Raw genomic sequence first — 111131 nt, 5'->3', positions numbered from 1 at the left:
TCTGATTGGTCAGATGACCCAGTCTGTTGTGATTGGTCTACTCTGCTCTGATTGGTCAGATGACCCAGTCTGTTGTGATTGGTCTACTCTGCTCTGATTGGTCAGATGGGTCAGTCTGTTGTGATTGGTCTACTCTGCTCTGATTGGTCAGATCGTTCCAATCTGTTGTGATTGGTCTACTCTGCTCTGATTGGTCAGATCAACCAAATCTGTTGTGATTGGTCTACTCTGCTCTGATTGGTCAGATGGCTCAGGCAATTGAGATCAGAATTAAACCGTTACAATCACAAGGGAAACTAACATAAATATGATTAAAAATATAATGCTTTAAATGTGAAATCCATCTTGAATTTATTGAAGGTGAAGAATGCAAATGGTACAATAATGTGTGAGAACAATTTAATAGTGCAGAGATTTTATCCCATATTTCTCAAGCCAAAAGCCATGGTTCACAGAGAATCAGTTTAATACTAAAACTAGGTAAAAATCTGTTTGCTTTAATTTAATGTTAAGCCTGGACAGAGACAACTGGCTTTAAACTTGCTTCAGTTCCACATGCAGTTTTAATAATGACTTGTTAATCACGTGTATGATGTGCAGGGCTGGTGCAGTAAAGATTAGGGCAGAAAACACAAATGTTTGAAATATTATGAACTATTAATGACATGCAGTAGCCCGAACCATCTCACAAGTGTGTTAGAGATGGAAGTGGGTCATGACGGCCGTCATTAGCCTGAAGCCAAACTCAAAATATAACCTTTCAGCTCCCGTAAAGGACTCGAGTTATGACAAACAACCCAAATGAAGAAGACAAAATATAAAATATCATCAGTTTTCAGTGTCACTTTTACCAAGCAACATTAATACTTCCATGTAATGGATGTAAAATGTAGCTAATTAATCTTATTATCTATCTCAATCACTCTAAACTTTAATTGAAAAATGTGAAAATTCATCAAAGCTTTGAAACTTAATTTCCACAGTTCAAAAAAAGATTAAAGCACAAGTACTTCATTCATGTGGTAGAACAAAGTGTATATGCAATACTATAATAAAGAAAAAAATGGCCTGTTTAATTAATTTAACCCTTTGGTGTTGCTCACGTGGCAGTCAAAATTGACAGAATTCTTATTAAATGTTTTTATTTTGGGATATTATATTTATGCAGTATCCATAACCTGTTAACCTCTTGTTGAGCATTACGTAAACTGTCCTAAATCTTGAAAGACTTAAGTTTGATTTCTTTGTAAAGACACTTTACAACACAAAAAAAGACAAGTTTACAAAGCTATACGTTTTTTTCTATCTTTCTATGATATTTATTCTGTGATATTACTTTATTCAGGACTCAAAAAGAAAGGTCCATAGTACAAAAAACATAACAACAGTTACAACAAAGCAATAAATAAATATAAAATACAAAAGTTCATTAACTTTTTATATTTTCCAAAACATGTTTTACTCTGACACTGTGAGTAAATCAAAGACAAGTTATGTTCCAAAGTTGAGATTGATATCTCAATCAGATTATTGAGAGAAATTATTTGATGAAATTATTTTGTGTGTGTGTGTGTGTGTGTGTGTTTGTACCATTCCGATAAATTAAAAAATTCTTAAAGGTAAAGGAACATTTTTCGAAAAGCACCAGAGGGTTAAAAAAATTGATTTATACTTTGCACTTCCATGATGACAGATTTCTGGACATGCACCTGTTGTGTAATTAATGTTTATTTTGGGGATTGTCAGAATATTATGAACTCCTAGTATTACTCTGGAGAATAAGACATATTTTTCAGTGCTTTTTACATTAAAGTTGAGATGCAAGACACTCCAGAGAGGAGAGGTTTTAATCATTCATGATATTAATGCCTAGTCTAATATAGTCAGTTACTATATTTTCATTTAATCTTTTGAGAATATTGTAAGTGGGATATTTTCAATTTCCATTACTCAGACATGCAGAAAAGTCCTGCAGGAAAACTCTCCAAGGATTACATTTAAATAAGCAGAACTTTCCCGTCCCATTTGCATAATCTATTAGACTGAGCCATATCAAGCACAGTTTAATATGGAAACGCAGAAGTCGAGACTGTATAATGTGGACGGCTTGAGTTTGACATTTTGTATCTAATGCAATGAAAATCAGACATTTTTAATGGGCTTAAGAGGCCAACTTCCCTTTTTTCTTTTTTCATCTTCAAATAAATATTTTTGCCACTTGAACAAAATATGAGTCACAGACATCAGACATCTTACGCTCATCAGACATCTTACATTTGGACTATATAAATAACCCTATATATATATATATATATATATATATATAGTCATAAAAAATTTGATACAGGTGCACTAATATGCATTAATTCATACTTAGATAATCATGAGTTAATGTAAAGGGTTTTTTTTAAATATATATATATATATATATATATATATATATATAGTCATACAATTTGATACAGGTGCACTAATATGCATTAATTCATCCTTAACTAATGCACAGATAATCATGAGTTAATGCATAACTCATGAAGAACTAAACCATTAATTAATGATTACTGCATCAGCCACGTCTATATGATTAATAGATTAAGTAATACATGAATTGCTATTAATTCAATGTGTCATTGTGTATTAATTAATTCCTTAATAACATGTTTTATTAACTAATAGTGTAAATTAATGTGTTGATTACCACAATTAGTCAAATCTATGCACTTTAATTTCCAGTTGTCTGCTTTAATTAATCATTAGCTAATGATTTGCAAAGGTATCATTATGTTATGACTTTACTTGTGGGGGCACGGCATTATTAACTATTCATTTAGTAATTGTAGTAATTTGCACGAATAATGAAGTAATTAATCATCTATTAATGCATATTTGTGTACCTGTCATATTATCTGGAAGTTGAAATAAGGTTTGGCTCATTCTGGTAATTAACATAGTAATTAACACTATTAGTTAAAAAAATGGAATTAATCCACAATTACATATTTAATTAATAACAATTAATGTATGAACTAATACATTAACCCTACAGACTCTTAATTAGTTCCTAATGTGGTAATCATTAATGAATAGGTTAGATAATCATTAGTTACACATTAATTCAGTATTAGTTAAGCATGAATTAATGCACCCGTATTGTAAAGTGTTACCAAAAAAATCCCTCCAAATATTACAGTAAATCTAAGAAAAAAAAAGAATATATTTGCAAATGTTCTGTGAGTAATGTTATTTAACCTTCTAATGAATGTGTGTTTGAATATAACTAGTTAAGCTGAAGGCCACTATATAAAACACAATAAACAATAACCCGATCTGGTGATTAAGCCACTGGTTTACGCACATCCATTCAACACACTTACATTCAAGGTTTCATTTCATTTCCAAAGCATCTTCAACACCAGACCTTCAGTGCAGACCTCGCTCTATCTGTGTGTGTGTGTGTGTGTGTGTGTGTGTGCTTGTGACGCTTTCTATACATATTTTATGATTGAAGTGCATGGAAGAAAAAAAGATGAAGTGAGGAGAGGGTGAATAAAGCTGCTGAAAATTATCGGAGGGGTAATTTTAAGAGTAAAGGGTAGAAAGTGTGCAAGACGAGAGCGATAGTCAAGATCCATCGATCCAGAGAGAGAGAGAGAGAGAGAGAGAGAGAGGAGCATATGTTACTGTAAGGCTTGAGCTTGCAGCTGTGTTTGAGAGAGAGAGAGAGAGTTTCAGACAGACTAGGTCAACAATGAATGAGAGACTGCAATAAAGAGTGGGAAGAAGAAGCCGTAGAGGCGGAGAAAAACAAAGGAGGATGGAGGGATAACAAAAATAACAGAGAGAGAGAATCATTTCAAAGCTTGTTTTGTGTGTGTGAGAGAGATTCGCCTGTTTTCTGATGGGAGAGTGTGTGTTCAAACGGGACTGGACTGGACCGAGACGGGCTATTACCTCGTTCTTTGCCAAACGCTTTTCAGGAATATAAAATACAGGTAAGATGATACTGTGAAAAATAATCCTGGTTACAATAAGGTGTGTTACTGGTTTTGTGTTACAGCATATAGCTGTTTAATTACAGTATTATACTGTAGTCGACAATACGGTATTTAGCTGTTGATTTTAAAAACAGTAACACAGCTGCCAGTAGTTTACCGTTTTTTACAGATTGAAAAACAATCTAAATTTGTCATCTGCATATATTTAAAGGAATCTTCATTAAAAGAGCAATGCTTTTTTTTAATTGTCATTTATATTGAGAATGACCATGAATGATATGATATGAATGGACAAGGTCAAGTTTTTTTACGGTAAACGGATGCATTTTTATTTTATTCTTCATTTTAAATGCTCTTGTGAAAATCGAAATGTGTAAATACTATACTGTGTATAGTTTATAAATCAATATTAATGTGATTATTAAAGCTTCACACATAATAAAAATAAAATAAATGCCACAATACAATTTAAAAAAAAAACTGAGATGGACTAACTCTGTTTTTAACTAATATGAGTAAATATTTGCTATTTATTAACAAATTATGTGCTATGACATTATGCGATACTGTATAAATACACTGTAAGCAATGCTGGGTTGTTTAAAACCAAATTTGGGTCAAATATGGACCCAATATGTTGGGTTAAAAATGTAATTTCAAATTTTAACCCAACTTTAACTTTCACTTACTATACGTTTTTAAATTGCATTTTAACCCAACATTTGGGTTTGTCCATATTTAACCCAAATTTGGGTTGAAATAACCCAGCATTGTTTAGAGTGTATATATAGGCGATGAATACTGTAGATCTCAATTATTCTTGTAATTGTTCTTCATTATTCTCTTTATCATATAATGTTTTTTAATGATAATAGTACAAGAGAATTGGAAAGTTAGTTGTGTCCTAAACCAACCAGTTCTCAATATTATACATATAAAGTACATTTGCTTTTAAAAACCAAGCAAATTTAATTCACTAAATCAGTTGACACACAAATGATGTCTATGATCATACGCATTAATAATCTCACTAACACTGATGAATAAACCGCCGTATATACAGCTATAAAAGTTTACATTAAAAATATTTTAAAAAATGAAATAATAAATGAAATAATTTGTGTTTTTACATGTTAAAATACACAATACTAGCATGAACTGTTAAAAAAACTGATCCTGATAAATAGATCGAAGATAAAACCTGCATGCAAATCCTTTAAACAAATGCATGAATACACTCAGAAAAAAGGTAAAGCTGTCACTGGGGCTGTACCTTTTCAAAAGGTAAACTTTTGTCCATTTTAGGTGCTAATATGTACATTTCAGGTGCCAATACGTACATTTTAGGAGGTAATATGTACATTTTAAGTACTAATATGTACATTTTAGGTGCTAATATGTCCATATCAGGAGCTAATATGGCTATTTCAGGTGCTAATATGTACATTTTAGGAGGTAATATGTACATTTTAGGTGCTAATATGTACAGTTTAGGTGCTAATATGTACATTTCAGGAGCTAATATGTACATTTTAGGTGCTAATATGTACATTTTAGGTGCTAATATGTATCACTAAGGTACCAATATGCAGCCTTTGGGTACAAAAGTGTACCTTTTGAAGAGTTACAGCCCCAGTGACAGCTTTTGTACCTTTTTTCTGAGAGTGTACAAAATGCATGAATACTGTAGATCTCAATTATTCTCGTACTAGTTCTTCATTATAATATGTTTTGTAATTATTAACCCGGTTATTACAAGATAATTAAAGTGCACCAAACCAACCAGTTCTCAATATTATACATTTGCAAATTTATTCACACATAAATTCTCTCCTGAACACATGCATTAATAATCTGGCTAACACTGATTGAGTGAGCTGAGTTTTAGTTTTGAGCTCTAATTCATAATGAATAAGCCACTGCAAAAGCAATGTCTCAGCTGGATTCATACTTCCTACTAAATGCATTTCTAGTAAAAGATGCAAAACTTTTTTGACAGATAGCGAGAGCGACTGTGGGAGTTTGGCTGTGTGTGTTGGTGTCCGGTTGAGATGCTGTCATAACTGCCAAAAACACCCAGCAGAGCTTTATTAATGCGCTCATAATATTTATCATGCTAAAGTTCAGTAAGTAGAGAGTCTGAAATCAGTCTAAAGTTTGGGTTCAATGTGAAGAGATGCTGCGAGACAGAACACACTGATAAACATCGTCCTAAATGTCAGATATCCATGAACGTTGGTTAAGAATTAATTTTATTTTGCTTCCTGTTCCTCCAAAAATAAAGGCTCTTGATAGTGGAAAAAGGTTCTTTGGATTATTAATATGTTCTTCACTCTGAGACCAAAAAAAGGTTATTTTAAGAACTGTTCACTGAAAAGAGTGCACATTACCTAAGAATGGATGCAAATATGAATTCTTGTATCATCCTTCCCAGAACCAGACAGTAACAGAGCACATTTACTTGAGGACAGTACTTAAAGGAGTAGTTCACTTTTAAAAAACTTTTGCTGATAATTCACTCACCCCCATGATGTCATCCAAGATGTCCGTGTCTTTCTTTCTTCAGTTGAAAAGAAATTAAGGTTTTTGATGAAAATATTCCAGGATTTTCTCCATATAATGGACTTCAATGGGAACCAAACGGTTCAAGGTCCAAAAGACAGTTTCAGTGCAAACTGTTCAAAGGGCTTTAAACGATTCCAGACGATGAATAAGGGTCTTATCAAGCGAAACGATCGCTCATTTAATAAATAAATAAAAACGTTGAAGTTTTATAAGCACAAATGCTCGCCTTGCTCTGTTCTGTGATGCGCGTTAGTGACTCTTCTGTTCGAACTCGTTCATCAAAATTAACAAATCTTTTTTCGAGTCATTTGGTTCATTCAACGAACGAAATGAACGAATCTTTTTTTGAGTCATTTGGTTCTTTCAATGAACGAAATGAACGGATCTTTTTTTGAGTCATTTGGTTCATTCAACGAGCGAAATGAAGGAATCTTTTTTCGAGCCATTTGGTTCATTCAATGAACGAAATGACTCGAAAAAAGATTTTATCATTTTGATGAACGAGTTTGAACAGGAGAGTCACAAACTTGCATCACAGAACAGAGCAAAGTGAGCATTTGAGCTTATAAAACTTAAACTTTGTTATTTATTTATTAAATGAGCGATCGTTTCGCTTGATAAGACCCTTATTCATCATCTGGAATCGTTTAAAGCCCTTTGAACAGTTTGCACTGAAACTGCCTTTTGGACCTTGAACCGTTTGGTTCCCATTGAAGTCCATTATATGGAGAAAAATCCTGGAATATTTTCATCAAAAACCTTAATTTCTTTTCGACTGAAGAAAGAAAGACATGGACATCTTGGATGACATAAGCACAAGTTTTTTCAAAAGTGAACTACTCCTTTAACATTTTTCATAACTCCATGTAGGACGTTTCTGTCCATAAATGTAAGCACTGTGGCAGTAAAACTGCAATATTTTGAAGATGTACTCTTGATACTCAAGTACTTTTAAAAACAAGTACTTCACTTAAGTAGACATCTGACTGTAGTACTTTTACTTGTTCTTGAGTAAAATCTAGCAATCTGTACTTTTACTCAAGTAGCTGTGTACTCTGTCCGCCTCTGATCCTTCCTTACCAACAAATTGGCATTGCAATTCTCCATTGTGTTTTCTACCTCAGGTAATCATCTCTTAAAACGTATTATTGTATGGAAGCATTTGTGTAAACGGTGATTTCAGTGGTTGTTAATGACTATGTGACGTATTTTATGGGCTTATGTTGTTTATTGTTTTTAGGGTTGTAAACTTGTTTGAAATACACTCTAAACCAGTGTTTCCCAAACTTTTTTTCTGGGGACCCACATTTTAAAGTCGATAAATCCTTGTGACCCAATAAACATTAGGCCCATTTAGTTCATATACCACGGAGAGAATTTATGCATTAACAAATTATGTATGACCATTTTTAAGGTCAGTTAAGCTTCTAGTTAACTATTTAAAAGAGATACAGATATTTGACAAAGGACAATTTTTTTTATTAACCTGTTGTTGACAATAAGCGAAATGCAGCGGTGAAATGAGAAAGGAAGAGTTGACAGGGCATCTCATTGTTTTCATATTCTCAGCATTACAGTGTACACAATTTACTATAATAATTATTATAGGCTTAAATTAAAATATCCTGACAGTGAGACTTTGTAACCATGCATGACTCACTACCACTGTATAAAAAATGCCTAAACAGGCAAAAACCAAAACAAAAAAAAAACTATACACACAAATAATTATATAGGCCTATTTCTCTAAATCTATGCAATATAAATGACTATAACATAGTAGGCTATTCAAATATTCCACATTTATGCCCAAACCATGGTAAATTATTACATTCATAGGCTACTACATGGTACATGTTTGTAATGGTGGTGGTTAGGGCATTTAGTCTTCTAATTTTGTTCATGTTTCTGCTATTTACCTCATCAGTAGTGTTGGGAATGTTAAGGCTGTTTCATCCGATTTAAAACTAGTTAAAATCATTGAGTGATTTGTAGTTTGTAAGAGAGAGGAGTGTCCGATTGAAACGCTTCTTACTGGATGTCGCAACGCTGTTTAATAATAGTGTCCGGGACCGGGAGTAAACGCAACTCCTTTAAGCTTTGCGTTCCGTTATCCACTGGGCCGTGCTGCCTAGTTCAAAGTAAACTAGTGAAACGACTGAAACCAGCGCTATTTTGTTCTCTATTTGTTGTTACTGACCGAGAAACCGCTTCAGGTGGACAAATCCGAATCGTTTCAGACCGTTATGCACGCGCGTTTGGCCAATTCATGGAAAGGAAATAACCAAACCAACGAATGATTAATATCGCTGGTTCAGTCGACAGAAATACGGGACACACATAAGAACTGCTGAAATATTCGGACTGTAAACTTTTCTCTCAGGTCAGTCGGAGCGCTCATGGTACACACACAGTGCGGATAGTCGCCCAGCTGCACGCACCACTGCGGCCACGCGCGTACCTAACCAAATTAAAAAGCCGCACCACCAGAAAATAGGAGGCGGGAGGTTGGGGTGCCCTCGGCCGTATGGAGATGATTGGCAGGCCGCACTTCCGCGGGCCGCCAATTGAATAGCCCTGATCTAGATAGTAGCCTATAGAAAACTGAAAAATAGCCTAGTGCTCGACTTGGCGACCCATACAAAATCTCCCGCGACCCACTTGTGGGTCGGGACCCCGCCTTTGGGAATGACTGCTCTAAACAACGCTGGGTTGTTTCAACCCAAAATTTGTTCAAATATGGACCCAAATGTTGGGTTAAAAATCTAATTCAAAGTTTTAACCCAACTTCAACTTTCACTTTCAACTGTACATTTTTTAATTACATTTTTAACCCAACTTTTGGGTTGAAACAACCCAGCATTTTTTACAGTGTACTTTGTTTTGCATTGTGTTTATCACGTGTTTTTTAAATTTTTTTATTCTACTTATGTAAAGCGCTCTGAGAATTGACTTTTAAAAGCGCTATATAAAATAAAGTTATTATTAGGTCAATTTACCTTGCGAGTATTCTCCCTCCATTCACTCGCCCTATTCTACCAATTTCCCATTAAAATGTGAATCTGATTTGTTAGCATTAGGGCTGTCAAACGATTAATCGCGATTAATCGCATCCAACATAAAAGTTTGTGTTTACATAATATATATGGGTGCACTGTGTATTATTATTATATTATTATTTTATCTTAAATATATACAAGCATGTGTGTGTATTTATATTATTATTTAAGAAATATTTTCATGTATATAGATTTATATAAAAATTATATTATATATAAATATAAATATAAATAATATTTTTATCTCAAATATACATACATGTGTGTGTACTTATATATATATATATATATATATATATATATATATACACAAAATAATTATACACAGTGCACCCACATATATTATGTAAACACAAACTTTTATTTTGGATGCGATTAATCGCGATTAATCGTTTGACAGCCCTACTTACCATGCATTTGCACATGATTTATGACTTTTAATTGCAGTCTATTGTGTTGTTGCCTTATGTTAAATGTACAAACTGTTTTCTCTGCTCTTTCACAGGGTTGTAATTCACTGAAAACAACAGAGCCAACATTTAAAACATTGACTTGACTAGGCCATCTATATCAGTGTCTGTCAGAGGCATGAAGACCGCATCACGACTGCACTATTGGCTAACGGCGGTGTACTCGGACAACCAGGACCTCAACTTGGGATAATGGAGACCGCTAATCAGACAGCGGCTGGAGAAACGCTGGCTCCTCTCTGCACTGTGTGTTGCTGTGGCCTGATCAACCGAACATTAGCGGTAATATTCATGGTCAGTCTGGCCTTCGCTATTGTGGTGGGAAACGTGGTGACACTCACTGTTTTCATGCAGACCCGGCATTCCCGAACACCACAAGGATACCTCAAAGGTAACCACGATGATTTACATACAGAATATGTTCAGGATGGCATGCAGATTGTAGTATCTACAGGGTTTACAGTATGCAAATGTCGTCTGTTCTCTTCAGTAACGTAGTCTTCAATGCAGTGTGATTAATCAGAAGAAATATGAAGCTTTTTCTTGAAATTTCTTCACATTGGTTGGCTTAAACTGCTAAAAAAAAAAAAAAAAAAATGCCCCTGTGGTGTAAATCAAGTTTTAATGTTGTTTAATGTGCTTTAGACAAACCGTGTGTCCAAGTTCATAAGTCGACAGCATTGCTGAACTAAAGACAGTCTCAAAAACACGGTTTGAAATCGCTGGTGTTTCTGACTGCACAAACGACCTTGTAACCAATCAGATCAACGTGTGATCGTCAACCGGCGGGTCTCTGAGCTGAGCGAGTGAGTGGGGGCGGGGCTCATTTGCATATTCATAGAACCGCGCATACTAAATGAGGCAAGGGTGTCGAGTTACATTCAAGCTATTTTAAGTCATGGAAAAAACATTTAAATATGTCATTTTGGTGATCAAAGATGAGTTTTAAGGGATAAAATGATTGACTAAAAAAGTGATAAGTGATACATGTCTGAGAGTAATTACTCCGTTAACTCACTTAATTAAACATCCAATATATAAGGTTACAGTTACAAACTGTACTACTGTTCAAAACATTTATCATTGCATACTGCACACTACTTCACATATTTCTGAAACAAAACAGTGTCATTCTAAACAATGCTGGGTTGTTTCAACCCAACGTGGGTCAAATATGGACAAACCCATGTGTTGGGTTAAAAATGTAAAAAATTTACAGTTGAAAGTGAATGTTATAAATTACATTTTAACCCAACATTTGGGTTTGTCCATATTTTACCCAAATTTGGGTTAAAACAACCCAGCATTGATTAAAGTCTACTGTAAACAATGGGGGGAATTGTACAGTACAAATATAATAATTTATTAAAACTAAACACCATATTGGGAGAATATTTTTGCACCTAGCAAAGGCAAAATCAATAAATTGAACTGAAATCTTGAATAGAAAATGTCATAACTTTCTCATAATTAAGACTTTAAAATAATAAGTTTATAATCATAAGTTTATTTATAGGAAACAAGATCTACCAGACTCTTTCCAGAGTTTGTTTATTCCTATCTCACATGTTCATTCATTGCACACTAGACATAGCAATAATAACTTAGTCTTACCAATCGCACGTACCACAAGACACCAATTTAATATTTCTTTTAGAGGTCCTAAGCTTTGGAGTGAGTTAAGTCCATCGTTGCAATCAATGTCCTCTTATTCAGCTTTTACAAAGCATTTGAAGAGTTTACTATCGCTAGCTTGATGCCTTTTTATGTTGTAGTTTTTTATTTATTTTATTATTATTATAATTTTTTTCCTCTCTTTTCTTTTCTAAGCACATTTGTTTGTATTGAATTGCGTTTGTATTGAATCATTTGTTGTTTATTTTTATTTTTCATCTTTTGTTTTGTGTGTTTTGTTTTTTGTTGTTGTTCTTCTTTTTTTTTTCTTCTGTGATGCTTAGTCTGCATATCTCGTGAGTTAATAGGAATAGGAGTGGAACTCTGTACAAGCCTAGTCTGGCTTCGTTCCCTCCTAGCATTGTTCTGTACTTGTACTAAACGTGCTAAACAAATAAACCTAAACCTAAACCTAAAATGCAAATTTGAAGTCCAAAATTCACATCCGAAATTTCCGCACGTTAAAAAATAAATATGACCTCACGTTATGTCAAGCATACTTGCCTCAGAAACTTTCGTCCGTCATAAAAAAAATCGCATCGGGTTCGATTTACAAAGTTTTTTGCATCCGTAGCAAGCAGTTCGAATGGTGTCTTGACAATTCAGAGACACCGAATCACGAATACGGAAAAACGTGCGCAAGGGCCTTTAGTATCTTATTCTATCAAGAAACTTTCTCATAATAATGACTAGGGATGCACAATATATCGGCCAGCATATCGGCATCGGCCGGTATATTTTCATTTTTAATGTTATCGTTATCAGCCTCGTGAGAAAACGCGGCCGGTATGTTAAAGCCAATAAATAATGTATTATTCCCTTCAGCTGAGACACTTGTGTAACACTGTTTATGTTTTTGAATTTCTTGAAATATGATTGAAATCTCTTCAAAAAATGTAAAAATACAGTTCGGTTCAACATGTGCAGCGCAAATCTGTCATATCGGCTACATAACACTATAATGAGAACATCATTATAATCGTGCGCTTGGGACATGGGTTTAATTGTGAGACTTGTTTTTGTAATCAGGCTCTCAAAATTCTACAAAAATTTGGATTTAAATTTATCGTCCGATATATCAACCCGATCTCACGGGAATTCGTACGAATTTTACGAGGTGGCTAATTCGGAACAATTCGTACGACCTCACGCGTACGAATTAGTACGATTTTGCTAAAATGTCACGTGGGTTTAGACAAATCGTACGAATTCGTACGAGTGAGTCCGTATTAATTAGTACGAATTAGCCACTTTTGAATCACTCATACGAATTCGTACGTATTGGTCGTGAGATAGCGTAGGATATATCGGTTATCGGCTTTCAAATATAAAGAATTATCGGTATCGGCCAAAATTTTCATATCGAATTTATCATAATAATGAGAAACTTTCTCATTGTAACGTTTTCTCCACAGAAGGCGAGCCGAGATGAACGTGAATGAATGATGCAATCTGAAATACTCTCTATATTTGTCTTGCAGTGTCGCTGGCCATCGCAGACGTGATAGTTGGAGTCTGGGTGGTGCCGTTTTCTGTATACACCGAAATCTCTCTCATGGTGACCAGCGCCCCCCCGTCGTGGTACCAGGGGATCTCAACCGGATCTTGGCAACCCTGCATGCTGATTGGTCCAGTTTTTGCGGGATGCACCTTTGTCTCGATCAGTACCATCTTTCTGATGACGATGGAGCGCAGCGTCGCGATCCTCCGTCCGTTGCATAAAGACACGCTTGTGACACGCCATCGTATCCTATTCCTCATCATCCTGTCCTGGGCTGGCAGCTTTTTACTAGCCATGTCTCCGCTCATGCTGAGCAACAGCTTCACACTGGAGTACAACGAGTGCAGTCGGATGTGCAACTACGCACCTTTACTGATCAGAAATCAGCTGCCTCCAGATGCTAACATCCTTCTGCTGTTCCCAGCCTTCGACTTCAGCTTATTAGGAGGCACATTAGCCGTGAACATCCTATCCTTTACTAGCATCCGCCGCTATTCCCGCAAACGCAAGCTGCTCTCCGAGGGAAGTCTTGGCCCGGATACGGGAGCCGGTGGGTGTGCTCATAGACCCTCGTTTTCTGATATCAAAGCCGCTAAAACCATAGGGATCCTCACCTTCGCCTTTACAGCCTCATTCTCTCCTATCGCAGTGTTCGTTCTGGGGAATGTTGTGGGATTCACCTGGTGCAACTTCTCCTTCTTGGCATTTTGGATTCTGACGGGCAATAGTTGCTGCAATGTGATTATTTACAGTGTGCGGGACCATCGTTTTAGGAAAGGGCTGACCTTGCTCTTTCAGCGGGATAGAGCGCAACCTCACTCAGAGAAAAGCTGAGGTCATGGACACTGGATGGCACTGACTTCACTTTCTGTACCTCTTTCCACAAAGCGCCGCACATGACAAGCAGACGAAAATATATATCGAGGCCATGAATTAAGAATTCATTCCTACTGCTTATTAAAGGGTTAGCTCACCCAACGATGACAATTAGCCCATGATTTACTCGCCCTCGAATCATCCTAGGTGTATATGACATTCTTCTTTCAGACGAACACAATCAGAGTTATATTAAAAAAATGTCCTGACTCTTCCAAGCTTTATAATGGCAGTGAATGTTTCTGTTTATAAGAGTGCATCTATCCATCATAAAATTGCATTTATCCATCTAGCCATCATAAAAGTGCATCTATCCATCATAAAAGTGCATCTATCCATCATAAAATTGCATCTATCTATCATAAAAGTTCATCTATCCATGATAAAAGTGCATCTATCCATGATAAAAGTGCATCTGTCCATCGTAAAAGTGCATCTATCCATCGTAAAATTGCATCTATCTATCATAAAAGTGCATCTATTCATCATAAAAGTGCATCTATCCATCATAAAAGTGCATCTATCCATCATTAAAGTGCATCTATCCATCATTAAAGTGCATCTATCCATCATAAAAGTGCATCTATCCATGATAAAAGTGCATCTATCCATGATAAAAGTGCATCTATTCATCATAAAAGTGCATCTATTCATGATAAAAGTGCATCTATTCATCACAAAAGTGCATCTATCCATGATAAAAGTGCATCTATTCATCATAAAAGTGCATTTATTCATGATAAAAGTGCATCTATTCATCATAAAAGTGCATCTATTCATCATAAAAGTGCATCTATTCATCATAAAAGTGCATCTATTCATGATAAAAGTGCATCTATTCATCATTAAAGTGTATCTATCCATCATTAAAGTGCATCTATTCATGATAAAAGTGCATCTATTCATCATAAAAGTGCATCTATCCATCATTAAAGTGCATCTATCCATCATAAAAGTGCATCTATCCATGATAAAAGTGCATCTATCCATGATAAAAGTGCATCTATCCATGATAAAAGTGCATCTATTCATCATAAAAGTGCATCTATTCATGATAAAAGTGCATCTATTCATCATAAAAGTGCATCTATCCATGATAAAAGTGCATCTATTCATCATAAAAGTGCATCTATTCATGATAAAAGTGCATCTATCCATGATAAAAGTGCATCTATCCATGATAAAAGTGCATCTATTCATCACAAAAGTGCATCTATCCATGATAAAAGTGCATATATTCATCATAAAAGTGCATTTATTCATGATAAAAGTGCATCTATCCATCATAAAAGTGCATTTATCATTTCCACTATGACAAACTATACTTGCGTCGTCAGGATCCTGACGCTTTGACATTTATAAATCACCATGATGACAACCTATGTCAAACATTGTGCCAAAAATCGGGCTGATATTGTGTTGTCTGAACCTGGCATGATAAAACCATACATCTATGGCATAAAACAAGATTTCATGCTCACGATTACTTAAAACGAGGGAACGAATTAAATGAGCTGATGTATAATAAGTCTTGATAACAAATTGTTAATTTACGGCCACGATATACATATTTTTCCCTGTAACTGTTATGTCATGTGCGGCGCTCCGTAACTTTCGCCTCAAGAGATTAGTTTGTTTTTCAGGATCTCTTTCACAAACGATTGAAGGACAACGATAAGCGTCAGTCCAATGATTTTGAGATAGGTCAATATTGACGAGTTTGGCAGTTGTATTATGTTTTACAGAGAATCATAGTCTATTAGCAAATCCATGCAGTTATTCATTTTTTTTTAATTAAGGGCAGTATCATATTTACAACAGATACTATCACATCTTAGTATACGCCGTTGTACGATTGACAACAGACGCCTTAACGATTATTGTTTCGTGTATCTTACATAAACTTGTGAAAGCTATGTTTGTGAGGCATTTTTGAATGTGATTTATTAAAACACCTCACGTTTTTTCTAAGATGAAAAGTTATGGATGCTCTGTAAAACGCGATTTCTACCAAATTAGGTGAGTGATTCATCATATTCAACATTTTGAATAATACAGCTGAGGTACCTTTTGCTTTTTTTTTCAAATGCAGACTTTTCTTTCCACTTTCAGATTTTCATTTCTAAAAAAAAAAAATAGTGAAGTAAAAAAAAATATACAAGCTGGTGGGCACTCATAAAACTGTGAAGTACATAATCTGTGCAATCAATAAACAATTTGAAGCAAATGTGTCTATGTGTGTTCAGTGAGTGTGGATAATAGTAGCTGACAGGGCTAAAAGTTTTCTGTTGAAATATTTACAGCTTCAGCAGAGCAAACACACTGACGGAAACGCGTCTCACACACTCAAAGATATAGACATTTAAATGCATAGGCCTATGGGCTGGTTTGACAACGGAGAAACACAATAGTTGCACCAACATATAGTCTATTTTAAACTGCATACAATAATTATAGTAAATGTAGCCCGATGCGAAACACACATTTCAGGTTCTTTGGGGGAATGTGATAAAAAGGCTTTATTTAGCCGAATCCTTACATTTAGCGGAATCTGGGAACGGGCTGGGTCGCAAAACAAACAAGTTTTGTTTTATTTGTTTTAGTTATTATAACTATAGTTACAGTTTTATTTGATCAATGGTGTACAATAATAAATGTTACAGTGAGTGACAGAAATGTAATGTGATTTGTGTCAGAATCAAAGTTAGGCTATTTATCATTATTTCACATGAAAAGAGAATACACATATTTATTTATTCAGTTGAAACTGCTTCTATTTTTAAGTTGATGATTTCACAAAGCAACGTCAAAAGTGTACACATTAAAAGATACATTTATATGTTTGCATCACATTTATTATGCGATCTGACGAGGTTCGATACAGTCAGAGCAAAAGAAGGACAAAATACAGGAGTTATGATACAATTTATTAGCCTGGATGCCAGCCCGAACCTCGCCCACAATATTTTTGGTCGGGAAGTTCGGTCTGGACTCGATCCATTGAAGAGTAATTATGATCATAGACAGTAAAAGATTATAATCAGTCAAAAAATGAATGGGCCAATCAGATTGCCAGGGCGGACTTTATACGATGATGGACAGATGATCTGCAAGGACGTAATCATCACGTTATCATGAGCACTGGTTTGAAACCAGTGGTTTTCCTTAGTCTGGATTTTTATTCGCGATTTTAGTCACGCTGATAGCGATTTTATTCACGCCGAAAGGCAGTCTGGACACCATGGCCTGATTTTCGCCTCATTTAGGGAACCAATCACAGAACGGGGAGGGAGCAGCAAGACGATGACGACATCTATGCGACCCACCGAAGTAGTTTGTTTACATCTTCAACATGGCAGCAGACGCGAAGCTACCTTTTGATGCAGCCTTATATTGTTCTAAGTAGTTTAGAATGCAAGTTTATTTTGAAAAAAGAGCAGCTTTTGGCGTTAAACTTTCCGAGATCCCAGTCGTTATTGCTGTCTCTTCATTAATCGCCCTAATGGAGGAACAGTAACTACAGGAGGCGGTCAACCTTGGAATATCTGCCGCTCAGCTGTGTCCCGAGAAAGAAAATGCGATAAACAATTGTCGATACCAACTTCTCTTCGGCAGTCCCGAGGACTGGATGAGCGCAAAGTGGCAAGACATGGAGTTGTATAGTACCAACCTGCTAGGCATCGTCGTTCGACGAAGTCCATTTAACTTATAAATGGTAAGTGGTATTTATTAATATCATATTGCCATAATGCCTGTACCTACTGTGGTTGTCACAGTTCCAAGTTGTGTTGCTTTTCAATATCAATATACAGCTACCGCTTTAGTAGCATAACTTTCAGCTGTGCACACGTACCCGATTAAAGTTGTTGACACTTCAGTCATTAAATAAATAAAAAAAAATTAAACTTGTGAAGTACAAGCGCAAACAATTTCTAATGCAAATAACAACTTCAACGTCTATGTTAAACTGTACTTAATACTTGTGTTTTTCTAATTGAAACGATTGGCTATAGACATTCTTAGCACCCCATTTCACAAGATGTAAACAACACTGGTCCAGAAGCACTTCCTGTTTCAGTTTTTTAACACTACATAAAAGCTGGGATAAAATACAACCAACAGAACATTTAAAACTGAATCAAAAAGTTAAACAAACATCTTTAAGATGTTTTATTTACATGTGAAATAAAGAAAACAGTTACAAACTGAAACAGGAAGTGCTTCTGGACCAGTGTTGTTTACATCTTGTGAAATTCGTAAACCACGCCTCAAATACGAGAAAATGAACATGTGGTTCCCAGACCCAAGTCTAGAGAATTGGGCTGGCGTTAGCCAGGCTAGGTTTCCCTGACCGCAGCTGGAGAATTGAGATGTGTAGATTTCGCTGTCTCGTCTGTTGTAAAATAAATTTACAGCGCATTCATTTCAATAGACGAACAGAAAACTACAATCAAGGCATTTGTCGATCGGAAAGATATTTTTGCCGTCCTTCTTACATGATTCGGCAAAAGTGTAACTTATCAGCTGGCTCTGAATCTGGTCGCTAAGAAGATGGGACGTAATGAAAAGCCTGTGGTTTCTCCTTTGGTCGCACTCATAAGTAAAAGAAGCTACACTTGTTATTTAACTTCTAAAAAATAAGTAAGTTCTGTATAGTTGAAAACTGCGCTATGCAAAGGAGTTGACTTACTACGTTGCTCTGATTGGTTGTAGGTCTACCGACTATCCAATTGAGTGAAGAGGTTTTTTTTTTTCTCCTGGTTCGGTTAAGACACGTCTCATAATCAAAGCCCTACGGAGCGTTTCAGACTCATATTCTCACTAGAATATGAGTATGACGAAGTCAGGCTAACAATTTATGACATATGATCAAAAATGTTGGTGTTCAGAGCGGCAAATAAGGAGAGACAAGCATTGATGAAATATGAGTAATGCATATTTATAATGCCAATTGTTAGCATGAGTTGATTACATAGTTTGATCGATCATGCCTATTTTTAAAATAATAACAATGAATCTTTCATTCAACTGACGAGACTTGGCACTTCTAATGAACAGATTGAATATAGGCTTAATTTTATACACATATAAACATTAATCAATGCACACACCAGATATGGTACAGAATCTCAAGTTTGAGCTTCTGCAAGGACCAATGAGGATCATTCTCGTGTTACGCATCACGATTGCGCTTCTCAGAGAGCCAATCAGGTTCATCCTCACAAAAGGACCAATAAGAAAATAAAGAGTCAAGCTTTAGATTGATTTAATTCTTGTCCTTCAAAGTTTAGCTTTAACTGTAATGAACCAGAATTGAAAAGGCTAATCAAGATCAAAGGCTCTGTTTAATCCTGCTATTAAGATGCGTTTCGGTGGATCGGATCACAAGTGGACGAGAGACACATTCCTGTTCACACCTGGTGTTTTAATCCGTCTCTTTTATATCTTTTTGTCATTTTAAGACCCCGTTTACTCCTGTCGTCCACTTGTGATCCGATTGACCAGAACGCATCGTAATCCCATGGCCAAAGACGAGCGTGTTTGATTAAGCTAAACTCCGTTATATGGTTATTTTCTAAAAGCCGTGAGCTAATTTCAGTGTGTATCTGTGAGTTGATGGCCTGGAGAATAATCCATGCGACAGCTGTAGGAGGAACCGCGAAGAACATTCAGTCCTCATGATCACACACTCGCAAGAACACACATCTGTCCTTCTAACTGGAAGCATGACAAAATAAATGCGTCAAGTTAGTAATGTCCTTATTGTATTCAATTTCTCTAGTGACTATCCCTAACATGAAAAGTCAATGGATAAATAATCTTAATGCTCATAAAATTTAATTTCTCACGTTTGGGTGAAATATGACACAAACGTATCCCAGCATGCAATAGCCGTCATTTCACCGTCTCGGTTACACTCCGGCTGTGAGTGAGGAACACACTTCTAGACAAAATAACCTTGAATTTGGTTACATGTCACGAGATGTGTGATATTCCATCATGTTAGCAAAGTCTACAGTGATTAAAAGCTGTTTTCATTTCGTTTTATGTCTTTGTTATCTAATTGATGACTAGTCTATTCTTGGGTTATGGTTTGGACATTTATTGCAATATCACTGACAGGCCAAATTCTGGCTTGTTTTAGCCTAGACGTCTGGACTGTGTTTGGACGCTATTAGACATCTTTTAAACGCAAAATGTATTAAATTTCTAGAGTAATCATATCTTTATGTTAGGGGGTTGCTTTCCTAAAATGAAAATTAAATGCAAAAAATATATATATATATTAATGGTCCCAAAATAGCATTTTTATACTTTTTATAAATTTACGTCGTATTATACAATATGCCGTTCTTCACATAGAAACTGTATCTCCGTTTTTTATTAGGGCTGGGTATTGACGCAAATTTCACAATTCGATTCAATTTCGATTCACAAGCTTGCAATTCGATTCAATATTGTTTATTTTGGATATCAGTTCCAATAAATGGCAAATTTTCTCAAGGAAATCAAATCTCTTAACTAACGCTGTAAACTGTGGGAGTCTAGTTGTAGCCTATAGGCTTCATTAGCCTAATATGAAGGTAATAATGAACTGTTTTGTAGCTGTACAAACACTTAAATTACACTTTTATTTATTTTTATAATAAGAAAATTATAAGAAATATAAACATTCAAATGGTGGCTGTCATAAAAACATGCCAGATTTATTCAAATATGCATTAAATATTGAAGAACATTAATATTATAATGCATATGTAATATGGTGTATATATTTAGCAAAATGCTCCTCTCTAGAGCTATTTTTTCTAGCTGACTAATGAGTTGATGTGGGTTTTCTGAGGTAAATATAACGATACATGCGCCAAAATGTTATTTATTTATTTTTATTTTTTACGAAACAGGATGACTAATCGATTCTTGAGATTTAAGAATCGATATTGGTTCGTAAAAATGAGAATCGATTAATATCGAGAAATCGATATTTATTACCCAGCCCTAGTTTTTATTTCCCGAAAATGAATTTTTAATGAATATAACATTGTGAATCCTAGTTTCCAGTATAACTCAACCTTGTTTATTTTAAAGATGTTTATTTTTGTATCACTGAAAAGAACATGCCTCAAAAGAAAAAGTGTGTGTGGATGACTTTCACCCCACGAGCTATTTTATGACGTTACCACTGTCGCCCAAAAAGAAAAGCAAATCAAGGCCACAGGTGGTTTGTATTTAATTATTTTAGCAGAATATATCTCCATGTAATCTAGGCCATAAAGGTAAATCAACATGCTCTCTTCTGAAAGCACTTCGGGCTGCGTCTCACACCGACCTTCACTGTCTCCTTGCCAACAGCAATCTTCCCAAACAAAAGATTTACATATTTGTAGTTGGGAGGGAGTAAACGCACACACAAACCTTAAACCATGTTCCTGTCGGCTTCACAGCGCCTCAGGGCCAGCACGTGACCTCAGTGACTAACCGGTTTTCACAGTACAATAACCTCAGGTGATTATATATTATATACAGGCAAACCAAAAATAATTCTGATTTAATATTTGTTACTAGTGTGTGCAGGACAATAGTTCATTTATGTAAGTGATTTTGTATGTAAGGATTTTTCTCCATATAATGGACTTCAGTGGGAACCAAACGCTTCAAGGTCCAAAAGACAGTTTCAGTGCAAACTGTTCAAAGGGCTTTAAACGATTCCAGATGATGAATAAAAAAGTAAGTGAGTAATGCACTTTGATCAAAATGAACACTTTTTTTCTGAGTCAATTGGTTAGTTTCGTTCGTTGAATGAACCAAATGGCTCTGAAAAAGATTTGTTCGTTTGATGAACGAGTTTGAACAGGAGAGTCACTAACGCGCATCACAGAACAGAGCAAGGCGAGCATTTGAGCTTATAAAACTTAAACTTTGTTATTTATTTATTAAATGAGCGATCGTTTCGCTTGATAAGACCCTTATTCATCGTCTGGAATCGTTTAAAGCCCTTTGAACAGTTTGCACTGAAACTGTCTTTTGGACGTTGAAGCGTTTGGTCCCCATTGAAGTCCATTATATGGAGAAAATCCTGGAATGTTTTCATCAAAAACCTTAATTTCTTTTCGACTGAAGAAAGAAAGACAGACATCTTGGATGACATCATGGGGGTGAGTAAATTATCAGCAAAAGCATTTTCAAAAGTGAACTACTCCTTGAATGACAAATTCAATTTGCACCACTACATGTAGTTGAGGTCACAATGACACAGTTATAGCGGCCTCATGACAGTCAATGTCAAAACCAACCACATGACAGTTTAATGTAACATTAACCCATAAAGCTTAAGTAATTAATCTGCTATGTTTATGACAAATTATGTTGTTTTGGTAATGTCAAGTTGTCAATACATCTCAAACAAGGGCATTTTGCATTAAAAAATGTCATAATTGAGCGAATGACACTTAATGACAGTTGTCATAAACATGCATAAACCCTCCTTCATATTGATGATGTATTGAACATGAACTATTCCACTGATCACTGAACTGCATTGAATGTCAATTTTTGTTTTTAATGATACACTGAAATGCATTGGAAAATAAGTGTTTTATTGAAGATACACTAAAATACATTTTACGAAGAATTTATGGAGTTAATTGAGTTAATAGTGAATATCCAGTTTTTTAAATGTAATATAGCTCTCAGACTAAGATGACACTAAGCAAAATCTCAACAATTACATCGCTAGTTACCAAAATACGAGTGTTTTAATAATAGAAACAACCTCAGCATGTAGATCTATTCATATATTTTCAGACAGTCATTTTTAAAATAATCCCAATATTCACAGATATGTTATCTTTCAAACGACATAACTGCTGTGGTCTATTAAAAAACCCACTTTTGTTTTTTGATTTGATCAGAAAAAAAAAAACTTGATGAGTGTGTTAAGACTGAATAGCTTTTTTTGTTGATACAAAGTTATGTACACACAGGTATTTTACTATTTAACACTAGTCTGCCTACACAAATGGATTATGAACTGCAAGAGACAGTGAGACGCCGATCATTTACATAGTTATGAAAACGGCATCCTCTGTTCCCAACACCAGAATCTAGAATAAAATGAGTTTGATGACGTCTCAAACCAAGCGTTTTCCTTCTCGATTTGAGTTTGAGGCGCGACACAATCAGGATATCGATCTCCCAGAGTATTCCTCACGTTTTTCCTTTTGCTCTGTAAAATGGCAATAAGGCATTGATATTAATATGGTAATCCTGTTGGGATATTGGCACAGAAAGGGTTATTGAGTCTCACCCTGCAGGAGCAGTTCGACCTCCTCGTTGTTCTCCACAGCCACTGGCCTCAGGATCATGGCAAAGAAGATCGCCACAAATATCACCTGTTATGAAAGACAACAGTCATCTCTGAGACAGCCAAATACAATTAGTTTGAGAGCAAACAGAGACTGTTGCTTAAAGGCATAGTTCACACATTCATTCATACTGCATTATTCATATACTAGGAAGGTTTACAATAAATGACTGAGGTTTGTGTTGCCCTATTTTTACGGCCCCCGATATACTTCAAGTGACATCGAAGAACAAACCGGTGTGACGTCATTTCAAACAAAATTACATTAGTTTGGAGTGCACTGTAAAAACGCATATGCTTTATCTGATCAATAGAATTGTGGTAACGGATTACAAACAATATTATTGATTAAATTTAACCAATAATAGTTCGTTAGTTTATAAATTTATAAATGATGCCTCTTCCACATCATCATTTGTATTGTTATTTTTTTTATTTAAATATCTGTACTGTGTTGTCTCTGTCTGGAATAAAGTTGATTGATTGATTAACAAATTCGAAATGAGTAATAATTAATTAAATTATTCCTTAAAAGTTAACCGTTTAAAATGAGTAAAATTTACACCAAAAAATGTAACAAAAATATCTCACTAACAGACAGACGTCAAAGATTAATTAAGAACTCGTTATTTTATATTGCCAGCATTGAATTCACCTGATGTTAAAAAGCAGAATCACTGAAGGAGAAAAACTTAATTTTTAAAACAAACACTGATCACCATAATGGTGACATAAATGTGTTTTTTTTTTTGGTTGTTGTTGTAAATTTTTACTCATTTTAATTGGTTAACTTTTAAGGAATTGATTTGATTAATTATTACTCAATTCTAATTTGTTAAATTTAATTAATAATATTGCTTGTAATCTGTTGCCACAATTTTTTTGATTAGATAAAGCATATTAATTTTTACAGTGCGTGAAACAACTTGCTAAAGCGAAATTTGCCAGAAAAGTTCACTCTCCGGCTGGTAAACGCCTCTGAACTCCCATTGGTTTGTGTGGTGATGATGTAATAGGTGGGTGTGTCTCTGAGGCTCCGCCTTCTTTGAGGTGTAAATCATCTCCGGTTCAGTCCGTCGAGGTCAGACGCGATGAACACACTGTTGTAACGAGACAGGTTTTTTAAAAATATTTTTTTTAGTTAAAGGGTAACTAAACCCCTGGTCAGAGCCTGACTCCACCCACTGGCAATATTTGAAAAATGCTGGAAAAGTGGGCAGAGCCCAGCGGAGGGGGGCGTGCACCTGAGACGCATCTCTTTGTATGGAACTTGCCAACGTCACCAACAACCGCTGTGTCACGTAACACCGCAAACATCCAATAGGAAAATTCAACTGCAGTAGCCAACGTTCAACCTGAAGAGGGCAGCACTAAGACGTTTTTACACCATATATTGTAGAAATAGAACAATTTATAAACAAATGCCATAAAAGTTACTCGAATCAATGACTAGTATTAATAAAGATCCATTCTTACAGATCATTAAGTTGGTTAATTGTTTAGTTACTCTTTAAAGGGTTAGTTCACCCAAAAATGAAAAATAAGTCATTAATTACTCACCCCCATGCTGTACCAACCCCGTAAGACCTTCGTTCATCTTCGGAACACAAATAAAGATATTTTTGATTGAATCTGAGGGCTGTATCACTCTTCCATAGACAGCCTGAGGGACTGCCTCTTGACGGCCCAGAAAGTCATTAAAAGAAAAGGTTTAAATATTCCAGTGGCTCAACTATAACTTTATCAAGCGACGAGACTACTTTTTGTGCGAAAAAAAACCGTAAATAACGACTTTATTCGACTTTCCATTACTTCCTTATGGGCGCATGCGCGAGAACTGAGACGAGACCGTTCTTCTTCGACTACTTTTTGTTACCGGCTGCTCACCGCTTAAGAGTTTTACCGCCCCCTACCGTATAAGATGACGTACTGATATAGCCGGAGGCGCAAAACGTTCTGTTTACAAGCAGTACGTCATCTTATACGGTAGGGGGCGGTAAAACTCTTAAGCGGTGAGCAGCCGGTAACAAAAAGTAGTCGAAGAAGAACGGTCTCGTCTCAGTTCTCGCGCATGCGCCCATAAGGAAGTAATGGAAAGTCGAATAAAGTCCTTATTTACGTTTTTTTTTTCGCACAAAAAGTAGTCTCGTCGCTTGATAAAGTTATAGTTGAGCCACTGTAGGCACATGGAATATTTAAACCTTTTTTTTAATGACTTTCTGGGCCGTCAAGAGGCAGTCCCTCAGGCTGTCTATGGAAGAGTGATCCAGCCCTCAGATTCAATCAAAAATATCTTTATTTGTGTTCCGAAGATGAACGAAGGTCTTACGGGGTTGGTACAGCATGGGGGTGAGTAATTAATGACTTAATTTTCATTTTTGGGTGAACTAACCCTTTAAGATGCTATTTGCGCTATAATACGAAGATCCGCGGAACTGTAACTAGCATCTTATGTTTCTGAATAAAAAAAGATGTCGACACTGTGTAATGAACTTGCTCTGGTTCTAGTTTTGGATTAAGTTGTTGTTGTCATTTGTTATCGATGTTAGTCCCGCCCCTCCTCCACTGTGATTGGATGGATGGGTAAAAAGTGACCCTTGAAAACAATTGGAAAAATGTTCCAGCTACGGGAATTAAAGGGATACTTTCGAGTCAATGACAGCAGAAACTGTCTGGTTACTGATATTCTTCTAAATATCAGAAATATTTCGGCTGAATGGATTCGAAAACGGTAAAATTCAAACCACTGGTCATGTGTTTCAAACTACTTTTTACCCCTTGAGTATATCGGCTCTTTCGTCCTTTTCAGCCTTACGAACGTTGTTTCTTTTGGATTCCAGCAAAGATTAGCAGATTTTTGGGTGAGCTATTCCTTTAAGTCTCCTGCTTCTCAAAATTATTTTTCCTGAGAAGACCCCAGTAATCATCCTGGTTCTTACCTTAAGCGGCTGCATGATGAAGATGCTTTGGACAAGCGATAATGTAAGAGTGATGACCCACTGTATGGAGGAATCCCTTCCGTACTGGAAGCCATAAAACAGGGTGAAGAAGGTGGAGAACCCGCTCATGGCAAAAAGCAGGAACCAGCCAATAAAAACACACCACCAAGGCAACCACCAACCCTGTTTCTTCTTCTCTACTTGCACAGTTGGTTGGCTGAAACAAAAGAAAACAAACAAAAAAAGTCAGCAAAGTACTGAATTTACAGTGTACCTATAAAGTACATGCGTTGCGTAGGTATAAGGAAACAAACTGGAAATATTATTCTACTGCAGGCAACTATCTTACGCAATTTAGCGAGAACATCCACTGCGTATATTTTTGTTATAATAGTGTAGCAATAAATCGAGGCCTTTTCAAATTACAAGGTACTGTATATATCAATGGAAGCTGGTTTCCGCCACCGAATTAAAAAATTCAAAAGATATTTCGGCTTTTTATCTTACAATTGCAAGTTTACAGAATTGCGTGATATAAAAAAAAGACTTTATAGACTTTTTATCAATCGATCATTTAAAAAAAAAAAAAAGTTTGAATTGTGAGATAAAAACTTGCAATTACCTTTTTTATGTTTTTATTCTGCGACGGAAACAAGCTTCCATACATATCACTGCATTTACACAGTATTTTTTTTTGTCGAAAAAGTGCAGATTTTAACAGCATTTCCTAAAAGTTCTTGAGTTGTAATTTTGACTACATTTACAACAGGAGAAGCAGCAGAGATGACGGTCCTGACCTTTGGAGAGTGAACTTGGCAGACGCCATTTCAGCTTTCTTCAGCAGAACATTGACCGTTCCACGAGCCTCCCGAAGCTCTTCATTAAGAAAGAAACCCTTTTCTCCCACATGCTCCAGTAGGTGAGAAAGATGGCTCAGTGAATAGTGCACGAAGTGGCTGCAGTACGACCAATGAGGGTCACCAACACTTTCCACTGAATGGGAACACACAATGGAGCTATGATGAGTCCCTGTATCATCTAAAACAAGCACATTTGAAAAAAAAATCTAATGCCTCCACCTGCTACTATAGCCACGCCCCAATGTCTCCGCCTGCTACTATAGCCACGCCCCAAAGTCTCCGCCTGCTACTATAGCCACGCCCCAAAGTCTCCGCCTGCTACTATAGCCACGCCCCAAAGTCTCCGCCTGCTACTATAGCCACGCCCCAATGTCTCCGCCTGCTACTATAGCCACGCCCCAAAGTCTACGCCAAGTCTCCGCCTGCTACTATAGCCACGCCCCAAAGTCTCCGCCTGCTACTATAGCCACGCCCCAAAGTCTTAACCTGCTACTATAGCCACGCCCCAAAGTCTCCGCCTGCTACTATAGCCACCCTAAGTCTCCGCCTGCTACTATAGCCACGCCCCAAAGTCTCCGCCTGCTACTATAGCCACGCCCCAAAGTCTTAACCTGCTACTATAGCCACGCCCCAAAGTCTCCGCCTGCTACTATAGCCACGCCCCAAAGTCTCCGCCTGCTACTATAGCCACGCCCCAAAGTCTTAACCTGCTACTATAGCCACGCCCCAAAGTCTCCGCCTGCTACTATAACCACGCCCCAAAGTCTCCGCCTGCTACTATAGCCACCCTAAGTCTCCGCCTGCTACTGTAGCCACACCCCAAAGTCTTTGCCTGTTATAATAGCCACGCCCCAAAGTCTCCGCCTGCTACTATAGCCACGCCCCAAAGTCTCCGCCTGCTACTATAGCCACGCCCCAAAGTCTCCGCCTGCTACTATAGCCACCCTAAGTCTCCGCCTGCTACTGTAGCCACAACCCAAAGTCTTTGCCTGTTATAATAGCCACGCCCCAAAGTCTCCGCCTGCTACTATAGCCACGCCCCAAAGTCTCCGCCTGCTACTATAGCCACGCCCCAAAGTCTCCGCCTGCTACTATAGCCACGCCCCAAAGTCTTAACCTGCTACTATAGCCACGCCCCAAAGTCTCCGCCTGCTACTATAGCCACGCCCCAAAGTCTCCGCCTGCTACTATAGCCACGCCCCAAAGTCTCCGCCTGCTACTATAGCCACGCCCCAAAGTCTTAACCTGCTACTATAGCCACGCCCCAAAGTCTCCGCCTGCTACTATAGCCACCCTAAGTCTCCGCCTGCTACTGTAGCCACACCCCAAAGTCTTTGCCTGTTATAATAGCCACGCCCCAAAGTCTCCGCCTGCTACTAATAAAAAAGTAGTAATAGTAATAAAATAATAAAATGTACTAATCTGACATTAGTGAGAGGCATTACATAACTATAAACTCATTGAAATGCTAAATATAGCACATAGCAATGAAATGTGTAGTACTGATCAAGGAACCTTGCATGATCTGAAGGACGTCATGCACTTTATTCAGGGCCCAGAAAAAATCACCACTCGTCTCAGGCCGTATCTCTTTGGCAGCCAGATTGTTTTTTGGGCTTTTGCTCAGATGATTTAACAGTCCTATGGTTTCCTAAGAGTAAGAACAGAACATTCACACATAATGCATGCAATAAATACTCGAGAGCGCAGAGTTATGAGAGAGAGAGAGCAGTTATTATGCAGTCAGTGCCTTCATGATGGTGTTCATAGATATGGCAGCAGCTGCTTTAGTTTTCTTGGAGGAGTCAGCCTTGTCTTTATTCGAGAGAATGCGTGGTTTGATGTGTCTGAAGATAGTAATGATGAGGATGTTGATGGGAAACATGAAAAGGCCGCTCTCTACGGCTACCATGAACTCCTGCCACGTCAGCTCAAAAGAACCTGTAAAATTCAAGATATTTTCAGTAAAATAATAAAGACACACACACACACGCATATATATATATATATATATATATATATATATTAGGGCTGTAAAATGATTAATCGCATCCAAAATAAAAGTTTGTGTTTACATAATATATGTGGGTGCACAATGTATAATTACGTTATATATATATATATATATATATATATATATATATATATATGCACACACATTCATGTATATTTAAGAAAAAAATATTATTTATATATAAAATATTTATTCATATATAATATAAATTATACATATATATATATATATATATATATATATATATATATATATACAGTATATAAATGAAAATATTTACAAGCATGTGTGTGTTTTTATATATATATATATATATATATATATATAACATAATTATACACAGTGCACCCACATATATTATGTAAACACAAACTTTTATTTTGGATGCGAATAATCACGATTAATTGTTTGACAGCCCTGTTATATATATATATATATATATATATATATATATATATATATTAGTGCTGTCAAAATTAGCGTTAACACATGCAATCAATGAATTAATGGCTATTGAAGCCTAAAAGTTTATGTGTAGTAAATTCAATGTTGAATCAGATCAAATATTCTTTTTCTAAAGCTACTTTGTGTAATGTCTTCTTTTTTAATTTAACACAATAATACATTTAAATGATCTTTCGGGGGTTAATTACTACAAAAGATTAAGTATATACAGGTGAAAATTAGAATATCATGTGACAGTAATTCAACATAATACATATGCATGATTATACTTTTCAGAGGGCCGACATTTCTGTATTTAAAATCCCTTTTTTATCAATTTCATGCAATATTAAAATTTTCTGAGATTTTGAATTTGAGGTTTTCATAAGCTGTGAGCCATAATCATCAAAATTATAACTTTTGCATGAGTTTCACCTGTATATATATATATATATATATATAATAAAATATATATGTGTAATGAACATAAATTAATAAGCAACTGAGCAGAAAATGCTCCTCAAAGCAAGACTGTCTCAAACACGATGCGTTGAGAACGAGACGTCACATTTGAGCGTTGCATAACCTCAGCAAATGAAACATGCAGCAGAGAGGTTTTCTGACCTATCTTTAGAAGGACCGGAGACTCTTGATCCGTGGGAAGGTTCCAGAACATGATGTTAATGGCCATGGTGCAAAGCAGAAGAGACATGCAGCACGAGACCCTCTGCACACGGGTGAAGGGACTGCGCCGGGGCGGGTCCACGATCGACACCCAGATGTGCTCGTCCCGGAAGCCGGAAGATGTCCGGGTCTGGAAGATGTTCCTGGGATGGGGTGGCTTAGTTAGGAAGGTAACATGTATCCAAAATATTTTAACATGTACACTACCACTCATTACACTACACATTATAGTGCTGATATTGGGTACACTTTTCCATGGCCCATTTTAGACATTCAAGTAACTTTGCAACTAACTCTCATTAGAGTATCAATAGACTGAGATTAATGTCTGCTAACACTTTATTTTGATGCTCCTCAACTGACTAAACAGGTGAAACTCGAAAAACTAGAATATCGTGCAAAAGTAATAATTTTGATGGATATGTCTCCCAGCTTATGAAAACCCCAAATACAAAATCAGAATATTAGATGAAATCAATAAGACAAAAAATTAAAATACATTTAATTAAATTATTTAAATACAGAAATGTCGGTCCTCTGAAAAGTATAATCATGCATACTTTATGTAGAGTTATATATACAAAATATATTAGTTTCACCTTTTAATTTAAATAACTGAAATACATGAACTTTTGCATGATATTTTAATTTTTGGAGTTTCACCTGTATATATATATATATATATGCTTTTCAGATATTATCAGAATTCAGCTTTTGACAATATCGTTATTCAAGTTCGATAACATTTTTAGGGGTGCACCGATATGAATATTTTGGCCGATACCAATAACCGACAAGTCTGAAACCGATATTTTGGCTGATAAATCTAAATACAATTTTTTATATAATTTTTATGAGCCTGACAAGTCTCACCATTAAAAGCAACATCCCAAACACAATTATAATGTTCTCATGATAATTTCCATATTTAGCCGATAAGACAGACTTGCGCTCTTGTAACCACAGCCACGTCCAAGTAATCTGAGGGCGTGATAAATACTGTTCGTTTTCTCACACAAACCGCTCGTTTCGTGTCTTAGGCCATCAATGTGTACTTACATTTACGAGTCATTAAATCATGTTTAATTTAGACTTCTCTGTGCATGCTCTTTGAGGTGGTGACCATAGACCTCCATTATATGACTGATAGACATGAACGGTTTGACCTAAAAATATAAAAATTGAAAATACTGCCGAAACAAAGACACCTACATCTTGGATGCCCTCGAGGTAAGATAAAACATATTAAAAATTAATTTCAAAGTGAACTATCCCTTTAAAGGGAATGTGATATGACGCTCTTATTGGTTTGTTTCCGTTACGTTTTACCCCGCCGGTAAAATAGCAACAGCGTCGAGACCCGCCCACAAAGATACTTGATACTTGATACTTGTGTGAACAGGAATGTGTCTCTCGTCTACTTGTGATCCGATCGTCCAAAACGCATCTTAATACCAGGAGTAAACCGGGCCTTTGAGAATGTAAGCTTTTACCCAAAGCTTGCGATTTCATTCATCTTGGCTGAGTTGAAGGTCCTCTTGCAGGTTTCGCCTCTCAGCCAGGAGGAGCACAGAAAGTGTGAGACCTCCATCGTCTGTAGATCCTGCGCCTGCACTTTATCCAAGTACCTGACGGAGAAAACTGAAGCTTTAGACATACGCAACCCAGTTCAGTCATAGGCATTATTCTCCGATCACGCATCACTGCAGCTTCATTTCATTTTATTAATTTTCTTAGATTTCAGATTCATATAATATGCACATACTACACAGAATACACATATAAAGCTGTAATTATTCACATTTAAACCTACCCATACTAATAAGCCTGTCCTAACCTTATCCGTATCCCCTTTCACAGTACAACATCAATACAATAATTTTTGGAAGTTTGTTTCCACCACAGAATAAAACATTTTAAAAGATAATTGAGACTTTTTATCGAAAATTGAGAGTTTACATCTCGCAATTTTGACGAGATATTGAGATATTGAATAGAGAATTGCGAGATATAAAGTCATAATTGCGAGATATAAAGTCAAAATTTTGAGATATAAAGTCAGAATTGCATGATATAGTTGCAATTGTGTGTTTTAATGTCAGAATTGAGAGATATAGTCAGAATTGCAAGATATAAAGTCAGAATTGTGAGATATAAGGTCAGAATTGCATGATATAGTTGCAATTGCGTGATATAAAGTCAGAATTGTGTGTTATAAAGTCAGAATTGCGTGTTATAAAGTCAGAATTGCGAGATATAAAGTCAGAATTGCGAAATATAAAGTCAGAATTGCATGATATAGTTGCAATTGCATGTTATAAAGTCAGAATTGCGTGTTATAAAGTCAGAATTGCGAAATATAAAGTCAGAATTGCATGATATAGTTTCAATTGTGTGTTATAAAGTCAGAATTGTGTGTTATAAAGTCAGAATTGCGTGTTATAAAGTCAGAATTGCGAGATATAAAGTCAAAATTGCGAAATATAAAGTCAGAATTGCATGATATAGTTGCAATTGCATGTTATAAAGTCAGAATTGCGAGATATAAAGTCAGAATTGCGAAATATAAAGTCAGAATTGCATGATATAGTTGCAATTGCATGTTATAAAGTCAGAATTGCGTGTTATAAAGTCAGAATTGCGAAATATAAAGTCAGAATTGCATGATATAGTTTCAATTGTGTGATATAAAGTCAGAATTGCTAGATATAAAGTCAGAATTGCGTGTTATAAAGTCAAAATTGTGTGTTATAAAGTCAGAATTGCGAGATATAAAGTCAGAATTGCGAAATATAAAGTCAGAATTGCGTGTTATAAAGTCAGAATTGCGAAATATAAAGTCAGAATTGCATGATATAAAGTCAGAATTGCACGATATAAAGTCAGAATTGCGAGATATAGTTTCAATTGTGTGTTATAAAGTCAGAATTGCGAAATATAAAGTCAGAATTGCGAGATATAAAGTCAGAATTGCGAGATATAGTTTCAATTGCGTGTTATAAAGTCAGAATTGTGTGTTATAAAGTCAGAATTGCGAGATATAAAGTCAGAATTGCGAGATATAAAGTCAGAATTGTGAGATATAGTTGCAATTGCGTGATATAAAGTCAGAATTGTGTGTTATAAAGTCAGAATTGCGTGTTATAAAGTCAGAATTGCGAGATATAAAGTCAGAATTGCGAAATATAAAGTCAGAATTGCATGATATAGTTGCAATTGCATGTTATAAAGTCAGAATTGCGTGTTATAAAGTCAGAATTGCGAAATATAAAGTCAGAATTGCATGATATAGTTTCAATTGTGTGATATAAAGTCAGAATTGCTAGATCTAAAGTCAGAATTGCGTGTTATAAAGTCAAAATTGTGTGTTATAAAGTCAGAATTGCGAGATATAAAGTCAGAATTGCGTGTTATAAAGTCAGAATTGCGAAATATAAAGTCAGAATTGCATGATATAAAGTCAGAATTGCACGATATAAAGTCAGAATTGCGAGATATAGTTTCAATTGTGTGTTATAAAGTCAGAATTGCGAAATATAAAGTCAGAATTGCATGATATAAAGTCAGAATTGCACGATATAAAGTCAGAATTGCGAGATATAGTTTCAATTGTGTGTTATAAAGTCAGAATTGCGAAATATAAAGTCAGAATTGCGAGATATAAAGTCAGAATTGCGAGATATAAAGTCGCAATTACCTTTTTTATTTTTAATTCTGTGGCGGAAAAAAGCTTCCATAATAAATTGCACCGAACATTAAATATTTGACTTGATGTGTCCACAAAGTCGTTATAAAACCTGATATAAAGTGGGACCTTTAAGATGAAAATTAGCTGAGTATTTTGTGTGGCTTAGCATTCCTTTCCAATTTGATTTAAAGTGTACTCTGTGTCTGCCTTGCTATGCAAACATAGGAAAACCCATGCAAAAAGCCAGGACACACAGACACCTACCAATCAGGGCTTCGGCCCGAGTTGTCATGCGATATCTCAATGCTCTGCAGTTCTCCGAGAGAGAAGGGGATACTGAGCAGAAACACATCCACGGCTCCTCTCTCAAACATCGGCTTCTCGGGGTCAGACATGCGGTAAGACTCGCTCTCTCCTTCGCTGAACTGGAGGGTCATCATCACCTGGCAAATCAAAGACTTTAGTAATGAGGACCACTGAAAAGCTCTTACATTCATGAAATAAAGAAAGACTAAAGACTAATATCACCTTAGCAGTGGTGCCAGCCCCTCTTCTGTGGCCGGTCTGCACATATAAAAGGTAGTTGTATTGGGCGCACGGATGATTGTCCTCCAAGAGAGTCATCTTACGCTGTGGACACACACATTTAACCACGTTTCACTAGCATCCTGCGTGGTGTATCAATGGATACAGTGGGATCGGGTCATTTCTGTAGCATTAACCCTAAAATAGCCGACGGATTTTGTGGGGAAAGCAGGAAAAATGTAGGTTTCATGTCGATGTTGTGAATATTTAGATCATACATTCATTGTTTAAATAATGAGCCCATTTAAAAACAACATGAAGACCTGTATAGTGGAAGATCTACTCGCATTCAGATAAAAATATTTCACATATTTATAATACACGTTTATAATGTGGTTTTTAAGTGTAGGCTTATTTCGTTTATGTTGAAATTTTATTAATTTAATTTTGACATTTTTCAGAATGTGTCCGTTGTTTGTAAATGTTTGTGACTCCCAGGATACGTCTCCCGTTTGTGGGGTACAAATTCATTGAGAAAAGTAAAAAATCGAATTTTAATTTTAAAACATTTATTCTCTCATAACTTAAAAATTCTTTGCAAAATTCTGTTGAACAATAAGTATTTATGAATATATTAGCCTATTAATATGAACATTTCCAGGGCTTACAAATTATGAATATTACCAAAACTTTTCTGAAAAACCTGCTGTACACAATCTACTTCATGCCTTCTGTCCTCTGATTGAGTTTAATAATAATAATAATAATACTAGTAATTGCGTGGGAAAAAGTCAGAAATGTGAGATATAAACTCGTAATTGCGAGGAAAAGTCATAATTGTGAGTTATAAACTCGTAATTGCGAGGAAAAAGTCATAATTGTGAGTTATAAACTCGTAATTGTGAGGAAAAGTCATAATTGTTAGATACAAACTCATAATTGGGGGGGAAAAAGTCATAATTGTGAGTTATAAACTCGTAATTGCGGGGAAAAGTCAGAATTGTGAGAAATAAATTCGTAATTGCGAGGAAAAATCATAATTGTGAGTTATAAACTCGTAATTGCAAGGAAAAAGTCATAATTGTGAGTTATAAACTCGTAATTGCGGGGAAAAGTCAGAATTGTGAGAAATAAACTCGTAATTGCGAGGAAAAATCATAATTGTGAGTTATAAACTCGTAATTACGGGGAAAAGTCAGAAGTGTGAGTTATAAACTCGTAATTGCGAGGAAAAGTCAGAATTGTGAGTTATAAACTCGTAATTGCGAGGAAAAGTGATAATTGTGAGTTATAAACTCGTAATTGCGGGGAAAAGTCATAATTGTGAGTTATAAACTCGAAATTGCGAGAAAAAGTCAGAATTGTGAGATATAAACTCGAAATTGCGAGGAAAAGTCAGAAGTGTGAGATATAAACTCGTAATTGCGAGGAAAAGTCAGAAGTGTGAGATATAAACTCGTAATTGCGAGGAAAAGTCAGAATTGTGAGATATAAACTCGAAATTGCGAGGAAAAAGTCAGAAGTGTGAGATATAAACTCGTAATTGCGAGGAAAAGTCAGAAGTGTGAGATATAAACTCGTAATTGCGAGGAAAAAAAAATAATTGTGAGTTATAAACTCGTAATTGACGGGGAAAAGTCATAATTGTGAGAAATAAACTCGTAATTGCGAGGAAAAATTCATAATTGTGAGTTATAAACTCGTAATAGCAAGGAAAAGTCAGAATTGTGAGTTATAAACTCGCAATTGCGGGGAAAATTCATAATTGTGAGAAATAAACTCGTAATTGCGAGGAAAAGTCAGAATTGTGAGTTATAAACTCGTAATTGCGGGGAAAATTCATAATTGTGAGAAATAAACTCGTAATTGCGAGGAAAAGTCAGAATTGTGAGTTATAAACTCATAATTGCGAGGAAAAGTCAGAGTTGTGAGTTAAACTCGTAATTGTGGGGAAAAAAGTCAGAAATGCGAGTTGTAAACTCAGAATTGCGGGGAAAAATCGAAATTGTGAGAAACTCGCAACTGCAAAAAAAAAAAAGAAGTTGGAATTGGGAGTCTGTACCTCACAATTCTGATGTCTAAATATGATCTGTCCTTGAAAATAAGTTTATGGGACTTTGTCCGATGTTTTATCGTGAAAACCGTGAGCTTATATTCTCAACAAGCCACACGAGTGTGTGAAGAAGACAAGTAAACGTGAGTATACTGTACCGTTCTCAGAGCTTTGCGGTCGGCGTACCAGGCCCACATTACACCCACGAGGTAAAGTGCGAAGAAGCAGCTGAGCAACGACACCACGATATAGTTCTCATTTACTGTGGAAAACAAAGCTGCCGTCTGGGACAGGTCCACTTGGTTGGGCATCACAAAGAAGGAGCTCCCAAAGAACGTGGTGTGGTTGCACAAGCAGTGAGTTAGATTCGGCATTGTGTTGGGACCGACCTTCGAGGAAAAAAAAGACATCAGATCAAAAATGTTATGAAAAGACGGTGTATATTACTGACGGATCAGCGATTATGTTACCATGCAGCCCTCTCGACTCCAGTCTCCAAGCTCCTGGTCCCAGAACAGGCACTTAGTTACAAAAACGGAGACTTCAAAGGTCAGCGTTCCACTTGATGTGTAATTATGTGGCAATACTGACACCTTCCAAGTCCCATCGACTCGCTGTATCATTTCCGGGGTGATCAGCCAGCGATAACCATCTATTGCACAAAATCAGACAGGAGGAAGGTGAATTTAATTATTTAGTCTTTATCTGTTCTTTAAACTGTACATGCAATACTATTCATTACCTTTGTAGGTCACAATCGTGCTTTGATTGGAAATGGTGGTGTTTGCCGCATCGGGCGGGAACAGTGTAAATCTGAGACTTATGTTTTGGTTTGGTATTGCTGTAGCAATTACGGTCACGTTTGCGTCTGAGATGTTGAACGTTGAGGTGACGGCGTACCCTTGTTTCCAGGTTATATCCACAACCTCGGGCTGAGGCACTCCAGGCCGAGGCAGATATATCTGTACAGAGAGACGTATCAGTATGACTCCCTATGAACTTGGAACGGATTTCCCCCTGTGTTTTCACTGTTATATGATAGGGGGCGCTATTACACATCTTCTGAAATAGGACTGAATCTCCTGATCAAAACACAGGCGAAGAGGAAGCAGAAACAAGCGATCTCATATTTAATCATTAGCATATTTAAAATAACGCGATCATTAACAATGAAATGCGACTCAGGACGAGCAACAGGAGCTTTGAGGCAGTGTTGTAGTACTCGAGACTCAGACTCGTCTCGGACTCGGTCTCGAGACCATATTTTAATGGTCTTGGTCTTGTCATGGACTCGTGTCCATTTGGACTCGGAATTGACTCGTACTCGAACATTTTGTTTTTTTTAGGACTCGGAATTATTCCCGAGTCCACTCGAGTTCAATTAAAAATATTTTTCATGATTATTAATGTATGTTAATAAAATATTTCTTTAAATTGATTGACACACCCAGTGATTGGTGATTTTCTAGTGCGCAACTGCGCATGACAAATTGTAATAAAATTACTTTTAACACCACCTACTATGTGGCCTTTTTACCCTAAACTGATCATATTTTTTAAACTCTAAGTAAATTCGGTAAAATAAAAAAAAGGATTTCTCTAAGTAAATAAAAGTAAATTAGATAATCAACCCTCACTGGTCTCGGACTCGACTCTCTCTGGTCTCGGTGTCGACTCGGACTCGAGTGAGGTGGTCTCGACTACAACACTGCTTTGAGGTGTTGATGGACATGATCGACTTTTTAATCATCGTTCTGAATATGATCGTAGTCTTTTATCAGCTTTTTGCACACTTTTCCCATACCGAAGTGTTGATAAAAAACAATGCATGAAGCGAGAATAAAACGGCTTATTTGTTTAAAAGTAGAGGGTCTGTAATCTCTTCTGATATATGCATGTTCAGATATTCATAAAACTATATAATCTGACTGGGGGCTGTTACATTTTTGTGAAAATGATCAAAAACACTGGCAACTTAAACTAAATTAAATTATTTAATGTAATAAAAAAAACTTTTCACAATACAGCTTGACAGAAAATATTGCCCTACAAACTTCAATGAGCAAGTCAAAGCTTCTGTGTTCAATATTCATCAAATTGATAATGTGAGCTCACTCACTATGGTTCTCTAATATGTGCTAAACTTAATTGAGTTTTCACCTCGATGTTCTCTGGGAGATTTGTGAATTTGATTGAAGAGTTTCCCTGTTGCAAAGAAAAGCTGCAAGTTGTTCCAGTGATGGTTTCGTTGGACTTCAGATCTGTTGGATTCTCTTTAAAGTGGAAAAGCTGTAATAATAATAATAATAAAGTATTTAAACATCAAACCATGATTGTAGAAAACGATTATAAATGGTCTCTATAACAATAAGACTGCTGTGATTTTAGAAGACCCTTTTGCTCTTTTGGAATAATGTGCACTGATGAATCACGCACAACTAAACCATAAACATACTATATTAATAAAGTAAATTGGATTTCTTTAGTATCTAGTAGGGGTGTAACAATTGAGGAGGAAAAGTAAAAAATGCGAATTATAAACTCAGAATTGTGAGGAAAATCCAGAAATGTGAGTTATAAACTCATAATTGCGATGAAAAGTTAGAAATGCGAGTTATAAACTCATATTTCAGGGGAAAATTTAGAAATGTGAGATATAAACTTGTAATTGCGGTGAAAAAATTAGAAATGCGAGTTATAAACTCGTAATTGCGGGGAAAAGTCACAAATGTGAGATATAAACTCGTAATTGCGGGAAAAAAGTCAGAAATGCAAGTTATAAACTATAGTAATTTCGATTAAAAGTCCGTAATGTGAGATATAAACTTGTAATTGTGGGGAAAAAAGTCAGATATGCGACTTATAAACTGTTAATCCCAGGGAAAATATTGAAATGTGAGATATAAACTTGTAATTGTGGGGGAAAAAGTCTGAAATGCGAGTTATAAACTTGTAATTGCGACGAAAAGTAAAAAAAAAAGTGAGATATAAACTCGCAATTGTGGGGAAAAAAGTCAGAATTGTAAGATGTAAACTCGTAATTGTGATGAAAAATCAGAAATGTGAGATATAAACTTGTAATTATGGTGAAAAAAGTCTGAAATGCGAGTTATAAACTCGTAATTGTGATGAAAAGTCCGAAATGTGAGATATAAACTTGTATTTGCGAGGAAAAAAAGTCCAAAATGCGAGTTGTAAACACGTAATTGCGAGGAAAAGTCAGATACTCAAAAAACTGCAAAAAGTAGAGGGTCAGTAATCTCTTCTGATATATGCGTGTTCAGATATTTATGAAACAATATAATCATGGGGCCGTTACATTTTGGTGAAAATGATCAAAAAAACGCTGGCAACTTTTTTTATTGTGATATATTGTGACACGATTTATTGTTACACCTCTAGTATTAAGGTTGACTAATTTACACTGCAAAAACACACACCTGGAGGTTGACTTTCCCTGAGGGCAGCTGTTTAGTCATTGAAGAAAGAGATGGAAGTTGGCAATATCCTCCATCCCTTGAGCCGAGCATCTGTCCTCCCAGGGTGCTTGAGTCTTGACTATGGATGGAGACACAGCTGATGAGACATTGCAAATGATAACATAACCCAGTAATGAGTGATCAATCAACTAATAATGACCTGGTGACATAAATGGTGCCTGTTGGAAGTTCCTTGACAAGGTTCCCGTTGATGGCAAGAGTCTTCACGTATATGTGTCCCGCAAGAGAAATGATATCCTCAAGCTGTTTGATGAACAATATAAATTCCCACAGATCAACAGCTGTACCAATGTAAAGCATTCATCTTTCTCAATCAGCCTCCGATTCATTTGGTGCATTGATAACTCGACTTACACCATCCATGTTGTCAGTTCCACACTCTTGCGAGAACAAAAGCATGGCTGCAGTGCTGTTGGCAATCTCAGCAAGCTTGTCTTTATCCGTAACATCGGATTGTAGAAGGTGATCATATATGTTTTGCAGGAATTGGAGCTATCCGATTAAGAAGTAAAAGAAATTAATTTACATTGATGCATCAATGCGCTACGCTGAAAACAAAGGGAATATGAACTGGGCCAATGCTGGAATGTCATTTCACCTTTATTTGATTATGTACATCACATGTATTAAAGCACAAAATGTAAGATATAAACTTGTAATCATGGCGAAAAAAGTCCAAAATGCAAGTTATAAACTCGTAATTGCAGTGAAAATACAAGAAATGTGAGATATAAACTTGTAATTGTGGGGAAAAAAGTCCGAAATGCGAGTTATAAACTCGTAATTGCGATGAAAAGTCCGAAATGTGAGATATAAACTTGTAATTGCGGGAAAAAAGTCTGAAATGTGAGTTATAAACTCGTAATTGCGATGAAAAGTCTGAAATGTGAGATATAAACTTGTAATTGTGGGGAAAAAAGTCCGAAATGTGAGTTATAAACTCGCAATTGCGATGAAAAGTCCGAAATGTCAGATATAAACTTATAATTGTGGGAAAAAAGTCTGAAATTTGAGTTATAAACTTCGAAATTGCGATGAAAAGACAAGAAATGTGAGATATAAACTCGTAATTGCGAGAAAAAAAAAGTCCGAAATGCGAGTTATAAACTCGTAATTGCGATGAAAAGACAAGAAATGTGAGATATAAACTTGTATTTGCGAGGAAAAAAGTCCGAAATGTGAGTTATAAACACGTAATTGCGATGAAAAGTCCGTAATGTGAGATATAAACTTGTAATTATGGCGAAAAAAGTCTCAAATGCGAGTTATAAACTCGAAATTGCGATGAAAAGACAAGAAATGTGAGATATAAACTCGTAATTGCGGAAAAAAAAAGTTCGAAATGCGAGTTATGAACTCGTAATTGCGATGAAAAGACAAGAAATATGAGATATAAACTTGTATTTGTGAGGAAAAAAGTCCGAAATGTGAGTTATAACCTCGTAACTGCGATGAAAAGTCCGAAATGTGAGATATAAACTCGTAATTGCGGAAAAAAAAGTCAGAAATGCGAGTTATAAACTCGCAATTGCGATGAAAAGACAAGAAATGTGAGATATAAACTTGTATTTGCGAGGAAAAAAGTCCGAAATGTGAGTTATAAACACATAATTGCGAGGAAAAGTCAGATACTCAAAAAACTGCAAAAAGTAGAGGGTCAGTAATCTCTTCTGATATATGCGTGTTCAGATATTTATGAAACAATATAAGTTTTGCAGACTTTTGAAATTAAATGTACACTAACGTTTGGCCCTCTAGTGGTTAAAAAGCAAAACTGCATTTTGCAGAAGAACAGTATTTTAGTTGTGCTTCGGCTCTGTGTGACTGTGGATGAATATTATCTTACTGTTCATAAAACATTCACTAAGAGATATAACTAGTAGGATTAATCTCAAGCTGAAGACGTCACTGTGTAGCTTTACTCATTAATTACTCCAAAATGCATTTGAAAAAATATTTATTTGCCATGCATATAAAATATGCTACTAAAATCTTACAGGCCAACAGAACAAACATATTTTTTAGCTTGATTTTAAAATGCCATATGCAATAATATTAATATGTAATGTATACATCACCCTCTTTTCCTTTGGCAGTGGTTCCGTTGTCGTCTCCAAATCACTCAACATTTGTTTGGCGTTCTGCGAGATTGACAGTAAGGGTTCATTAGTTCAGGAACTAATGTTGAGATTGTAATTTAATTTAATTCTTGAAAAGATGTGGGGAGAACGGGCCTTCATTTTACATCCAACTCACGCGCACAATAATTGTTTGGTTATGGACCAGTCTCTACAATCTTACAATTGAATAACCTCACCAACCTCCAACAGCTGAGTAGTAGATAAAAGGCCTGCCATTGACGTTAGTAAGTCAGTAAGACTTCTGCGGCTCCTCTTCAGGTGTGTGAAATCTGATCCTTCATCTGTAACAGCAGAAGCGCAACGTTACATGTGTAAAAAAAACGTGTAGTAAGCGATCTCAGTCCTGTGATTCTGGACAAAATTGTGTTATGTTATGTCATATGTTATATTATGTTATTATGTTATGTCATGGTATGTTATATGTTATGTTATGTCATATGGTGTGTCCCATGTGTGTTATTGTGTGTCCTATATGTTATGTTATGTCATATGTTATGTCATATGGTACGTCCTATAGTGTGTTATGTTATATCATATGGTAGGTTATAAGTGATTGTATATCATATGGTATGCTATGTTATGGTATGTTATTTTATGTTTTGTCATATGGTAAGAAATGTCATATGGTATGTCATGATATTTTATGTCATATGGTATGTCATATGTTATTTTATTTCATATGTTATTTTATGTTTTGTCATATGTCATGTTATGTCATATGGTGTGTTATATGTTATGTTGTGTCAAATGTTATGTCATGTTACGTTATGTCACATGGTGTGTTATGTTATGTCATGGGGTATGTTATGTCATATTTTGTAATATCATATGGTGTGTTATGTTATATGGTATGTTATGTCATATGTTATGTATGTTATATGGTATGTTATGTTATGCCGTGTAATATTATGTCATATGGTATGCTATGTTATGTTATATGTTTTGCTATGTTGTTATGTTATTATGTTATGTGATGTTATGTTATGTTATATGATATGTTTTGTCATCTTATGTCATATGGTATGTTATGTTATGTCATGTGGTATGTCATATATTATGTCATATGTTATGTCATGTTATGTCATATGGTATGTTATGTTATGTCATGTGGTATGTCATATGTTATGTTATGTTATGTCATATGTTATGTTATGTCATGGTATGTCATATGTTATGTTGTCATATGGTATGTCATATGTTATGTTATGTCATATGTTATCTTATGTCATATGTTATGTTATGTCATATGGTATGTCATGTTATGTTATGTCATATGGTATGTTATTTGTTATGTTATGTCATATGTTATGTTATGTAATGTTATGTCATATGGTATGTTATTTGTTATGTTATGTCATGTTATGTCATATGGTATGGTATGTCGTATGTCATATGTTATGTTATATGTTATGTTATGTCATATGGTATGTTATGTTATATGTTTTGTTATGTTGTTATGTAATGTTATGTTATGTCATATGGTATGTTTTGTTATGTTGTTATGTTATATGTTTTGTTATGTTGTTATGTTATATGTTTTGCTATGTTGTTATGTTATGTTATGTTATGTGTTGCTGTACCTCTCAGGCAGAGAGAACCGAAGCTCCCAGAACAGTTGGGTGTGTTCACCAGCTGAAATGGATCAATGACCATATAAGAGCAAGCAAATACAGCTTTATTTACATCACTGCCATCATCTTTAAGAGGGGAATATGAGACTGGCGTTGTTGGCTCAAATCCTGTAAACAACAAAAGAATAAACACTAGTTTATTTCATTGAAATATACTGTTAAAAATAAAGGTTCTTCAATGGGGTTTTCCCCTCACTGTATATGGTTCATGTGAGATTAAAAAAGTTCTTGAGATCACATAAATATTTAAAACTAGATACATATGGTGGCGAAAAATCAAGCTTTTAATGTTGTTTATTTAAATGTCTTGGTGGTGTTTTTAACACAATTTTAGACAAATAATTTGCAAATTCATAAGTCGACAGCATTGAACTGCAGTGAACCAAAAAAAGTCCCAAAAACATGGTTTGAAATCGCTGGTGTTTCTGATGTCACAAACGACCTTGGAACCAATCAGATCAACATATGATCGTCAAAGAGTGGATCTCTGGACTGCTGTGATTGAGTGGAGGCGGGGCGCATTTACATATTCTTCGAATATGCAAATTTATTCAAGTCATGAATCATTTTGTTTTAAGGAAATAAACGTTTAAATCTGTCATTTTAACAATCAATGGTGAGTAAAATTATTGACTAAAGGGGGACATTCAGTTTCATGTTTAAAATGAATCACTTACCACTCAGCACTGTCAATATTAGCATCTTAATATTTCTGATTTTAGCCTCCTTGTAATTGTTCTTTCTCCTACCACTATCTCTCTTACAACTTGCATAGCACAATATATGTTGTCTAGATAAAATTATACTGTATTTTAGCATGATTTCCTCCGTCTTACATAAGATGCTTTGTTTTTACAGACATTTTAACATTCTATCAATGGTCTAGAGATGAAAAATATAATTTTTGGCCAATTATGGCACATTTACAGCCATGTTTATTAATGTCCACTGACCAAATAAACATACACATAACAGCTTCTCCAAATCACCACATTGGTTTCTGGGGTCTCATAAACCATCAGTCTGTAAAAGCCCATAATTTGTGTGTTATGAACGGCATAATAAAAACCTCCGATAAAAAATTGTCCTGCCCAATCAATTAAAGACATCCATACAAAATCTAGGAAGTGATTGGAATACAAAACCCCAATCAAAAGTTCTCATGAGACTGTTATGTTTAACTTTCACCTCAGTTTTAGGCCCTTTTCTAGTCACATTTAAGTGTAAAGATGGAAAACTGTGAGCTTCACTCACCCCTGATGGAGTTTGTGTACATCACGTCCCGACTGACCCACAACGGTCCAGTTTCTGAGAGCTGCCGTCGTAAGTGCTCCTTAATCTCATCATTCAAGTCCCTCAGAAGATGTCCACCTTGCGTTTCACATTTCTCTCGGGCTTCAACCCACGGCATGCGTTCTTGAACAAACTCGTACAGTATTCCCTCGTGAGTTTCCAGAAATCTTCTTCCATAATCCTGTCCATTTTCCTCCGTACAAGTTGTAAGCGGCATCAAACCGAGTGAAATCCAGTAATAAACCAGGACTTGCTTTGAGACGGCCATAGCTGCTAAAAAGCAACCTTCAGTCCAGAGAGTTTGTGAGGACTAGAAAACAGGGAGTCCTCGTACATCTTAGGCAAATCTCGAATCTCACTTTGTGAAAACAGTGAATGTGAACTAACTTCATTAGGGAAATGGGGTCAGGCACTCAAATACATGCAAAGTCTGACTACAAACCAAGACTCTCCGAAAGCTTCCACATTGTTATCAATGATTGCAGATTTGTGAAATAAAGACTTTTTTTAGCCACTCAAGTGATGATGAAATTGAGTCATTGTTATACATATGGAAACATGTAAGAATGTCATGTTTTTCTAATTCTACACTGTGAAATATATATTTCACAGTGTAGAATTATAAAAAACATGAAAAACATGACATTCTTACATGTTATATTGTATATATATATACACACACATATATATATATAGTGTTGGTTTAAATTAAAAAAAGTAACCTGGTTTCCTTTTGAGTTATTTAAAATTATTTGAAATTTTGAGTTAATTGAAATGATTATTTTTTTTAATTTTACAATGGAGATTGATTTAATCAGCCCGAAAAATGCAAAATATTATGTTATCTTAACCACATAAATTAAAAGTTAAAAGAGTAAATGTTTTGATAACAAATCATGAGAATTTTTTTTTTACAGTGGAATAGTAAATATAAAATATTCTAATATTTAAAAGTAGGCCTATATTACGCAACTAACCAAATGCAATTAACTTTATAAACATTAATGTTTATAATAATCACAATTGACAGTGTTGTGTGTAATATGAATAATTCCTCTCAATTAACTGTTAATATCACACATTTGTTTTTTATTTATTATTACAGATAATGTACACATTTGTACACAACTCACAGCAAATATGAAAACAAACACATATGAGGATATAGTTTAATTTATTTTATAAAATGTCCACAGCTTAGAGCTTATTTCTTCAGGTAAAGTAAAATAAATAGTTGTATGAGAAAAAAAAATAGCCTTATGCTACTTTTGGAAGCAATGCGCTCCTGACAGGACAAACTGAGGGGATTTACATGAAGTTTATCCGTATAAAAATCCGTTTTAAATGCCTGTACAAAAAATAATATGACATAATACAGATCAATTTAGGCAGCTATTAATGTTCCAAACTGCATGGAAATTAAATTAGAGACATTAAACCGAAAAAGTGTAGAATATACATAGATTCAAAGAAATTATCACATTATCACACATTTGTGATTTTCGTTCTCGGCGGCGGCGCTTCTTTATTCTCGCGAGATTTCGTCCCGGAAGTTACTCTCGAAGCTCTGCACGTTGTTTGGATTGACTGTCATGCAACACTCATGGCGGGACGACTGAAGGTGAATGAAATGCTAATAGATAGAGTTTGTTTTAGTGTTTTTATAGGTGTTATTAACTCGAGCAGACAGAGCATGCATCTACAGCTGTCTTATCTGGCTCTTTTTCAGTGTTTTGTGTCGCAAACGTTTATCAATCAGCTGATTTTCCCACTTGCGTGCTTATGAAATTTCAGTAAACACCCTTAAATCATCCCAGGAACAGTTGATTAATTAAAATGAAAGGTTTAATTATAGCAAACATTGTGTTTTGTTATTTTTCACAAGCTGTTCTGATGATGCCAAGGGTATTTTGGACGTAACTTGCCATGGAAATATAACACAATATTGTTGATATGGTAAACATTAAATACACTGGTATTATGCCACCACTAGGCTTTATGGTGTTAAAATAATATTTGTTTTGTTTTTTAGTGGATACTTTACGTTTATAGGGACATTCTGTGTCAAATCAACCAAACTTCAGAAACTTCCACAGCTCAATTTTTTATTTTTATTTTTGAAGAAAGACAAACATAAATGGTAATGAAAGCCAAAATATTAAATATTATAGATGTAGTTTTACTGACCAGTCCACTTCTGTGCAGTGGGGTCAAAGTAATAATTTTCACCTCAGAGTTTGAGCCATATTACAGTGGTGTAAAAGATGGCAGTATCATTTTTATTCTATATATATATTCTATTAGTCAAATTTGTTTACTTTAACAATCTTTGTTCAATTATATGCCAACGGTGACTGTTAAAAAATGGGAAAAAGCACTTTGTGAATTATTAAGTGAATTACCCAAGAATTATTAAAGATATCTTAATGTCCTTTTAAATTCTTGTTCGTCACAAAATTTCATTTGCAATCTTAATATCTGATAATAACTGTTTTTTTTTTCAATCAACATCATTGCATAGAAAATTGGCATTTATATTTTTTTTCAACAGATTTCAGTAATAGATATATTTGTAAAAATAAAACAATTTTCACCTCACTGTAATTTGGCTTCAAATCTCATGTTAAAAATAAATTTGTCGTTTTGACCCTCTCTAATATTTTGTCTTTCATCTTCACCAGAAAAAAAAGGGATTAAATCATCATCTATGCTTGGGATCCTTTCTTTTAAAAAGTCTTTTCAAATAAAATGTCCTATTGTGATTTCAGCAGATAATGGGTTTCAGAAAGAAGTATCCTCTCGTGCTTTTTGCAGAAACAAGCGAAAGATGCCTTGAGGATCATCGGATGTGGCAGTGGCGTGTTCCTGGGGTTCCTCACAGCCTCGGGAGACGAGCGCTTCTACGCCAACGCTCTCATGCCAGCGTTGCAGAGGATTGTGGGAGCAGAGACGGCTCATGTTATGGCTGTCCGCTTGATTGGACTTGGACTTGTGCCTCTCAACAACTACAAGGATCCAGCCTCACTGGTCAGTGTGTGAAACACCAGTGATAGATAGACTGCTGTGCTGGGGTGTGTGTGTGTCCCGTACAACGCTATAACTCTTCGCTATCACAGTACGACGCATCGTTGAAGAAATCCACTAGCTAGTCACGACCGTTTCCCGAAACCATATTGTCGCAAATGGGTCGTTCATCCACATTGGTTAATGATGTCACGCGTGTAGTGGAGTAATAACTTATTTATATTTCAATGAATCTGTTTGAGATGGAATTAATGCTGTAAATTACGGACATGCATTTGAGGAATATCTAGTTTTTCTCAGTTATTTCGCCTTATTTCCAGATTCACTCATCGGCTCGTTCACACATGCGCACTCTTCAATTACCGCTTTCAATCTCTCGACAAACTAAAAGATGTAGATGACATTTGTATGTATCCTAAATAAAAGATCCAGATTGTACTGAATGTCAGCTTTTTAAAGGATGTATTGAGTCCACATGTCATGCAAACCTTCGGGACACGCACTCCAGATTAATAATTTGAGATACTTTGCATTGTAGGGATGGACAATTTAGTGGCTACCGTATCGGTATCGGTCGATATACATTAATGTGATAGTAAAATGAAGATAAGATTATTTAGTCGATATATTAAAGGAGGAGTTCACTTTAAAAAAAAAAACTTTCGCTGATTATTTACTCACCCCCATGATGTCATCCAAGATATCCATGTCTTTCTTTCTTCAGTCGAAAAGAAATTAAGGTTTTTGATGAAAACATTCCAGGATTTTCTCCATATAATGGACTTCAATGGGAACCAAACGGTTCACGGTCCAAAAGACAGTTTCAGTGCAAACTGTTCAAAGGACTTTAAACGATTCCAGACGATGAACAAGGGTCTTATCTAGCGAAACGATCGCTCATTTAATAAATAAATAACAAAGTTTAAGTTTTATAAGCTCAAATGCTCGCCTTGCTCTGTTCTGTGATGTGCGTTCGTGACTCTCCTGTTCAAACTTGTTCATCAAAATGAACGAACCTTTTTTCGTGTGCTTTTGGTTCATTCAAAGAACGAAATGAATGAGTTGACTCTGGAAAAGATTCATTCGTTTTGATGAACGAGTTCAAATAGGAGAGTCACGCGTCACAGCATTTGAGCTTATAAAACTTAAACTTTGTTATTTATTTATTAAATGAGTGATCGTTTCGCTTGATAAGACCCTTATTCATCGTCTGGAATCGTTTAAAGCCCTTTGAACAGTTTGCACTGAAACTGTCTTTTGGACCTTGAGCCGTTTGGTTCCCATTGAAGTCCATTATATGGAGAAAAATCCTGGAATGTTTTGATCAAAAACCTTAATTTCTTTTCGACTGAAGAAAGAATGAAATGGACATCTTGGATGACATGGGGGTGAGGAAATTATCAGCAAAAGTTTTTTTTTAAAGTGAACTACTCCTTTAAAGCCGATATAAATGATGTATTATATCCTCCAGCTGAGACTCTTTAGATGCGCTCTCTTCAATGATGGTTTTTAATTGCTTGAAATATGATTGCAATCACTTTGAAAAAGAAAAATCCAGTAAAGTGCAAAACATCTGTCATATCGGCCACAGAACATTATATTGAGAACATTATAATTGTGTGTTTTCTTTAAAAAAAAAAAAAAAAATCAAATCATTTTCCTTTTCTCATTTATTTTATCAAGCTAATTTTGTTTGATAAGGTTTGAGAACTAAATGATTTGTTGTTTGATTTTCTTGGTGTCATGTTTTATTGTTATTTTATGTATTTTAGAGAAATTTACTACTTACGAACCACATTTTGGTCCATTTTTATGGTTTTGAAAGTGCTTTATAAATAAAAATTGAGTTGAGTTATTTGCTTTTAATGGTGAAACTTTAGTTTTTGCAATCAGGTTTTTAAAAATATGTATTTAGATTAATCCGCCAATATATCGGTTATCGGCTTTCAGATAAAGAGTTATTGGACTCATAAAGAATTATCGTTATCGGACAAAATGTTGGTATCGGTGCATCCCGATAAGCATTCAGATTAGTTTTCACTATATCGGCTTAATTTGTCAGTACAGTTTTATTAATATTTGAGGGAAAGACAAAGTAATTTAATTTTTAATTTAATTTTCTCATTTACTTCCACCAGGAAGTGCATGTGATGGGTCGAAAGTTCCAGAACCCAGTTGGGATAGCAGCCGGCTTTGACAAGCACGGTGAGGCCGTGGATGGCCTCTATAGACTGGGCTTTGGGTTCGTGGAGGTGGGGACCGTCACCCCGAAGCCTCAGGACGGAAACCCCAAGCCCCGTGTGTTCAGACTGGAGTCAGACCAGGCGGTCATTAACAGGTGTGGTGAGGCTTTCTCTGCCAAAACAAACCTACCGGGGTATCCATATCAATGCCATTTTTTACCCTTCATAAATCATAACTCAAACTTCTTTGTCTTGTGCTGCACATCTGATGTGTGATGAGTATAGTGCTTTATTTACAGAATTAATTATAGCACACAACACTTTTTTCTTTCTTAAAAGGAACTTAATGTTTTAACTTCTTTAATATCGTTGCTGTCTTGCCACGAATCTCCATATTTTGTCTTTTTTTTATCCATAAATCATTACTATTAGTCATCCTTTATGTCCGTCTGTGGGTTTTATAAATATCTAACCACTGAAAAGTATTAAAAAAGAGCTTGTGACTAAACCTCGTAATGTCATTGGCTCCTTAAACTGTCAATCAGACCTCATAACTCCGCCCACCTCTATCATGCAATTTGGAGTGTCTCTGGTTGTTTGCAATGCAATAAGTAAAGAACTGGTTTGAATAAGTACAGCATTTCTTTACTCAAGAAACACTACAAATGTGTATATATAATATCTTAACATTAATATTAGCTATAATATTGGCTAATATATATATATATATATATATATATATACACATATGCACTCACTAAAGAATTATTAGGAACACCATACTAATGCAGATATATATATAAATAATTTTTTTTTCTCAAATATACATACATGTGTGTGTATTTATGTATACAAAATAATTGTACACAGTGCACTCACGTATATTATGCAAACACAAACTTTTATTTTAGGATGCGATTAATCGTTTGACAGCTCTAATATATATATATATATATATATATATATATATATATAAATAAAGCCACAATATCAACTTTGACAGTGCAGTGTTTAATTATTCATTATTAGGTATTATTTTCCTGAAAAGTAGTGTTATTGGAAACACGAGATTTCCCCCCATCAGGGAGGATAGAGAAAACGTATTGAAATGATTTTAATAAGTATATATATTTTTTCGTTTTAACTAAATCCTAATTTCTGACTTGACGAGGTTTTCTATTTTCAGGCGAGTGAAGGAAAGAATCTCTTTGGTCTGTTTAATTAGCTGATGTCATCATCAAACAATAAAAATGTCATTATTATCAGCAATATTGTCAGCCAGTGTCGTGTACAGGCATTCAAACCAGGGTGGAGTCGCTCCAGATGGAGTAAGCGAGTGCTGTTTGTCCATGATGCCGGTTTTGAATGCCAAATGCTGTTCGCCATTGGAAAGTTTAAGTCTGGACTTTCTCTTTTAAAATGCGTAGGATTTAAACAAACCCCTAACACGCATTCAATGAGTGTTTATGAATTATGGCTTCAATTGCCAATAAACTTAAACCTGGTTCACAATAATTGGTAATAATAGATTTTCAAACTCAAATATTGTGGTGCTCGAAGAATACCATCCTGATAGTTTCTCCTAAATGAAGTAAATGTAAAATTGTATAAATACTGTATTGTGTGTTTTGCATATATTTCAGATATGGATTCAATAGTTGTGGCCTTTCTGCGGTGCAAGAAAGGTTGAAAGCCAGAAAGCATGTGCAGTCCGAACTAACAAAAGGTAAATTACAGACACAAAACTAATTTATTGTTCAAATGTGGGTATGAGTTTCCATTTTCAATCTTAACTCGGTCAAAATACCTTTACGTAATATAAAGCCTTGGAAATAAAGACGTTCACTGCTTTTTCCTACTTATTTGAATACATCTGAGCAGCTTTTCCAGGACGGTCATGCTTCTCTGTGACCATGTATACATGTCCAATCTCAGCAGGAAAACCTCTTGGTGTGAATCTGGGGAAGAACAAGCTTTCCGCGGATGCGGTGTCAGATTATGTGGAGGGTGTGCGGACACTGGGTCCTCTCGCTGACTATCTGGTAGTGAATGTGAGCAGTCCCAACACTCCCGGCCTGAGAGCCCTACAGGGCAAGGAAGAACTGCGCCACCTTCTGGACGAGGTAATACTTCATTCCAGGTCTGAAAACTGCATTAAATGTGTCCAGATGTGTCCAGTTGCTGCTCTCAACAACATCCAACCACGGTCTAGAAGAATCCTGTCCTGTTGAAGCATTATAGTGTGTATATAAGGCAGCTTTAGTCTGCTATGATAAATATTTTGCAAATTAATCTGTTTGAAACCAATTTTATTTGGTAAGAATACAGTGCAAAAGGTCATTTATCTCAGTAATTCAACTTAAAATGTGAAACTAATATATTATATATAGACTCAATACATGCAAAGTGAGATATTTCAAGCCTTTTTTTTGATGATTATGGCTTATGAAAACCTTTTGAATTTGGGGTTTTCATAAGCTATAGCCATAATCATCAAAATTATAACAAAGGCTTGAAATATCTCACTTTGCATGTAATTAGTCTGTATAATATATATTAGTTTCACCTTTTAAGTTGAATTACTGAAATAAATGAACTTTTGCACCATATTAAAATTTTTTGAGGTTCACCTATACATGTTTGTGGCCATCAATTAAATGCATTTGGCCCATAATGGTGTACTTATGACAAAAGCTAACTGGTTGGGAAGCCGATATAGCGTCCACAATATCGGTATCGGCCGATATATGTTAATTTGGAATGTTATCGTTATCGGCCCGATAATAACATTTATATTAACCCGATATATTACAGCCCATAAATTATTTATTACGTACGACTAAATTGCTTAAAACATGATCGGAATCACTTAAAAATATTTCAATACAGTAAACTGCAACGTGCAGTCATATAGGCTGCATAAAATTATAATGAGAATATTATAATTGTGTGCTTGGGACACAATTATTATTATTATTGCACAATTATTTAATGGTCAGACTGGATTTATCGGTATGCATCACTATTAACTGGCTCTAGTTATGTTTCCATCCAGCTACCTTTACATTTTGGCGAGATCACAAAAAAAAAAAATGGTGGAGGTAAAAAAGAGGCAGATTTGAGCAACTTATATATTTTGAGCCAATTTCCCAGGAAGTGATGATTTTGTTCCCTTGAACACATCGAAAGGAAACACAGCTTTTTTCCACGAGTGTTTTATGCGATATTCCAATTTTACACAATTTGAAGTTAAATTCTCCACTCTGTCTGGATGGAAATATAACTGCTATCTCAAAGTACATAGACCATTAAATCATTTGCATTAAATTAATCAATAAGTTCTATGAAAAGTATTGCTGATAAATCTGTTTAACATACGTATTAGTCCTACGGTATATTATGATATCGCTGCACAACAGATAGTAAGATTTGTGTTGAATCTTGTTTTTTTATAAAAGTGAGAAATCTTTTATTTTCTGGTGAAAAATTGAAAAAAATCTGTATTGTCAGATTCAAATGAATGAATTTATTTCATCCTTTGTGTAAGTCGGCAATTTTTTTTATCATTTGATCTTGGTGTCGGTGGTTCTTCAGGTGATTAAAGAACGTGATTCTTTGCGGACGGAGAAGCGACTTCCTGTAGTCGTGAAAATCGCTCCCGATCTCTCCACGCAGGACAAGCGAGACATCGCTGAGGTCATCATGGAGGTCAGTCTTCCACAGGTCAAAGGAACATGTGGAAATTATTATGGCTGATTCATTTACAAGATGGGCAAGGTGCATTATTACAGGATTTTGTTGTTGTTGGTGTTGTTTTGTGTGTTTTTTAGGTTGGCGTTGATGGTTTAATGGTTTCCAACACCACTATTTCCAGACCAGATACTCTTAAAGACCCTAAAAAACATGAAGTAGGAGGACTCAGCGGTCAGCCTCTGAAGGAGCTGTCTACTCAAACAGTGCGAGAGATGTACACACTGACTCAAGGTACCCTTAAATCCTTATTTTTAGCTTTAAGGCCCTTGCGCACGGAGTCCGAAATTCGCCTGGAAAAATTGTTTGCAATCTGAACCATCACCGATAGAGGCCGCTAAAAAATACATATAGCACCTTTAATAAGGAAGTAAGCTTGTGTGTGAGTCTGATTAATAAGGAAGTAAGCTTGTGTGTGAGTCTGCAGGGAAGATGCCGATTGTTGGCGTGGGAGGAGTGGCCAGCGGACGGGACGCGCTCGATAAGATCCTCGCGGGAGCTTCTCTCGTGCAGCTCTACACGGCTCTCGTGTTCCAGGGTCCGCCGGTCGTCAACAAAATCAAGAGAGAGCTGGACGACCTGTTGAAGTGAGCACACCCATGTTTTTTTCCATTTCTCTAGATATTAGGGGTGTGACGGTACAAGTGCTCGTCTCAAACCGTCACGGTTCGGTGCGTACAGTCAGACCGCGTTTCCGTTACAGATTTGCGCGATATTTTCTAAAAACTACTGCGAAATGAGAGTGTTTCCATTAAGTGTTGTTATATGACTAAAACATCTTTTTTCTATTGCGGTAAGTCATTCCAAAAATCATGGCGACGAATGTTAGCGGGTTTATGCGTCTCAGCCGCCGCACTAGCTTATTATTATGATTATTAATGGAGACAATAGACGTGTTATTCAAGCATTAATGGCAAGTCTCGTCTTCTGTCTAAACGCACACAAACACACGCCCTCTTTAAAGAATGATGGACTCTAACGTACCAAGTTTTAATCGTTTTTCAAACGCGATCTACTGCGGCTCTACGTTCAAACGCTTGTTTTCAGTCTTTCTATATTTATTTTATCGATTTATCCTTATAATTCAATTAATTTTAAAATAAAAATTGGAGATGTTTTTAGTTTATATCTTCACATCTGAACAACATGTCTGTAAATTTGTTTTAACAAAAATTGTGCTAAAACATAAAATGTTGGATATCTTTTTTGTTTGTTTATATTAATCATTGTTGTCAACTTGCCATCAGCAATTATCATTAAAAACAATGCAAATATTGAAATTGGTAAAACTCAGTGTGTGGCTTTTGCACTTTTCCTTGTGGCGAGCAGGACGAGGCCGGGGTGTCGTGAGAGAGCGCCGCGAGCCTGGTGGCATAAGTGATAATTAACGACACCCGTCAGACTCGCCAATCTCATGTTCCTCGGCCTTGTCTTGTTCGCCACAACCCTGATTTAGGGTTTTATTTAGTTATAATAAACAAAAAATCAAATTGAATTTTTTTATCCGATTAATCGAAAAATAATCGTCCGATTAATCGACTATCAAAAAAATCGTTAGTTGCAGCCCTAGTGGAAATACTTTCAATTCGCAATTTCAATTTGTGTTAAGAGTATTCAAGTGTTTTTTGTGCCGATTTGTGTTAAACGCCACTGAGTGGAACAAATTAATTTACACGACTGTCTGTTCAAAATCAATAAGAAACTTAGCATTGGGGATTTGTTGCTTTTTCCTAACATATTGAACCGTGACCCCAAAACCGAGAGGCGTACCGAACCGTGACTTCTGTGTACTGTTACACTCCTACTAAATGTTAACAAACATAATGATATTAAATACATCTGTTTTGTTTTATTAATAGGGCACAAGGTTTTACGTGTGTAGCAGAGGCAGTGGGTGCGGATCATCGAGCCACACCTGAACAACCACAGACTCACAGCGAACAATCACATGATCATAACGCCTCACATTCTGCATTTACCACTGCGCATTAATGCCACATTATCTTGTACATTACATTGATTTACAACTCTGGAACCACTCTGGATTGTTTTTTGTTTTTTTTAGAAATGATGTGCCTTGTCAGTGATATAAATGTAAAAATGTCTCCATTGAGTTAAAGGAATATATGAATTTCACGATTTGTAACAGTGAAGGTCATGTTAACCGTTCAAATCACTGGTAATGCATTCGATTTCAGCGGGTCATTAAAAAGTATTAAAAAGTCTTAAATCAATTTTCCTAAAAATAAGGCCTTAAAAAGTATTAAATTGTCTTAAATTCAGATTGGATAGGTCTTAAATATGTTAGTCATGTCACCACAAAGATGAAGGCAAAGGCAATCGTTCTGCCAGCCAGGTCCCATGAAATTCATTTTGGGTTTTTTTTCGGGCGAAAAACTAAGTTTCTCCATTCTTCTCAAAACTCTGGATTATGATAGAGGGCCATGAGACTTAAACCTGAGTGCAAAAATGGAGGCTCTAGGCCCTTCCAGAGCTGAGATATTGAGATCCCACGTATCATTTATGCCATTATAAATATCTCAATATCTCAGCTCCGGAAGGGTCTAGAGCCTCCATTTTGGCACTCAGGACTAAGTCTTAATACTTCCTGCTTTATATTTTGGGGTGAAGTGTGACCAGGACCTGGTTTTGATGAGATTCACACACTGACTGCAGTGTGTGTGTGTGTGCACCTGCTGTCTGGTCTAGTACACAGTAGTGCAGTGCCCGATCAGTGCTGTGTGTAATAAGCCCAGCAGTGTTTATGTGGATGAGTGCGTGTTGGCGCTGACTGTGTCCTTTTCACGTCCGTTCCTCCACTCCTCCAGCACCTGACTGCCAACACTCACTTCAGTCCCTAATATGAAGAAATGTTGTGATGGATCCGTGCCAATATTGGGATTCTGATAACACCTGGTTTGACCTATACATCCTTTAACATTCCAAGTTAGTGCAAAAATGGAGCCTCTAGACCCTTTCAGAGCTGAGATATCGAAACTCAAAAATTCGACCCGAAAAAAAAAACGACAGTGTTACCCCTTTCGTTTTTTTTTTTCCGGGCGAAAAATTAAGTTTCTCCAATCTTCTCAAAACTCTGGATTCTGATAGAGGGCCATGAGACTTAAACCTGAGTGCAAAAATGGAGGCTCTAGACCCTTCCAGAGCTGAGATATCGAAACTCAAAAATTTGACCCGAAAAAAAACAACAGTGGTACCCTTTTCGTTTTTTTTTTTCAGGCGAAAAATTAAGTTTCTCCAATCTTCTCAAAACTCTGGATTCTGATAGAGGGCAATGGGACTTAAACCTGAGTGCAACAATGGAGGCTCTAGACCCTTCCAGAGCTGAGATATGGAAACTCAAAAATTCGACCCGAAAAAAAAACGACAGTGGTACCCCTTTCGGGTTTTTTTTCAGGCGAAAAATTAAGTTTCTCCAATCTTCTCAAAACTCTGGATTCTGATAGAGGGCAATGGGACTTAAACCTGAGTGCAACAATGGAGGCTCTAGACCCTTCTAGAGCTGAGATATCGAAACTCAAAAATTCGACCCGAAAAAAAAAACGACAGTGTTACCCCTTTCGTTTTTTTTCATTTTCGGGCGAAAAATTAAGTTTCTCCAATCTTCTCAAAACTCTGGATTATGATAGAGGGCTGTGAGACTTTGACCTGAGTGCAAAAATGGAGGCTCTAGACGCTTCCAGAGCTGAGATATCAAAATTTACAATTTCGACCCGAAAAAAAAACTACAGTGATACCCCTTTCGTTTTTTTTTCGTTTTCGGGCGAAAAATTAAGTTTCTCCAATCTTCTCAAAACTCTGGATTATGATAGAGGGCTGTGAGACTTCGACCTGAGTGCAAAAATGGAGGCTCTAGACCCTTCCAGAGCTGAGATATCGAAATTCAAAATTTCGACCCGAAAAAAAAAACGACAGTGGTACCCCTTTCGTTTTTTTTTCGTTTTCGGGTGAAAAATTAAGTTTCTCCAATCTTCTCAAAACTCTGGATTATGATAGAGGGCTGTGAGACTTTGACCTGAGTGCAAAAATGGAGGCTCTAGACCCTTCCAGAGCTGAGATATCGAAATTCAAAATTTCGACCCGAAAAAAAAACGACAGTGTTACCCATTTCGTTTTTTTTCGTTTTCAGGCGAAAAATTAAGTTTCTCCAATCTTCTCAAAACTCTGGATTATGATAGAGGGCTGTGAGACTTTGACCTGAGTGCAAAAATGGAGGCTCTAGACCCTTCCAGAGCTGAGATATAGAAACTCAAAATTTCGACCCGAAAAAAAAAAACGACAGTGTTACCCCTTTCGTTTTTTTTCGTTTTCGGGCGAAAAATTAAGTTTCTCCAATCTTCTCAAAACTCTGGATTATGATAGAGGGCCGCGAGACTTTGACCTGAGCGCAAAAATGGAGGCTCTAGACCCTTCCAGAGCTGAGATATGGAAACTCAAAATTTCGACCCGAAAAAAAAAACGACAGTGTTACCCCTTACGTTTTTTTTCGTTTTCGGGCGAAAAATCAAGTTTCTCCAATCTTCTCAAAACTCTGGATTATGATAGAGGGCCGCGAGACTTTGGCCCTGAGCGCAAAAATGAAGGCTCCAGACCCTTCCAGAGCTGAGATATCGAAACTCAAAATTTCGACCCGAAAAAAAAACGACAGTGTTACCCCTTTTGCTTTTTTTCGTTTTCGGGCGAAAAATTAAGTTTCTCCAATCTTCTCAAAACTCTGGATTATGATAGAGGGCTGTGAGACTTTGACCTGAGTGCAAAAATGAAGGATCTAGACCCTTCCAGAGCTGAGATATCGAAATTCAAAATTTCGACCCGAAAAAAAAACGACAGTGTTACCCTTTTCATTTTTTTTCGTTTTCGGGCGAAAAATTAAGTTTCTCCAATCTTCTCAAAACTCTGGATTATGATAGAGGGCTGTAAGACTTTGACCTGAGTGCAAAAATGGAGGCTCTAGACCCTTCCAGAGCTGAGATATCAAAATTCAAAATTTCGACCCGAAAAAAAAATGACAGTGTTACCCCTTTCGTTTTTTTTCGTTTTCTGGCGAAAAATTAAGTTTCTCCAATCTTCTCAAAACTCTGGATTATGATAGAGGGCCGCGAGACTTTGGCCTGAGCGCAAAAATGGAGGCTCTAGACCCTTCCAGAGCTGAGATATCGAAACTCAAAATTTCGACCCGAAAAAAAAAAAACGACAGTGTTACCCCTTACGTTTTTTTTTTCGTTTTCGGGCGAAAAATCAAGTTTCTCCAATCTTCTCAAAACTCTGGATTATGATAGAGGGACGCGAGACTTTGACCTGAGCGCAAAAATGGAGGCTCTAGACCCTTCCAGAACTGAGATATGGAAACTCAAAATTTCGACCCAAAAAAAAACGACAGTGTTACCCCTTACGTTTTTTTTCGTTTTCGGGCGAAAAATCAAGTTTCTCCAATCTTCTCAAAACTCTGGATTATGATAGAGGGCCGCGAGACTTCGACCTGAGCGCAAAAATGGAGGCTCTAGACCCTTCCAGAGCTGAGATATGGAAACTCAAAATTTCGACCCGAAAAAAAAACGACAGTGTTACCCCTTACGTTTTTTTTCGTTTTTGGGCGAAAAATCAAGTTTCTCCAATCTTCTCAAAACTCTGGATTATGATAGAGGGCCGCGAGACTTTTGCCTGAGCGCAAAAATGGAGGCTCTAGATCCTTCCAGAGCTGAGATATCGAAACTCAAAATTTCGACCCGAAAAAAAAACGACAGTGTTACCCCTTACGTTTTTTTTTCGTTTTTGGGCGAAAAATCCAGTTTCTCCAATCTTCTCAAAACTCTGGATTATGATAGAGGGCCGCAAGACTTTGACCTGAGCGCAAAAATGGAGGCTCTAGACCCTTCCAGAGCTGAGATATCGAAACTCAAAATTTCGACCCGAAAAAAAACGACAGTGTTACCCCTTACGTTTTTTTTTTCGTTTTCTGGCGAAAAATCAAGTTTCTCCAATCTTCTCAAAACTCTGGATTATGATAGAGGGCCGCGAGACTTTGACCTGAGCGCAAAAATGGAGGCTCTAGACCCTTCCAGAGCTGAGATATGGAAACTCAAAATTTCGACCCGAAAAAAAAACGACAGTGTTACCCCTTACGTTTTTTTTCGTTTTCGGGCGAAAAATCAAGTTCCTCCAATCTTCTCAAAACTCTGGATTATGATAGAGGGCCGCGAGACTTCGACCTGAGCGCAAAAATGGAGGCTCTAGACCCTTCCAGAGCTGAGATGTGGAAACTCAAAATTTCGACCCGAAAAAAAAAACGACAGTGTTACCCCTTACGTTTTTTTTCGTTTTCGGGCGAAAAATCAAGTTTCTCCAATCTTCTCAAAACTCTGGATTATGATAGAGGGCTCTGAGACTTTGACCTGAGTGCAAAAATGGAGGCTCTAGACCCTTCCAGAGCTGAGATATCGAAATTCAAAATTTCGACCCGAAAAAAAAACGACAGTGTTACCCCTTTCGTTTTTTTTCGTTTTCGGGCGAAAAATCAAGTTTCTCCAATCTTCTCAAAACTCTGGATTATGATAGAGGGACGCGAGACTTTGGCCTGAGCGCAAAAATGGAGGCTCTAGACCCTTCCAGAGCTGAGATATCGAAACTCAAAATTTCGACCCAAAAAAAAAAAACGACAGTGTTACCCCTTACGTTTTTTTTCGTTTTTGGGCGAAAAATCCAGTTTCTCCAATCTTCTCAAAACTCTGGATTATGATAGAGGGCCGCAAGACTTTTGCCTGAGCGCAAAAATGGAGGCTCTAGACCCTTCCAGAGCTGAGATATCGAAACTCAAAATTTCGACCCGAAAAAAAAACGACAGTGTTACCCCTTACGTTTTTTTTCGTTTTTGGGCGAAAATCCAGTTTCTCCAATCTTCTCAAAACTCTGGATTATGATAGAGGGCCGCGAGACTTTGACCTGAGCGCAAAAATGGAGGCTCTAGACCCTTCCAGAGCTGAGATATCGAAACTCAAAATTTCGACCCGAAAAAAAAAACGACAGTGTTACCCCTTACGTTTTTTTTTCGTTTTCTGGCGAAAAATCAAGTTTCTCCAATCTTCTCAAAACTCTGGATTATGATAGAGGGCCGCGAGACTTCGACCTGAGCGCAAAAATGGAGGCTCTAGACCCTTCCAGAGCTGAGATATGGAAACTCAAAATTTCGACCCGAAAAAAAAACGACAGTGTTACCCCTTACGTTTTTTTTCGTTTTCGGGCGAAAAATCAAGTTTCTCCAATCTTCTCAAAACTCTGGATTATGATAGAGGGCCGCGAGACTTCGACCTGAGCGCAAAAATGGAGGCTCTAGACCCTTCCAGAGCTGAGATATGGAAACTCAAAATTTCGACCCGAAAAAAAAACGACAGTGTTACCCCTTACGTTTTTTTCCGTTTTTGGGCGAAAAATCAAGTTTCTCCAATCTTTTCAAAACTCTGGATTATGATAGAGGGCCGCGAGACTTCGACCTGAGCGCAAAAATGGAGGCTCTAGACCCTTCCAGAGCTGAGATATGGAAACTCAAAATTTCGACCCGAAAAAAAAACGACAGTGTTACCCCTTACGATTTTTTTCGTTTTCGGGCGAAAAATCAAGTTTCTCCAATCTTCTCAAAACTCTGGATTATGATAGAGGGCCGCGAGACTTCGACCTGAGCGCAAAAATGGAGGCTCTAGACCCTTCCAGAGCTGAGATATGGAAACTCAAAATTTCGACCCGAAAAAAAAAAACGACAGTGTTACCCCTTATGTTTTTTTCCGTTTTTGGGCGAAAAATCAAGTTTCTCCAATCTTCTCAAAACTCTGGATTATGATAGAGGGCCGCGAGACTTCGACCTGAGCGCAAAAATGGAGGCTCTAGACCCTTCCAGAGCTGAGATATTGAAACTCAAAATTTCGACCCGAAAAAAAAACGACAGTGTTACCCCTTACGTTTTTTTTTCGTTTTCTGGCGAAAAATCAAGTTTCTCCAATCTTCTCAAAACTCTGGATTATGATAGAGGGCCGCGAGACTTCGACCTGAGCGCAAAAATGGAGGCTCTAGACCCTTCCAGAGCTGAGATATGGAAACTCAAAATTTCGACCCGAAAAAAAACCGACAGTGTTACCCCTTACGTTTTTTTTTCGTTTTCGGGCGAAAAATCAAGTTTCTCCAATCTTCTCAAAACTCTGGATTATGATAGAGGGCCGCGAGACTTCGACCTGAGCGCAAAAATGGAGGCTCTAGACCCTTCCAGAGCTGAGATATGGAAACTCAAAATTTCGACCCGAAAAAAAAACGACAGTGTTACCCCTTACGTTTTTTTCCGTTTTTGGGCGAAAAATCAAGTTTCTCCAATCTTCTCAAAACTCTGGATTATGATAGAGGGCCGCAAGACTTTGACCTGAGCGCAAAAATGGAGGCTCTAGACCCTTCCAGAGCTGAGATATCGAAACTCAAAATTTCGACCCGAAAAAAAACGACAGTGTTACCCCTTACGTTTTTTTTTCGTTTTCTGGCGAAAAATCAAGTTTCTCCAATCTTCTCAAAACTTTGGATTATGATAGAGGGCCGCGAGACTTTGACCTGAGCGCAAAAATGGAGGCTCTAGACCCTTCCAGAGCTGAGATATGGAAACTCAAAATTTCGACCCGAAAAAAAAACGACAGTGTTACCCCTTACGTTTTTTTTCGTTTTCGGGCGAAAAATCAAGTTCCTCCAATCTTCTCAAAACTCTGGATTATGATAGAGGGCCGCGAGACTTCGACCTGAGCGCAAAAATGGAGGCTCTAGACCCTTCCAGAGCTGAGATGTGGAAACTCAAAATTTCGACCCGAAAAAAAAAACGACAGTGTTACCCCTTACGTTTTTTTTCGTTTTCGGGCGAAAAATCAAGTTTCTCCAATCTTCTCAAAACTCTGGATTATGATAGAGGGCTCTGAGACTTTGACCTGAGTGCAAAAATGGAGGCTCTAGACCCTTCCAGAGCTGAGATATCGAAATTCAAAATTTCGACCCGAAAAAAAAACGACAGTGTTACCCCTTTCGTTTTTTTTCGTTTTCGGGCGAAAAATCAAGTTTCTCCAATCTTCTCAAAACTCTGGATTATGATAGAGGGACGCGAGACTTTGGCCTGAGCGCAAAAATGGAGGCTCTAGACCCTTCCAGAGCTGAGATATCGAAACTCAAAATTTCGACCCAAAAAAAAAAACCGACAGTGTTACCCCTTACGTTTTTTTTCGTTTTTGGGCGAAAAATCCAGTTTCTCCAATCTTCTCAAAACTCTGGATTATGATAGAGGGCCGCAAGACTTTTGCCTGAGCGCAAAAATGGAGGCTCTAGACCCTTCCAGAGCTGAGATATCGAAACTCAAAATTTCGACCCGAAAAAAAAACGACAGTGTTACCCCTTACGTTTTTTTTCGTTTTTGGGCGAAAATCCAGTTTCTCCAATCTTCTCAAAACTCTGGATTATGATAGAGGGCCGCGAGACTTTGACCTGAGCGCAAAAATGGAGGCTCTAGACCCTTCCAGAGCTGAGATATCGAAACTCAAAATTTCGACCCGAAAAAAAAACGACAGTGTTACCCCTTACGTTTTTTTTTCGTTTTCTGGCGAAAAATCAAGTTTCTCCAATCTTCTCAAAACTCTGGATTATGATAGAGGGCCGCGAGACTTCGACCTGAGCGCAAAAATGGAGGCTCTAGACCCTTCCAGAGCTGAGATATGGAAACTCAAAATTTCGACCCGAAAAAAAAACGACAGTGTTACCCCTTACGTTTTTTTCCGTTTTTGGGCGAAAAATCAAGTTTCTCCAATCTTCTCAAAACTCTGGATTATGATAGAGGGCCGCGAGACTTCGACCTGAGCGCAAAAATGGAGGCTCTAGACCCTTCCAGAGCTGAGATATGGAAACTCAAAATTTCGACCCGAAAAAAAAACGACAGTGTTACCCCTTACGATTTTTTTCGTTTTCGGGCGAAAAATCAAGTTTCTCCAATCTTCTCAAAACTCTGGATTATGATAGAGGGCCGCGAGACTTCGACCTGAGCGCAAAAATGGAGGCTCTAGACCCTTCCAGAGCTGAGATATGGAAACTCAAAATTTCGACCCGAAAAAAAAACGACAGTGTTACCCCTTACGTTTTTTTCCGTTTTTGGGCGAAAAATCAAGTTTCTCCAATCTTCTCAAAACTCTGGATTATGATAGAGGGCCGCGAGACTTCGACCTGAGCGCAAAAATGGAGGCTCTAGACCCTTCCAGAGCTGAGATATGGAAACTCAAAATTTCGACCCGAAAAAAAAACGACAGTGTTACCCCTTACGATTTTTTTCGTTTTCGGGCGAAAAATCAAGTTTCTCCAATCTTCTCAAAACTCTGGATTATGATAGAGGGCCGCGAGACTTCGACCTGAGCGCAAAAATGGAGGCTCTAGACCCTTCCAGAGCTGAGATATGGAAACTCAAAATTTCGACCCGAAAAAAAAACGACAGTGTTACCCCTTACGTTTTTTTCCGTTTTTGGGCGAAAAATCAAGTTTCTCCAATCTTCTCAAAACTCTGGATTATGATAGAGGGCCGCGAGACTTCGACCTGAGCGCAAAAATGGAGGCTCTAGACCCTTCCAGAGCTGAGATATTGAAACTCAAAATTTCGACCCGAAAAAAAAACGACAGTGTTACCCCTTACGTTTTTTTTTCGTTTTCGGGCGAAAAATCAAGTTTCTCCAATCTTCTCAAAACTCTGGATTATGATAGAGGGCTCTGAGACTTTGACCTGAGTGCAAAAATGGAGGCTCTAGACCCTTCCAGAGCTGAGATATCGAAATTCAAAATTTCGACCCAAAAAAAAAAAACGACAGTGTTACCCCTTACGTTTTTTTTCGTTTTTGGGCGAAAAATCCAGTTTCTCCAATCTTCTCAAAACTCTGGATTATGATAGAGGGCCGCAAGACTTTTGCCTGAGCGCAAAAATGGAGGCTCTAGACCCTTCCAGAGCTGAGATATCGAAACTCAAAATTTCGACCCGAAAAAAAAACGACAGTGTTACCCCTTACGTTTTTTTTCGTTTTTGGGCGAAAATCCAGTTTCTCCAATCTTCTCAAAACTCTGGATTATGATAGAGGGCCGCGAGACTTTGACCTGAGCGCAAAAATGGAGGCTCTAGACCCTTCCAGAGCTGAGATATGGAAACTCAAAATTTCGACCCGAAAAAAAAACGACAGTGTTACCCCTTACGTTTTTTTCCGTTTTTGGGCGAAAAATCAAGTTTCTCCAATCTTCTCAAAACTCTGGATTATGATAGAGGGCCGCGAGACTTCGACCTGAGCGCAAAAATGGAGGCTCTAGACCCTTCCAGAGCTGAGATATGGAAACTCAAAATTTCGACCCGAAAAAAAAAACGACAGTGTTACCCCTTACGATTTTTTTCGTTTTCGGGCGAAAAATCAAGTTTCTCCAATCTTCTCAAAACTTTGGATTATGATAGAGGGCCGCGAGACTTCGACCTGAGCGCAAAAATGGAGGCTCTAGACCCTTCCAGAGCTGAGATATGGAAACTCAAAATTTCGACCCGAAAAAAAAACGACAGTGTTACCCCTAACGTTTTTTTCCGTTTTTGGGCGAAAAATCAAGTTTCTCCAATCTTCTCAAAACTCTGGATTATGATAGAGGGCCGCGAGACTTCGACCTGAGCGCAAAAATGGAGGCTCTAGACCCTTCCAGAGCTGAGATATTGAAACTCAAAATTTCGACCCGAAAAAAAAACGACAGTGTTACCCCTTACGTTTTTTTTTTCGTTTTCTGGCGAAAAATCAAGTTTCTCCAATCTTCTCAAAACTCTGGATTATGATAGAGGGCCGCGAGACTTCGACCTGAGCGCAAAAATGGAGGCTCTAGACCCTTCCAGAGCTGAGATATGGAAACTCAAAATTTCGACCCGAAAAAAAAACGACAGTGTTACCCCTTACGATTTTTTTCGTTTTCGGGCGAAAAATCAAGTTTCTCCAATCTTCTCAAAACTCTGGATTATGATAGAGGGCCGCGAGACTTCGACCTGAGCGCAAAAATGGAGGCTCTAGACCCTTCCAGAGCTGAGATATGGAAACTCAAAATTTCGACCCGAAAAAAAAACGACAGTGTTACCCCTTACGATTTTTTTCGTTTTCGGGCGAAAAATCAAGTTTCTCCAATCTTCTCAAAACTTTGGATTATGATAGAGGGCCGCGAGACTTCGACCTGAGCGCAAAAATGGAGGCTCTAGACCCTTCCAGAGCTGAGATATGGAAACTCAAAATTTCGACCCGAAAAAAAAACGACAGTGTTACCCCTAACGTTTTTTTCCGTTTTTGGGCGAAAAATCAAGTTTCTCCAATCTTCTCAAAACTCTGGATTATGATAGAGGGCCGCGAGACTTCGACCTGAGCGCAAAAATGGAGGCTCTAGACCCTTCCAGAGCTGAGATATTGAAACTCAAAATTTCGACCCGAAAAAAAAACGACAGTGTTACCCCTTACGTTTTTTTTTCGTTTTCTGGCGAAAAATCAAGTTTCTCCAATCTTCTCAAAACTCTGGATTATGATAGAGGGCCGCGAGACTTCGACCTGAGCGCAAAAATGGAGGCTCTAGACCCTTCCAGAGCTGAGATATGGAAACTCAAAATTTCGACCCGAAAAAAAACCGACAGTGTTACCCCTTACGTTTTTTTTCGTTTTCGGGCGAAAAATCAAGTTTCTCCAATCTTCTCAAAACTCTGGATTATGATAGAGGGCCGCGAGACTTCGACCTGAGCGCAAAAATGGAGGCTCTAGACCCTTCCAGAGCTGAGATATGGAAACTCAAAATTTCGACCCGAAAAAAAAACGACAGTGTTACCCCTTACGTTTTTTTCCGTTTTTGGGCGAAAAATCAAGTTTCTCCAATCTTCTCAAAACTCTGGATTATGATAGAGGGCCGCAAGACTTTGACCTGAGCGCAAAAATGGAGGCTCTAGACCCTTCCAGAGCTGAGATATCGAAACTCAAAATTTCGACCCGAAAAAAAACGACAGTGTTACCCCTTACGTTTTTTTTTCGTTTTCTGGCGAAAAATCAAGTTTCTCCAATCTTCTCAAAACTCTGGATTATGATAGAGGGCCGCGAGACTTTGACCTGAGCGCAAAAATGGAGGCTCTAGACCCTTCCAGAGCTGAGATGTGGAAACTCAAAATTTCGACCCGAAAAAAAAAACGAAAGTGTTACACGTTTTTTTTCGTTTTCGGGCGAAAAATCAAGTTTCTCCAATCTTCTCAAAACTCTGGATTATGATAGAGGGCTCTGAGACTTTGACCTGAGTGCAAAAATGGAGGCTCTAGACCCTTCCAGAGCTGAGATATCGAAATTCAAAATTTCGACCCGAAAAAAAAACGACAGTGTTACCCCTTTCGTTTTTTTTCGTTTTCGGGCGAAAAATCAAGTTTCTCCAATCTTCTCAAAACTCTGGATTATGATAGAGGGACGCGAGACTTTGGCCTGAGCGCAAAAATGGAGGCTCTAGACCCTTCCAGAGCTGAGATATCGAAACTCAAAATTTCGACCCAAAAAAAAAAAACGACAGTGTTACCCCTCACGTTTTTTTTCGTTTTTGGGCGAAAAATCCAGTTTCTCCAATCTTCTCAAAACTCTGGATTATGATAGAGGGCCGCAAGACTTTTGCCTGAGCGCAAAAATGGAGGCTCTAGACCCTTCCAGAGCTGAGATATCGAAACTCAAAATTTCGACCCGAAAAAAAAACGACAGTGTTACCCCTTACGTTTTTTTTCGTTTTTGGGCGAAAATCCAGTTTCTCCAATCTTCTCAAAACTCTGGATTATGATAGAGGGCCGCGAGACTTTGACCTGAGCGCAAAAATGGAGGCTCTAGACCCTTCCAGAGCTGAGATATCGAAACTCAAAATTTCGACCCGAAAAAAAAACGACAGTGTTACCCCTTACGTTTTTTTTTCGTTTTCTGGCGAAAAATCAAGTTTCTCCAATCTTCTCAAAACTCTGGATTATGATAGAGGGCCGCGAGACTTCGACCTGAGCGCAAAAATGGAGGCTCTAGACCCTTCCAGAGCTGAGATATGGAAACTCAAAATTTCGACCCGAAAAAAAAACGACAGTGTTACCCCTTACGTTTTTTTTCGTTTTCGGGCGAAAAATCAAGTTTCTCCAATCTTCTCAAAACTCTGGATTATGATAGAGGGCCGCGAGACTTCGACCTGAGCGCAAAAATGGAGGCTCTAGACCCTTCCAGAGCTGAGATATGGAAACTCAAAATTTCGACCCGAAAAAAAAACGACAGTGTTACCCCTTACGTTTTTTTCCGTTTTTGGGCGAAAAATCAAGTTTCTCCAATCTTCTCAAAACTCTGGATTATGATAGAGGGCCGCGAGACTTCGACCTGAGCGCAAAAATGGAGGCTCTAGACCCTTCCAGAGCTGAGATATGGAAACTCAAAATTTCGACCCGAAAAAAAAACGACAGTGTTACCCCTTACGATTTTTTTCGTTTTCGGGCGAAAAATCAAGTTTCTCCAATCTTCTCAAAACTCTGGATTATGATAGAGGGCCGCGAGACTTCGACCTGAGCGCAAAAATGGAGGCTCTAGACCCTTCCAGAGCTGAGATATGGAAACTCAAAATTTCGACCCGAAAAAAAAACGACAGTGTTACCCCTTACGTTTTTTTCCGTTTTTGGGCGAAAAATCAAGTTTCTCCAATCTTCTCAAAACTCTGGATTATGATAGAGGGCCGCAAGACTTTGACCTGAGCGCAAAAATGGAGGCTCTAGACCCTTCCAGAGCTGAGATATCGAAACTCAAAATTTCGACCCGAAAAAAAACGACAGTGTTACCCCTTACGTTTTTTTTTCGTTTTCTGGCGAAAAATCAAGTTTCTCCAATCTTCTCAAAACTCTGGATTATGATAGAGGGCCGCGAGACTTTGACCTGAGCGCAAAAATGGAGGCTCTAGACCCTTCCAGAGCTGAGATATGGAAACTCAAAATTTCGACCCGAAAAAAAAACGACAGTGTTACCCCTTACGTTTTTTTTCGTTTTCGGGCGAAAAATCAAGTTCCTCCAATCTTCTCAAAACTCTGGATTATGATAGAGGGCCGCGAGACTTCGACCTGAGCGCAAAAATGGAGGCTCTAGACCCTTCCAGAGCTGAGATATGGAAACTCAAAATTTCGACCCGAAAAAAAAAACGACAGTGTTACCCCTTACGTTTTTTTTCGTTTTCGGGCGAAAAATCAAGTTTCTCCAATCTTCTCAAAACTCTGGATTATGATAGAGGGCTCTGAGACTTTGACCTGAGTGCAAAAATGGAGGCTCTAGACCCTTCCAGAGCTGAGATATCGAAATTCAAAATTTCGACCCGAAAAAAAAACGACAGTGTTACCCCTTTCGTTTTTTTTCGTTTTCGGGCGAAAAATCAAGTTTCTCCAATCTTCTCAAAACTCTGGATTATGATAGAGGGACGCGAGACTTTGGCCTGAGCGCAAAAATGGAGGCTCTAGACCCTTCCAGAGCTGAGATATCGAAACTCAAAATTTCGACCCAAAAAAAAAAACGACAGTGTTACCCCTTACGTTTTTTTTCGTTTTTGGGCGAAAAATCCAGTTTCTCCAATCTTCTCAAAACTCTGGATTATGATAGAGGGCCGCAAGACTTTTGCCTGAGCGCAAAAATGGAGGCTCTAGACCCTTCCAGAGCTGAGATATCGAAACTCAAAATTTCGACCCGAAAAAAAAACGACAGTGTTACCCCTTACGTTTTTTTTTCGTTTTTGGGCGAAAATCCAGTTTCTCCAATCTTCTCAAAACTCTGGATTATGATAGAGGGCCGCGAGACTTTGACCTGAGCGCAAAAATGGAGGCTCTAGACCCTTCCAGAGCTGAGATATCGAAACTCAAAATTTCGACCCGAAAAAAAAACGACAGTGTTACCCCTTACGTTTTTTTTTCGTTTTCTGGCGAAAAATCAAGTTTCTCCAATCTTCTCAAAACTCTGGATTATGATAGAGGGCCGCGAGACTTCGACCTGAGCGCAAAAATGGAGGCTCTAGACCCTTCCAGAGCTGAGATATGGAAACTCAAAATTTCGACCCGAAAAAAAAACGACAGTGTTACCCCTTACGTTTTTTTTCGTTTTCGGGCGAAAAATCAAGTTTCTCCAATCTTCTCAAAACTCTGGATTATGATAGAGGGCCGCGAGACTTCGACCTGAGCGCAAAAATGGAGGCTCTAGACCCTTCCAGAGCTGAGATATGGAAACTCAAAATTTCGACCCGAAAAAAAAACGACAGTGTTACCCCTTACGTTTTTTTCCGTTTTTGGGCGAAAAATCAAGTTTCTCCAATCTTCTCAAAACTCTGGATTATGATAGAGGGCCGCGAGACTTCGACCTGAGCGCAAAAATGGAGGCTCTAGACCCTTCCAGAGCTGAGATATGGAAACTCAAAATTTCGACCCGAAAAAAAAACGACAGTGTTACCCCTTACGTTTTTTTTTCGTTTTCTGGCGAAAAATCAAGTTTCTCCAATCTTCTCAAAACTCTGGATTATGATAGAGGGCCGCGAGACTTCGACCTGAGCGCAAAAATGGAGGCTCTAGACCCTTCCAGAGCTGAGATATGGAAACTCAAAATTTCGACCCGAAAAAAAACCGACAGTGTTACCCCTTACGTTTTTTTTCGTTTTCGGGCGAAAAATCAAGTTTCTCCAATCTTCTCAAAACTCTGGATTATGATAGAGGGCCGCGAGACTTCGACCTGAGCGCAAAAATGGAGGCTCTAGACCCTTCCAGAGCTGAGATATGGAAACTCAAAATTTCGACCCGAAAAAAAAACGACAGTGTTACCCCTTACGTTTTTTTCCGTTTTTGGGCGAAAAATCAAGTTTCTCCAATCTTCTCAAAACTCTGGATTATGATAGAGGGCCGCAAGACTTTGACCTGAGCGCAAAAATGGAGGCTCTAGACCCTTCCAGAGCTGAGATATCGAAACTCAAAATTTCGACCCGAAAAAAAACGACAGTGTTACCCCTTACGTTTTTTTTCGTTTTCTGGCGAAAAATCAAGTTTCTCCAATCTTCTCAAAACTCTGGATTATGATAGAGGGCCGCGAGACTTTGACCTGAGCGCAAAAATGGAGGCTCTAGACCCTTCCAGAGCTGAGATATGGAAACTCAAAATTTCGACCCGAAAAAAAAACGACAGTGTTACCCCTTACGTTTTTTTTCGTTTTCGGGCGAAAAATCAAGTTCCTCCAATCTTCTCAAAACTCTGGATTATGATAGAGGGCCGCGAGACTTCGACCTGAGCGCAAAAATGGAGGCTCTAGACCCTTCCAGAGCTGAGATGTGGAAACTCAAAATTTCGACCCGAAAAAAAAAACGACAGTGTTACCCCTTACGTTTTTTTTCGTTTTCGGGCGAAAAATCAAGTTTCTCCAATCTTCTCAAAACTCTGGATTATGATAGAGGGCCGCGAGACTTCGACCTGAGCGCAAAAATGGAGGCTCTAGACCCTTCCAGAGCTGAGATATGGAAACTCAAAATTTCGACCCGAAAAAAAAACGACAGTGTTACCCCTTACGTTTTTTTCCGTTTTTGGGCGAAAAATCAAGTTTCTCCAATCTTCTCAAAACTCTGGATTATGATAGAGGGCCGCAAGACTTTGACCTGAGCGCAAAAATGGAGGCTCTAGACCCTTCCAGAGCTGAGATATCGAAACTCAAAATTTCGACCCGAAAAAAAACGACAGTGTTACCCCTTACGTTTTTTTTTCGTTTTCTGGCGAAAAATCAAGTTTCTCCAATCTTCTCAAAACTCTGGATTATGATAGAGGGCCGCGAGACTTTGACCTGAGCGCAAAAATGGAGGCTCTAGACCCTTCCAGAGCTGAGATATGGAAACTCAAAATTTCGACCCGAAAAAAAAACGACAGTGTTACCCCTTACGTTTTTTTTCGTTTTCGGGCGAAAAATCAAGTTCCTCCAATCTTCTCAAAACTCTGGATTATGATAGAGGGCCGCGAGACTTCGACCTGAGCGCAAAAATGGAGGCTCTAGACCCTTCCAGAGCTGAGATGTGGAAACTCAAAATTTCGACCCGAAAAAAAAAAACGACAGTGTTACCCCTTACGTTTTTTTTCGTTTTCGGGCGAAAAATCAAGTTTCTCCAATCTTCTCAAAACTCTGGATTATGATAGAGGGCTCTGAGACTTTGACCTGAGTGCAAAAATGGAGGCTCTAGACCCTTCCAGAGCTGAGATATCGAAATTCAAAATTTCGACCCGAAAAAAAAACGACAGTGTTACCCCTTTCGTTTTTTTTCGTTTTCGGGCGAAAAATCAAGTTTCTCCAATCTTCTCAAAACTCTGGATTATGATAGAGGGACGCGAGACTTTGGCCTGAGCGCAAAAATGGAGGCTCTAGACCCTTCCAGAGCTGAGATATCGAAACTCAAAATTTCGACCCAAAAAAAAAAAACGACAGTGTTACCCCTTACGTTTTTTTTCGTTTTTGGGCGAAAAATCCAGTTTCTCCAATCTTCTCAAAACTCTGGATTATGATAGAGGGCCGCAAGACTTTTGCCTGAGCGCAAAAATGGAGGCTCTAGACCCTTCCAGAGCTGAGATATCGAAACTCAAAATTTCGACCCGAAAAAAAAACGACAGTGTTACCCCTTACGTTTTTTTTTCGTTTTTGGGCGAAAATCCAGTTTCTCCAATCTTCTCAAAACTCTGGATTATGATAGAGGGCCGCGAGACTTTGACCTGAGCGCAAAAATGGAGGCTCTAGACCCTTCCAGAGCTGAGATATCGAAACTCAAAATTTCGACCCGAAAAAAAAACGACAGTGTTACCCCTTACGTTTTTTTTTCGTTTTCTGGCGAAAAATCAAGTTTCTCCAATCTTCTCAAAACTCTGGATTATGATAGAGGGCCGCGAGACTTCGACCTGAGCGCAAAAATGGAGGCTCTAGACCCTTCCAGAGCTGAGATATGGAAACTCAAAATTTCGACCCGAAAAAAAAACGACAGTGTTACCCCTTACGTTTTTTTTCGTTTTCGGGCGAAAAATCAAGTTTCTCCAATCTTCTCAAAACTCTGGATTATGATAGAGGGCCGCGAGACTTCGACCTGAGCGCAAAAATGGAGGCTCTAGACCCTTCCAGAGCTGAGATATGGAAACTCAAAATTTCGACCCGAAAAAAAAACGACAGTGTTACCCCTTACGTTTTTTTCCGTTTTTGGGCGAAAAATCAAGTTTCTCCAATCTTCTCAAAACTCTGGATTATGATAGAGGGCCGCGAGACTTCGACCTGAGCGCAAAAATGGAGGCTCTAGACCCTTCCAGAGCTGAGATATGGAAACTCAAAATTTCGACCCGAAAAAAAAACGACAGTGTTACCCCTTACGTTTTTTTCCGTTTTTGGGCGAAAAATCAAGTTTCTCCAATCTTCTCAAAACTCTGGATTATGATAGAGGGCCGCGAGACTTCGACCTGAGCGCAAAAATGGAGGCTCTAGACCCTTCCAGAGCTGAGATATTGAAACTCAAAATTTCGACCCGAAAAAAAAACGACAGTGTTACCCCTTACGTTTTTTTTTCGTTTTCTGGCGAAAAATCAAGTTTCTCCAATCTTCTCAAAACTCTGGATTATGATAGAGGGCCGCGAGACTTCGACCTGAGCGCAAAAATGGAGGCTCTAGACCCTTCCAGAGCTGAGATATGGAAACTCAAAATTTCGACCCGAAAAAAAACCGACAGTGTTACCCCTTACATTTTTTTTCGTTTTCGGGCGAAAAATCAAGTTTCTCCAATCTTCTCAAAACTCTGGATTATGATAGAGGGCCGCGAGACTTCGACCTGAGCGCAAAAATGGAGGCTCTAGACCCTTCCAGAGCTGAGATATGGAAACTCAAAATTTCGACCCGAAAAAAAAACGACAGTGTTACCCCTTACGTTTTTTTCCGTTTTTGGGCGAAAAATCAAGTTTCTCCAATCTTCTCAAAACTCTGGATTATGATAGAGGGCCGCAAGACTTTGACCTGAGCGCAAAAATGGAGGCTCTAGACCCTTCCAGAGCTGAGATATCGAAACTCAAAATTTCGACCCGAAAAAAAACGACAGTGTTACCCCTTACGTTTTTTTTCGTTTTCTGGCGAAAAATCAAGTTTCTCCAATCTTCTCAAAACTCTGGATTATGATAGAGGGCCGCGAGACTTTGACCTGAGCGCAAAAATGGAGGCTCTAGACCCTTCCAGAGCTGAGATATGGAAACTCAAAATTTCGACCCGAAAAAAAAACGACAGTGTTACCCCTTACGTTTTTTTTCGTTTTCGGGCGAAAAATCAAGTTCCTCCAATCTTCTCAAAACTCTGGATTATGATAGAGGGCCGCGAGACTTCGACCTGAGCGCAAAAATGGAGGCTCTAGACCCTTCCAGAGCTGAGATGTGGAAACTCAAAATTTCGACCCGAAAAAAAAAACGACAGTGTTACCCCTTACGTTTTTTTTCGTTTTCGGGCGAAAAATCAAGTTTCTCCAATCTTCTCAAAACTCTGGATTATGATAGAGGGCTCTGAGACTTTGACCTGAGTGCAAAAATGGAGGCTCTAGACCCTTCCAGAGCTGAGATATCGAAATTCAAAATTTCGACCCGAAAAAAAAACGACAGTGTTACCCCTTCCGTTTTTTTTCGTTTTCGGGCGAAAAATCAAGTTTCTCCAATCTTCTCAAAACTCTGGATTATGATAGAGGGACGCGAGACTTTGGCCTGAGCGCAAAAATGGAGGCTCTAGACCCTTCCAGAGCTGAGATATCAAAACTCAAAATTTCGACCCAAAAAAAAAAAACGACAGTGTTACCCCTTACGTTTTTTTTCGTTTTTGGGCGATAAATCCAGTTTCTCCAATCTTCTCAAAACTCTGGATTATGATAGAGGGTCGCAAGACTTTTGCCTGAGCGCAAAAATGGAGGCTCTAGACCCTTCCAGAGCTGAGATATCGAAACTCAAAATTTCGACCCGAAAAAAAAACGACAGTGTTACCCCTTACGTTTTTTTTCGTTTTTGGGCGAAAATCCAGTTTCTCCAATCTTCTCAAAACTCTGGATTATGATAGAGGGCCCCGAGACTTTGACCTGAGCGCAAAAATGGAGGCTCTTACCCTTCCAGAGCTGAGATATCGAAACTCAAAATTTCGACCCGAAAAAAAAACGACAGTGTTACCCCTTACGTTTTTTTTTCGTTTTCTGGCGAAAAATCAAGTTTCTCCAATCTTCTCAAAACTCTGGATTATGATAGAGGGCCGCGAGACTTCGACCTGAGCGCAAAAATGGAGGCTCTAGACCCTTCCAGAGCTGAGATATGGAAACTCAAAATTTCGACCCGAAAAAAAAACGACAGTGTTACCCCTTACGTTTTTTTCCGTTTTTGGGCGAAAAATCAAGTTTCTCCAATCTTCTCAAAACTCTGGATTATGATAGAGGGCCGCGAGACTTCGACCTGAGCGCAAAAATGGAGGCTCTAGACCCTTCCAGAGCTGAGATATGGAAACTCAAAATTTCGACCCGAAAAAAAAACGACAGTGTTACCCCTTACGATTTTTTTCGTTTTCGGGCGAAAAATCAAGTTTCTCCAATCTTCTCAAAACTCTGGATTATGATAGAGGGCCGCGAGATTCGACCTGAGCGCAAAAATGGAGGCTCTAGACCCTTCCAGAGCTGAGATATGGAAACTCAAAATTTCGACCCGAAAAAAAAACGACAGTGTTACCCCTTACGTTTTTTTTCGTTTTCGGGCGAAAAATCAAGTTTCTCCAATCTTCTCAAAACTCTGGATTATGATAGAGGGCCGCGAGACTTCGACCTGAGCGCAAAAATGGAGGCTCTAGACCCTTCCAGAGCTGAGATATGGAAACTCAAAATTTCGACCCGAAAAAAAAACGACAGTGTTACCCCTTACGTTTTTTTCCGTTTTTGGGCGAAAAATCAAGTTTCTCCAATCTTCTCAAAACTCTGGATTATGATAGAGGGCCGCGAGACTTCGACCTGAGCGCAAAAATGGAGGCTCTAGACCCTTCCAGAGCTGAGATATGGAAACTCAAAATTTCGACCCGAAAAAAAAACGACAGTGTTACCCCTTACGATTTTTTTCGTTTTCGGGCGAAAAATCAAGTTTCTCCAATCTTCTCAAAACTCTGGATTATGATAGAGGGCCGCGAGACTTCGACCTGAGCGCAAAAATGGAGGCTCTAGACCCTTCCAGAGCTGAGATATGGAAACTCAAAATTTCGACCCGAAAAAAAAACGACAGTGTTACCCCTTACGTTTTTTTTCGTTTTCGGGCGAAAAATCAAGTTTCTCCAATCTTCTCAAAACTCTGGATTATGATAGAGGGCCGCGAGACTTCGACCTGAGCGCAAAAATGGAGGCTCTAGACCCTTCCAGAGCTGAGATATGGAAACTCAAAATTTCGACCCGAAAAAAAAAACGACAGTGTTACCCCTTATGTTTTTTTTCGTTTTCGGGCGAAAAATTAAGTTTCTCCAATCTTCTCAAAACTCTGGATTATGATAGAGGGCTGTGAGACTTTGACCTGAGTGCAAAAATGGAGGCTCTAGACCCTTCCAGAGCTGAGATATCGAAATTCAAAATTTCGACCCGAAAAAAAAACGACAGTGTTACCCCTTTTGTTTTTTTTCGTTTTCGGGCGAAAAATTAAGTTTCTCCAATCTTCTCAAAACTCTGGATTATGATAGAGGGCCGCGAGACTTTGGCCTGAGCGCAAAAATGGAGGCTCTAGACCCTTCCAGAGCTGCGATATCGAAACTCAAAATTTCGACCCGAAAAAAAAAACGACAGTGTTACCCCTTACGTTTTTTTTTTTCGTTTTTGGGCGAAAAATCAAGTTTCTCCAATCTTCTCAAAACTCTGGATTATGATAGAGGGCCGCGAGACTTTGGCCTGAGCGCAAAAATGGAGGCTCTAGACCCTTCCAGAGCTGAGATATCGAAACTCAAAATTTCGACCCGAAAAAAAAACGACAGTGTTACCCCTTACGTTTTTTTTTCGTTTTTGGGCGAAAAATCCAGTTTCTCCAATCTTCTCAAAACTCTGGATTATGATAGAGGGCCGCGAGACTTCGACCTGAGCGCAAAAATGGAGGCTCTAGACCCTTTCAGAGCTGAGATGTGGAAACTCAAAATTTCGACCCGAAAAAAAAACGACAGTGTTACCCCTTACGTTTTTTTTCGTTTTCGGGCGAAAAATCAAGTTTCTCCAATCTTCTCAAAACTCTGGATTATGATAGAGGGCCGCGAGACTTCGACCTGAGCGCAAAAATGGAGGCTCTAGACCCTTCCAGAGCTGAGATATGGAAACTCAAAATTTCGACCCGAAAAAAAAACGACAGTGTTACCCCTTACGTTTTTTTTCGTTTTCGGGCGAAAAATCAAGTTTCTCCAATCTTCTCAAAACTCTGGATTATGATAGAGGGCCGCGAGACTTCGACCTGAGCGCAAAAATGGAGGCTCTAGACCCTTCCAGAGCTGAGATATGGAAACTCAAAATTTCGACCCGAAAAAAAAACGACAGTGTTACCCCTTACGTTTTTTTTCGTTTTCGGGCGAAAAATCAAGTTTCTCAAATCTTCTCAAAACTCTGGATTATGATAGAGGGCCGCGAGACTTCGACCTGAGCGCAAAAATGGAGGCTCTAGACCCTTCCAGAGCTGAGATATGGAAACTCAAAATTTCGACCCGAAAAAAAAACGACAGTGTTACCCCTTACGTTTTTTTTCGTTTTCGGGCGAAAAATCAAGTTTCTCCAATCTTCTCAAAACTCTGGATTATGATAGAGGGCCGCGAGACTTCGACCTGAGCGCAAAAATGGAGGCTCTAGACCCTTCCAGAGCTGAGATATGGAAACTCAAAATTTCGACCCGAAAAAAAAACGACAGTGTTACCCCTTACGTTTTTTTTCGTTTTCGGGCGAAAAATCAAGTTTCTCCAATCTTCTCAAAACTCTGGATTATGATAGAGGGCCGCGAGACTTCGACCTGAGCGCAAAAATGGAGGCTCTAGACCCTTCCAGAGCTGAGATATCGAAATTCAAAATTTCGACCCGAAAAAAAAAACGACAGTGTTACCCCTTTTGTTTTTTTTCGTTTTCGGGAGAAAAATTAAGTTTCTCCAATCTTCTCAAAACTCTGGATTATGATAGAGGGCTGTGAGACTTTGGCCTGAGCGCAAAAATGGAGGCTCTAGACCCTTCCAGAGCTGAGATATGGAAACTCAAAATTTCGACCCGAAAAAAAAACGACAGTGTTACCCCTTACGTTTTTTTTCGTTTTCGGGCGAAAAATCAAGTTTCTCCAATCTTCTCAAAACTCTGGATTATGATAGAGGGCCGCGAGACTTCGACCTGAGCGCAAAAATGGAGGCTCTAGACCCTTCCAGAGCTGAGATATGGAAACTCAAAATTTCGACCCGAAAAAAAAACGACAGTGTTACCCCTTACGTTTTTTTCCGTTTTTGGGCGAAAAATCAAGTTTCTCCAATCTTCTCAAAACTCTGGATTATGATAGAGGGCCGCGAGACTTCGACCTGAGCGCAAAAATGGAGGCTCTAGACCCTTCCAGAGCTGAGATATGGAAACTCAAAATTTCGACCCGAAAAAAAAACGACAGTGTTACCCCTTACGATTTTTTTCGTTTTCGGGCGAAAAATCAAGTTTCTCCAATCTTCTCAAAACTCTGGATTATGATAGAGGGCCGCGAGACTTCGACCTGAGCGCAAAAATGGAGGCTCTAGACCCTTCCAGAGCTGAGATATGGAAACTCAAAATTTCGACCCGAAAAAAAAACGACAGTGTTACCCCTTACGTTTTTTTCCGTTTTTGGGCGAAAAATCAAGTTTCTCCAATCTTCTCAAAACTCTGGATTATGATAGAGGGCCGCGAGACTTCGACCTGAGCGCAAAAATGGAGGCTCTAGACCCTTCCAGAGCTGAGATATTGAAACTCAAAATTTCGACCCAAAAAAAAAAACGACAGTGTTACCCCTTACGTTTTTTTTTCGTTTTTGGGCGAAAAATCCAGTTTCTCCAATCTTCTCAAAACTCTGGATTATGATAGAGGGTCGCAAGACTTTTGCCTGAGCGCAAAAATGGAGGCTCTAGACCCTTCCAGAGCTGAGATATCGAAACTCAAAATTTCGACCCGAAAAAAAAACGACAGTGTTACCCCTTACGTTTTTTTTCGTTTTTGGGCGAAAATCCAGTTTCTCCAATCTTCTCAAAACTCTGGATTATGATAGAGGGCCCCGAGACTTTGACCTGAGCGCAAAAATGGAGGCTCTAGACCCTTCCAGAGCTGAGATATCGAAACTCAAAATTTCGACCCGAAAAAAAAACGACAGTGTTACCCCTTACGTTTTTTTTTTCGTTTTCTGGCGAAAAATCAAGTTTCTCCAATCTTCTCAAAACTCTGGATTATGATAGAGGGCCGCGAGACTTCGACCTGAGCGCAAAAATGGAGGCTCTAGACCCTTCCAGAGCTGAGATATGGAAACTCAAAATTTCGACCCGAAAAAAAAACGACAGTGTTACCCCTTACGTTTTTTTTCGTTTTCGGGCGAAAAATCAAGTTTCTCCAATCTTCTCAAAACTCTGGATTATGATAGAGGGCCGCGAGACTTCGACCTGAGCGCAAAAATGGAGGCTCTAGACCCTTCCAGAGCTGAGATATGGAAACTCAAAATTTCGACCCGAAAAAAAAACGACAGTGTTACCCCTTACGTTTTTTTCCGTTTTTGGGCGAAAAATCAAGTTTCTCCAATCTTCTCAAAACTCTGGATTATGATAGAGGGCCGCGAGACTTCGACCTGAGCGCAAAAATGGAGGCTCTAGACCCTTCCAGAGCTGAGATATGGAAACTCAAAATTTCGACCCGAAAAAAAAACGACAGTGTTACCCCTTACGATTTTTTTCGTTTTCGGGCGAAAAATCAAGTTTCTCCAATCTTCTCAAAACTCTGGATTATGATAGAGGGCCGCGAGACTTCGACCTGAGCGCAAAAATGGAGGCTCTAGACCCTTCCAGAGCTGAGATATGGAAACTCAAAATTTCGACCCGAAAAAAAACCGACAGTGTTACCCCTTACGTTTTTTTTCGTTTTCGGGCGAAAAATCAAGTTTCTCCAATCTTCTCAAAACTCTGGATTATGATAGAGGGCCGCGAGACTTCGACCTGAGCGCAAAAATGGAGGCTCTAGACCCTTCCAGAGCTGAGATATGGAAACTCAAAATTTCGACCCGAAAAAAAAACGACAGTGTTACCCCTTACGTTTTTTTCCGTTTTTGGGCGAAAAATCAAGTTTCTCCAATCTTCTCAAAACTCTGGATTATGATAGAGGGCCGCGAGACTTCGACCTGAGCGCAAAAATGGAGGCTCTAGACCCTTCCAGAGCTGAGATATGGAAACTCAAAATTTCGACCCGAAAAAAAAACGACAGTGTTACCCCTTACGATTTTTTTCGTTTTCGGGCGAAAAATCAAGTTTCTCCAATCTTCTCAAAACTCTGGATTATGATAGAGGGCCGCGAGACTTCGACCTGAGCGCAAAAATGGAGGCTCTAGACCCTTCCAGAGCTGAGATATGGAAACTCAAAATTTCGACCCGAAAAAAAAACGACAGTGTTACCCCTTACGTTTTTTTTCGTTTTCGGGCGAAAAATCAAGTTTCTCCAATCTTCTCAAAACTCTGGATTATGATAGAGGGCCGCGAGACTTCGACCTGAGCGCAAAAATGGAGGCTCTAGACCCTTCCAGAGCTGAGATATGGAAACTCAAAATTTCGACCCGAAAAAAAAACGACAGTGTTACCCCTTATGTTTTTTTTTCGTTTTCGGGCGAAAAATTAAGTTTCTCCAATCTTCTCAAAACTCTGGATTATGATAGAGGGCTGTGAGACTTTGACCTGAGTGCAAAAATGGAGGCTCTAGACCCTTCCAGAGCTGAGATATCGAAATTCAAAATTTCGACCCGAAAAAAAAACGACAGTGTTACCCCTTTTGTTTTTTTTCGTTTTCGGGCGAAAAATTAAGTTTCTCCAATCTTCTCAAAACTCTGGATTATGATAGAGGGTCGCGAGACTTTGGCCTGAGCGCAAAAATGGAGGCTCTAGACCCTTCCAGAGCTGCGATATCGAAACTCAAAATTTCGACCCGAAAAAAAAAACGACAGTGTTACCCCTTACGTTTTTTTTTTTCGTTTTTGGGCGAAAAATCAAGTTTCTCCAATCTTCTCAAAACTCTGGATTATGATAGAGGGCCGCGAGACTTTGGCCTGAGCGCAAAAATGGAGGCTCTAGACCCTTCCAGAGCTGAGATATCGAAACTCAAAATTTCGACCCGAAAAAAAAACGACAGTGTTACCCCTTACGTTTTTTTTTCGTTTTTGGGCGAAAAATCCAGTTTCTCCAATCTTCTCAAAACTCTGGATTATGATAGAGGGCCGCGAGACTTCGACCTGAGCGCAAAAATGGAGGCTCTAGACCCTTTCAGAGCTGAGATGTGGAAACTCAAAATTTCGACCCGAAAAAAAAACGACAGTGTTACCCCTTACGTTTTTTTTTCGTTTTCGGGCGAAAAATCAAGTTTCTCCAATCTTCTCAAAACTCTGGATTATGATAGAGGGCCGCGAGACTTCGACCTGAGCGCAAAAATGGAGGCTCTAGACCCTTCCAGAGCTGAGATATGGAAACTCAAAATTTCGACCCGAAAAAAAAACGACAGTGTTACCCCTTACGTTTTTTTTTTCGTTTTCGGGCGAAAAATCAAGTTTCTCCAATCTTCTCAAAACTCTGGATTATGATAGAGGGCCGCGAGACTTCGACCTGAGCGCAAAAATGGAGGCTCTAGACCCTTTCAGAGCTGAGATATGGAAACTCAAAATTTCGACCCGAAAAAAAAACGACAGTGTTACCCCTTAAGTTTTTTTTCGTTTTCGGGCGAAAAATCAAGTTTCTCAAATCTTCTCAAAACTCTGGATTATGATAGAGGGCCGCGAGACTTCGACCTGAGCGCAAAAATGGAGGCTCTAGACCCTTCCAGAGCTGAGATATGGAAACTCAAAATTTCGACCCGAAAAAAAAACGACAGTGTTACCCCTTACGTTTTTTTTCGTTTTCGGGCGAAAAATCAAGTTTCTCCAATCTTCTCAAAACTCTGGATTATGATAGAGGGCCGCGAGACTTCGACCTGAGCGCAAAAATGGAGGCTCTAGACCCTTCCAGAGCTGAGATATGGAAACTCAAAATTTCGACCCGAAAAAAAAACGACAGTGTTACCCCTTACGTTTTTTTTCGTTTTCGGGCGAAAAATCAAGTTTCTCCAATCTTCTCAAAACTCTGGATTATGATAGAGGGCCGCGAGACTTCGACCTGAGCGCAAAAATGGAGGCTCTAGACCCTTCCAGAGCTGAGATATCGAAATTCAAAATTTCGACCCGAAAAAAAAAACGACAGTGTTACCCCTTTTGTTTTTTTTCGTTTTCGGGAGAAAAATTAAGTTTCTCCAATCTTCTCAAAACTCTGGATTATGATAGAGGGCTGTGAGACTTTGGCCTGAGCGCAAAAATGGAGGCTCTAGACCCTTCCAGAGCTGAGATATGGAAACTCAAAATTTCGACCCGAAAAAAAAACGACAGTGTTACCCCTTACGTTTTTTTTCGTTTTCGGGCGAAAAATCAAGTTTCTCCAATCTTCTCAAAACTCTGGATTATGATAGAGGGCCGCGAGACTTCGACCTGAGCGCAAAAATGGAGGCTCTAGACCCTTCCAGAGCTGAGATATGGAAACTCAAAATTTCGACCCGAAAAAAAAACGACAGTGTTACCCCTTACGTTTTTTTCCGTTTTTGGGCGAAAAATCAAGTTTCTCCAATCTTCTCAAAACTCTGGATTATGATAGAGGGCCGCGAGACTTCGACCTGAGCGCAAAAATGGAGGCTCTAGACCCTTCCAGAGCTGAGATATGGAAACTCAAAATTTCGACCCGAAAAAAAAACGACAGTGTTACCCCTTACGATTTTTTTCGTTTTCGGGCGAAAAATCAAGTTTCTCCAATCTTCTCAAAACTCTGGATTATGATAGAGGGCCGCGAGACTTCGACCTGAGCGCAAAAATGGAGGCTCTAGACCCTTCCAGAGCTGAGATATGGAAACTCAAAATTTCGACCCGAAAAAAAAACGACAGTGTTACCCCTTACGTTTTTTTCCGTTTTTGGGCGAAAAATCAAGTTTCTCCAATCTTCTCAAAACTCTGGATTATGATAGAGGGCCGCGAGACTTCGACCTGAGCGCAAAAATGGAGGCTCTAGACCCTTCCAGAGCTGAGATATTGAAACTCAAAATTTCGACCCAAAAAAAAAAACGACAGTGTTACCCCTTACGTTTTTTTTTCGTTTTTGGGCGAAAAATCCAGTTTCTCCAATCTTCTCAAAACTCTGGATTATGATAGAGGGTCGCAAGACTTTTGCCTGAGCGCAAAAATGGAGGCTCTAGACCCTTCCAGAGCTGAGATATCGAAACTCAAAATTTCGACCCGAAAAAAAAACGACAGTGTTACCCCTTACGTTTTTTTTCGTTTTTGGGCGAAAATCCAGTTTCTCCAATCTTCTCAAAACTCTGGATTATGATAGAGGGCCCCGAGACTTTGACCTGAGCGCAAAAATGGAGGCTCTAGACCCTTCCAGAGCTGAGATATCGAAACTCAAAATTTCGACCCGAAAAAAAAACGACAGTGTTACCCCTTACGTTTTTTTTTCGTTTTCTGGCGAAAAATCAAGTTTCTCCAATCTTCTCAAAACTCTGGATTATGATAGAGGGCCGCGAGACTTCGACCTGAGCGCAAAAATGGAGGCTCTAGACCCTTCCAGAGCTGAGATATGGAAACTCAAAATTTCGACCCGAAAAAAAAACGACAGTGTTACCCCTTACGTTTTTTTTCGTTTTCGGGCGAAAAATCAAGTTTCTCCAATCTTCTCAAAACTCTGGATTATGATAGAGGGCCGCGAGACTTCGACCTGAGCGCAAAAATGGAGGCTCTAGACCCTTCCAGAGCTGAGATATGGAAACTCAAAATTTCGACCCGAAAAAAAAACGACAGTGTTACCCCTTACGTTTTTTTCCGTTTTTGGGCGAAAAATCAAGTTTCTCCAATCTTCTCAAAACTCTGGATTATGATAGAGGGCCGCGAGACTTCGACCTGAGCGCAAAAATGGAGGCTCTAGACCCTTCCAGAGCTGAGATATGGAAACTCAAAATTTCGACCCGAAAAAAAAACGACAGTGTTACCCCTTACGATTTTTTTCGTTTTCGGGCGAAAAATCAAGTATCTCCAATCTTCTCAAAACTCTGGATTATGATAGAGGGCCGCGAGACTTCGACCTGAGCGCAAAAATGGAGGCTCTAGACCCTTCCAGAGCTGAGATATGGAAACTCAAAATTTCGACCCGAAAAAAAACCGACAGTGTTACCCCTTACGTTTTTTTTCGTTTTCGGGCGAAAAATCAAGTTTCTCCAATCTTCTCAAAACTCTGGATTATGATAGAGGGCCGCGAGACTTCGACCTGAGCGCAAAAATGGAGGCTCTAGACCCTTCCAGAGCTGAGATATGGAAACTCAAAATTTCGACCCGAAAAAAAAACGACAGTGTTACCCCTTACGTTTTTTTCCGTTTTTGGGCGAAAAATCAAGTTTCTCCAATCTTCTCAAAACTCTGGATTATGATAGAGGGCCGCGAGACTTCGACCTGAGCGCAAAAATGGAGGCTCTAGACCCTTCCAGAGCTGAGATATGGAAACTCAAAATTTCGAACCGAAAAAAAAACGACAGTGTTACCCCTTACGATTTTTTTCGTTTTCGGGCGAAAAATCAAGTTTCTCCAATCTTCTCAAAACTCTGGATTATGATAGAGGGCCGCGAGACTTCGACCTGAGCGCAAAAATGGAGGCTCTAGACCCTTCCAGAGCTGAGATATGGAAACTCAAAATTTCGACCCGAAAAAAAAACGACAGTGTTACCCCTTACGTTTTTTTTCGTTTTCGGGCGAAAAATCAAGTTTCTCCAATCTTCTCAAAACTCTGGATTATGATAGAGGGCCGCGAGACTTCGACCTGAGCGCAAAAATGGAGGCTCTAGACCCTTCCAGAGCTGAGATATGGAAACTCAAAATTTCGACCCGAAAAAAAAACGACAGTGTTACCCCTTATGTTTTTTTTCGTTTTCGGGCGAAAAATTAAGTTTCTCCAATCTTCTCAAAACTCTGGATTATGATAGAGGGCTGTGAGACTTTGACCTGAGTGCAAAAATGGAGGCTCTAGACCCTTCCAGAGCTGAGATATCGAAATTCAAAATTTCGACCCGAAAAAAAAACGACAGTGTTACCCCTTTTGTTTTTTTTCGTTTTCGGGCGAAAAATTAAGTTTCTCCAATCTTCTCAAAACTCTGGATTATGATAGAGGGCCGCGAGACTTTGGCCTGAGCGCAAAAATGGAGGCTCTAGACCCTTCCAGAGCTGCGATATCGAAACTCAAAATTTCGACCCGAAAAAAAAAACGACAGTGTTACCCCTTACGTTTTTTTTTTTCGTTTTTGGGCGAAAAATCAAGTTTCTCCAATCTTCTCAAAACTCTGGATTATGATAGAGGGCCGCGAGACTTCGACCTGAGCGCAAAAATGGAGGCTCTAGACCCTTCCAGAGCTGAGATATGGAAACTCAAAATTTCGACCCGAAAAAAAAACGACAGTGTTACCCCTTACGTTTTTTTCCGTTTTTGGGCGAAAAATCAAGTTTCTCCAATCTTCTCAAAACTCTGGATTATGATAGAGGGCCGCGAGACTTCGACCTGAGCGCAAAAATGGAGGCTCTAGACCCTTCCAGAGCTGAGATATTGAAACTCAAAATTTCGACCCAAAAAAAAAAAACGACAGTGTTACCCCTTACGTTTTTTTTTCGTTTTTGGGCGAAAAATCCAGTTTCTCCAATCTTCTCAAAACTCTGGATTATGATAGAGGGTCGCAAGACTTTTGCCTGAGCGCAAAAATGGAGGCTCTAGACCCTTCCAGAGCTGAGATATCGAAACTCAAAATTTCGACCCGAAAAAAAAACGACAGTGTTACCCCTTACGTTTTTTTTCGTTTTTGGGCGAAAATCCAGTTTCTCCAATCTTCTCAAAACTCTGGATTATGATAGAGGGCCCCGAGACTTTGACCTGAGCGCAAAAATGGAGGCTCTAGACCCTTCCAGAGCTGAGATATCGAAACTCAAAATTTCGACCCGAAAAAAAAACGACAGTGTTACCCCTTACGTTTTTTTTTCGTTTTCTGGCGAAAAATCAAGTTTCTCCAATCTTCTCAAAACTCTGGATTATGATAGAGGGCCGCGAGACTTCGACCTGAGCGCAAAAATGGAGGCTCTAGACCCTTCCAGAGCTGAGATATGGAAACTCAAAATTTCGACCCGAAAAAAAAACGACAGTGTTACCCCTTACGTTTTTTTTCGTTTTCGGGCGAAAAATCAAGTTTCTCCAATCTTCTCAAAACTCTGGATTATGATAGAGGGCCGCGAGACTTCGACCTGAGCGCAAAAATGGAGGCTCTAGACCCTTCCAGAGCTGAGATATCGAAATTCAAAATTTCGACCCGAAAAAAAAAACGACAGTGTTACCCCTTTTGTTTTTTTTCGTTTTCGGGAGAAAAATTAAGTTTCTCCAATCTTCTCAAAACTCTGGATTATGATAGAGGGCTGTGAGACTTTGGCCTGAGCGCAAAAATGGAGGCTCTAGACCCTTCCAGAGCTGAGATATGGAAACTCAAAATTTCGACCCGAAAAAAAAACGACAGTGTTACCCCTTACGTTTTTTTTCGTTTTCGGGCGAAAAATCAAGTTTCTCCAATCTTCTCAAAACTCTGGATTATGATAGAGGGCCGCGAGACTTCGACCTGAGCGCAAAAATGGAGGCTCTAGACCCTTCCAGAGCTGAGATATGGAAACTCAAAATTTCGACCCGAAAAAAAAACGACAGTGTTACCCCTTACGTTTTTTTCCGTTTTTGGGCGAAAAATCAAGTTTCTCCAATCTTCTCAAAACTCTGGATTATGATAGAGGGCCGCGAGACTTCGACCTGAGCGCAAAAATGGAGGCTCTAGGATCTTCCAGAGCTGAGATATGGAAACTCAAAATTTCGACCCGAAAAAAAAACGACAGTGTTACCCCTTACGATTTTTTTCGTTTTCGGGCGAAAAATCAAGTTTCTCCAATCTTCTCAAAACTCTGGATTATGATAGAGGGCCGCGAGACTTCGACCTGAGCGCAAAAATGGAGGCTCTAGACCCTTCCAGAGCTGAGATATGGAAACTCAAAATTTCGACCCGAAAAAAAAAACGACAGTGTTACCCCTTACGTTTTTTTCCGTTTTTGGGCGAAAAATCAAGTTTCTCCAATCTTCTCAAAACTCTGGATTATGATAGAGGGCCGCGAGACTTCGACCTGAGCGCAAAAATGGAGGCTCTAGACCCTTCCAGAGCTGAGATATTGAAACTCAAAATTTCGACCCGAAAAAAAAACGACAGTGTTACCCCTTACGTTTTTTTTCCGTTTTCGGGCGAAAAATCAAGTTTCTCCAATCTTCTCAAAACTCTGGATTATGATAGAGGGCTCTGAGACTTTGACCTGAGTGCAAAAATGGAGGCTCTAGACCCTTCCAGAGCTGAGATATCGAAATTCAAAATTTCGACCCAAAAAAAAAAAACGACAGTGTTACCCCTTACGTTTTTTTTCGTTTTTGGGCGAAAAATCCAGTTTCTCCAATCTTCTCAAAACTCTGGATTATGATAGAGGGCCGCAAGACTTTTGCCTGAGCGCAAAAATGGAGGCTCTAGACCCTTCCAGAGCTGAGATATCGAAACTCAAAATTTCGACCCGAAAAAAAACGACAGTGTTACCCCTTACGTTTTTTTTCGTTTTTGGGCGAAAATCCAGTTTCTCCAATCTTCTCAAAACTCTGGATTATGATAGAGGGCCGCGAGACTTTGACCTGAGCGCAAAAATGGAGGCTCTAGACCCTTCCAGAGCTGAGATATCGAAACTCAAAATTTCGACCCGAAAAAAAAAAGACAGTGTTACCCCTTACGTTTTTTTTTCGTTTTCTGGCGAAAAATCAAGTTTCTCCAATCTTCTCAAAACTCTGGATTATGATAGAGGGCCGCGAGACTTCGACCTGAGCGCAAAAATGGAGGCTCTAGACCCTTCCAGAGCTGAGATATGGAAACTCAAAATTTCGACCCGAAAAAAAAACGACAGTGTTACCCCTTACGTTTTTTTTCGTTTTCGGGCGAAAAATCAAGTTTCTCCAATCTTCTCAAAACTCTGGATTATGATAGAGGGCCGCGAGACTTCGACCTGAGCGCAAAAATGGAGGCTCTAGACCCTTCCAGAGCTGAGATATGGAAACTCAAAATTTCGACCCGAAAAAAAAACGACAGTGTTACCCCTTACGTTTTTTTCCGTTTTTGGGCGAAAAATCAAGTTTCTCCAATCTTCTCAAAACTCTGGATTATGATAGAGGGCCGCGAGACTTCGACCTGAGCGCAAAAATGGAGGCTCTAGACCCTTCCAGAGCTGAGATATGGAAACTCAAAATTTCGACCCGAAAAAAAAACGACAGTGTTACCCCTTACGATTTTTTTCGTTTTCGGGCGAAAAATCAAGTTTCTCCAATCTTCTCAAAACTTTGGATTATGATAGAGGGCCGCGAGACTTCGACCTGAGCGCAAAAATGGAGGCTCTAGACCCTTCCAGAGCTGAGATATGGAAACTCAAAATTTCGACCCGAAAAAAAAACGACAGTGTTACCCCTTACGTTTTTTTTCGTTTTTGGGCGAAAAATCAAGTTTCTCCAATCTTCTCAAAACTCTGGATTATGATAGAGGGCCGCGAGACTTCGACCTGAGCGCAAAAATGGAGGCTCTAGACCCTTCCAGAGCTGAGATATTGAAACTCAAAATTTCGACCCGAAAAAAAAACGACAGTGTTACCCCTTACGTTTTTTTTTCGTTTTCTGGCGAAAAATCAAGTTTCTCCAATCTTCTCAAAACTCTGGATTATGATAGAGGGCCGCGAGACTTCGACCTGAGCGCAAAAATGGAGGCTCTAGACCCTTCCAGAGCTGAGATATGGAAACTCAAAATTTCGACCCGAAAAAAAACCGACAGTGTTACCCCTTACGTTTTTTTTCGTTTTCGGGCGAAAAATCAAGTTTCTCCAATCTTCTCAAAACTCTGGATTATGATAGAGGGCCGCGAGACTTCGACCTGAGCGCAAAAATGGAGGCTCTAGACCCTTCCAGAGCTGAGATATTGAAACTCAAAATTTCGACCCGAAAAAAAAACGACAGTGTTACCCCTTACGTTTTTTTTTCGTTTTCTGGCGAAAAATCAAGTTTCTCCAATCTTCTCAAAACTCTGGATTATGATAGAGGGCCGCGAGACTTCGACCTGAGCGCAAAAATGGAGGCTCTAGACCCTTCCAGAGCTGAGATATGGAAACTCAAAATTTCGACCCGAAAAAAAAACGACAGTGTTACCCCTTACGTTTTTTTTCGTTTTCGGGCGAAAAATCAAGTTTCTCCAATCTTCTCAAAACTCTGGATTATGATAGAGGGCCGCGAGACTTCGACCTGAGCGCAAAAATGGAGGCTCTAGACCCTTCCAGAGCTGAGATATGGAAACTCAAAATTTCGACCCGAAAAAAAAAACGACAGTGTTACCCCTTACGTTTTTTTCCGTTTTTGGGCGAAAAATCAAGTTTCTCCAATCTTCTCAAAACTCTGGATTATGATAGAGGGCCGCAAGACTTTGACCTGAGCGCAAAAATGGAGGCTCTAGACCCTTCCAGAGCTGAGATATCGAAACTCAAAATTTCGACCCGAAAAAAAACGACAGTGTTACCCCTTACGTTTTTTTTTCGTTTTCTGGCGAAAAATCAAGTTTCTCCAATCTTCTCAAAACTCTGGATTATGATAGAGGGCCGCGAGACTTTGACCTGAGCGCAAAAATGGAGGCTCTAGACCCTTCCAGAGCTGAGATATGGAAACTCAAAATTTCGACCCGAAAAAAAAACGACAGTGTTACCCCTTACGTTTTTTTTCGTTTTCGGGCGAAAAATCAAGTTTCTCCAATCTTCTCAAAACTCTGGATTATGATAGAGGGCCGCGAGACTTCGACCTGAGCGCAAAAATGGAGGCTCTAGACCCTTCCAGAGCTGAGATATGGAAACTCAAAATTTCGACCCGAAAAAAAAACGACAGTGTTACCCCTTACGTTTTTTTTCGTTTTCGGGCGAAAAATCAAGTTTCTCCAATCTTCTCAAAACTCTGGATTATGATAGAGGGCCGCGAGACTTCGACCTGAGCGCAAAAATGGAGGCTCTAGACCCTTCCAGAGCTGAGATATGGAAACTCAAAATTTCGACCCGAAAAAAAAACGACAGTGTTACCCCTTATGTTTTTTTTCGTTTTCGGGCGAAAAATTAAGTTTCTCCAATCTTCTCAAAACTCTGGATTATGATAGAGGGCTGTGAGACTTTGACCTGAGTGCAAAAATGGAGGCTCTAGACCCTTCCAGAGCTGAGATATCGAAATTCAAAATTTCGACCCGAAAAAAAAACGACAGTATTACCCCTTTTGTTTTTTTTCGTTTTCGGGCGAAAAATTAAGTTTCTCCAATCTTCTCAAAACTCTGGATTATGATAGAGGGTCGCGAGACTTTGGCCTGAGCGCAAAAATGGAGGCTCTAGACCCTTCCAGAGCTGCGATATCGAAACTCAAAATTTCGACCCGAAAAAAAAAACGACAGTGTTACCCCTTACGTTTTTTTTTTTCGTTTTTGGGCGAAAAATCAAGTTTCTCCAATCTTCTCAAAACTCTGGATTATGATAGAGGGCCGCGAGACTTTGGCCTGAGCGCAAAAATGGAGGCTCTAGACCCTTCCAGAGCTGAGATATCGAAACTCAAAATTTCGACCCGAAAAAAAAACGACAGTGTTACCCCTTACGTTTTTTTTTCGTTTTTGGGCGAAAAATCCAGTTTCTCCAATCTTCTCAAAACTCTGGATTATGATAGAGGGCCGCGAGACTTCGACCTGAGCGCAAAAATGGAGGCTCTAGACCCTTTCAGAGCTGAGATGTGGAAACTCAAAATTTCGACCCGAAAAAAAAACGACAGTGTTACCCCTTACGTTTTTTTTTCGTTTTCGGGCGAAAAATCAAGTTTCTCCAATCTTCTCAAAACTCTGGATTATGATAGAGGGCCGCGAGACTTCGACCTGAGCGCAAAAATGGAGGCTCTAGACCCTTCCAGAGCTGAGATATGGAAACTCAAAATTTCGACCCGAAAAAAAAACGACAGTGTTACCCCTTACGTTTTTTTTTTCGTTTTCGGGCGAAAAATCAAGTTTCTCCAATCTTCTCAAAACTCTGGATTATGATAGAGGGCCGCGAGACTTCGACCTGAGCGCAAAAATGGAGGCTCTAGACCCTTTCAGAGCTGAGATATGGAAACTCAAAATTTCGACCCGAAAAAAAAACGACAGTGTTACCCCTTAAGTTTTTTTTCGTTTTCGGGCGAAAAATCAAGTTTCTCAAATCTTCTCAAAACTCTGGATTATGATAGAGGGCCGCGAGACTTCGACCTGAGCGCAAAAATGGAGGCTCTAGACCCTTCCAGAGCTGAGATATGGAAACTCAAAATTTCGACCCGAAAAAAAAACGACAGTGTTACCCCTTACGTTTTTTTTCGTTTTCGGGCGAAAAATCAAGTTTCTCCAATCTTCTCAAAACTCTGGATTATGATAGAGGGCCGCGAGACTTCGACCTGAGCGCAAAAATGGAGGCTCTAGACCCTTCCAGAGCTGAGATATGGAAACTCAAAATTTCGACCCGAAAAAAAAACGACAGTGTTACCCCTTACGTTTTTTTTCGTTTTCGGGCGAAAAATCAAGTTTCTCCAATCTTCTCAAAACTCTGGATTATGATAGAGGGCCGCGAGACTTCGACCTGAGCGCAAAAATGGAGGCTCTAGACCCTTCCAGAGCTGAGATATCGAAATTCAAAATTTCGACCCGAAAAAAAAAACGACAGTGTTACCCCTTTTGTTTTTTTTCGTTTTCGGGAGAAAAATTAAGTTTCTCCAATCTTCTCAAAACTCTGGATTATGATAGAGGGCTGTGAGACTTTGGCCTGAGCGCAAAAATGGAGGCTCTAGACCCTTCCAGAGCTGAGATATGGAAACTCAAAATTTCGACCCGAAAAAAAAACGACAGTGTTACCCCTTACGTTTTTTTTCGTTTTCGGGCGAAAAATCAAGTTTCTCCAATCTTCTCAAAACTCTGGATTATGATAGAGGGCCGCGAGACTTCGACCTGAGCGCAAAAATGGAGGCTCTAGACCCTTCCAGAGCTGAGATATGGAAACTCAAAATTTCGACCCGAAAAAAAAACGACAGTGTTACCCCTTACGTTTTTTTCCGTTTTTGGGCGAAAAATCAAGTTTCTCCAATCTTCTCAAAACTCTGGATTATGATAGAGGGCCGCGAGACTTCGACCTGAGCGCAAAAATGGAGGCTCTAGACCCTTCCAGAGCTGAGATATGGAAACTCAAAATTTCGACCCGAAAAAAAAACGACAGTGTTACCCCTTACGATTTTTTTCGTTTTCGGGCGAAAAATCAAGTTTCTCCAATCTTCTCAAAACTCTGGATTATGATAGAGGGCCGCGAGACTTCGACCTGAGCGCAAAAATGGAGGCTCTAGACCCTTCCAGAGCTGAGATATGGAAACTCAAAATTTCGACCCGAAAAAAAAACGACAGTGTTACCCCTTACGTTTTTTTCCGTTTTTGGGCGAAAAATCAAGTTTCTCCAATCTTCTCAAAACTCTGGATTATGATAGAGGGCCGCGAGACTTCGACCTGAGCGCAAAAATGGAGGCTCTAGACCCTTCCAGAGCTGAGATATTGAAACTCAAAATTTCGACCCAAAAAAAAAAAACGACAGTGTTACCCCTTACGTTTTTTTTTCGTTTTTGGGCGAAAAATCCAGTTTCTCCAATCTTCTCAAAACTCTGGATTATGATAGAGGGTCGCAAGACTTTTGCCTGAGCGCAAAAATGGAGGCTCTAGACCCTTCCAGAGCTGAGATATCGAAACTCAAAATTTCGACCCGAAAAAAAAACGACAGTGTTACCCCTTACGTTTTTTTTCGTTTTTGGGCGAAAATCCAGTTTCTCCAATCTTCTCAAAACTCTGGATTATGATAGAGGGCCCCGAGACTTTGACCTGAGCGCAAAAATGGAGGCTCTAGACCCTTCCAGAGCTGAGATATCGAAACTCAAAATTTCGACCCGAAAAAAAAACGACAGTGTTACCCCTTACGTTTTTTTTTCGTTTTCTGGCGAAAAATCAAGTTTCTCCAATCTTCTCAAAACTCTGGATTATGATAGAGGGCCGCGAGACTTCGACCTGAGCGCAAAAATGGAGGCTCTAGACCCTTCCAGAGCTGAGATATGGAAACTCAAAATTTCGACCCGAAAAAAAAACGACAGTGTTACCCCTTACGTTTTTTTTCGTTTTCGGGCGAAAAATCAAGTTTCTCCAATCTTCTCAAAACTCTGGATTATGATAGAGGGCCGCGAGACTTCGACCTGAGCGCAAAAATGGAGGCTCTAGACCCTTCCAGAGCTGAGATATGGAAACTCAAAATTTCGACCCGAAAAAAAAACGACAGTGTTACCCCTTACGTTTTTTTCCGTTTTTGGGCGAAAAATCAAGTTTCTCCAATCTTCTCAAAACTCTGGATTATGATAGAGGGCCGCGAGACTTCGACCTGAGCGCAAAAATGGAGGCTCTAGACCCTTCCAGAGCTGAGATATGGAAACTCAAAATTTCGACCCGAAAAAAAAACGACAGTGTTACCCCTTACGATTTTTTTCGTTTTCGGGCGAAAAATCAAGTTTCTCCAATCTTCTCAAAACTCTGGATTATGATAGAGGGCCGCGAGACTTCGACCTGAGCGCAAAAATGGAGGCTCTAGACCCTTCCAGAGCTGAGATATGGAAACTCAAAATTTCGACCCGAAAAAAAACCGACAGTGTTACCCCTTACGTTTTTTTTCGTTTTCGGGCGAAAAATCAAGTTTCTCCAATCTTCTCAAAACTCTGGATTATGATAGAGGGCCGCGAGACTTCGACCTGAGCGCAAAAATGGAGGCTCTAGACCCTTCCAGAGCTGAGATATGGAAACTCAAAATTTCGACCCGAAAAAAAAACGACAGTGTTACCCCTTACGTTTTTTTCCGTTTTTGGGCGAAAAATCAAGTTTCTCCAATCTTCTCAAAACTCTGGATTATGATAGAGGGCCGCGAGACTTCGACCTGAGCGCAAAAATGGAGGCTCTAGACCCTTCCAGAGCTGAGATATGGAAACTCAAAATTTCGAACCGAAAAAAAAACGACAGTGTTACCCCTTACGATTTTTTTCGTTTTCGGGCGAAAAATCAAGTTTCTCCAATCTTCTCAAAACTCTGGATTATGATAGAGGGCCGCGAGACTTCGACCTGAGCGCAAAAATGGAGGCTCTAGACCCTTCCAGAGCTGAGATATGGAAACTCAAAATTTCGACCCGAAAAAAAAACGACAGTGTTACCCCTTACGTTTTTTTTCGTTTTCGGGCGAAAAATCAAGTTTCTCCAATCTTCTCAAAACTCTGGATTATGATAGAGGGCCGCGAGACTTCGACCTGAGCGCAAAAATGGAGGCTCTAGACCCTTCCAGAGCTGAGATATGGAAACTCAAAATTTCGACCCGAAAAAAAAACGACAGTGTTACCCCTTATGTTTTTTTTCGTTTTCGGGCGAAAAATTAAGTTTCTCCAATCTTCTCAAAACTCTGGATTATGATAGAGGGCTGTGAGACTTTGACCTGAGTGCAAAAATGGAGGCTCTAGACCCTTCCAGAGCTGAGATATCGAAATTCAAAATTTCGACCCGAAAAAAAAACGACAGTGTTACCCCTTTTGTTTTTTTTCGTTTTCGGGCGAAAAATTAAGTTTCTCCAATCTTCTCAAAACTCTGGATTATGATAGAGGGCCGCGAGACTTTGGCCTGAGCGCAAAAATGGAGGCTCTAGACCCTTCCAGAGCTGCGATATCGAAACTCAAAATTTCGACCCGAAAAAAAAAACGACAGTGTTACCCCTTACGTTTTTTTTTTTCGTTTTTGGGCGAAAAATCAAGTTTCTCCAATCTTCTCAAAACTCTGGATTATGATAGAGGGCCGCGAGACTTCGACCTGAGCGCAAAAATGGAGGCTCTAGACCCTTCCAGAGCTGAGATATGGAAACTCAAAATTTCGACCCGAAAAAAAAACGACAGTGTTACCCCTTACGTTTTTTTCCGTTTTTGGGCGAAAAATCAAGTTTCTCCAATCTTCTCAAAACTCTGGATTATGATAGAGGGCCGCGAGACTTCGACCTGAGCGCAAAAATGGAGGCTCTAGACCCTTCCAGAGCTGAGATATTGAAACTCAAAATTTCGACCCAAAAAAAAAAAACGACAGTGTTACCCCTTACGTTTTTTTTTCGTTTTTGGGCGAAAAATCCAGTTTCTCCAATCTTCTCAAAACTCTGGATTATGATAGAGGGTCGCAAGACTTTTGCCTGAGCGCAAAAATGGAGGCTCTAGACCCTTCCAGAGCTGAGATATCGAAACTCAAAATTTCGACCCGAAAAAAAAACGACAGTGTTACCCCTTACGTTTTTTTTCGTTTTTGGGCGAAAATCCAGTTTCTCCAATCTTCTCAAAACTCTGGATTATGATAGAGGGCCCCGAGACTTTGACCTGAGCGCAAAAATGGAGGCTCTAGACCCTTCCAGAGCTGAGATATCGAAACTCAAAATTTCGACCCGAAAAAAAAACGACAGTGTTACCCCTTACGTTTTTTTTTCGTTTTCTGGCGAAAAATCAAGTTTCTCCAATCTTCTCAAAACTCTGGATTATGATAGAGGGCCGCGAGACTTCGACCTGAGCGCAAAAATGGAGGCTCTAGACCCTTCCAGAGCTGAGATATGGAAACTCAAAATTTCGACCCGAAAAAAAAACGACAGTGTTACCCCTTACGTTTTTTTTCGTTTTCGGGCGAAAAATCAAGTTTCTCCAATCTTCTCAAAACTCTGGATTATGATAGAGGGCCGCGAGACTTCGACCTGAGCGCAAAAATGGAGGCTCTAGACCCTTCCAGAGCTGAGATATCGAAATTCAAAATTTCGACCCGAAAAAAAAAACGACAGTGTTACCCCTTTTGTTTTTTTTCGTTTTCGGGAGAAAAATTAAGTTTCTCCAATCTTCTCAAAACTCTGGATTATGATAGAGGGCTGTGAGACTTTGGCCTGAGCGCAAAAATGGAGGCTCTAGACCCTTCCAGAGCTGAGATATGGAAACTCAAAATTTCGACCCGAAAAAAAAACGACAGTGTTACCCCTTACGTTTTTTTTCGTTTTCGGGCGAAAAATCAAGTTTCTCCAATCTTCTCAAAACTCTGGATTATGATAGAGGGCCGCGAGACTTCGACCTGAGCGCAAAAATGGAGGCTCTAGACCCTTCCAGAGCTGAGATATGGAAACTCAAAATTTCGACCCGAAAAAAAAACGACAGTGTTACCCCTTACGTTTTTTTCCGTTTTTGGGCGAAAAATCAAGTTTCTCCAATCTTCTCAAAACTCTGGATTATGATAGAGGGCCGCGAGACTTCGACCTGAGCGCAAAAATGGAGGCTCTAGGATCTTCCAGAGCTGAGATATGGAAACTCAAAATTTCGACCCGAAAAAAAAACGACAGTGTTACCCCTTACGATTTTTTTCGTTTTCGGGCGAAAAATCAAGTTTCTCCAATCTTCTCAAAACTCTGGATTATGATAGAGGGCCGCGAGACTTCGACCTGAGCGCAAAAATGGAGGCTCTAGACCCTTCCAGAGCTGAGATATGGAAACTCAAAATTTCGACCCGAAAAAAAAAACGACAGTGTTACCCCTTACGTTTTTTTCCGTTTTTGGGCGAAAAATCAAGTTTCTCCAATCTTCTCAAAACTCTGGATTATGATAGAGGGCCGCGAGACTTCGACCTGAGCGCAAAAATGGAGGCTCTAGACCCTTCCAGAGCTGAGATATTGAAACTCAAAATTTCGACCCGAAAAAAAAACGACAGTGTTACCCCTTACGTTTTTTTTCCGTTTTCGGGCGAAAAATCAAGTTTCTCCAATCTTCTCAAAACTCTGGATTATGATAGAGGGCTCTGAGACTTTGACCTGAGTGCAAAAATGGAGGCTCTAGACCCTTCCAGAGCTGAGATATCGAAATTCAAAATTTCGACCCAAAAAAAAAAACGACAGTGTTACCCCTTACGTTTTTTTTCGTTTTTGGGCGAAAAATCCAGTTTCTCCAATCTTCTCAAAACTCTGGATTATGATAGAGGGCCGCAAGACTTTTGCCTGAGCGCAAAAATGGAGGCTCTAGACCCTTCCAGAGCTGAGATATCGAAACTCAAAATTTCGACCCGAAAAAAAACGACAGTGTTACCCCTTACGTTTTTTTTCGTTTTTGGGCGAAAATCCAGTTTCTCCAATCTTCTCAAAACTCTGGATTATGATAGAGGGCCGCGAGACTTTGACCTGAGCGCAAAAATGGAGGCTCTAGACCCTTCCAGAGCTGAGATATCGAAACTCAAAATTTCGACCCGAAAAAAAAAAGACAGTGTTACCCCTTACGTTTTTTTTTCGTTTTCTGGCGAAAAATCAAGTTTCTCCAATCTTCTCAAAACTCTGGATTATGATAGAGGGCCGCGAGACTTCGACCTGAGCGCAAAAATGGAGGCTCTAGACCCTTCCAGAGCTGAGATATGGAAACTCAAAATTTCGACCCGAAAAAAAAACGACAGTGTTACCCCTTACGTTTTTTTTCGTTTTCGGGCGAAAAATCAAGTTTCTCCAATCTTCTCAAAACTCTGGATTATGATAGAGGGCCGCGAGACTTCGACCTGAGCGCAAAAATGGAGGCTCTAGACCCTTCCAGAGCTGAGATATGGAAACTCAAAATTTCGACCCGAAAAAAAAACGACAGTGTTACCCCTTACGTTTTTTTCCGTTTTTGGGCGAAAAATCAAGTTTCTCCAATCTTCTCAAAACTCTGGATTATGATAGAGGGCCGCGAGACTTCGACCTGAGCGCAAAAATGGAGGCTCTAGACCCTTCCAGAGCTGAGATATGGAAACTCAAAATTTCGACCCGAAAAAAAAACGACAGTGTTACCCCTTACGATTTTTTTCGTTTTCGGGCGAAAAATCAAGTTTCTCCAATCTTCTCAAAACTTTGGATTATGATAGAGGGCCGCGAGACTTCGACCTGAGCGCAAAAATGGAGGCTCTAGACCCTTCCAGAGCTGAGATATGGAAACTCAAAATTTCGACCCGAAAAAAAAACGACAGTGTTACCCCTTACGTTTTTTTTCGTTTTCGGGCGAAAAATCAAGTTTCTCCAATCTTCTCAAAACTCTGGATTATGATAGAGGGCCGCGAGACTTCGACCTGAGCGCAAAAATGGAGGCTCTAGACCCTTCCAGAGCTGAGATATGGAAACTCAAAATTTCGACCCGAAAAAAAAACGACAGTGTTACCCCTTACGTTTTTTTCCGTTTTTGGGCGAAAAATCAAGTTTCTCCAATCTTCTCAAAACTCTGGATTATGATAGAGGGCCGCGAGACTTCGACCTGAGCGCAAAAATGGAGGCTCTAGACCCTTCCAGAGCTGAGATATGGAAACTCAAAATTTCGACCCGAAAAAAAAACGACAGTGTTACCCCTTACGATTTTTTTCGTTTTCGGGCGAAAAATCAAGTTTCTCCAATCTTCTCAAAACTCTGGATTATGATAGAGGGCCGCGAGACTTCGACCTGAGCGCAAAAATGGAGGCTCTAGACCCTTCCAGAGCTGAGATATGGAAACTCAAAATTTCGACCCGAAAAAAAAACGACAGTGTTACCCCTTACGTTTTTTTTCGTTTTCGGGCGAAAAATCAAGTTTCTCCAATCTTCTCAAAACTCTGGATTATGATAGAGGGCCGCGAGACTTCGACCTGAGCGCAAAAATGGAGGCTCTAGACCCTTCCAGAGCTGAGATATGGAAACTCAAAATTTCGACCCGAAAAAAAAACGACAGTGTTACCCCTTATGTTTTTTTTCGTTTTCGGGCGAAAAATTAAGTTTCTCCAATCTTCTCAAAACTCTGGATTATGATAGAGGGCTGTGAGACTTTGACCTGAGTGCAAAAATGGAGGCTCTAGACCCTTCCAGAGCTGAGATATCGAAATTCAAAATTTCGACCCGAAAAAAAAACGACAGTGTTACCCCTTTTGTTTTTTTTCGTTTTCGGGCGAAAAATTAAGTTTCTCCAATCTTCTCAAAACTCTGGATTATGATAGAGGGCCGCGAGACTTTGGCCTGAGCGCAAAAATGGAGGCTCTAGACCCTTCCAGAGCTGCGATATCGAAACTCAAAATTTCGACCCGAAAAAAAAAACGACAGTGTTACCCCTTACGTTTTTTTTTTTCGTTTTTGGGCGAAAAATCAAGTTTCTCCAATCTTCTCAAAACTCTGGATTATGATAGAGGGCCGCGAGACTTTGGCCTGAGCGCAAAAATGGAGGCTCTAGACCCTTCCAGAGCTGAGATATCGAAACTCAAAATTTCGACCCGAAAAAAAAACGACAGTGTTACCCCTTACGTTTTTTTTTCGTTTTTGGGCGAAAAATCCAGTTTCTCCAATCTTCTCAAAACTCTGGATTATGATAGAGGGCCGCGAGACTTCGACCTGAGCGCAAAAATGGAGGCTCTAGACCCTTTCAGAGCTGAGATGTGGAAACTCAAAATTTCGACCCGAAAAAAAAACGACAGTGTTACCCCTTACGTTTTTTTTCGTTTTCGGGCGAAAAATCAAGTTTCTCCAATCTTCTCAAAACTCTGGATTATGATAGAGGGCCGCGAGACTTCGACCTGAGCGCAAAAATGGAGGCTCTAGACCCTTCCAGAGCTGAGATATGGAAACTCAAAATTTCGACCCGAAAAAAAAACGACAGTGTTACCCCTTACGTTTTTTTTCGTTTTCGGGCGAAAAATCAAGTTTCTCCAATCTTCTCAAAACTCTGGATTATGATAGAGGGCCGCGAGACTTCGACCTGAGCGCAAAAATGGAGGCTCTAGACCCTTCCAGAGCTGAGATATGGAAACTCAAAATTTCGACCCGAAAAAAAAACGACAGTGTTACCCCTTACGTTTTTTTTCGTTTTCGGGCGAAAAATCAAGTTTCTCAAATCTTCTCAAAACTCTGGATTATGATAGAGGGCCGCGAGACTTCGACCTGAGCGCAAAAATGGAGGCTCTAGACCCTTCCAGAGCTGAGATATGGAAACTCAAAATTTCGACCCGAAAAAAAAACGACAGTGTTACCCCTTACGTTTTTTTTCGTTTTCGGGCGAAAAATCAAGTTTCTCCAATCTTCTCAAAACTCTGGATTATGATAGAGGGCCGCGAGACTTCGACCTGAGCGCAAAAATGGAGGCTCTAGACCCTTCCAGAGCTGAGATATGGAAACTCAAAATTTCGACCCGAAAAAAAAACGACAGTGTTACCCCTTACGTTTTTTTTCGTTTTCGGGCGAAAAATCAAGTTTCTCCAATCTTCTCAAAACTCTGGATTATGATAGAGGGCCGCGAGACTTCGACCTGAGCGCAAAAATGGAGGCTCTAGACCCTTCCAGAGCTGAGATATCGAAATTCAAAATTTCGACCCGAAAAAAAAAACGACAGTGTTACCCCTTTTGTTTTTTTTCGTTTTCGGGAGAAAAATTAAGTTTCTCCAATCTTCTCAAAACTCTGGATTATGATAGAGGGCTGTGAGACTTTGGCCTGAGCGCAAAAATGGAGGCTCTAGACCCTTCCAGAGCTGAGATATGGAAACTCAAAATTTCGACCCGAAAAAAAAACGACAGTGTTACCCCTTACGTTTTTTTTCGTTTTCGGGCGAAAAATCAAGTTTCTCCAATCTTCTCAAAACTCTGGATTATGATAGAGGGCCGCGAGACTTCGACCTGAGCGCAAAAATGGAGGCTCTAGACCCTTCCAGAGCTGAGATATGGAAACTCAAAATTTCGACCCGAAAAAAAAACGACAGTGTTACCCCTTACGTTTTTTTCCGTTTTTGGGCGAAAAATCAAGTTTCTCCAATCTTCTCAAAACTCTGGATTATGATAGAGGGCCGCGAGACTTCGACCTGAGCGCAAAAATGGAGGCTCTAGACCCTTCCAGAGCTGAGATATGGAAACTCAAAATTTCGACCCGAAAAAAAAACGACAGTGTTACCCCTTACGATTTTTTTCGTTTTCGGGCGAAAAATCAAGTTTCTCCAATCTTCTCAAAACTCTGGATTATGATAGAGGGCCGCGAGACTTCGACCTGAGCGCAAAAATGGAGGCTCTAGACCCTTCCAGAGCTGAGATATGGAAACTCAAAATTTCGACCCGAAAAAAAAACGACAGTGTTACCCCTTACGTTTTTTTCCGTTTTTGGGCGAAAAATCAAGTTTCTCCAATCTTCTCAAAACTCTGGATTATGATAGAGGGCCGCGAGACTTCGACCTGAGCGCAAAAATGGAGGCTCTAGACCCTTCCAGAGCTGAGATATTGAAACTCAAAATTTCGACCCAAAAAAAAAAACGACAGTGTTACCCCTTACGTTTTTTTTTCGTTTTTGGGCGAAAAATCCAGTTTCTCCAATCTTCTCAAAACTCTGGATTATGATAGAGGGTCGCAAGACTTTTGCCTGAGCGCAAAAATGGAGGCTCTAGACCCTTCCAGAGCTGAGATATCGAAACTCAAAATTTCGACCCGAAAAAAAAACGACAGTGTTACCCCTTACGTTTTTTTTCGTTTTTGGGCGAAAATCCAGTTTCTCCAATCTTCTCAAAACTCTGGATTATGATAGAGGGCCCCGAGACTTTGACCTGAGCGCAAAAATGGAGGCTCTAGACCCTTCCAGAGCTGAGATATCGAAACTCAAAATTTCGACCCGAAAAAAAAACGACAGTGTTACCCCTTACGTTTTTTTTTTCGTTTTCTGGCGAAAAATCAAGTTTCTCCAATCTTCTCAAAACTCTGGATTATGATAGAGGGCCGCGAGACTTCGACCTGAGCGCAAAAATGGAGGCTCTAGACCCTTCCAGAGCTGAGATATGGAAACTCAAAATTTCGACCCGAAAAAAAAACGACAGTGTTACCCCTTACGTTTTTTTTCGTTTTCGGGCGAAAAATCAAGTTTCTCCAATCTTCTCAAAACTCTGGATTATGATAGAGGGCCGCGAGACTTCGACCTGAGCGCAAAAATGGAGGCTCTAGACCCTTCCAGAGCTGAGATATGGAAACTCAAAATTTCGACCCGAAAAAAAAACGACAGTGTTACCCCTTACGTTTTTTTCCGTTTTTGGGCGAAAAATCAAGTTTCTCCAATCTTCTCAAAACTCTGGATTATGATAGAGGGCCGCGAGACTTCGACCTGAGCGCAAAAATGGAGGCTCTAGACCCTTCCAGAGCTGAGATATGGAAACTCAAAATTTCGACCCGAAAAAAAAACGACAGTGTTACCCCTTACGATTTTTTTCGTTTTCGGGCGAAAAATCAAGTTTCTCCAATCTTCTCAAAACTCTGGATTATGATAGAGGGCCGCGAGACTTCGACCTGAGCGCAAAAATGGAGGCTCTAGACCCTTCCAGAGCTGAGATATGGAAACTCAAAATTTCGACCCGAAAAAAAACCGACAGTGTTACCCCTTACGTTTTTTTTCGTTTTCGGGCGAAAAATCAAGTTTCTCCAATCTTCTCAAAACTCTGGATTATGATAGAGGGCCGCGAGACTTCGACCTGAGCGCAAAAATGGAGGCTCTAGACCCTTCCAGAGCTGAGATATGGAAACTCAAAATTTCGACCCGAAAAAAAAACGACAGTGTTACCCCTTACGTTTTTTTCCGTTTTTGGGCGAAAAATCAAGTTTCTCCAATCTTCTCAAAACTCTGGATTATGATAGAGGGCCGCGAGACTTCGACCTGAGCGCAAAAATGGAGGCTCTAGACCCTTCCAGAGCTGAGATATGGAAACTCAAAATTTCGACCCGAAAAAAAAACGACAGTGTTACCCCTTACGATTTTTTTCGTTTTCGGGCGAAAAATCAAGTTTCTCCAATCTTCTCAAAACTCTGGATTATGATAGAGGGCCGCGAGACTTCGACCTGAGCGCAAAAATGGAGGCTCTAGACCCTTCCAGAGCTGAGATATGGAAACTCAAAATTTCGACCCGAAAAAAAAACGACAGTGTTACCCCTTACGTTTTTTTTCGTTTTCGGGCGAAAAATCAAGTTTCTCCAATCTTCTCAAAACTCTGGATTATGATAGAGGGCCGCGAGACTTCGACCTGAGCGCAAAAATGGAGGCTCTAGACCCTTCCAGAGCTGAGATATGGAAACTCAAAATTTCGACCCGAAAAAAAAACGACAGTGTTACCCCTTATGTTTTTTTTTCGTTTTCGGGCGAAAAATTAAGTTTCTCCAATCTTCTCAAAACTCTGGATTATGATAGAGGGCTGTGAGACTTTGACCTGAGTGCAAAAATGGAGGCTCTAGACCCTTCCAGAGCTGAGATATCGAAATTCAAAATTTCGACCCGAAAAAAAAACGACAGTGTTACCCCTTTTGTTTTTTTTCGTTTTCGGGCGAAAAATTAAGTTTCTCCAATCTTCTCAAAACTCTGGATTATGATAGAGGGTCGCGAGACTTTGGCCTGAGCGCAAAAATGGAGGCTCTAGACCCTTCCAGAGCTGCGATATCGAAACTCAAAATTTCGACCCGAAAAAAAAAACGACAGTGTTACCCCTTACGTTTTTTTTTTTCGTTTTTGGGCGAAAAATCAAGTTTCTCCAATCTTCTCAAAACTCTGGATTATGATAGAGGGCCGCGAGACTTTGGCCTGAGCGCAAAAATGGAGGCTCTAGACCCTTCCAGAGCTGAGATATCGAAACTCAAAATTTCGACCCGAAAAAAAAACGACAGTGTTACCCCTTACGTTTTTTTTTCGTTTTTGGGCGAAAAATCCAGTTTCTCCAATCTTCTCAAAACTCTGGATTATGATAGAGGGCCGCGAGACTTCGACCTGAGCGCAAAAATGGAGGCTCTAGACCCTTTCAGAGCTGAGATGTGGAAACTCAAAATTTCGACCCGAAAAAAAAACGACAGTGTTACCCCTTACGTTTTTTTTTCGTTTTCGGGCGAAAAATCAAGTTTCTCCAATCTTCTCAAAACTCTGGATTATGATAGAGGGCCGCGAGACTTCGACCTGAGCGCAAAAATGGAGGCTCTAGACCCTTCCAGAGCTGAGATATGGAAACTCAAAATTTCGACCCGAAAAAAAAACGACAGTGTTACCCCTTACGTTTTTTTTTTCGTTTTCGGGCGAAAAATCAAGTTTCTCCAATCTTCTCAAAACTCTGGATTATGATAGAGGGCCGCGAGACTTCGACCTGAGCGCAAAAATGGAGGCTCTAGACCCTTTCAGAGCTGAGATATGGAAACTCAAAATTTCGACCCGAAAAAAAAACGACAGTGTTACCCCTTAAGTTTTTTTTCGTTTTCGGGCGAAAAATCAAGTTTCTCAAATCTTCTCAAAACTCTGGATTATGATAGAGGGCCGCGAGACTTCGACCTGAGCGCAAAAATGGAGGCTCTAGACCCTTCCAGAGCTGAGATATGGAAACTCAAAATTTCGACCCGAAAAAAAAACGACAGTGTTACCCCTTACGTTTTTTTTCGTTTTCGGGCGAAAAATCAAGTTTCTCCAATCTTCTCAAAACTCTGGATTATGATAGAGGGCCGCGAGACTTCGACCTGAGCGCAAAAATGGAGGCTCTAGACCCTTCCAGAGCTGAGATATGGAAACTCAAAATTTCGACCCGAAAAAAAAACGACAGTGTTACCCCTTACGTTTTTTTTCGTTTTCGGGCGAAAAATCAAGTTTCTCCAATCTTCTCAAAACTCTGGATTATGATAGAGGGCCGCGAGACTTCGACCTGAGCGCAAAAATGGAGGCTCTAGACCCTTCCAGAGCTGAGATATCGAAATTCAAAATTTCGACCCGAAAAAAAAAACGACAGTGTTACCCCTTTTGTTTTTTTTCGTTTTCGGGAGAAAAATTAAGTTTCTCCAATCTTCTCAAAACTCTGGATTATGATAGAGGGCTGTGAGACTTTGGCCTGAGCGCAAAAATGGAGGCTCTAGACCCTTCCAGAGCTGAGATATGGAAACTCAAAATTTCGACCCGAAAAAAAAACGACAGTGTTACCCCTTACGTTTTTTTTCGTTTTCGGGCGAAAAATCAAGTTTCTCCAATCTTCTCAAAACTCTGGATTATGATAGAGGGCCGCGAGACTTCGACCTGAGCGCAAAAATGGAGGCTCTAGACCCTTCCAGAGCTGAGATATGGAAACTCAAAATTTCGACCCGAAAAAAAAACGACAGTGTTACCCCTTACGTTTTTTTCCGTTTTTGGGCGAAAAATCAAGTTTCTCCAATCTTCTCAAAACTCTGGATTATGATAGAGGGCCGCGAGACTTCGACCTGAGCGCAAAAATGGAGGCTCTAGACCCTTCCAGAGCTGAGATATGGAAACTCAAAATTTCGACCCGAAAAAAAAACGACAGTGTTACCCCTTACGATTTTTTTCGTTTTCGGGCGAAAAATCAAGTTTCTCCAATCTTCTCAAAACTCTGGATTATGATAGAGGGCCGCGAGACTTCGACCTGAGCGCAAAAATGGAGGCTCTAGACCCTTCCAGAGCTGAGATATGGAAACTCAAAATTTCGACCCGAAAAAAAAACGACAGTGTTACCCCTTACGTTTTTTTCCGTTTTTGGGCGAAAAATCAAGTTTCTCCAATCTTCTCAAAACTCTGGATTATGATAGAGGGCCGCGAGACTTCGACCTGAGCGCAAAAATGGAGGCTCTAGACCCTTCCAGAGCTGAGATATTGAAACTCAAAATTTCGACCCAAAAAAAAAAACGACAGTGTTACCCCTTACGTTTTTTTTTCGTTTTTGGGCGAAAAATCCAGTTTCTCCAATCTTCTCAAAACTCTGGATTATGATAGAGGGTCGCAAGACTTTTGCCTGAGCGCAAAAATGGAGGCTCTAGACCCTTCCAGAGCTGAGATATCGAAACTCAAAATTTCGACCCGAAAAAAAAACGACAGTGTTACCCCTTACGTTTTTTTTCGTTTTTGGGCGAAAATCCAGTTTCTCCAATCTTCTCAAAACTCTGGATTATGATAGAGGGCCCCGAGACTTTGACCTGAGCGCAAAAATGGAGGCTCTAGACCCTTCCAGAGCTGAGATATCGAAACTCAAAATTTCGACCCGAAAAAAAAACGACAGTGTTACCCCTTACGTTTTTTTTTCGTTTTCTGGCGAAAAATCAAGTTTCTCCAATCTTCTCAAAACTCTGGATTATGATAGAGGGCCGCGAGACTTCGACCTGAGCGCAAAAATGGAGGCTCTAGACCCTTCCAGAGCTGAGATATGGAAACTCAAAATTTCGACCCGAAAAAAAAACGACAGTGTTACCCCTTACGTTTTTTTTCGTTTTCGGGCGAAAAATCAAGTTTCTCCAATCTTCTCAAAACTCTGGATTATGATAGAGGGCCGCGAGACTTCGACCTGAGCGCAAAAATGGAGGCTCTAGACCCTTCCAGAGCTGAGATATGGAAACTCAAAATTTCGACCCGAAAAAAAAACGACAGTGTTACCCCTTACGTTTTTTTCCGTTTTTGGGCGAAAAATCAAGTTTCTCCAATCTTCTCAAAACTCTGGATTATGATAGAGGGCCGCGAGACTTCGACCTGAGCGCAAAAATGGAGGCTCTAGACCCTTCCAGAGCTGAGATATGGAAACTCAAAATTTCGACCCGAAAAAAAAACGACAGTGTTACCCCTTACGATTTTTTTCGTTTTCGGGCGAAAAATCAAGTATCTCCAATCTTCTCAAAACTCTGGATTATGATAGAGGGCCGCGAGACTTCGACCTGAGCGCAAAAATGGAGGCTCTAGACCCTTCCAGAGCTGAGATATGGAAACTCAAAATTTCGACCCGAAAAAAAACCGACAGTGTTACCCCTTACGTTTTTTTTCGTTTTCGGGCGAAAAATCAAGTTTCTCCAATCTTCTCAAAACTCTGGATTATGATAGAGGGCCGCGAGACTTCGACCTGAGCGCAAAAATGGAGGCTCTAGACCCTTCCAGAGCTGAGATATGGAAACTCAAAATTTCGACCCGAAAAAAAAACGACAGTGTTACCCCTTACGTTTTTTTCCGTTTTTGGGCGAAAAATCAAGTTTCTCCAATCTTCTCAAAACTCTGGATTATGATAGAGGGCCGCGAGACTTCGACCTGAGCGCAAAAATGGAGGCTCTAGACCCTTCCAGAGCTGAGATATGGAAACTCAAAATTTCGAACCGAAAAAAAAACGACAGTGTTACCCCTTACGATTTTTTTCGTTTTCGGGCGAAAAATCAAGTTTCTCCAATCTTCTCAAAACTCTGGATTATGATAGAGGGCCGCGAGACTTCGACCTGAGCGCAAAAATGGAGGCTCTAGACCCTTCCAGAGCTGAGATATGGAAACTCAAAATTTCGACCCGAAAAAAAAACGACAGTGTTACCCCTTACGTTTTTTTTCGTTTTCGGGCGAAAAATCAAGTTTCTCCAATCTTCTCAAAACTCTGGATTATGATAGAGGGCCGCGAGACTTCGACCTGAGCGCAAAAATGGAGGCTCTAGACCCTTCCAGAGCTGAGATATGGAAACTCAAAATTTCGACCCGAAAAAAAAACGACAGTGTTACCCCTTATGTTTTTTTTCGTTTTCGGGCGAAAAATTAAGTTTCTCCAATCTTCTCAAAACTCTGGATTATGATAGAGGGCTGTGAGACTTTGACCTGAGTGCAAAAATGGAGGCTCTAGACCCTTCCAGAGCTGAGATATCGAAATTCAAAATTTCGACCCGAAAAAAAAACGACAGTGTTACCCCTTTTGTTTTTTTTCGTTTTCGGGCGAAAAATTAAGTTTCTCCAATCTTCTCAAAACTCTGGATTATGATAGAGGGCCGCGAGACTTTGGCCTGAGCGCAAAAATGGAGGCTCTAGACCCTTCCAGAGCTGCGATATCGAAACTCAAAATTTCGACCCGAAAAAAAAAACGACAGTGTTACCCCTTACGTTTTTTTTTTTCGTTTTTGGGCGAAAAATCAAGTTTCTCCAATCTTCTCAAAACTCTGGATTATGATAGAGGGCCGCGAGACTTCGACCTGAGCGCAAAAATGGAGGCTCTAGACCCTTCCAGAGCTGAGATATGGAAACTCAAAATTTCGACCCGAAAAAAAAACGACAGTGTTACCCCTTACGTTTTTTTCCGTTTTTGGGCGAAAAATCAAGTTTCTCCAATCTTCTCAAAACTCTGGATTATGATAGAGGGCCGCGAGACTTCGACCTGAGCGCAAAAATGGAGGCTCTAGACCCTTCCAGAGCTGAGATATTGAAACTCAAAATTTCGACCCAAAAAAAAAAAACGACAGTGTTACCCCTTACGTTTTTTTTTCGTTTTTGGGCGAAAAATCCAGTTTCTCCAATCTTCTCAAAACTCTGGATTATGATAGAGGGTCGCAAGACTTTTGCCTGAGCGCAAAAATGGAGGCTCTAGACCCTTCCAGAGCTGAGATATCGAAACTCAAAATTTCGACCCGAAAAAAAAACGACAGTGTTACCCCTTACGTTTTTTTTCGTTTTTGGGCGAAAATCCAGTTTCTCCAATCTTCTCAAAACTCTGGATTATGATAGAGGGCCCCGAGACTTTGACCTGAGCGCAAAAATGGAGGCTCTAGACCCTTCCAGAGCTGAGATATCGAAACTCAAAATTTCGACCCGAAAAAAAAACGACAGTGTTACCCCTTACGTTTTTTTTTCGTTTTCTGGCGAAAAATCAAGTTTCTCCAATCTTCTCAAAACTCTGGATTATGATAGAGGGCCGCGAGACTTCGACCTGAGCGCAAAAATGGAGGCTCTAGACCCTTCCAGAGCTGAGATATGGAAACTCAAAATTTCGACCCGAAAAAAAAACGACAGTGTTACCCCTTACGTTTTTTTTCGTTTTCGGGCGAAAAATCAAGTTTCTCCAATCTTCTCAAAACTCTGGATTATGATAGAGGGCCGCGAGACTTCGACCTGAGCGCAAAAATGGAGGCTCTAGACCCTTCCAGAGCTGAGATATCGAAATTCAAAATTTCGACCCGAAAAAAAAAACGACAGTGTTACCCCTTTTGTTTTTTTTCGTTTTCGGGAGAAAAATTAAGTTTCTCCAATCTTCTCAAAACTCTGGATTATGATAGAGGGCTGTGAGACTTTGGCCTGAGCGCAAAAATGGAGGCTCTAGACCCTTCCAGAGCTGAGATATGGAAACTCAAAATTTCGACCCGAAAAAAAAACGACAGTGTTACCCCTTACGTTTTTTTTCGTTTTCGGGCGAAAAATCAAGTTTCTCCAATCTTCTCAAAACTCTGGATTATGATAGAGGGCCGCGAGACTTCGACCTGAGCGCAAAAATGGAGGCTCTAGACCCTTCCAGAGCTGAGATATGGAAACTCAAAATTTCGACCCGAAAAAAAAACGACAGTGTTACCCCTTACGTTTTTTTCCGTTTTTGGGCGAAAAATCAAGTTTCTCCAATCTTCTCAAAACTCTGGATTATGATAGAGGGCCGCGAGACTTCGACCTGAGCGCAAAAATGGAGGCTCTAGGATCTTCCAGAGCTGAGATATGGAAACTCAAAATTTCGACCCGAAAAAAAAACGACAGTGTTACCCCTTACGATTTTTTTCGTTTTCGGGCGAAAAATCAAGTTTCTCCAATCTTCTCAAAACTCTGGATTATGATAGAGGGCCGCGAGACTTCGACCTGAGCGCAAAAATGGAGGCTCTAGACCCTTCCAGAGCTGAGATATGGAAACTCAAAATTTCGACCCGAAAAAAAAAACGACAGTGTTACCCCTTACGTTTTTTTCCGTTTTTGGGCGAAAAATCAAGTTTCTCCAATCTTCTCAAAACTCTGGATTATGATAGAGGGCCGCGAGACTTCGACCTGAGCGCAAAAATGGAGGCTCTAGACCCTTCCAGAGCTGAGATATTGAAACTCAAAATTTCGACCCGAAAAAAAAACGACAGTGTTACCCCTTACGTTTTTTTTCCGTTTTCGGGCGAAAAATCAAGTTTCTCCAATCTTCTCAAAACTCTGGATTATGATAGAGGGCTCTGAGACTTTGACCTGAGTGCAAAAATGGAGGCTCTAGACCCTTCCAGAGCTGAGATATCGAAATTCAAAATTTCGACCCAAAAAAAAAAAACGACAGTGTTACCCCTTACGTTTTTTTTCGTTTTTGGGCGAAAAATCCAGTTTCTCCAATCTTCTCAAAACTCTGGATTATGATAGAGGGCCGCAAGACTTTTGCCTGAGCGCAAAAATGGAGGCTCTAGACCCTTCCAGAGCTGAGATATCGAAACTCAAAATTTCGACCCGAAAAAAAACGACAGTGTTACCCCTTACGTTTTTTTTCGTTTTTGGGCGAAAATCCAGTTTCTCCAATCTTCTC

General features: G+C 39.1%; 3 protein-coding genes across 5 annotated transcripts; 2 read left to right on the top strand and 1 right to left on the bottom strand.

Moving 5' to 3' along the window:
• The first annotated feature begins 3719 nt into the window (after positions 1-3719).
• On the top strand, positions 3720-16367 carry LOC120492659 (trace amine-associated receptor 13c). The gene is made up of 3 exons (XM_039690839.2): positions 3720-3992; positions 10125-10480; positions 13245-16367. Exons 2-3 carry the CDS (start codon positions 10282-10284, stop codon positions 14096-14098), a joined length of 1053 nt encoding a protein of 350 aa, XP_039546773.1. The 5' UTR covers positions 3720-3992; positions 10125-10281; the 3' UTR covers positions 14099-16367.
• A 6350-nt stretch (positions 16368-22717) lies between these two features.
• Positions 22718-45703, bottom strand: pkd1l3 (polycystic kidney disease 1-like 3). The gene is made up of 21 exons (XM_089133619.1): positions 45238-45703; positions 43933-44091; positions 42533-42633; positions 42290-42352; positions 40566-40703; positions 40351-40454; positions 40152-40269; positions 38872-39000; positions 37454-37673; positions 37182-37363; positions 36870-37100; positions 34662-34763; positions 34398-34576; positions 31939-32073; positions 30386-30588; positions 29054-29244; positions 28819-28954; positions 27241-27436; positions 26444-26660; positions 23448-23532; positions 22718-23366 (listed from the first exon to the last, which is right to left on the bottom strand). The coding sequence occupies exons 1-21, from the start codon at positions 45542-45544 to the stop codon at positions 23320-23322; spliced, it is 3243 nt and encodes a 1080-aa protein (XP_088989745.1). The 5' UTR covers positions 45545-45703; the 3' UTR covers positions 22718-23319.
• Positions 45704-46797: 1094 nt separating this feature from the next.
• dhodh (dihydroorotate dehydrogenase) lies at positions 46798-56457 on the top strand. Of its 3 annotated transcripts, none has more exons than XR_016169369.1 (9): positions 46798-46897; positions 48091-48303; positions 50439-50638; positions 52127-52209; positions 52419-52606; positions 54078-54191; positions 54314-54467; positions 54654-54820; positions 56093-56276. XR_016169369.1 is itself a non-coding variant. In XM_039675087.2 (9 exons), the coding sequence occupies exons 1-9, from the start codon at positions 46880-46882 to the stop codon at positions 56223-56225; spliced, it is 1260 nt and encodes a 419-aa protein (XP_039531021.2). In that variant the 5' UTR covers positions 46798-46879; the 3' UTR covers positions 56226-56457. The 3 variants fall into 3 exon arrangements, 2 of the variants coding, with proteins under 2 accessions (XP_039531021.2, XP_039531020.2); XM_039675087.2 differs by having other exon boundaries at positions 52422-52606; positions 54661-54820; positions 56093-56457; XM_039675086.2 differs by having other exon boundaries at positions 54661-54820; positions 56093-56457.
• The last annotated feature ends 54674 nt before the right edge of the window (positions 56458-111131 follow it).

Source organism: Pimephales promelas, chromosome 1 (genome assembly GCF_988280905.1).
Source record: "Pimephales promelas chromosome 1, fPimPro1.hap1.1, whole genome shotgun sequence".
Lineage (NCBI taxonomy): Eukaryota > Metazoa > Chordata > Actinopteri > Cypriniformes > Leuciscidae > Pimephales > Pimephales promelas.
Note: the sequence above shows the minus strand (reverse complement) of the source record. Positions and strands in the feature narration are given on the sequence as shown.

Excerpts from the sequence above, each read along its gene's own strand:
- LOC120492659 (XM_039690839.2), top strand. The coding sequence starts at position 10,282 with ATGGAGACCGCTAATCAGACAGCGGCTGGAGAAACGCTGGCTCCTCTC. Across the intron at positions 10,481-13,244 it reads ACCACAAGGATACCTCAAAG|TGTCGCTGGCCATCGCAGAC; the intron begins GTAACCACGATG and ends TTTGTCTTGCAG.
- dhodh (XM_039675086.2), top strand. Across the intron at positions 52,607-54,077 it reads TGCGCCACCTTCTGGACGAG|GTGATTAAAGAACGTGATTC; the intron begins GTAATACTTCAT and ends GTGGTTCTTCAG. Across the intron at positions 54,468-54,660 it reads GATGTACACACTGACTCAAG|GGAAGATGCCGATTGTTGGC; the intron begins GTACCCTTAAAT and ends GTGAGTCTGCAG.
- pkd1l3 (XM_089133619.1), bottom strand. The coding sequence starts at position 45,544 with ATGGCCGTCTCAAAGCAAGTCCTGGTTTATTACTGGATTTCACTCGGT. Across the intron at positions 44,092-45,237 it reads GTACACAAACTCCATCAGGG|GATTTGAGCCAACAACGCCA; the intron begins GTGAGTGAAGCT and ends TGTTGTTTACAG. Across the intron at positions 26,661-27,240 it reads GCCAAGTTCACTCTCCAAAG|CCAACCAACTGTGCAAGTAG; the intron begins GTCAGGACCGTC and ends CTTTTGTTTCAG.